Below are 107129 nucleotides of genomic sequence, written 5' to 3' on the forward strand. Positions count from 1 at the left end.
GTTTTTCACTGATTAGATTTTGTTTAAGCTGTTAGTGTTTCCGTGTGTTGTTACCCTCTATGCTTTCCATAGTCTGTCTGTCTCCCCATTCATTCACTGTTATTCGTTTCACCTGCATTTTCACTTCCTGATTGTTTCCCACACCTGATTGCCATTCCCTCGTTACCTGTATTATTTAAACCCCTTTGTTTGTCCAGTCTATCGCCAGAATTTTATGTGTCAAATCCATCCAGCAGTACCTGATTGACTTCTCTTACAACTTATTTCATCCCGACTTCCACGTTTAGATTCTGCTGTATGTTTTATTTTCATCCGCAGTGTATCAACCTTTTTTTGTATATCAACTTTTGGAGTCTGTTTTTGTCTGTTCAGCCTGCTTGTTATCGTCCCTTCGCCTGTGACCATGATTAAGTTTTAGATGATCCTTGATACCTGTCTGCTGGAGTTTTGACCCATTGCCTGGACTTTGTACTACAAACTGCCTTATCCCTGCTGAATCTGTTTGCTGGCTATTGACCCTTGCCTGTTTGACTAGCCTGAACTTTCTGCCTGTTGGATTATTGTGATTGGGTTCACTGGTTCTACGGTCCTGATAGTTCTATGTATCCACACTTAAATGCTCAGTTTCATATTACTCTTTCACCTTCCATGCGTCTATCTTCATTCATTTCCCAGTTTCTCCTTTTCTATGCATCTTGTCTGCACCTTCTCCCTAATACCAGCTATGCCCCCACACGTGTGTTTCCTCTTTGTAATCGTCTCACCTGTCGCTCACGGTCTCATCATCAGTCATGTATAAAAGCTTACCTGTTTCTTTGTTCGTCTTGTGCCCTGCACTTCTGTCCACATACACTCTTGCATTTATGCTTGCCTTCTACTTACCTGTTTCCTGTGTTCATCCCGTCCTGTTCCAGTCCTCCTGCCTGCCTGACCCATCTCTGTCCAAGCCCTGCTCCAGCCCTTTGGCTTCTGTACCTGTCTCCAGTCCTTCAGCCCTCCTGCTCTCCAGCCCCCCTCGTCTTGATCTCCTGACTTCGACCTCTGCCTGTCTTTGGACTTTGCCCCGCCTCTCTCCTCGTGGGTTGCTTAGACTTTGACCCCTTCCCTGGAGGCCTTGCCACGTTATTGCCTATCCTGTATGGTAATGACTAAACAAAGGAAATTCTGTATAAAAGCGCAGAAAACGTGGTATCTGTGTTCTAATTATTCAAGTAACTCCACAGCTTTTATTTTGACAAACTCAGAAGTTTTATTATACAGGAAGTTATCTACAGGAAGGGTTACCTTCAGGAAGCTCCTGGTCTCGTTCCTCAAGACGCTCTATGCATGCTTGCGGCATTTGAAGACTTTAGGTCAAGTGGCATACTACCTAGCAAGATCCACATAGAGAGCAGATCTGGGATAGGCAACATTTTTTTTGTTTTTAACCATAGTTACGTCTTCCTAAAGAAAATAGTGACATGGCTGAAATAACTGCCAAAATTGAAGAGCAACTCTCAATCGGTAAGCTAGGCACTATTGCTAGCTACTATAGCGGATTGCATCATTCTATAGTTTTAGAAAATTGATAAATTGCCAAAGGGAATCGTAAGACTGTTTGGCTGCTTAGATCTGGAATAAGTAACTGCTAATTTGTTAGCTACTAAAGAAATCTTCCAGTTTGATTGGTGACTAAGTTCTTTATTCAAATGTATAGCCACCCTTCTGTTGGTGATTGTGCTTGTTAGCTAGAATAGATGGCTAAGAGGAAGCATGGGGACGTGTTGGCTAGTTACGTTAGCTAGCCAGTAAGCAAACGTGTGTTGCCGAACCTTATCGAACCATCTACCATCTGTCATTTGGCTGACCCTTTTAATCCAAAGCGATTTACAAATGCATAGGTTCTTCCACGTGTTAAACGCATCAAATCTATAACTAGTAAAATACGCATGAAGGGCTGTTTTAAACAAAAAGACGGTCATCGTAAGTGCAAGATCCACATAGAGAACAAAACTGGGATAGGCAACTTTTTTTTTTTTTTTACCATAGTTACGTCTTACTAAAGGAAATAGTGACATGGCTGAAATAACTGCCAAAATTGAAGAGCAACTCCCAATCGGTAAGCTAGACACTATTGCTAGCAACTATATAGCGGATTGCATCATTCTTTAGTTTTAGGAACTGGATAAATAGCGAAAGGGAATAGTAAGGCTGTGTTAACGTTTAGCTGCATAGATCTGGAGTAAGTAACTGCTCATTTGTTAGCTACTAAAGAAATCTTCCAGTTTGATTGGTGACTAAGTTCTTTATTCAAATGTATAGCCACCCTTCTGTTGGTGATTGTGCTTGTTAGCTAGAATAGATGGCTAAGAGTTAGCAAGAGGAAGCATGGGGACGTGTTGGCTAGTTACGTTAGCTAGCCAGTAAGCAAACGTGTGTTGCCGAACCTTATCGAACCATCTACCAATCTGCATTTTTTTTTCGTCATTTGGCTGACGCTTTTAATCGAAAAGCGATTTACAAGTGCATAGGTTCTTCCACAGGTTAAAAGCATCAAATCTATAACTAGTAAAATACTAATTAAGGGCCGTTCTAAACAAACGGACAGTCATCGTAAGTGCAATTTTTTATTAGTGTTACTATTTTTATTTATTAAGGGTTAGGGTTAGACAAGAGGGATATCGGAAGGGGGTGCAGGAGGCAGGAAATCAGGAGGGAAAGCCATTAACAATAATACAAAATGGAAAGTGTTGTCGAAGAAATTAAGAAGGGAAGTTGCCCTTAGCCGTCTATTGCTAAAACATAGCTAATATCTCAGCCAATTGCGAATGTGAAATGTAAGGAATGCCAACGGTGCCGAAAGGTCTTCCAGAATACGTCTAATCCGTCCACTTTCGACGCAGAAAATGAGCCTGTCAATAGGTCAAATTCTGACCGGTTGGCATTCTGGTGGCTGTTGTCATCCTTAAGGTGCATTAGCGCAACCTACTGTTAATTCAGAAAGTGAAACCAGTATATGTAACCTAATCTGAGTTTCCATATTTCAGTATTAATTTCAGTGTGATATCCTTTAATCTAGCTGTTCATTAATTTGCAATCATATGACGGACAGTTCCATGAAATGAGTTATCGTGAGCGACAGTAAGAAGGCAGAATCACAGCCTGTTTACATGTGAAGACTATGTATGTTTATGGATTTAAAAAAAATATTTTCTGCCTGTTTGTTTGAAATAGGCTACAGTATAAATCCGAGTGCAGTATAAGTACCTCACTATATTTTCAAAGAATAGACAGTGATGAACGTCTTTGTTGTAATAACTGGTCATGTTAGTACTAAGGTTCAAACAACCCTATATGTGCAGCCTGCTCGCCAAGTTATCTCTGCTCCAGATAGGGAGCAGAGATAAGGGATAAGGGAGTTTCATTTTGAGTACCACCAAACCATGTTTTTCAGAAAAATGGCTACAAAGTTTCTTTGTGAGAGTTACGTGAGACTGGGAAACGACCAACACTTTAACGAAACTCTGGGGCTATAACGTAACTGAAGATTTTTACATAAACATTGGTTTCTGTGAAATTGGCTGTCATGACTTATATGACTTATCAAATGCCTGTAGAATGGGTCACACACAATATATAGTATAAGATTATGCGTCATTTAGCCTATGACTTAAGGGGGCATAAGTAATACTATTTACCAGTTGCTACAAAAATTCAATGTGTATGTCATGCATGTGTGATCTGAAAAGACTATGAATACATACAAAGTGTATTCTGATTATCTTCTACCACAAAGACTGTCTTCATAGTCATTCGGGTAGAAATCCTCTGAAGTTTGCTGACTCATTCGGCTCATTCCAATCCCTTTTTTTTTTTTTCTCTCCCATTTTATTCTTTTCTTTGCTCCTGACCCAGAAATCGATTGAGGTCCACGATCTTTTAGGACATTTTAACCTGTTAAATGTTCCTTCTAGGAGCTAGAAGTAGAAGTTGGGAGCTCCCAATCTGTCCTTTGAGCAAGAAAACATCAGTGCAAAATCTGACATATGTGATCGACCTGTGGATCTACCTCTTCCTATTTTGCCACGCATCTGCCACATCTGTGTAACTGTTGTCTCCTCGAACTGAAAGCAAGGACATTCCATTGGCCTAATTGCCTAAAACGTTTTTTTTTAAATCGTTTTCTCGATTTTTTTTCCGTCTTCATTTATTTTTCTTGCCATTTTTCCGTGCCTCTCCTGATGGGTGGAGCTGGGAGCAGATGAAAGAGCAAATAAAAGAAAAAATATGAGAGAAATAAGCGATTGGAATGAACCCGTTTTCTCACTGTCATAGTCATGCTTTTTAGAAATCATGGCCCTGTAGTTGATTACTTTGTTATATTGTGTGATGAGACTCTTCTGCAGGTTAATGTGTTAAAAACAAAGGATATGCTTCAGGGATGTGACCTGTTAACCGATACTGCTTATGACCGCTAGGGGACGTATCCTTGTTTTTTTTTTTTTTTTTTTTTTTTTTTTTTTGACTGGATTACTGAGAAATCTAATTGTATTTTCAAACTTTATTTTCGGCCATCTCAATAGTTAAATGTCATCATTGTAAGTCAGATAATAGTAAGTCAGCCTAATTGCCAAATTAAATATTTACATTGACATTGTGCAGTGTAACCTCACAGTTGCAGATATCTGTACTTAAATCCCTGTAGTTTACATCCAGGCAATACTGGTCGGTCATGTAATTTTTTTAAATGCATCGGTTAAAATGATAATTCTTCATGTTTTCCATCCCTCTTCTATGGCTTCTGCCTGATAGACTTGATTGGCATGAAATCTGTGAATATGCTGCTGTTAACAACTTTGTTACAGATGGGGTTGTGCATTCAAAATTCCGTGGTCACGCAATATTTGCCTGATATATTATAACACCGGGTCTGTTTTACCATAGGTGGCTGGTCTAATGATTTAACTTTCATGCCAATGCAGGTCGCTGTACAATTTGATATATTCTTATCTGACGGTAAACTTGCACTTTGTATGCCAATGCATTTTATATGGCGTGGGACAATCGTGGTGGTCAGATTAACGTGTCCATTTTTTGCTGAAAGCAGGGAATTTTCGCTTTCAATCTCCTATGTAAAATTGAAATAGCCTCATGATAATGTTTTGCTTTATTTATTTTTATGTAGATAGTGCATAGTGGAACGCAAAGTTTGGTTTGCCGGTAGTGTGAATTTGCGTGTCATGGATGAAGAAACGCCATAGAAACAAGCCATAAGTGAACTACCTGCTATGTAAATGTATATACTTACACATTTTTATCGTTCTGCTGAAAGATTGAAATGATTAATGTGAATGTTCTCATCTTCCTTTTCCCATTTTAGGGGCGCTGTACGTCTCTGATAAGGAAGGAAATGATCAAGATGCTGATGGGACAGAAGAAAAACCTTTTAAAACCGCCCTAAATGCATTGATGTTCTTTGGAAAGGAACCATTTCCAACAATCTATGTGGACTCTCACGCAGAGGGCGAGGTACATTTGAATTGAATACAGGGACTGGCTGCAAACTCACATTGTCAGATAAGAGTAAAAAAAATGTGGTATTGTTTCATTAAATTAGCTAAACTCAAGATCTTTTTAACTTAATGTTGACTAAGTGAATACATACAATAAAAACAAAAAAAACTCCAAAGTAAAAAATGAGGTGGCTAAACGCAGAGAACAGACTTATATCATTTCAACTCTTTCATCATTTATTTACATGCACCTCCTCTTTCCCACTCCCTCTCTTTCTTCCTCATTAACACCTGTTGTCTTTTTTCTCTTCTCCATTTCTCCATTTTCCCTGGTCCTCATTTTCCCCTCACAAAATTGACCCACACTTTTGACATTTGTCCAGCTTCCACCCTCTGGAATTGGAAGTGGAAATGTGGCTTATGATGCTGTAGCCGTGCATGTAGCTAATCAGACTGACATGCTGTTGGCGCATGATGTGCCTGGGCAGATCCTGAGCTGATACAGTACCCACTAAAAGTGTAAATAATGTTACAACGATAAGAGTAGGTATCCAGTGAACTTATCTACCTTCATTTATCGCAGTCTTAACAAGATTATTACAGTTAGAATTGCTTTGTCCTTGCAAGTCTGTCCACTAATCGTATTATATGGATGGAAAATTGACACAAGGTTGAAGAGCTGGCTAGGACAATGCTTAATAGTGCGTGCATGGACACTTATATTTATGAATTTTAAATTTAGATTTTCTAAACTGGGAATCCACTCTTAATGGTTAATGGTGTTTTTGGCAATACTTTCTGGCCCTCTAATTGACATTGCTAGCATAACACCAGATGTGTGCAATAAGTGGTAATTTTTTACGTTATAATTATTGTAAAAATATGAACAAATGTTTGAACATTCTAATGTATTTTAAATATGTATTTGAAATGTACATATTCAAAGTACAATTTTGGGGTGAAGCGATGGCGCTAGTTTGCAATAGTAGCTTAATCAGTGCCGTTTATTCTAAACATGAGTGAAAATGCATGTTTATGAGCCGAAAAAAGAAACCGAAATTCAAATTTCTTATCGGTTACCCTGTTCTTGGAATTTTGGATCCGGTTCTAATTTGGAACCGGTTCTCGGTTCCCAACCTTAGCAATGCTCCAATTTACACATTGCTGTTGGCATATTCTTGTGCATTAATTACATTCTGCTTCATTTGAATATAATTTGTATTCTTTTCCAGCGCTGGGTAACGATCTCAAAGACCCAGATGAAGAATGTGAAGAAACTGTGGAACAGAGACCAGATGAAAAATACTACTAAAAGCAAAAAGGAGGTAGGGAACGATGGTTTGTAAGAGAATTTGTACAAAAAAAAAAAAAAATGTACACCTTTGGACCCAATCATATTGAGTCAGGTCTAGAGTAATTGGCACCGTTGATGATAATGGGGAGAACAGGCAGTTTACAATGGGAGCTGCATTTCGCATCGATCCCATGACAGATTTCAGTTTTAGATTTTTAATAAATGTACAACTTTTCTAAGAACATGTTTTCACTTTGTGAAATTCAACCTCTGCTCAGACCGCTGAAAGAAGCAATGATCTAAAGCAAGTCTGCCAAAACAGAAAAGTGATCTTCGGCACATTCAGACGTTTTTGCGGTCCATGGAGGAGTGTAAAAGAAGAGAAGAACATAGGTTATGCCAATTTATGCCGTTTAGCTAGTGAATGCTGTGAGCTACGGTTTTTATCTGTCGTTTCCTAATTTGTAAGTCTTTGGAGTGAAAAGTAACATAAGCTAACAAGTTATGTGATACGTGTGTGTGTTTATATGTATAGATGTACGATGGCTATTGGTTTCAGTCTGGCTCATCATGATATATTCCAAGCCTCTGATATTTGAAAGGATACATGAGATCTGTAGTGTGCAATTCTGTTGTATTAACCAATGTAGATGTCGCCAAAACAACCAAAAACAAGAATTGTACATATTGCCACTTTAATTTATGCATATTCTGATGCCCCAAGTTTCTTCCATTTCACAAATATTGAGACCACTCTGCTCCTGGGAAGACTCAAAGCTTTAGAAATTGTTTCATACCCTTGCCCTGAGCTATGCTGTGACTCAATTTTATTGCGGAGGTCTTGTATACACAGGTGTGTGCCTTCCTAAACTATGTCCAGTCATTCAATTTTATCCATTTAAAATTAAACACAATCAAGTGCAGAAAGTGAAGGGGTCTGAATACTTTCTGATACCTCTGTATATACAGGTGCATCTGAAGCTTGTTGATTGCTAGTTTACAGTAGTTTAGAACTGCAATAATACACCTGGTGGTGAACGTGAATTTATTTTAACCTGAGCTTACCATTTCACCTTCAGAAAAAAAATATTGGTTAGCAATATTTTGTAAACATTTACAAATTAGTTTTGGTTAACCAGTTAAACGTTTACCTGTTCACACGTCATAGGTTAGCCTATTTGTCAGATACATGTTTTTTTGATGCCACACCAGCTTAACAGGCCATGAAGGTGAGTCACTCAGTCAGAAATAACATTCCTCAGTCAGAAATAACATTCCAACGAAAAGTGAGAGAGGGTGCAGTGCTTCTGCGCTGACAGGCATGGGTCAACTCATATTCGGAAAGATGCTGATTAAGGCTAGTCCTAGACTAAAATCAATTCTCCAAACACAACTCTATTTAGTCCAGGACGAAGCTCAGTCTGTGTCTGAAACTGGCCCCTAGTTGTGCGACACATACTTTCCCCTTAGCTCTGTCAAGGTCAGGCTAAATCAGGCTTGCCTGGTCTTGTTTATAGTACAACTACCTATGAACTTGCCTATAATTTGTTAAGTTTACCAGTTTACTTGGCGGCATAATAAGTACATACCTTTGGCTCTACCTTTTCTCTGCAGGCTGAAGATTCAGACCGAAGGGAGAAAAACTTGGAAGAAGCGAAGAAGATAATCATTGAGAGCGATCCCAGTCTTCCAGAACCGAAAACGGTACGATCCATATCATTAGAATGTACATTCCATCAGTTGTTGCTGCTGTTGGCATCTTCATTGAAGCCTGCAACCTTATTTATACTTTTTATGTGACATGAGAACATTTTAATTTGCAGGCTAAAATCTATGAACTGGAGCCTTACCGAGGGCAAAGGGTGAAGGTGTTTGGTTGGGTTCATCGGCTGCGCAGACAAGGTGAGTGGACTCTTGACTGTGCACGAGTTCCATAAAAAATTTAAAACTGAAATCTCCGTAAGTATTGTGACCCTTTGCTGTAGCACACCAAATTGTGGTCAGGTGCATCCTTTTTGCTTCAATTACATTACATTAATGGCAGGGAGGCGTATGACAGCCCACTTGGAGTTTGCCAAAAAGGCATTTAAAGGACTCTGAGGGCATGAGGAAAAAGATTCTCTGGTCTACTGAGACAAAAATGTAACTCTTTGGGCAGAACTCAAAGCACTGTGTCTGGCGAACACCAGGCACTGCTCATCACCTGGCTAATACCATTCCTACGGTGATACATGGTGGTGACAGCATCTTGCTATGGGGTTGGCAATTTTTTCCATTTAAAATTAAATCTACAGAACAATAAAGTGTGCAAGAAAGTGGAGGGGTCTGAATCTTTTTGAAGCCACTCTAGTTTGACGAGACTGCTTATGCCGTACGTATGCCTCAGGTTCTACCCCTGTACAGAAAGCTGCAAACAAGATGGTTGCAACATAGGAAATCCGAGCACCAAGTCCAAGTCGGCTTATGCTTCTGGTCCATGCAGTAAAAATATCAGACTAAAAATTCTTTAAGGTTGCACATTAACTTTGTGTGACTTTTTTTTTTGAATAGACTTTATTGGCTATCTGTGCCTACCAATGCCAAATCATATCTTTGCCTAAATATTTTGTACCCAATACCTGAAATGATGCAGCAGAAGCAACAGTTCTCAATTAACTGCATGATAAAAAATAATGTCCTGACAGATTAATAAATGAATGATTGAATAAATCAGTGTATGCTAGGTTTTGACATGAGCAACAATCCTCATTTGATAGCCAAAGATTGCTGATGCATTTAATGTATGATGTTGCATTATACAGTGCAGTCCGTAAGTATTTGGTGTTACAATTGTTTTTCTTTTGGCTCTGTACTCCAGCACGTCATTCTCAAATAGAATGTCTCTCTGCTTCAAGATTATATATACAAAAATACAAAAAAAATGACTTTAAATAATTAATCCTTGTGAACATGTGCAGTGAGCTATGAGGTTGGTTCAGGTGGTTCAGAAAAAAAAAATTGGCCAGGATTTCCTTCTGTGTGAAGGGGATCATTTCCTTTTTTGGAAAGGTAGAGCCGGGGGGGCAGTCTTGTAACCGCATTATAATGGAGCATGTTATAATGGGGTTCAATATGGAGCATGTTATAATGGGGTTCAATATGGAGCATGTTATAATGGGGTTCAATATGGAGCATGTTATAATGGGGTTCAATATGGAGCATGTTATAATGGGGTTCAATATGGAGCATGTTATAATGGGGTTCAATATGGAGCATGTTATAATGGGGTTCAATATGGAGCATGTTATAATGGGGTTCAATATGGAGCATGTTATAATGGGATTCAATATGGAGCATGTTATAATGGGATTCAATATGGAGCATGTTATAATGGGGTTCAATATGGAGCATGTTATAATGGAATTCAATTGTATTTGGATTCTGGGCGAAGGCATATTCCACTTGTCTATGCAATTGCATCACCATCAAATTACAAGGAAAAAACTTTGTGCTAATGGGTTTTCCTCACAGGAAAGAATCTGATGTTCTTAGTGCTGAGAGATGGGACTGGCTTTCTCCAGTGTGTCCTTTCTGACCAGCTGGTATGTAGTTTCTGTTCTCAAACCTTTCTGTTTCTGTACCTCCACATGCTCTCTCCAACGCTACCTTTCACATTCCAGTAAGGGTTTAAACTAGAGGTGTGAAGGGTTAACCGGTTAAGCGTTTACCCAGTTAACCGAAACTGATTTGTAAACGGTTACAAAAAATGTATAACCGATAACTGATTTCTGAAGGTGAAATGGTAAGCTCAATTGAAAATAAATGCACATTCATCACAATTATTGCGGTTCTAAACTATTCTAAACTGCCAATCGACAAGCTTCAGTCGTTTGAGCAAGCAATCTGGCCATTTCAGGGGGTTTAATGTAATGTAATGTTGAAAATGCAAACACCACAGGAAATTGAATGCTACAGTATTGGTGTTATCAAATCATTTCTGCCACTGTTGGTTGACTTATGGCTTATGTTAACATTGTCATTTCTTAAGGTTAACAGAAGATCTGTGTTTATTTATTGGCACGCGAATTCAGACTACCCACAAACTGAATGTTGCTTTCCACTATGCTGTATCTACCAATAAACAAAGCAATACATCATTGGACAAATGTTGCTATATACTATAATACGCAATCAGCGGCCATTTCAGAGGGTTAAGCATGCAAGCACCCCTTGGAATTGAATGCTACAGTACTATAGTTGTCAAATATTTTTTGTGCGTTTTAAATCTCTAGATGTTAGTTCACTTATGGCTTATTCTATGGCGTTTCTTCATCCGTGTTTATTCGTTGACACTCAAATTCAAACTAACCCCAAACTGAGCTTCGCTTTCCACTATGCGGTATCTCCATAAAAATAATTAAAGCAATATATTATCATATAGCCTATTTATCCATCGGGTATTGAAAGCGGAAATTCCTCACTTTCAACGAAAAATGGAACGTTAGTCTCACCGCCACGATTGTCCTGCGCCATATAAAATGCATTGGCATATAAAATGCAAGTTTAGCGTTACATAAAAATATCAAGTTGTACAAAGACCTGTATTGGCAGGAAAGTAAAATTATAAGACCAGTCTGCTGTGGTAAAATAGACCCGGTGTTATATTGCATGATCATGGAATTTTGAGTGCACCATCCGGTCTGTAACAAAGTTGTTCGCAGCAGCACATTTACAGATTACCTGCCAATCAAGTCTCAGGCAGAAGCCATAGGGAGGAGGGATGAAAACGTGAAGAATTATCTTTTTAACCGATACATAAAAATAAAAAAGACACACGATCGACCAGTGGACGTAAACTACAGGGATTTCTGCAACTGAGGTTACACTGCACAATGTCAAAGTAAATGTAAATATTATAACCATGTGATTTTTTATGGAGAGTTCATAGGTTACCCGTGAAACTGGGAATGGCGCATACACTATTGTTTCACAATCTTGTAGCTCATGGTAAATCTAAAGTACTTTTGTGCATATTTATTAAGGGAGCCAATAATCCCACTATGTATTACCTTTGTGTTTATTACTTTTATGCTGCCTCTCTCCTTTTGTTGTATTCCAGTGTCAGACCTATAACGCCCTGGTCCTGTCCACTGAAAGCACCGTAGGCTTGTATGGAACTCTGACACCTGTACCTGAAGGAAAACAGGTAAGCATACAATTTGCTCTACTTTTGTCTTGAGTACATATACATATAGTGTGTTGGATTGCAAATATAGTTATTACATGCCTTGGTTATTTTGTCTTATTGAAACATTTTCATGCTAATGCATGCACAAATGACAACTTTGTTGCCTAAACCAAAGACAGCAAACATGGTGGTCTACATAACTGTAAAGATGCCCAACAATGTCCCATTGCCCTTGTAAAGCATAAACGCAATAGAACGGACATAACATTTTCCGAAAAGTCTGTGTAGCCAAGACACGCACAGCAGTTAGGTGCCATGCATGTAGCTTCAGCTGTGACACAAGCAATTTGTGAGCTCATTGCAGCCACACATTGACAGGCTTCAGGTGCATTGACAAATTAAGTAGGCGTAGGAGGGACAAACAAAAAAATAAAATTAAAAAAATTTAAAAAAAGGATTTTGAAGGGTAGTGTAAATTTGTTGTACATGGCTTGTATTAATTTAAAGGGGTTAATTGCCAGCAGAAAGTAAATAACCATTTGGAACAAAGTTTTTACCCTTCAATGCAGATGATGAACATGATTGTGCATGATTTCATGCCAGGCGGTATATTGACAGTGTAGTCAAGCAAACAATCGTGACACAACTCTGACAGCAAGCCACTTCACCCAGTACTGTCCATGCCCCAATTCACCCAGTACTGTCAATGCCCCAATTCACCCAGTACTGTCCATGCCCCACTTCACCCAGTACTGTCCATGCCCCAATTCACCCAGTACTGTCCATGCCCCAATTCACCCAGTACTGTCCATGCCCCGATTCACCCAGTACTGTCCATGCCCCAATTCACCCAGTACTGTCCATGCCCCAATTCACCCAGTACTGTCCATGCCCCAATTCACCCAGTACTGTCCATGCCCCAATTCACCCAGTACTGTCAATGCCCCAATTCACCCAGTACTGTCCATGCCCCAATTCACCCAGTACTGTCCATGCCCCAATTCACCCAGTACTGTCCATGCCCCAATTCACCCAGTACTGTCCATGCCCCAATTCACCCAGTACTGTCCATGCCCCAATTCACCCAGTACTGTCCATGCCCCAATTCACCCAGTACTGTCCATGCCCCAATTCACCCAGTACTGTCCATGCCCCTGACATCAGCAGCTTATGCCTAGAGACCTCTCGGATCATTGGCACTCTTGATAAAAATGCTGCATACAATAAACATCGATAATAATCATAATGCTCGGTAATGTTCTTTATTAAACACACCAAAGGTTGTCCGATCAACCTGCTTTTAATATGCAAATGGCCTTCAAGGTCATGTGCCTGGTTCATTTCGTGTTTTATATCACAGACTAAATTTACAGCACCTGCCATTTCATCACCTCAAGCCCATGCCCTTTTCCCCCATTTTATCTTTTGGGCTTGCCCCAGGTTGAATGTCTGAGGTCTTAATTCTCCCATTGAATATTATCTGGTTAAATTCTAAGATAAGTATCAGCTATAATGTATTATCGGTGGCTAGCTATGTAGCAACATGTTCCAGAGTTGTTCTGAACATGTTATGACCTCATGTAGGCTACTACTACTGACATTGACTACTGCAGAATAGTTTTCGGTTATCCGGGTGTTGATGTTCCAATTCCATAATATCCCCACTCCAATTCTTTGTACCTCCTCTTTTCCAAATGCCAGCTCAGGGAAGACTTTTGGAATAATCTTTTTTAAAGAACCTATGATTAATTTAACTGTTTTGATAATGATTTCTGCTAGGTGGAGTGAGGTCATTCATATCTAACAGGCTTCTACAGCATAAATATGACACAAAACTGCCATGGAGATTGAAGATTTTGAATCCCTGTTCCATAAAAGAGCTAAGGGAAAGAGCAAAAAGGGAGAGGGAGCAACTGATCTGCCAGCAACAGATGACAACGGCTTGCCAGTGTTGGTTGCATTAGTGGACAAAGCCCTATTCTTTTAAGTAGAACCTTGTATGGGAACCCTTGCCTCATTCGGATCAGCACCATGGCACTGTATAATTTCACATGGTTCTGTCGGCTACTTAATACTTTCATGTAACACAACACACAACAGTATTAATTTTATGTTGTGCATTTGTTACTGATACCACAACTACTGCAGCCAATGAAATAAATAATTAACACATACAAATTCTCCAATCGTCACGGATAATGATCGCACAGCACCCGTGCTCTGGAAAAATCTCATGAATTGTACCAGATGTTTGTTTCATCCCAGTGCTCTGCTCACCCTAGTGTTGACCAGTGGGGGTCACTAGATAGTGATGAAACATGGTCCCATAACTGACTGAACCATGGATGAAGCAATCGGCAATTGCCTGTTTGCTTATGGAGCTACCAGCCACTGTCAGTTCTGGCATTTATGCACTCAGGTTTTTGCCACTGCGGCTTAATATCAACTTGTCCTTGTTTTTAAATTGGAGAATAATGCAGGAGTGCTGCATCATGTTGTAATCTCAGAGCCTTGTAAAATGTATATGGTGTACCACAGAAGACAACTAATGGACACTAAGAGCATTATGGGCTGTATTACATTTGATTTTCTGAAATTGTTTGCAGTCATTTAATTTTGTGCTTTTACAACACTCACGTTCAGGCACCAGGGGGTCATGAGCTTCACTGTGACTTCTGGGAGCTGGTGGGCCTGGCACCGGCAGGGGGAGCTGACAACCTGGTGAACGAGGAGTCTGATGTGGATGTGCAGCTCAACAACCGGCACATGATGATCCGTGGGGAGAGTATTTCCAAGATCTTGAGGGTGCGGTCTACTGTCACCCAATGCTTCAGGGACCATTTCTTCAACCGAGGATACTGTGAGGTTAGCATGCTGGATTAGTGACATACGTACACAGTGATCACTTTATTAGGTAGACCAGCTTGTTGTAAATATTTACTCAACCAATCATGTGGCAGCAACTAAATGCAGAAAAGCATGCAGTCGTGGTGAAGAGGTTCAGCTGTTTTTCAGACCAAACTTCAAAATGGAGAAAAAAGTTAATTTGGCGGTGGAATGATTGTTGGTGCTAGACAGGGTGGTTTGATTATCTCAAACTGCTGATCTCCTGGAATTTTCATGCACAACAGTCTCTTACAATTTGCAGAGAATGGTGCGAAAAACAACAAACATCTTGATTGGCTGATTCAATATTTGCATTAACAAGCTGGTGTACAGGTCTATCGAATAAATAGAGCCACTAAGCCATAAATGATGGCATACATTGAACGCTTATGGGGTCATAAGCGGCTAACACTAATTGGATTAGATAGGGTACAATTGTCTGTGTCTCTGTGTCTCTGTGTCTCTGTGTCTCTGTGTCTATGTGTGTGTGTGTGTCTGTCTCAATGGGGGTGGCCTCGCAGGCTGTAAGATCCCAAACTTTTTGGTTTCAATTAGAAGTTAGCATCTGAGTCCTGCACCTTGGTTTCGCATTCTGCTTTTTCCATCACTGGTCTTTTGGAATGTTTGGCTGTTTTCACGTTTCTTGAGCATTTTGGGAGGAAACAAGCTGTGCTTGGTATTTTCATTCATCCATTTCCTTTGAATACTGAACACACGTATGTCAACACATAATAGTCACAGAGTGAGGACATTTAAACGAGGGTGTTGATGGTTAAAACAGCTGGATTCAGGAATTGCTGTTTTAAACACATTTTACATAATACTTGCTTCCCCGACATTACATTACATATTGTGTAGGTGACGCTTTTATCTCAAGCGGCTTACTGTTTATTAGACTATGCAGCAGACAATGAGAGCCCCTGGAGCAATGTGGGGTAAAAGGAGTAATATGGTGGTTGGTCACACTTTCTAGGTTTTATATCCAATTTGCACAAGTGGGCATTCAAGAAACATGATGAAAGTATTACATATGTCCGTTCTTTAGTTTTCAAAAAGTATTAAGTTTTAAATTTATCGTCCTATTTTCAACCGGTCAAGAATGTTCTCCTTGTAGTGCATCACACGAGGATAACCACTCCCCTTATCCCTCCCCTATAACTCGTCACCCATAGTTTGCGCCACTGGCCTCCAGGAAAGATGATGCAAATATTTGACTAACGTTTGGTTCACTTAAATTTAATATAATTTAAATTTGAGTGCCTTTTATGGGCTATTTGACAATTTCTAGTTGTATTCATTTAGCTAGCTAGTTTGCTTTCATAAGTACGTTATAGTTGTACTTTTATCTTAACTTAGCTAGCTAGCAAAAATCGTCATTGAATAAGTCAGCGTCCTTGCATGTATATGGATAGTTGATAAACTATGTTAGCTAGCTTGTGAAAATTCAGTCTCCCAAGATGAGCGGTAGCTATGGTAACAAACAATGTGTGCTGATTGAAAGAGCGGGCTGCCAATTTCCAATTTACCATGCCCGGACAGTTTTGGTGAACTCCAATAAGTTGAGGCATTTGGTTTCATCTGAGCAGACAAAATATTTCTGTAGACATTGTTCTACTTCTGCCTGCAGTCACATTATCGACAAAGACCGTAACACTGGCAGCCATGTAGGCCCAAGCCGTAACACCCCCCTCCATCATGTTTCACAGATGAGGTGGTGTGCTTTGGATCATGGACATTTTCTTTTTTCTCCACACTTTCCTATTCCGATCACTCTGGTAGATGTTAATCTTGGTCTTGTCTGTCCACAACACTTCCAGAACTCTTTGGGCTCTTTTAGGTGTCGTCCTGCTGGTGTAGTGTACTCTCTGTAGTCCTGCTGATGTAGTCTTTTATGTTTGGTAGACTTCTACACATCTACACCTGCATCCAGGAGAGTGTCTACTGTCATCCACGAGAGTTGTCTTTCTTGGTCGACTGGGTCTTTTGACATAATTTACATTTTACATTCACATTTTTGTCATTTGGCAGACGCTTTTAATCCAAAGCGATTTACAAGTGCATAGGTTCTACCACAAGTCAAAGCATCACATCCAGAACTAGGAAAATACACATGGAATGCTGTTCTAAACATAGTCGTCATCATAAGTCCATTTTTTATTTTTTTTGGTGGGGGTTTGACAAGGATAGGGATATCAGAAAGGAGGGGCGGGGGAAATCAGGAGGGAGGACTAAGGTAGTTTTAAAAGGTGGGTTTTGAGTCTGCGTCGAAATAGCGGGAGGGATCCTGCTGTCCTGACAGTGGTAGGCAAGTCATTCCACCACTGAGGAACCAGAACGGAAAACAGGCGTGAACGTGCAGCTCGACCGCCAGGTGCACGTAGAGAGGGAACCATTAGGCGACCAGAGCTGGCAGACCGGAGTGGTCTAGCTGGGGAGTAGGGAATGATCAAGGATTGTATGTAAGGTGGGGCAGTCCCCTTAGCAGCCTGAAATGCCAACACTAGGGCCTTGAAACGGATGCGTGCGGCAATAGGAAGCCAGTGGAGGCCAATGAGGAGCGGGGTGACATGAGCCGACCTGGGCTGACTGGTGATCAGGCGGGCTGCAGCATTCTGGACCAGCTGGAGGGGCTTGATGGCACGCGCTGGGAGACCGGCTAGGAGGGAGTTGCAGTAATCCAGGCGGGAAATGACGAGCGCCTGGACCAGGGTTCCAGACTAACTTTTCCACTGGTAGCACTGGTGCTACCAACTTTCTCAGTTGGTCGCACCAGCATATGATTTGGTCGCACCTTTTTTCTTTGTACAGCATGGTATTAATCAATGACCTTGATGAATAGTTGCATACCCTAGTTTTGCATTGATGTAAAGATTGACAGTGATTCCAGACTTGTTATTTGCAAAATATTTTAATCTGAACATAACTGAACATAACAAAACATAACAAACATAAAAGCAAAGCATAACAGCTTTGCTTAGCATAACAGTAGGGAGGGCAAAGTGGAGCTGGGTCAATGACATGACGTGCAAATTTCTGTGTCCGAGTGCATTATTTCCTTGTAAAATAATTAGATAAATTCATGACATATATCACGTCCTTCTATAAAACATATTTAGTCTGAATACATATTGAGTACATTCAAATAATTTAATTTTTTTCATGTTTTGGCATCTCAAACAATCTCAAAGTTTTACTTAAAATAAATAGTGGGAAAATATATTGACAAATATTTGGTTGCACCACCTGACATTTCTTGGACAGTGAAGTTAAAAATACAGTTAAAAATAGAAATTTTGAAATGTTATACAACAAGTGAGACTTGTTTAGACGCATTGTTCCAGATTCAAAAATATGCATTACATCCATTTTGAACAAACTTAAAAAAAAAAAAAACTTTTTAGAAGCTTTATTCGTCATTGACCCAGCTTTAGAATGTAGACCGCCGTGTGTGCACGTGAGCTCGCCAATAGATTTCTCACACAAAACGTAATTTGTCCACTTTTTTACTTCACAGTAGAGGTGATCAAACTTACAATAACTAAGTGCTAGTGTGTTCTAAGCCTTTACTGGTCCCTGTACGATGTTAGCATGATGTAGCTAGCATACGCGAATAGCACAAAGCCATACCATTTGCTTTTTAACGGCGTTTGGTCATTCGAACGATATAAATAAAAGCATTCGATTAAGTTCGACGGCACCGGAATTTTCTGTCGTACCGTCCATAAATGGCAAAAGTCCCACCATAGGATTTATTTAAATCTTTAAAAGTTATACATATACTCGAGAGCGTTAACATGATTGAAGTCTGACATGTCTATTGTCAAAATCCATTGAAACTATGAAAAAGTAACCAGGGACTTTGGACTTATAAGGCCGGACATACCGAGTACCCAGCAAAAAATATTGACCTGGCTACAGTCACACTTTTGACAGTTCGAACTGCCACCAACTGCCATGTATGAGCGCGTGAAGTAAACCAGCAAAAGCTATTGTGTCACCATTTTCGAGCTCCATATACGTAAAGAATGGAATGGCAGTGAAATCTGCCTGTTTTTCGGTGCCGTTCGGGGTCCAGCATTTAACATTGATGGAATGCTGGTAAAATTAGCGCTTAAAAGCCACAAAAACAGTCATTTTGTCACATTAAAATTCAACCTAAGCAGAATTATTGTCCAGCACACGTTAATTTAAGGTTAAACTGAGATAATAATCATAATATTCATGTTGATTTCCGGAAATATCATTTTTTTTTTATTGTTTGTTTGTTTCGCGCCTTTTGTCTTCAGCGCCGCTACGTACACGCGCACGCGCACTAATGATGAAGGTACAGGCAGTAAGAGTGCAGGTAGGGAGAGAGCGACTGAGCCAGTGAAGAAGAAAAAGTACTATTTTCAACCACAATGGCTAACGCAGTACCCGTGTGATATTCGCTGCCGGAGCGGCACCAAAACACCGGTGATCATCATGCACTTGCACTAATGCGACCACGTTGTAAAATTGTAGCTCGCCCACTCTCAAAAAATGGTTGCCTGGACTAGGAGCTGGGTGGCTTTCTCCGTCAGGAGATGATTGATACGGCGTATATTATACAGAAAGAACCTGCAGGTTCTGGCAGTGGAGGATACTTGTGGAGCTATCAAGAGTCTCCCCAAGATTCTTTGCCGTATGGGAGGAGGAAACTACAAAGTCCTCAGCAGTCAGTGAGAGGTCGATTGACGGAGAGTACTTAGCAGGGATGTAGAGAAGCTCAGTTTTGGCAAGGTTGAGCTTCAGGTGGTGGGAAGTCATCCATGCAGAGATATCAGCCAAGCAGGCAGAGATCTGTGTGGTGACTTGGGTGTCGGGGGGGAAGGAAATAAAGAGTTGGGTGTCATCAGCGTAAGAATGATAAGAAAAGCCATGGGAAGAGATAACAGAACCAAGAGACATGGTGTATGGCGAGAAGAGGAGAGGCCCAAGAACTGAGCCCTGCGGGACTCCAGTTTGTAGGGGGTTCACCAGTTATTTTCTTGTTAATAATGAACCAACCTGTTGACTTGGGCATGCCCAGGGTGTTTACAATGTTCTTGATTGATTTTTATTTCTGAGCCTTGTGACGGCCAGCTTAATTTGCATCGACACTGCTCTCTTCCTAATGTTTCCACTGCCCAAAAACAATCTCCAAAGGCAATTGCAAAGTCTAGAATCAGGACTAGACATCAACAGCACTCTTCTGCATTAATTAATGACTCACAATGAATACACCTGCCCAACGAAACACACCTGTGAAGCCAATTCAACAAAACCATTTAGAAATCACAGGACTTTTTGTTCATAGTTTCATTTGATTTCATTTTAAGGTATTACAAGTATTCGCTGAATTGGCTTCACAGATTTCAGCAAATTAGCAGGCAACAGTCACGTTTACCATACAAACGTGGAAAGCACATCTTTCGTTCATATTTTTGCCAAAGTACATCAAAAACTTGGAAACCCAGTAGCCTACCTCAAATGATGCTGCAGATACAGCACTACTAGAGTTCTCATCTGCCGAGCTTCAATAGGTTGTTTGATTGCCTATTATTGTCCTTTCCTCAGATTACTCCACCAACATTGGTGCAGACACAGGTTGAAGGCGGCTCAACTCTTTTCAACCTGAACTACTTTGGAGAAGAGGCATACTTGACCCAATCCTCCCAACTATATCTGGAGACCTGCATCCCTGCACTTGGGGATACCTTCTGCATCGCCGAGTCTTACCGAGCTGAGCAGTCCCGCACCCGCAGACACCTGTCTGAGTAAGTACCGTTAATACCACTCACCAAACGTACTGCCAAGATCTCCAAAGCCTTTTTTTCTTTTTTTAATATGGAAAATGAATGACTTTGCAAATTCTTGAAGCAAATTTTTGTGATGTTTTCCGAAAGCCAACAGTTTCCTTTCTTAAACGGATTACAATGTGAGTCAATGTGGTCATCACAAATCACTGTTCTATTTCTCAAGTAAAAAAATTTGTGTGTCAGGGCTGCAAAGCCACCATTTAACGGGTCACCAAGGCTCAAATTGAAATTTTACTGCCTAGGAAAAAAACTCCTTGCATTGAATCTTGAAGTCTTCACAGGTTTTTCTCGCTATAGTTGACTATTACAGGCCCACCAGCTGCTCTTTGTTGAAACACAGCTTATATGCAAACTTCACTGCAGTGACATTATCCTGGCTGGCGATCTTCACTGGGACTGGTTTAGGCCCTTGTCTGATGATTGTATAACTTGCTTTGCCACATTTATATTTCAAAATTATTCAAAAGAAGGAAAAGACAAACTTTAAATGTTTTTTTTAATGGAACAGTGTTTCATGGTATTCTTTTGCTGAACAGTAGTTTATTGGTTGATAAGCAACGGTATTGCCAACGTTCGCCATTAGCAATAATGTATCCCCACTGCACTAAAGGTTGCTAGCTAGCTTGCTAGTTTACATTACACCTGACGACACTAACACACTGACAGTAATTTGTCTTTATTGTAGATGTTTATCTGGACCCTGCCAGATAACTTTAATAACTTGCAGTTATTAAAATGACTCAATGTCGTTATGAGTCATCATTTGCTTCACTGGGGTATTTGCTTCACTTGCTGGTATTTCGATCCGATGATGTTGCCCTTGTTGTATTTTTTTAGCTCCTACTCCACTCCAAATCAAAGGACACTTTAAAATCACTCATTTTGTTTTACTTCGGTAGGCTTCTTGCGGAGAGATGATGATAATGTTAAATTATGTTCGTTTTTGATACAACGTAGATAACGGTGATCTTCGAGCCCGCAGTAATATTAACAGATGTGTAAACATTCCATTTAGCCCTGCATATATCATGGATATTGGCACAGCTGGAAGGCAAACTGACCAATAGAGACAATGGACCGGACCTATCCGTTGTGTAATCATATTTAATTGTATCGGTTTAATTCTCATAACGTGCTTGGCTTTTCAAAATGGTAAGAGCTCATGTCAATCGGCATGATTGGAGTGGTTCACTCATGACCATTGTTTACACATTCAGGCAAATGCAGCAGCACAGCAAATATGCAGTTCAGTGAATTCAATTAAGAACTAATATACTGAGCACTTTATTAGGAACTTATTACTTATTAATGCAATTATATAATCAGCCAATCATGTGGCAGCATTTAAATGGATAAAAGCATGCAGATAGGGGTCAGGAGGTCAGGAGCTTCAGTTAATGTTCACATCAACCATCAGGATGGGGAAAAAATTAGATCTAAGTGACTTTATTGTTGGTGCCACACAAGGTGGTTTGAGTATCTCTGAAACTGCTAATCTGTTGGGATTTTCATGCACAACAGTCTCTAGAGTTTGCAGAGATGCTGCAGAAAACAAGAAACATCCAGCGAGCAGCAGTTCTGCGGGCAGAAACGCATTGTTAATAAGAGAGAAAGTGACAGTAAAGCAAATAACCACACATTGCAACAATGGTATGCAGAAGAGCATCTCTGAACACACAACACGTCAAACCTCTAAGTGGATAGGCTACAGCTGCAGAAGATTAAATCTAAAAAGTCAAATGCCTAATAAAGTGCTCACTGAGTATATACCGCAATGACGAATAGGGTGGGCTCCATCATTTAATGCTTTGTAAAACGTAACTTTGTCAATTTCCTGTAGCCTACAATACGGCGACTGTAGCAATTCCAGGTTTGTACATGTGCAATTCAGTCTTCTGAATTGCACCACCTCCTGTCTTCTACCACCTCCTGAAGGAATGGTGTGATGCAAAAGTACTTGCTGCAAGCCTCTGAAATTAGGTTCATCATTTCAATTGAAGGTGATTTGTTCACCTTACTCCCCTAGCTTTCAGTCTTTCCATGATATTTAAATATCATGTACATTTTATTATTATCAGACGGAGCAATTGTCTATTCGCAATGTGATCATAGACTAGACGTTCTGACTAAATGAGTTCTTAAAACTGTGTTTGTTTTCAATCCATTGTAACGCTCCCCTTAATGCATTGAAAACAAACACATTCTCATCAAGATGTCAAGGACAGAGGTATCAAAGCTGACGAACGCATTGGGCTTTTCACACCTCCGTGACATTCATGTCTGTGGTCACTGGAATTTCAGAATAGGTGAGCTGCTTTTAGTCAGAATGAGTTTACTGGCTAACTGAGAGAAGATTAACTGCGTTAACCGGGCAATGGCCCCTAATGTCACCTCGTATTTATATGTATATTTTTTAAGATACATAATTCTTCACACGGTTTGCCTGCAGGAACAGCGCTTTTAAACTTTGAACTTTAAAACCGCACTTTCAAACAGGAAAATGATCTTCATTCATACAGAATATGGATAATTAGAACTACAGTGTTAAACTATAAAGGTGATCTGAAAACTCAAGAGCTCACTGTCCCAATCGGGCTGTTCCGTTTGGCTGGAGAGGTTCCCCTTGTTTGTAGGAGTGGTGTGGGGAAAGGAGAGCGTTTACTGTGTGAGTGCATACAAAGTCATGAGACTCTGTTTGCACTTAGCTTTGTTACAAATTCAAGTACAATACTTAATTGACACGATAAAGGGTAAAACCATCTCACCATATACAGTACCAAAGCTCTTTGTGAAATGGTGAAATTGCTGTTGGGGAGGACTGGGACATATTGTAAAAAAAATGTACTTGTTAATCAATTACTCAAAGATATGTGATTAGCGCTGTGAAATGTCAGCAAGCGTGCAATTTTCTGCAATAAGTCGTCACATTATGTTTGGGGCAATCACGGTTGTGTACAATTTAAACAAATATAAATATTGTCCAAGGTTTGTAAATTATGTGCGGAACATTTGTAAACAAGGTATGGTACAATTGTAAAAACTAAAATTACCTGCATAAATCATTAATATTGGCATTACTTTCCAGGACAAAACACTTCTGCATGGATGTTTAAACCAGCAAACAATTACGTGTGTCGTTTATTGTGAGCCTGGATGAGTTCTGGTTTCACATTTTTGTCTCTTGTCCACATTCTGTTAAAAAGAGACAAATTGCATTCCTTACAAACCGTTTATCTGGGTTTTGTATAAATAGAAACTGTATGAGAGTTCTGTGTGTAATGCACATCATGAAATTCCATATTTTTAGTATTTTGGTACTGCATTTTCTTTTCAGCTCTGTAATGATAATGCAAGTGAGTGCACACATTTGACACCTGGTGGTGGTTGTGCATACAACAAGCAGTTACTCTGGAAAAACCAAAATATATATGCAAATATGCCGCTGCCCTGCAGGTCTCCAGAGTTCCAATGAAACACAAAACCACTGTAGCTTATCATGCCAGTAGGGCTGCCAGATATATGGTTATTTGAACAGTCTTGTTTGTGTACCTGAATGGATGATGTAATGTTCAGTCTGATCACGCTGCAGTCCATGATCTGTTCATTGGCGAGGTGATTGAGATCTTCTGTAGGACTTAATCATTGTATTTCTGTAACTGATTTCCTCAGGTATACTCATATCGAGGCAGAGTGCCCCTTCATTTCTTATGAAGACCTCCTGACCCGCCTGGAGGACCTGGTGTGTGACGTGGTGGACAGAGTGCTGAAGTCCCCAGCTGGCCCTCTGCTCTATGACCTCAACCCTGTATGTCCTCAGCTTTTTACAGGGTTTTCAGCTGCTCCTTAAGAAAGAATTGAGAGTCTAATGGATTGTAACTATCAGTGAGAAAAAAGACCGGTTACAGTGAGAAACGGTCAATTTTGTCTTCTATAGTATGTATAGTATGCTAGTATGTTTAAATGTGACATAGCTCTCGATCTTGATCTGTTATTTCTGACTTTCACAGGACTTTAAACCTCCGAAGAGGCCATTCAAGAGGATGAACTACACAGATGCAGTCGTGTGGCTGAAAGAACATGACATCAAGAAGGACGATGGCACCTACTATGAGTTTGGAGAGGCATGTTCCCCCACCCTTCTGTGAAATTAAATTCAGAAATTTCAGTTCTGAAGGTGCTATTACCATAACATAAAACATTTGCATTGTTAGTCCATGGCTATGGCTATTAAAAAGAGGAACTGGGGTAGTTACTACACTGAGCGTGGTAGTACTTTATAAGGTATTTATTGCTTTTTAAAATGTTATTATTGGTCTTCTGTTGCTGTAGCCTATCCACTTAAAAGGTTTGCCGCATTGTGTGGTCAGAGATGCTCTTCTGCATACCACTGTTGTAATGTGTGGGTATTTGCGTTACTGTCAGCTTTGACCAGTCCGGCCCTTCTCCACTTCTGTCATTAACAAGGCTCTTTTTTGCCTGCAGAACTGCTGTTTTTGTTTTTCCACACCATTCTCTGCGAACTCTAGAAACTGTTGTGTGTGAAAATCCCAGGAGATCAGCAGTTTGACATATTCAAACCTATCAGTCCATGGTCCAAGTCACTTCGATCACATTTCTTCCCCATTCTGACATTTGGTCTGAAAAACAGCTGAACCGCTTGACCATATCCGCATGCTTTTATGCATTTAGTTGCATGATTAGCTGAGAATATATTGATCTCCAATAATTAAAAATCTCTTGCCTGTATGCGTGTCAGCATACTTTCAGAATACTTTGCTAAGCAGCAATGCATCACATCCAATGCTACTGTACTAACTAGCCGGTTGGTGCTTTGCATGGCAGCCAATCGCCGTGAGTGTGTGTATGAATGTGTGAATGACAAGCATCAATTGTACAGCGCTTTGGATAAAGGCGCTATATTAATGCCAACCATTTACCATTTAACTACTGTTTTTACAGTAGCAATGGACCAGCTGGATAAGCTGGTAAACTAACCTAGCAAGCTACTGATAATGGATTATTGAGAAAATGGGGCCAATAGGCTCATCATTGTTGGTTTTAACCAACAAAAAATTCCTATTTCTTTATTTCGCATTACACAGATTTACATTTTCTTATTGATGTTTCTCCACCATTTAAATGTTTTTGGAATTAGAATCTATTATCAATTTGGTTCTCTAGACCATTACCATTGTTGGTAAATGAAGAGTGGGAATAATGTGGGTTGTTTTGTTTCTGTTTTGAGTGTCCCGATTCGTCCATGTGTGTATGTGAGGCTGCTAGGAATGGTGAGCAAGTGAGTTTTTGCTTGTTGTATGTACCTTTTGAAAGAGAGCATAGTCGGGGAGAAAAGCCGGTCGTACAAGGGAGTTCACATGTAATTTTCTTTGGTCCAATAAAGGAGGCAAATGCCTCAGGAATCTTGAGGCGCATGCCTGCAGGTTTTTGCAGCAGAAACCAGCCAAGTCATTAAGCTGGGTGTTACTCCGAGGTTGAAGGCGAGTGAACGGTACATCTACAGCTAACTAGCTATAATTACCAGCTTCGGCCCTGGAATCGAGAAGGAATAGTGGTTCGGTTCCTCTGTCTCCCAACTTTGGTTCAGAGACAGAAGCAGGAAAAAGTAACTTATTGCCTGATCACGTCGTCTGTGAAGTTCTAAAATGCATAGAAGTCCTCCCATGCTTGTTTTCTCACCATAGATATGAGAAAATAAGGAACCGTTATTGGTAAAACAATGGTAAAATAGCTTATACAAATAGCTGTTAAAACGGGTTGAAGAGAAATAAATGGCCATGCGGCTTAAGGGATTAAACTGGATTCCTTATTATTTTCTATTAGAATTATGGCAATGTTAAGCCTATTTCTTGTATACGTCACTGTTCAAACATCATTAAATGTGCACTTGAAATAGCAGGCACAACATATTCAATCTCCTGGACTGCACACTATCATTGTTCCATTCACAAAGCCTATGGTTAAAAGAAAGGACACTTTACAATTAAAATAAAATATTTATCCCGGAAATTATTATCCGATCATTTTTTTTTATTTTAAGTTTTTAAATTATCGTCCAAAATACACACCGATAATGATAGATCTATCGTCATTCCACATATCTTCTATCACTCTTTCAGCAGAGCTTGTAAATGGTAAATGGGTGGCATTTATATAGCGCCCTTATCCAAAGTGCAATTCATGCTACTCATTCACCCATTCATACACACACGCACACCAACGGCTGTCTGCCATGCAAGCCACCAACCAGCTCAGCTCAGTCAGGAGCATTTGGGGGTTAGGTGTCATGCTCAGAGACACTTTGACACACCCACGGTGGGGGTCGCCCATAAAGGGCAATTTATATTGTAGATGGTTGTTTTCTGAAAAACTAACAAAATGGCTTGAATCCATGAGGCTACACTGTACCCATTATACATTGGAACACCAGCTTGTTTGCTATAGATTGTAAATGTTTTAAACTAGTTAGTCTGGTCTAGTATATTGCATTTGTTGCATTATACCATTATCATTTTCTCTAATTTGGTTCATCATGGCATTGCCACCACCATATAATTTTATATGCAGGTACAGCAGTTCTGCTTCAAAGTGCTGGAAAGTGTGAGGTATGACTGTTTAGCTGTAAAGGATGAAATACCCTTTTTCAGAAAATTAGAAAAATGAATGTTTTTCTTCCTTACATTATCCCTTTGATTGATTGATTGATTGATTGATTGATAGATACAGACAAAGGTTGAAAGCTAGTTGGCTACTGAGTAGTATCTTGTGATCTTAGAAATTTCATGACCTGAAATTATAAATCTAGCATTACTCGATTTATACTACCTGATGACCTGATGAGACAAAAATGTATCCCATGCTCTCGAGTCCTTGAAATGCCATTTTGGCAAACTCCAAGCGGGCTGTCATGCCTTTTACTTACTTCTGTCAAGCCACTCTAACCGAGCTTCAGGAGAGATGGGAGCTCAGCAGCACCCCATCAATCAGGCCTTAATGGTAGAGAGACCATTGGGTTCTTGGGCACCTCCCTGACCAAGGCCCTTTTTGCCCGGTTACCCAGTCGGTAATTCCGTCTGGGAGTTTTACTTGGCAAATTAAAAATATTCAGTCGGGATCATTTGAAAGAAGTGGATCTTTCCGTGTCTGAATGGGGTTATTTTGTGTATGTATGCTGTAGGACATCCCAGAAGCGCCAGAGAGGCTGATGACTGACACCATTAATGAGCCCATCCTGCTGTGCCGTTTCCCCACGGAGATCAAGTCATTCTACATGCAACGATGCCCTGAGGACCGCAGACTCACCGAATCGGTCAGTCTCCAACTCCGTGTCATCATTGTTATAGTTTTCATTCACTTCACAAGTCATCAAAATAAAATTGGTTATAAAGAAGGCATAATTTGTATAAAGAACACTGTGCGTTAGTCATATTCAATTCAATCCAATTTTATTTGTATAGCGCTTTTCACAGACGACTGTCATAAAGACGGTTTACAGAGTAACACAGAGAATAAAACATCAAATTTGCCTATATTTTTTTAGTTTTTCCACAGTAACTACTTCTTGCTCGTATACTTGCAATGTCCGACTGAGTGTTATATTTCCAATATCGGCCTAAGTTTCAAGAACAGTCCTTGGAACGTCCCCTAAAACCAGCCTACTATCTGTCATTTCACAATTAATGGTTCCAGGATCAATTTAGCATTGTGTTGTAGGCTACAAAGGTAAAAGTTAGAATTTGGCTTGGGAATCTGATCTGCACACGTTTTTTTTTCTTTTCTTTTTTTTCTTTTAAATAGCCATTTTAACAACATTACTTAGGCTGCTGTGGTTCAGCAAGCAAGCTATCTATCACTTCGAAAGAATATATTTGCCAACATATTGTATTTATATGTTTAGATAGGAGACAGGGTATCCTTAGGCTTACTATTGTAAAACGGTATTCAAAATGTCATATTTTCCCAATACTACTGAAACAAACGGTCTTTGTTTCACAAATGATGAAACATAATAAAATGTATGATTTAAAAAAATTGACAGATTAGGTTTTCTTGGGTTGTCGCATTAATTTGGGTTTTAACAATTTAAAATCCCCAGGCAAAGAATTAATTACAATTTCCAAGATATTCTTTTGTTTTTCTAAAACCTGAATCCTCTTAAATTGAGCAGCTTAATTACTGACAGCCCACAATTGCCATCAACTACATGGGCAGGAAACCATTGTACACCTCTTGATCTTGACATTGATCTCCCTTAGAACCTCCTACTAAGCCAATATAATTTTGATCAGGTTGATGTGCTGATGCCCAATGTTGGAGAGATTGTTGGAGGGTCAATGCGTATCTGGGATGCTGAAGAACTGCTGGAGGGATACAAGAGGGAAGGCATTGATTCAACCCCATACTACTGGTACACTGATCAGGTATGCATTTTATGAAGAGAGAAAATTTTAGATTTTTCTTTTTTCTTTTTTTCCTCCAGTTCCCAGGTGGGGTTCTGCCACTACTGTGTCTTTGGGCAAGGCACGGAGCCTGTATTAGAGTAGTAAATAATCTGGTATTGGTGGACATTGTATTGTATTTTCTGATGGTAAATTTTCTATATTTTGATATTTTCTCTGATTTTTCTATTAATTAACCTGGGAGGCCAGTTGTAAATCACTTTGTCATGACATCCTGGTCCTTCATGGGAAATACTGAGCATGTCTGTGAAAGCACAGTACTGAAAGGACATTGTTGTTTTTGCTCTGTTGTCCAGGAAATCTCTCATTTATGTAAGTATTCAAACCCTTTGCCGTGGCACACAAAATTGTCGTCAGGTGCATCCCGTTTGCTTTCATTATCCTTGAGCTGTGTCTAGAACTTGATTGGAGTTCACCTGTGGCAAATTGAATTGATGGGACATAGTTTAGACAGGTACACACCTGTGTATATAAGGTCCCACAATTCACACTGCATGTCAGGACAAGAACCAACCCAAGTCCAAGGAACTCTCTGTAGACATCCACGATAAGATTGTGGCAAGGTATAGATAATGCTAAGGGTATAAAATAAGGGGTGTGTGTTTAAACGGTTAACCGGTTAACCGAAACTTGATTTGTAACGGTTACAAAAAATTGATAACCGATAACCGTGAGCTCAGTTTAAAATAAATGCTTGTTCATCACTAGGCATATTATTGCGGTTCCAAACTATTCTAAACTGGCAATCGACAAGCTTCAGTAGCTTGAGCAAGCAATCGGGCCATTTCAGGGGGTTTAAAATGCAAACACCACATGAAATGAATGCTACAGTATTAGAGTTATCAAATAATTTCTGTAGCTGTTGGTTGATTTATGGCTTATTGTAACGCTATGTCCTTTCTTAAGGTTCACAGAAGATCCATGTTTATTCATTGACACGCAAATTCAAACTACCTGCAAACTGAACGTAGCTTTCCTCTATACTGTATCTACAAATAAACAAAGCAATACATTATTGGGAAATCTTGCACTAAATATTACATTGCGCTGTCCACAAGCAAATCGGTGGCCATTTCAGAGGGTTAAGAATGCAAACACTGCATGGAATTGAATACAATACGGTAGTTGTCAAATATTTTTTGTGGTTTAAATCTGTAGATGTTAGTTCACTTATGGCTTATTCTATGGCGTTTCTTCATCCGTGTTTATTCGTTGACACACAAATTCAAACTAACGACAAACTGAATATCCATTGGATATTGAAAGCGAAAATTCCCCGCTTTCAATTAAAAGTTGACACGTTAATCTCGCCACCACGATTGTCCCATGCTATATAAAATGCATTGGAATATAAAATGCAAGTTTACTGTTACGTACAAAATATATCAAATTGTACGGAGACCTGTATTGGCAGGAAAGTAAAATCATTAGACCAGTCGCCGTGTGTGAAATGGACCCGGTGTTATATTCTATCAGCCAATTAATGCGTGACCACAGAAAGTTGTTCGCAGCAGCATATTTACAGATTACCTGCCAATCAAGTCTCAGGCAGAAGCCATAGGGATGAGGGATGAAAGCATGACGAATTATAATTAAGCGATGCATTTAAAAAAATGACACGCCTAAACTACAGGGATTTCTGCAACTGTGAGGTTACACTACACAATGTCAATGTAAATGTAAATATTTAATTTGGCAATTAGGCTGATTTACCATTCATTATTGGACAATGTTGACATTTAACTCTTGAGATGGCCCAAAATAAAGTTTGAAAATGCTATTAAATTTCTCTAATTCAGTAAAAAGAAAAAAGATACGACCCCAACGCTCATAAGCCGTATCGGTTAACTGGTTAACCGTTTAAAAAATGGGATGGTAACCAGTTACACAAACTGATTTGTCACATTTTTAGCTTTAAGTGTTCCCAGGAGGACAGTGGCCTCAATAATTGTGAAAAGTAAGAAGTCTTGAACCTTCCTAGAGTTGGCCATCCGGCCAAACTGAGTAACTGGGCAAGAAGGGCCTTGGTCGGGGAGGTGCCCAAGAACCCAATGGTCTCTCTACCATTAAGGCCCGATTGATGGAGTGCTGCTGTGCTCCCATCTCTCCCGAAGCTCGGTTAGAGTGGCTTGACAGAAGTTGCTGGGCAGAGGTCTAAGCACTGTGTCTGGCGAACACCAGGCACTGTTCATCACCTGGCTAATACCATCCCGACGGTGAACACCAGGCACTGGACTTAAACCCCATAGAACATCTGTGGAGAGACCTGAGAGAATTGGATAAACTGCCCAAATCCAGGTGTGCAAAGCTTGTATAAACTTACCCAAGAAGAGTTGATGCTGTAATTGCTGCCAAGGGGCTTCTAGAAAATATTAAGTATGAATTAAGGGTCTGAATACTTATATAAATGAGAGATTTCAGCTTTAGATTTTTCTAAAAACATGTTTTCACTTTGTCATTATGGGTTATTGAGTGTAGATTGCTGAGCAAAAATTGTATTTTATCCATTTAAAATGAAACCTACAACACAGTGTGCAAGATGTGAAAGTGAAATGTTTCAGATCAAACAAATTGAAATATTATTCAAAGACAACACAAGTAAACACAAAATGCAGTTAAGTGAAGGTTTTTATTATTAAGGGATAAAAAAAATACAAACCTACATGGCCCTGTGTGAAAAAGTGATTGCCCCCTAAACCTAATAACTGGCCACCCTTGCGACACACTTGCAACAACTGCAATCAAGCGTTTGCGGTAACTTGCAATGAGTCTCTTACAGCGCTGTGGAGGAATTTTGGCCCACTCATCTTTGCAGAATTGTTGTAATTCAGCCACATTGGAGGATTTTCGAGCATGAAGCGCCTTTAAGGTCATGCCACAGCATCTCAATAGGATTCAGGTCAGGACTTGCTGGTGTGTTTTGGATCATTGTCCTGCTGCAGAACCCAAGTTCGTTTCAGCTTGAGGTCACAAACGCATGACCGGACATTCTCCTTCAGGATTTTTTGGTAGACAGCAGAATTCATGGTTCCATTTATCACAGCAAGTCTTCCAGGTCCTGAAGCAGCAAAACAGCCCCAGAACATCACACTACCACCACCATATTTTACTGTTGGTATGATGTTCTTTTTCTGAAATGCGGTGTTACTTTTACGCCAGATGTAATGGGACACACACCTTCAACTTTTGTCTCATCAGACCACAGAGTATTTTCCCAAAAGTCTTGGGGATCATCAAGATGTTTTCTGGCAAAATTGAGACGAGCCTTAATGTTCTTTTTGCTCAGCAGTGGTTTTCGTCTTGGAACTCTGCCATGCAGGCCATTTTTGCTCAGTCTCTTTCTTATGGTGGAGTCATGAACACTGACCTTAACTGAGGCAAGTGAGGCCTGCAGTTCTTTGGATGTTGTTGTGGGGTCTTTTGTGACCTCTTGGATGAGTCGTCGCTGCGCTCTTGGGGTAATTTTGGTCGGCCGGCCACTCCTGGAAAGGTTCACCACTGTTCCATGTTTTCGCCATTTGTGGATAATGGCTCTCACTGTGGTTCGCTGGAGTCCCAAAGCTTTAGAAATGGCTTTATTACCTTTTCCAGACCGATAGATCTCAATTACTTTCTTTCTCATTTGTTCCTGAATTTCTTTAGCTCTCTGCATGATGTCTAGCTTTTGAGGATCATTTGGTCTACTTCACTTTGTCAGGCAGGTCCTATTTAAGTGATTTCTTGATTGAGAACAGGTGTGGCAGTAATCAGGCCTGGGTGTGGCTAGAGAAATTGAACTCAGGTTTGATAAACCACAGTTATGTTTTAACAGGGGGGGCAAACCACTTTTTCACACAGGGCCATGTAGGTTTGGATTTTTTTTTCTCCCTTAATAAAAACCTTCATTTAAAAACTGCATTTTGTGTTTACTTGTGTTGTCTTTGAATAATATTTAAATTTGTTTGATGATCTGAAACATTTAAGTGTGACAAACATGCAAAAAAATAAGAAATCAGGAAACACTTTTTCACACCACTGTGTGTGTGTGTATGTATATATATATATATATATATATATATATATATATATATATATATATATATATATATATATATATATATATATATATATATATATATATATATACACTGCAGTCCGTAAGTTTTTGAGCAGTGGAACAATTTCTGTTCTTTTGGCTCTAGTCTAGCATGTTGGATTTGAAACAAAACAATGAGTATAAGGTTAAAGTGCAGACTGTCACATTTCATTTGAGGGTTTTGACATGCATATTGTGTGGACTGTGTACAGCCCTTTTTATGCATAGTCCCCCAAAGTAATTGGAAGAATGAACACAAACTGAAATAGTCTACATTTTCTGTATTTTTTCTGGAGATCCTTTGCAATCAATGCCTGCCTGTTCCAGAACTCTACAGTTTTTCTGTTTTTTTTAATGCAGCTGTAACCTGGACATTATATATCCTGGGTTGTTCTTGATGTGTTGAACAGTTACAAAGTGATTCTTCTCTGTCACCCACTACACTGGTCTTCCATGGTCTACCAGGTCATTTGCCATTGCTGGGCTCACCAGTGCTTTCTTGCTTCTTAACAATATACCAAACAAATGCAGCTAACGATGAAACCTAACCCACTTGTCCAAGAAACTTTTGTGAAGCAAATTGTCCAATTACTTTTGGTCATCTAAAATTGGGGGGGACTATGTATAAATAGGGCACAGTTCATCCAATATGGATGTAAAAACCCTCAAAGCTGAGAGTCTACACTTCATCCACATAGTGATTTTATTTTGACCGTTGGTTTGGTGGAGTACAGGGAGAAAACAAGTTTTCCTATAGACTGCACAAATGGGCAGACAATGCTGTATGCAACAATGTAAATCGTCAGTCTGTAATCATAATCACCTGTTCAATTGGAAAGTATACAATTACTTTTACTATTTTACAAATTACTTATGCGCTTGTGGAATGTAGGATTGGTTGTATGTATAGTCTGCAGCTGATGTTTTTTTAATTTTTATCAATTTCAGCGCAAGTATGGGACATGCCCACATGGGGGATATGGCCTTGGGCTAGAGAGGTTCCTGACCTGGCTACTGAACAGACACCATATCCGGGATGTGTGCCTCTACCCCCGTTTCATCCAGCGCTGTCGCCCCTGAACTACCCTGACATTTATTTTATTCAAATCTGTTAGAACTGCTTAAAATGCTATTAGATCAGTGAGTCCACTAGACTGCAAAAAATGTGTAAAAATCTAAATAAAACTGGGAATGCTGCAAGTTCAAATTGTCAGTGTTTAGCAAAATATCAATCTACCAATAAATCCACAGAATTGATGTCTCATCCAGTGTTTGAGAATCATTTGAATCATTCGCTGTCAATGATGGCTAAAGCCAGAACAGACGTTTACTGGTTGAAGAGACCAGTTCCGGTAAGCATCCGTTCAGGCTAGATGGCGTTCTGCTATTAATCGAATCAAGCCTACAGACTATAACATTATCGTTAATCTCATCACCCCAATTTACTTGTCTGACTATTTACTTGCTATCTGGCTATGGATAATTTTGCTAATGTAGCAATGAGCTGTACTTATCTTGTGTAAATATAGCTAATGTTAGCTGGCGAGTGTAACCGCTTCAGCGATGGCAATGTTTTTCATTTTGGCGTGGCCTAGGATTAACAGTGATGGGCTCCTACAAATACAGCTCAATATTTATAATGCTGTTATTGCTGTACTCGTTATCCATTATTACGGCCGTATGATAACTAGCTAACATTAGCTAACATTACGTGGAGTGAGCAGCCAAAAGTGAAAAGTGAATGCATAAATAATTAGGACAGAACTGACCGGCAAGTCTCGAGTCTGCTATATTAATAAATTCTGGTTTTACTTACACACATTATACATTTATAATACATACATGTATAATATGTACAAGTAAAAGACTGACATAAGCTAGTGATAAATTACAGCTAGCCCACTAAATATGTGCATGTAATTAAAGTATCGGTCATGGTATCTGAAACCGATAAATTAATTTGCAGAGTGTGAGTACATAAGGGCTGTATTGGCACTGATACCAATGCTTCAGATAGTATCAGTGCACGGCTAAACTAAACCTTTCTGTGAAATTTAATGTGCATATAAATGGTAGCTATTATGGACTTGACACAATAAAATAGTAGCAGTCCGCAACTGTTTTCTAAATGATTAAGCATGACTGTCAATGTGTCAATATGTTTTGTGAAGTAATGCATTATTTTATAAAGTAATGCTGTTCAATATACACTGAGTGAGCACTTCATTAGATATTTATTAGACTTTTTTTTTATTTTTTACTTATTGTTCTTCTGCTGCTGTAGCCTATCCACTTTTTACACATTGGGTGTTCAGAGATGCTCTTCTGAATACAACTGTTGTAATGTGGTGTTATTTGCTTTACTATCACTTTCCTGTCAGCCTTGACCAGTCTGGCCATTCTCCTCTGACGTCTTAACAACGTATTTTTGCCTGCAGAACTGCTGCTCACTGGATGTTCAGTTTTTTGCACAATTCTAGAGACTGTTGTGTGTGAAAATCGCAGGAGATCAACGGTTTCTGAGACATTCAAACCACCCTATCTGTCACCAACAATCATTCCACGATCAAAGTCACTTAAATCATATTTCTTCCCCATTTTGACGTTTGTTCTGAAAAATATCTTGAACATGTCTGCATGCTTTTATGCCTTTAGTTGCTGCCACATGACTGGCTGATTAGCAGTGACTGTACCGGCATGGCATTTGTTGGAGGGAAAATACATTTTCCACTGAAATCAGTCCAGTATGCAATTAGTCTCGCCAACAGACTCGCCTTCAATGTTCATTGAATCATTGTTCCTGATCACTACTCAACTTATTGTGCATAATCAACATGCAATGCAATAAAGAGGCAATAATCAGTGATGGAAAAATATTGAAAATGTCTACTTCAGTAGAAGTACTGTTACTTATTAAATTACATTATTTTCTGTACAAAAAAATTTTTTTTGATCAAATATTTTCTGAAAACCACATGTGCCAAAATTATTGGCAACCCAAACAATTAATAAAATTTTTGTGAAATTGGCAATACAATTTAAATTTAATGTAGTTCATCTCTGTCACTACAATATGACAATATTAACTATATTGTCACTAGAGTATAAAAAAATGAGGTAACAGGCATGCAAAATCCATTTGACAACCATTAGCATGGGAAAAGCCAAAGAACGGTAAATTCAGAAGACACATGGTAATTGGGTACAGTCGAGTAATGGCTACAAAATAAACGGATAAACATACTACTTAGCACTGTAAAGTCAATAATAAAAAGGCGTAAAACATATGGAATGCAAGTGCATATCATCCCCAGAGACGGTAAGGAAGATGGTATCAAATATGGTGGTCGGTCATTGATGTTTTGGAGATGTTTTCCTGTCAGTGGTCCAGGGGCACTATTTAAGATCAATGACACAATGAATTCAACAAAGTACTAGGAAATCTTGACAGAAAATATGGTTGCCTCTGCTAGGAAGCTTGGTTGTAGGTAGATTGTGCAGAAAGACAATGACTCCAAACATACATCAAAATCTAGAAAGAAATGGTTAAATAAAAACAACAACCATGTTCTGCAATGGCCATCTCAGTCTTCAGACTAAAATCCCATGAAAAAGAGGGGGATAGCCCAAGGATTTCAATGATTCAGAAAATTACAGGAAAAGACTCACAGCTGTCAAAGGGGTGGCCTATAGCGTAGTGGTTAAGGTAAAGGACCGGGACACCGAAGGTTGGTGGTTCTAATCCCGGTGTAGCCATAATAAAATCTGCACATAAGAGCATCTGCCAAATGCCAATAATGTTGTGTAATGTAATCTTTGCCAGGGGTGCCAATAATTGTGGAACCTATTCTTGGTGAAATACTTTTTTTGTCAGGTAAGACTTTTGTTGATTCCATTGAATCATTAATAGAGCACACTGCTTTAAGCATGTTAGGAAATGAAGCGTATATATGTCAGGGCGGCCTGTAGCGTAGTGGTTAAGGTAAAGGACCGGGACACCGAAGGTTGGTGGTTCTAATCCCGGTGTAGCCATAATAAAATCTGCACAGCTGTTGGGCCCTTGAGCAAGGCCCTTAACCCTGCATTGCTCCAGGGGAGGATTGTCTCCTGCTTAGTATAATCAACTGTATGTTGCTGTGGATAAGAGTGTCTGCCAGATGCCTGTAATGTAACTATTATTATTTAGTTTTATGCATATATATGCATATTTATTATGCCAATAATTCTGGAGCTCACTGTCCCTACCAGATTTTACTTGGTGCTTCTTAAGGGTTATTTAAGGGTATTTATGGAGTATTTTTTGTGGTGAAAAATTTTTGTTTTCCAGCATATACATAGGGTATTTTTAATAATTGATCAATAAAACTAAATTTTTGTGATTGTAATTGTAAACCCGTTTTTTAATTCCAAAGAGTCACTCATTACATTGAAATAGTGGATTCATTAATTAACCACGGTTTGAATCCACCCTTTGGCGAACATTGACATGAAAAATAGAAACAATTTGCAGAGTGTAGAATGTAGAACTTGTAGAATTGTCCCATAATCATGTTTGTTGTGTCATTAGATTTGATCTCCAGCTCCATTTCACTTTGGATAGGAAATCATTTCTGCCATCATTCTACTTAATAGTTATCTCACATTACAATTCAGGTGTTTGGCCCCCAACTGTTGACTCTTAACAATATGGTATATGCAATTTGCTTTACGTTTAAGCAAATAGTTTTTAATGGCTGTTATTGTAGCTCTGTAAATGTTGCTTGACAGTAAACAATAAAATTAGGAATATGTTACAGTCCCCTGCTATGTGCTACTCATTCTGGTGTTACTTTACAGGTGCCTAGTGGGCGGAGTACCAAGTCGTTTGCACAATTGGGAGCACCTGTGGCCAGATGTTACAATGTGCCTGTCTCTTGTCTGAAGGAGGGTACTCCCCACATACCTGTTGGTTCATTTGTGATTTGCATCAGACAAAATAGCTTCAGCATACTTTTCATGCATCCACTCACTCACACTACTGATGCAACTGACTTTCACGCTCCACATTTGCCCGGTTTCTTTTGTTAACTGGTTATTTCAAGTAAATTTGACCTTGTTTCTTAAATGCGTCAGTATGCGTCTCCCTTTTTTTCACAGCCAGTGAGCCAGGTTGTGACAGAAAATAAAGTATATCATTTAATCTCTTCTAATGCTGACAAACTTTGACAAGCTGACAAGCAGGAAATAAAATGAAAGGCAGGCAGCTGGTTGGATGTTGGGTAAAGGTTTTTATGGCAACTGCCTGAAGGAGAACAATATTGACTTATGTACCGCTTATGTTTGAAGCCAAACGCAGACCACAGGATAATCCAAAAATCGTGTTTAATAGTCCGAAATCGTAGCCAAGAGATCCAATACAAAGACAAAAACGAAAGGCAAAAGAATAGTTGAAAAAACAGGCGGGGGGGTCAAAAATCCAGAAAATCAAAAGGCTAAAGTACAAGAGGACGAAGGCAAGAATCAAAACCAGAAAACAAAGCAGAATGTCAAAAACCAGAAAATCAGAAAGGCAAAAAAAACAAAAGGGCAAGGCAGGCTCGGAAATCAAGAGGCAAAGGGGTGTCTATCTAGAATCTCAAGAGTTAGGCTTACGAGGAATTTGGCACTAAAACTGATCAACGTTCTGACAAAGAACAATGCAGAGACTGAGGTTTAAATACATGAGGGAAGGTGACAATCTAGGCGGGGCTGGGAAAAAGGTGGGCTAAACAAATAGACAACAGGTGGGGAAACATAATAGGGTAATAACATAATAACGGGAGGGAGACGAAAACGCGGACTGGATGCACGTAACAAAACATGTAAAACGTACGGCTCCGGATTAGGGAGTAGACATTTGCATAGTTTGAAGACGTAGTGATAGTTAGACAGGTGCAAACACTTCGCTGAAACTAAACGAGGAATCAGGGATAGCATAGGGAGGCGGAGTTACAGAACAGTGCAGAAATACTAAGAGATTGCGTTAGTGAGTTAGTTACGTGAATATTTCTAAACTACCCAATAAAAGTGATTGTTAGTTAGTTAGTTAGTTAGTTAGACAGACAGTAAGTGTATTAATCGGATTAGTACTGGACAAAACCTAGATTAGTAGTAGTTAGTAAGAATCGTGCTTTACAATATTTAACTACCAAGAAAAAGCAGGAAGTAAGAATCGCAAGTTTTAGAAGGAATGTTGAAAACCCGAAAACTACCGTAACCACCCGAATAGTGGGACACGCAGACAGGGGAGTGACTAGACTGGTAAACATTCAGACGCAGACATAACAGGGGATGACAAATGAAAACTGTAATGGAAAACACAAACCAATTTCAAAAATGTATAAATAACAAGAATAAACATAAATACACACAGGACAAATACAGGAACATTACATTTACAAATGCAGACAATAATTGCCAAAATATCCACTCACTGAGAACTTATTAGGAACACCTGTACACCTACTTAGTCAAGTGATTACCTAATCAGCCTATCGTGTGGCAGCAGTGCAATGCATAAAATCATGCAGATACGGGTCAGGACCTTCAGTTAATGTTCATATCAACCATCAAAATTTGAAAACAAATGTGATCTCAGTAATTTTGCATGTGGCATGATTGTTGGTGCCAGACGAGCAGGTACGAGTATTTCTGTAACTGCTGATCTCCTGGGATTTTCACACACAACAGTGTCTTGAGTTTACTCAGAATCATGCAAAGATCCATCCATCCATCCATCCATCCATTATCTGAACCCGCTTATCCTGATCAGGGTTGCAGGGGGGCTGGAGCCTATCCCAGCATACATTGGGCGAAAGGCAGGAATACACCCTGGACAGGTCGCCAGTCCATCGCAGGGCAGCAAAGATCAATTATTGCAATTTATTACATACACAAAAAAAGATTACAATGTTATATACAGTGCCATCTGTAATGTTTAGGACAAAGATATTTTTTTTTGTTTGGCTCCACAATTTTAGATTTGCAATCAAACAATTGACATGAGGTAAAAATGCATATTCTCAGCAAATATTGAAGGGCATGTTTCCAGACTTTGGTTTCACTATATTGAACTTGCAGTGTGTTTTATATATAGTAACCATAAAGCACCACATTTTTCTTGCCTTTGATTTGTATTATTGTCATTAAACATGACGGCCAGAGTTGTTCCAATGAATTTCAAGGAAGCCATTATGAGACTGAAAAATTCAAATAAAAAGTCATATGAGACATATGCCAAGCCTTAGGTGTAACAAAATCAATTGTTTGGAACAGCATTAAGAGACAGAACACCGAGCTCAGTAATGGGGCAAAGGGCATGGCCGGCCAAGTAAGACCTCTACTACTGCTGATAGCTGAAGAATTCTCATCACAATGAAGACAAATCCCCAAACATGTGTCCGACTGATCAGAAACACTCTTCAGGAGGCAGGCGTGGATGTTGGGAGGTTGATAGCCCAGGCAACAAGCAAACAGGGATAATCCAGTGGAGGAGACGGGCAATGAATTGCAGGCGTATTCAATCCACAGGAGGCTGTCCATCCAGGAGGATGGAGATTTCTCTACCAGGCAATGGAGCGTCTTCTCCAGTTCTTGATTGAGATGCTCCGTCTGCCCATTGGTCTGTGGGTGGAAGCCGGAGGAGAGTTGGGCCTTGGCACTGATGAGCGTGCAGAAGGCTTTCCAGAACTGGTTGGCGAACTGAGGGCCTTGGTCCGAGGTGACTTCCAGGGGAAGGCCGTGTAGACGGAACATGGGGGCCCTGGGGCCGCTGATTTCCGGACTTCCCCCTGGAACACTCGGGACAGGCGGCCACAAATTCAGCCATATCAGGTCTGACGGTTGGCCACCAGAAGCGGTGACCCAGAAGAGCCAGTGTGCAGCTGACCCCAGGGTGACATGCGAGTCAGGAAGTGTGGGCCCATTCCAGGACTTGTGGGCGGACCGCTTTGGGAACGAACATGCAGTTGGCCGGTGTGTTGTTGGGAACAGGACAGTCCCTCAGGGCTTCTTCCACCTTGTCGGACAGGAGGGTGATGACATAAGCCACCTTGGAGCGTTCAGTGGGGAAGGTAGACGGCTGCAGCTGGAATACCAGTGAGGAAAAAGGCGCAGTTCTTGGGTTCACTGTCGTATCTCTCCGGTGGTGGCAGATGGAGTTCTGGAACGGACCGGTTCTGGAGCAGGAGGAGTCAGCGCAGCCATCTGGTGGAGCATAGCGTTCAAGTTCCGGTTGAGAGAGCGAATTTCATCCTTTCCAGGTGTTGTTCCGGGAGTCTCAGCACCTCCATGTTCTATCAGGGGCTCAGAAAATGGGACCCAGATGCATTTCATTACATTACATTGCATTGCATTATTGGCATTTGGCAGACACTCTTATCCAGAGTGACATACAATTGATTAGACTAAGCAGGAGACAATCCTCCCCTGGAGCAATGCAGCCTTGCTCAAGGGCCCAACAGTTGTGCGGATCTTATAATGGCTACACCAGGATTCAAACCACCGACCTTGCGTGTCCCAGTCGTTTACCTTAACCACTACGCTACGGGCCGCCCACGCAGATGCGAGACCAAGGCATAGTATTTATAATAAAAAGTCTTTATTATAAAGTTGCAGGTTCAATAGCCAGCAAACAGTTACAGCAGAGATCAGGCAGATCATAATACAGTCCAGGCAATGGGTCAGAATTCCAGCAAACAGGTGTATCAGGGGTAATCCAAAGAGTAGTCGAGGTCACAGGCGGAGGGTTGAAAACAAACTAATCAGGCTAATCATACACAAACAAAATCCGGAAACAATTCGGGATAAACAAAATCAGACACATAACAAGGTGTTTAAATAACACAGACAACGAGAGGGAATGGGAATCAGCTGTGGGAAACAATCAGGAAGTGAAACAGGAGAAACAAATGAATGAACTAACTGACAGGGTGACTACGGTGTGCACAGAGGTAACAAAAACACGGAAACACAAACAACATAGACAGACTACAATACATAGAACACGAAACCTAACAAAAAGGACATTACGGACTAAATCCATTTTTCACCAGGATTAAAAACATTTCTTAATGTTTCTCCGCATATGGAATGTTTCTGGAATTAACATCTATTATGGATTTGGTTTTCTGGACCATTGCTGTGAAAATAATACCAATTGTAGCCTAATTTGTGTCATCTGTGAAGTTCTAAGAATGCATAGAAGGTGAGGTCCCGCATGCTTGTTTTATCACCCCACATTTTACAAAATAAGGAACATAAAATAGTTTATACAAATAGAATACAGGAGGTTTGTATGAAATTAAATTTTTTTATTGCTTTCACCAGTAAAAAAGGATTGAAAATAAACCCACTCTGGTCGTGCGACTTGAGGAGTTAAACTGGATTCCCAGATTTTTTAATAAAAAATAAAGTCCTGAAAATGATGAGCCTCATGCATACTATAGTACATACTGATTTGAAAATGTTGTACATAGCAAGCCGTCACATAAGATCACCCAATTTTTAGACCAGCAAAAGTACTGGAACGTGTGACTGACATGTGTTTGTTTCCCAGATGTGTCCTGTGAGATTGATTGGTTAAACAATAATGTCTGAATGTCTTCTCTCAGTGCGATGGGTGCGTGGGGGTTGGACCCAAAATGCACGACTCAGACAACAGAGATATGATAAAGTCCTGTCAGGGCTTTATGAAAGGAATGTCCAATGAGCATAGTAGAAAACAAGCAAAGTTCATACATGTGAAATCCAGCCAAAACCAAAGTACAGTACCGAGGGAGAAGGCAATCTCATAATCGGTACACCATGCAAGGTAGTCCAGTAACCAGGAAAGCTGTCAGCGGGGCAGTAGTACAGACGGACAGTAGGCAGGCTCGGGGTCGATGATGGTAAGAGTTTGTGGTACAGGCAGGCAATGGTCAACAAAACAGAAGTCAATAACTTTGGTCGATAAACAGGCTTGGATCTTAACGGGTAGCCAATCGCTTGACAAACCACTCAAACGTGCACTGACAAACAGAAAACAACAATTTCGCAAAGACATGCCATGGAACTGAGCTTATATGCAGGTGTAGACAGGTGCAGACAATTAGCTTGAGAGCAGCATGCAAATGGAAATCAGGTGTGGAGGATTGACAAGTTAACAAGATAATTAGTAATCGTTAGTAATAAACCTATCCTGCCCATTGCACAAGCATTGGGGATAGCTTGTACGACAACTTGGAATGTCCTGAAAAAGAAAGAAACCGCTGGCATACTGAGCAACAGACATTGAACAGGTTGACCAAGAAAAACAACAGCAGTTGATGACAGAACTGTGAAGAAAAAACTCAAAACATCAGTCAATCACATCACAAACAATCCACAGGGCACACACTTCTTCCCCATTCTGACATTTGATCTGAAAAACAACTGAACGTCTTGACCACGTCTGAATGCTTTTATGCATTTAGTTCCTGCCACACGATTGGCTGATTAAATATTAAATTGTCACGTCTCGTGTTTCCATCTCATAGTTTGTTTCTGCGTACTCACCCCGTTCTTGTCAGGTTGTGTGTTTTTCACTGATTAGATTTTGTTTAAGCTGTTAGTGTTTCCGTGTGTTGTTACCCTCTATGCTTTCCATAGTCTGTCTGTCTCCCCATTCATTCACTGTTATTCGTTTCACCTGCATTTTCACTTCCTGATTGTTTCCCACACCTGATTGCCATTCCCTCGTTACCTGTATTATTTAAACCCCTTTGTTTGTCCAGTCTATCGCCAGAATTTTATGTGTCAAATCCATCCAGCAGTACCTGATTGACTTCTCTTACAACTTATTTCATCCCGACTTCCACGTTTAGATTCTGCTGTATGTTTTATTTTCATCCGCAGTGTATCAACCTTTTTTTGTATATCAACTTTTGGAGTCTGTTTTTGTCTGTTCAGCCTGCTTGTTATCGTCCCTTCGCCTGTGACCATGATTAAGTTTTAGATGATCCTTGATACCTGTCTGCTGGAGTTTTGACCCATTGCCTGGACTTTGTACTACAAACTGCCTTATCCCTGCTGAATCTGTTTGCTGGCTATTGACCCTTGCCTGTTTGACTAGCCTGAACTTTCTGCCTGTTGGATTATTGTGATTGGGTTCACTGGTTCTACGGTCCTGATAGTTCTATGTATCCACACTTAAATGCTCAGTTTCATATTACTCTTTCACCTTCCATGCGTCTATCTTCATTCATTTCCCAGTTTCTCCTTTTCTATGCATCTTGTCTGCACCTTCTCCCTAATACCAGCTATGCCCCCACACGTGTGTTTCCTCTTTGTAATCGTCTCACCTGTCGCTCACGGTCTCATCATCAGTCATGTATAAAAGCTTACCTGTTTCTTTGTTCGTCTTGTGCCCTGCACTTCTGTCCACATACTCTCTTGCATTTATGCTTGCCTTCTACTTACCTGTTTCCTGTGTTCATCCCGTCCTGTTCCAGTCCTCCTGCCTGCCTGACCCATCTCTGTCCAAGCCCTGCTCCAGCCCTTTGGCTTCTGTACCTGTCTCCAGTCCTTCAGCCCTCCTGCTCTCCAGCCCCCCTCGTCTTGATCTCCTGACTTCGACCTCTGCCTGTCTTTGGACTTTGCCCCGCCTCTCTCCTCGTGGGTTGCTTAGACTTTGACCCCTTCCCTGGAGGCCTTGCCACGTTATTGCCTATCCTGTATGGTAATGACTAAACAAAGGAAATTCTGTATAAAAGCGCAGAAAACGTGGTATCTGTGTTCTAATTATTCAAGTAACTCCACAGCTTTTATTTTGACAAACTCAGAAGTTTTATTATACAGGAAGTTATCTACAGGAAGGGTTACCTTCAGGAAGCTCCTGGTCTCGTTCCTCAAGACGCTCTATGCATGCTTGCGGCATTTGAAGACTTTAGGTCAAGTGGCATACTACCTAGCAAGATCCACATAGAGAGCAGATCTGGGATAGGCAACATTTTTTTTGTTTTTAACCATAGTTACGTCTTCCTAAAGAAAATAGTGACATGGCTGAAATAACTGCCAAAATTGAAGAGCAACTCTCAATCGGTAAGCTAGGCACTATTGCTAGCTACTATAGCGGATTGCATCATTCTATAGTTTTAGAAAATTGATAAATTGCCAAAGGGAATCGTAAGACTGTTTGGCTGCTTAGATCTGGAATAAGTAACTGCTAATTTGTTAGCTACTAAAGAAATCTTCCAGTTTGATTGGTGACTAAGTTCTTTATTCAAATGTATAGCCACCCTTCTGTTGGTGATTGTGCTTGTTAGCTAGAATAGATGGCTAAGAGGAAGCATGGGGACGTGTTGGCTAGTTACGTTAGCTAGCCAGTAAGCAAACGTGTGTTGCCGAACCTTATCGAACCATCTACCATCTGTCATTTGGCTGACCCTTTTAATCCAAAGCGATTTACAAATGCATAGGTTCTTCCACGTGTTAAACGCATCAAATCTATAACTAGTAAAATACGCATGAAGGGCTGTTTTAAACAAAAAGACGGTCATCGTAAGTGCAAGATCCACATAGAGAACAAAACTGGGATAGGCAACTTTTTTTTTTACCATAGTTACGTCTTACTAAAGGAAATAGTGACATGGCTGAAATAACTGCCAAAATTGAAGAGCAACTCCCAATCGGTAAGCTAGACACTATTGCTAGCAACTATATAGCGGATTGCATCATTCTTTAGTTTTAGGAACTGGATAAATAGCGAAAGGGAATAGTAAGGCTGTGTTAACGTTTAGCTGCATAGATCTGGAGTAAGTAACTGCTCATTTGTTAGCTACTAAAGAAATCTTCCAGTTTGATTGGTGACTAAGTTCTTTATTCAAATGTATAGCCACCCTTCTGTTGGTGATTGTGCTTGTTAGCTAGAATAGATGGCTAAGAGTTAGCAAGAGGAAGCATGGGGACGTGTTGGCTAGTTACGTTAGCTAGCCAGTAAGCAAACGTGTGTTGCCGAACCTTATCGAACCATCTACCAATCTGCATTTTTTTTTCGTCATTTGGCTGACGCTTTTAATCGAAAAGCGATTTACAAGTGCATAGGTTCTTCCACAGGTTAAAAGCATCAAATCTATAACTAGTAAAATACTAATTAAGGGCCGTTCTAAACAAACGGACAGTCATCGTAAGTGCAATTTTTTATTAGTGTTACTATTTTTATTTATTAAGGGTTAGGGTTAGACAAGAGGGATATCGGAAGGGGGTGCAGGAGGCAGGAAATCAGGAGGGAAAGCCATTAACAATAATACAAAATGGAAAGTGTTGTCGAAGAAATTAAGAAGGGAAGTTGCCCTTAGCCGTCTATTGCTAAAACATAGCTAATATCTCAGCCAATTGCGAATGTGAAATGTAAGGAATGCCAACGGTGCCGAAAGGTCTTCCAGAATACGTCTAATCCGTCCACTTTCGACGCAGAAAATGAGCCTGTCAATAGGTCAAATTCTGACCGGTTGGCATTCTGGTGGCTGTTGTCATCCTTAAGGTGCATTAGCGCAACCTACTGTTAATTCAGAAAGTGAAACCAGTATATGTAACCTAATCTGAGTTTCCATATTTCAGTATTAATTTCAGTGTGATATCCTTTAATCTAGCTGTTCATTAATTTGCAATCATATGACGGACAGTTCCATGAAATGAGTTATCGTGAGCGACAGTAAGAAGGCAGAATCACAGCCTGTTTACATGTGAAGACTATGTATGTTTATGGATTTAAAAAAAATATTTTCTGCCTGTTTGTTTGAAATAGGCTACAGTATAAATCCGAGTGCAGTATAAGTACCTCACTATATTTTCAAAGAATAGACAGTGATGAACGTCTTTGTTGTAATAACTGGTCATGTTAGTACTAAGGTTCAAACAACCCTATATGTGCAGCCTGCTCGCCAAGTTATCTCTGCTCCAGATAGGGAGCAGAGATAAGGGATAAGGGAGTTTCATTTTGAGTACCACCAAACCATGTTTTTCAGAAAAATGGCTACAAAGTTTCTTTGTGAGAGTTACGTGAGACTGGGAAACGACCAACACTTTAACGAAACTCTGGGGCTATAACGTAACTGAAGATTTTTACATAAACATTGGTTTCTGTGAAATTGGCTGTCATGACTTATATGACTTATCAAATGCCTGTAGAATGGGTCACACACAATATATAGTATAAGATTATGCGTCATTTAGCCTATGACTTAAGGGGGCATAAGTAATACTATTTACCAGTTGCTACAAAAATTCAATGTGTATGTCATGCATGTGTGATCTGAAAAGACTATGAATACATACAAAGTGTATTCTGATTATCTTCTACCACAAAGACTGTCTTCATAGTCATTCGGGTAGAAATCCTCTGAAGTTTGCTGACTCATTCGGCTCATTCCAATCCCTTTTTTTTTTTTTCTCTCCCATTTTATTCTTTTCTTTGCTCCTGACCCAGAAATCGATTGAGGTCCACGATCTTTTAGGACATTTTAACCTGTTAAATGTTCCTTCTAGGAGCTAGAAGTAGAAGTTGGGAGCTCCCAATCTGTCCTTTGAGCAAGAAAACATCAGTGCAAAATCTGACATATGTGATCGACCTGTGGATCTACCTCTTCCTATTTTGCCACGCATCTGCCACATCTGTGTAACTGTTGTCTCCTCGAACTGAAAGCAAGGACATTCCATTGGCCTAATTGCCTAAAACGTTTTTTTTTAAATCGTTTTCTCGATTTTTTTTCCGTCTTCATTTATTTTTCTTGCCATTTTTCCGTGCCTCTCCTGATGGGTGGAGCTGGGAGCAGATGAAAGAGCAAATAAAAGAAAAAATATGAGAGAAATAAGCGATTGGAATGAACCCGTTTTCTCACTGTCATAGTCATGCTTTTTAGAAATCATGGCCCTGTAGTTGATTACTTTGTTATATTGTGTGATGAGACTCTTCTGCAGGTTAATGTGTTAAAAACAAAGGATATGCTTCAGGGATGTGACCTGTTAACCGATACTGCTTATGACCGCTAGGGGACGTATCCTTGTTTTTTTTTTTTTTTTTTTTTTTTTTTTTTTGACTGGATTACTGAGAAATCTAATTGTATTTTCAAACTTTATTTTCGGCCATCTCAATAGTTAAATGTCATCATTGTAAGTCAGATAATAGTAAGTCAGCCTAATTGCCAAATTAAATATTTACATTGACATTGTGCAGTGTAACCTCACAGTTGCAGATATCTGTACTTAAATCCCTGTAGTTTACATCCAGGCAATACTGGTCGGTCATGTAATTTTTTTAAATGCATCGGTTAAAATGATAATTCTTCATGTTTTCCATCCCTCTTCTATGGCTTCTGCCTGATAGACTTGATTGGCATGAAATCTGTGAATATGCTGCTGTTAACAACTTTGTTACAGATGGGGTTGTGCATTCAAAATTCCGTGGTCACGCAATATTTGCCTGATATATTATAACACCGGGTCTGTTTTACCATAGGTGGCTGGTCTAATGATTTAACTTTCATGCCAATGCAGGTCGCTGTACAATTTGATATATTCTTATCTGACGGTAAACTTGCACTTTGTATGCCAATGCATTTTATATGGCGTGGGACAATCGTGGTGGTCAGATTAACGTGTCCATTTTTTGCTGAAAGCAGGGAATTTTCGCTTTCAATCTCCTATGTAAAATTGAAATAGCCTCATGATAATGTTTTGCTTTATTTATTTTTATGTAGATAGTGCATAGTGGAACGCAAAGTTTGGTTTGCCGGTAGTGTGAATTTGCGTGTCATGGATGAAGAAACGCCATAGAAACAAGCCATAAGTGAACTACCTGCTATGTAAATGTATATACTTACACATTTTTATCGTTCTGCTGAAAGATTGAAATGATTAATGTGAATGTTCTCATCTTCCTTTTCCCATTTTAGGGGCGCTGTACGTCTCTGATAAGGAAGGAAATGATCAAGATGCTGATGGGACAGAAGAAAAACCTTTTAAAACCGCCCTAAATGCATTGATGTTCTTTGGAAAGGAACCATTTCCAACAATCTATGTGGACTCTCACGCAGAGGGCGAGGTACATTTGAATTGAATACAGGGACTGGCTGCAAACTCACATTGTCAGATAAGAGTAAAAAAAATGTGGTATTGTTTCATTAAATTAGCTAAACTCAAGATCTTTTTAACTTAATGTTGACTAAGTGAATACATACAATAAAAACAAAAAAAACTCCAAAGTAAAAAATGAGGTGGCTAAACGCAGAGAACAGACTTATATCATTTCAACTCTTTCATCATTTATTTACATGCACCTCCTCTTTCCCACTCCCTCTCTTTCTTCCTCATTAACACCTGTTGTCTTTTTTCTCTTCTCCATTTCTCCATTTTCCCTGGTCCTCATTTTCCCCTCACAAAATTGACCCACACTTTTGACATTTGTCCAGCTTCCACCCTCTGGAATTGGAAGTGGAAATGTGGCTTATGATGCTGTAGCCGTGCATGTAGCTAATCAGACTGACATGCTGTTGGCGCATGATGTGCCTGGGCAGATCCTGAGCTGATACAGTACCCACTAAAAGTGTAAATAATGTTACAACGATAAGAGTAGGTATCCAGTGAACTTATCTACCTTCATTTATCGCAGTCTTAACAAGATTATTACAGTTAGAATTGCTTTGTCCTTGCAAGTCTGTCCACTAATCGTATTATATGGATGGAAAATTGACACAAGGTTGGAGAGCTGGCTAGGACAATGCTTAATAGTGCGTGCATGGACACTTATATTTATGAATTTTAAATTTAGATTTTCTAAACTGGGAATCCACTCTTAATGGTTAATGGTGTTTTTGGCAATACTTTCTGGCCCTCTAATTGACATTGCTAGCATAACACCAGATGTGTGCAATAAGTGGTAATTTTTTACGTTATAATTATTGTAAAAATATGAACAAATGTTTGAACATTCTAATGTATTTTAAATATGTATTTGAAATGTACATATTCAAAGTACAATTTTGGGGTGAAGCGATGGCGCTAGTTTGCAATAGTAGCTTAATCAGTGCCGTTTATTCTAAACATGAGTGAAAATGCATGTTTATGAGCCGAAAAAAGAAACCGAAATTCAAATTTCTTATCGGTTACCCTGTTCTTGGAATTTTGGATCCGGTTCTAATTTGGAACCGGTTCTCGGTTCCCAACCTTAGCAATGCTCCAATTTACACATTGCTGTTGGCATATTCTTGTGCATTAATTACATTCTGCTTCATTTGAATATAATTTGTATTCTTTTCCAGCGCTGGGTAACGATCTCAAAGACCCAGATGAAGAATGTGAAGAAACTGTGGAACAGAGACCAGATGAAAAATACTACTAAAAGCAAAAAGGAGGTAGGGAACGATGGTTTGTAAGAGAATTTGTACAAAAAAAAAAAAAAATGTACACCTTTGGACCCAATCATATTGAGTCAGGTCTAGAGTAATTGGCACCGTTGATGATAATGGGGAGAACAGGCAGTTTACAATGGGAGCTGCATTTCGCATCGATCCCATGACAGATTTCAGTTTTAGATTTTTAATAAATGTACAACTTTTCTAAGAACATGTTTTCACTTTGTGAAATTCAACCTCTGCTCAGACCGCTGAAAGAAGCAATGATCTAAAGCAAGTCTGCCAAAACAGAAAAGTGATCTTCGGCACATTCAGACGTTTTTGCGGTCCATGGAGGAGTGTAAAAGAAGAGAAGAACATAGGTTATGCCAATTTATGCCGTTTAGCTAGTGAATGCTGTGAGCTACGGTTTTTATCTGTCGTTTCCTAATTTGTAAGTCTTTGGAGTGAAAAGTAACATAAGCTAACAAGTTATGTGATACGTGTGTGTGTTTATATGTATAGATGTACGATGGCTATTGGTTTCAGTCTGGCTCATCATGATATATTCCAAGCCTCTGATATTTGAAAGGATACATGAGATCTGTAGTGTGCAATTCTGTTGTATTAACCAATGTAGATGTCGCCAAAACAACCAAAAACAAGAATTGTACATATTGCCACTTTAATTTATGCATATTCTGATGCCCCAAGTTTCTTCCATTTCACAAATATTGAGACCACTCTGCTCCTGGGAAGACTCAAAGCTTTAGAAATTGTTTCATACCCTTGCCCTGAGCTATGCTGTGACTCAATTTTATTGCGGAGGTCTTGTATACACAGGTGTGTGCCTTCCTAAACTATGTCCAGTCATTCAATTTTATCCATTTAAAATTAAACACAATCAAGTGCAGAAAGTGAAGGGGTCTGAATACTTTCTGATACCTCTGTATATACAGGTGCATCTGAAGCTTGTTGATTGCTAGTTTACAGTAGTTTAGAACTGCAATAATACACCTGGTGGTGAACGTGAATTTATTTTAACCTGAGCTTACCATTTCACCTTCAGAAAAAAAATATTGGTTAGCAATATTTTGTAAACATTTACAAATTAGTTTTGGTTAACCAGTTAAACGTTTACCTGTTCACACGTCATAGGTTAGCCTATTTGTCAGATACATGTTTTTTTGATGCCACACCAGCTTAACAGGCCATGAAGGTGAGTCACTCAGTCAGAAATAACATTCCTCAGTCAGAAATAACATTCCAACGAAAAGTGAGAGAGGGTGCAGTGCTTCTGCGCTGACAGGCATGGGTCAACTCATATTCGGAAAGATGCTGATTAAGGCTAGTCCTAGACTAAAATCAATTCTCCAAACACAACTCTATTTAGTCCAGGACGAAGCTCAGTCTGTGTCTGAAACTGGCCCCTAGTTGTGCGACACATACTTTCCCCTTAGCTCTGTCAAGGTCAGGCTAAATCAGGCTTGCCTGGTCTTGTTTATAGTACAACTACCTATGAACTTGCCTATAATTTGTTAAGTTTACCAGTTTACTTGGCGGCATAATAAGTACATACCTTTGGCTCTACCTTTTCTCTGCAGGCTGAAGATTCAGACCGAAGGGAGAAAAACTTGGAAGAAGCGAAGAAGATGATCATTGAGAGCGATCCCAGTCTTCCAGAACCGAAAACGGTACGATCCATATCATTAGAATGTACATTCCATCAGTTGTTGCTGCTGTTGGCATCTTCATTGAAGCCTGCAACCTTATTTATACTTTTTATGTGACATGAGAACATTTTAATTTGCAGGCTAAAATCTATGAACTGGAGCCTTACCGAGGGCAAAGGGTGAAGGTGTTTGGTTGGGTTCATCGGCTGCGCAGACAAGGTGAGTGGACTCTTGACTGTGCACGAGTTCCATAAAAAATTTAAAACTGAAATCTCCGTAAGTATTGTGACCCTTTGCTGTAGCACACCAAATTGTGGTCAGGTGCATCCTTTTTGCTTCAATTACATTACATTAATGGCAGGGAGGCGTATGACAGCCCACTTGGAGTTTGCCAAAAAGGCATTTAAAGGACTCTGAGGGCATGAGGAAAAAGATTCTCTGGTCTACTGAGACAAAAATGTAACTCTTTGGGCAGAACTCAAAGCACTGTGTCTGGCGAACACCAGGCACTGCTCATCACCTGGCTAATACCATTCCTACGGTGATACATGGTGGTGACAGCATCTTGCTATGGGGTTGGCAATTTTTTCCATTTAAAATTAAATCTACAGAACAATAAAGTGTGCAAGAAAGTGGAGGGGTCTGAATCTTTTTGAAGCCACTCTAGTTTGACGAGACTGCTTATGCCGTACGTATGCCTCAGGTTCTACCCCTGTACAGAAAGCTGCAAACAAGATGGTTGCAACATAGGAAATCCGAGCACCAAGTCCAAGTCGGCTTATGCTTCTGGTCCATGCAGTAAAAATATCAGACTAAAAATTCTTTAAGGTTGCACATTAACTTTGTGTGACTTTTTTTTTTGAATAGACTTTATTGGCTATCTGTGCCTACCAATGCCAAATCATATCTTTGCCTAAATATTTTGTACCCAATACCTGAAATGATGCAGCAGAAGCAACAGTTCTCAATTAACTGCATGATAAAAAATAATGTCCTGACAGATTAATAAATGAATGATTGAATAAATCAGTGTATGCTAGGTTTTGACATGAGCAACAATCCTCATTTGATAGCCAAAGATTGCTGATGCATTTAATGTATGATGTTGCATTATACAGTGCAGTCCGTAAGTATTTGGTGTTACAATTGTTTTTCTTTTGGCTCTGTACTCCAGCACGTCATTCTCAAATAGAATGTCTCTCTGCTTCAAGATTATATATACAAAAATACAAAAAAAATGACTTTAAATAATTAATCCTTGTGAACATGTGCAGTGAGCTATGAGGTTGGTTCAGGTGGTTCAGAAAAAAAAAATTGGCCAGGATTTCCTTCTGTGTGAAGGGGATCATTTCCTTTTTTGGAAAGGTAGAGCCGGGGGGGCAGTCTTGTAACCGCATTATAATGGAGCATGTTATAATGGGGTTCAATATGGAGCATGTTATAATGGGGTTCAATATGGAGCATGTTATAATGGGGTTCAATATGGAGCATGTTATAATGGGGTTCAATATGGAGCATGTTATAATGGGGTTCAATATGGAGCATGTTATAATGGGGTTCAATATGGAGCATGTTATAATGGGGTTCAATATGGAGCATGTTATAATGGGGTTCAATATGGAGCATGTTATAATGGGATTCAATATGGAGCATGTTATAATGGGATTCAATATGGAGCATGTTATAATGGGGTTCAATATGGAGCATGTTATAATGGAATTCAATTGTATTTGGATTCTGGGCGAAGGCATATTCCACTTGTCTATGCAATTGCATCACCATCAAATTACAAGGAAAAAACTTTGTGCTAATGGGTTTTCCTCACAGGAAAGAATCTGATGTTCTTAGTGCTGAGAGATGGGACTGGCTTTCTCCAGTGTGTCCTTTCTGACCAGCTGGTATGTAGTTTCTGTTCTCAAACCTTTCTGTTTCTGTACCTCCACATGCTCTCTCCAACGCTACCTTTCACATTCCAGTAAGGGTTTAAACTAGAGGTGTGAAGGGTTAACCGGTTAAGCGTTTACCCAGTTAACCGAAACTGATTTGTAAACGGTTACAAAAAATGTATAACCGATAACTGATTTCTGAAGGTGAAATGGTAAGCTCAATTGAAAATAAATGCACATTCATCACAATTATTGCGGTTCTAAACTATTCTAAACTGCCAATCGACAAGCTTCAGTCGTTTGAGCAAGCAATCTGGCCATTTCAGGGGGTTTAATGTAATGTAATGTTGAAAATGCAAACACCACAGGAAATTGAATGCTACAGTATTGGTGTTATCAAATCATTTCTGCCACTGTTGGTTGACTTATGGCTTATGTTAACATTGTCATTTCTTAAGGTTAACAGAAGATCTGTGTTTATTTATTGGCACGCGAATTCAGACTACCCACAAACTGAATGTTGCTTTCCACTATGCTGTATCTACCAATAAACAAAGCAATACATCATTGGACAAATGTTGCTATATACTATAATACGCAATCAGCGGCCATTTCAGAGGGTTAAGCATGCAAGCACCCCTTGGAATTGAATGCTACAGTACTATAGTTGTCAAATATTTTTTGTGCGTTTTAAATCTCTAGATGTTAGTTCACTTATGGCTTATTCTATGGCGTTTCTTCATCCGTGTTTATTCGTTGACACTCAAATTCAAACTAACCCCAAACTGAGCTTCGCTTTCCACTATGCGGTATCTCCATAAAAATAATTAAAGCAATATATTATCATATAGCCTATTTATCCATCGGGTATTGAAAGCGGAAATTCCTCACTTTCAACGAAAAATGGAACGTTAGTCTCACCGCCACGATTGTCCTGCGCCATATAAAATGCATTGGCATATAAAATGCAAGTTTAGCGTTACATAAAAATATCAAGTTGTACAAAGACCTGTATTGGCAGGAAAGTAAAATTATAAGACCAGTCTGCTGTGGTAAAATAGACCCGGTGTTATATTGCATGATCATGGAATTTTGAGTGCACCATCCGGTCTGTAACAAAGTTGTTCGCAGCAGCACATTTACAGATTACCTGCCAATCAAGTCTCAGGCAGAAGCCATAGGGAGGAGGGATGAAAACGTGAAGAATTATCTTTTTAACCGATACATAAAAATAAAAAAGACACACGATCGACCAGTGGACGTAAACTACAGGGATTTCTGCAACTGAGGTTACACTGCACAATGTCAAAGTAAATGTAAATATTATAACCATGTGATTTTTTATGGAGAGTTCATAGGTTACCCGTGAAACTGGGAATGGCGCATACACTATTGTTTCACAATCTTGTAGCTCATGGTAAATCTAAAGTACTTTTGTGCATATTTATTAAGGGAGCCAATAATCCCACTATGTATTACCTTTGTGTTTATTACTTTTATGCTGCCTCTCTCCTTTTGTTGTATTCCAGTGTCAGACCTATAACGCCCTGGTCCTGTCCACTGAAAGCACCGTAGGCTTGTATGGAACTCTGACACCTGTACCTGAAGGAAAACAGGTAAGCATACAATTTGCTCTACTTTTGTCTTGAGTACATATACATATAGTGTGTTGGATTGCAAATATAGTTATTACATGCCTTGGTTATTTTGTCTTATTGAAACATTTTCATGCTAATGCATGCACAAATGACAACTTTGTTGCCTAAACCAAAGACAGCAAACATGGTGGTCTACATAACTGTAAAGATGCCCAACAATGTCCCATTGCCCTTGTAAAGCATAAACGCAATAGAACGGACATAACATTTTCCGAAAAGTCTGTGTAGCCAAGACACGCACAGCAGTTAGGTGCCATGCATGTAGCTTCAGCTGTGACACAAGCAATTTGTGAGCTCATTGCAGCCACACATTGACAGGCTTCAGGTGCATTGACAAATTAAGTAGGCGTAGGAGGGACAAACAAAAAAATAAAATTAAAAAAATTTAAAAAAAGGATTTTGAAGGGTAGTGTAAATTTGTTGTACATGGCTTGTATTAATTTAAAGGGGTTAATTGCCAGCAGAAAGTAAATAACCATTTGGAACAAAGTTTTTACCCTTCAATGCAGATGATGAACATGATTGTGCATGATTTCATGCCAGGCGGTATATTGACAGTGTAGTCAAGCAAACAATCGTGACACAACTCTGACAGCAAGCCACTTCACCCAGTACTGTCCATGCCCCAATTCACCCAGTACTGTCCATGCCCCAATTCACCCAGTACTGTCCATGCCCCAATTCACCCAGTACTGTCCATGCCCCGATTCACCCAGTACTGTCCATGCCCCAATTCACCCAGTACTGTCCATGCCCCAATTCACCCAGTACTGTCCATGCCCCAATTCACCCAGTACTGTCCATGCCCCAATTCACCCAGTACTGTCAATGCCCCAATTCACCCAGTACTGTCCATGCCCCAATTCACCCAGTACTGTCCATGCCCCAATTCACCCAGTACTGTCCATGCCCCAATTCACCCAGTACTGTCCATGCCCCAATTCACCCAGTACTGTCCATGCCCCAATTCACCCAGTACTGTCCATGCCCCAATTCACCCAGTACTGTCAATGCCCCAATTCACCCAGTACTGTCCATGCCCCACTTCACCCAGTACTGTCCATGCCCCAATTCACCCAGTACTGTCCATGCCCCTGACATCAGCAGCTTATGCCTAGAGACCTCTCGGATCATTGGCACTCTTGATAAAAATGCTGCATACAATAAACATCGATAATAATCATAATGCTCGGTAATGTTCTTTATTAAACACACCAAAGGTTGTCCGATCAAACTGCTTTTAATATGCAAATGGCCTTCAAGGTCATGTGCCTGGTTCATTTCGTGTTTTATATCACAGACTAAATTTACAGCACCTGCCATTTCATCACTTCAAGCCCATGCCCTTTTCCCCCATTTTATCTTTTGGGCTTGCCCCAGGTTGAATGTCTGAGGTCTTAATTCTCCCATTGAATATTATCTGGTTAAATTCTAAGATAAGTATCAGCTATAATGTATTATCGGTGGCTAGCTATGTAGCAACATGTTCCAGAGTTGTTCTGAACATGTTATGACCTCATGTAGGCTACTACTACTGACATTGACTACTGCAGAATAGTTTTCGGTTATCCGGGTGTTGATGTTCCAATTCCATAATATCCCCACTCCAATTCTTTGTACCTCCTCTTTTCCAAATGCCAGCTCAGGGAAGACTTTTGGAATAATCTTTTTTAAAGAACCTATGATTAATTTAACTGTTTTGATAATGATTTCTGCTAGGTGGAGTGAGGTCATTCATATCTAACAGGCTTCTACAGCATAAATATGACACAAAACTGCCATGGAGATTGAAGATTTTGAATCCCTGTTCCATAAAAGAGCTAAGGGAAAGAGCAAAAAGGGAGAGGGAGCAACTGATCTGCCAGCAACAGATGACAACGGCTTGCCAGTGTTGGTTGCATTAGTGGACAAAGCCCTATTCTTTTAAGTAGAACCTTGTATGGGAACCCTTGCCTCATTCGGATCAGCACCATGGCACTGTATAATTTCACATGGTTCTGTCGGCTACTTAATACTTTCATGTAACACAACACACAACAGTATTAATTTTATGTTGTGCATTTGTTACTGATACCACAACTACTGCAGCCAATGAAATAAATAATTAACACATACAAATTCTCCAATCGTCACGGATAATGATCGCACAGCACCCGTGCTCTGGAAAAATCTCATGAATTGTACCAGATGTTTGTTTCATCCCAGTGCTCTGCTCACCCTAGTGTTGACCAGTGGGGGTCACTAGATAGTGATGAAACATGGTCCCATAACTGACTGAACCATGGATGAAGCAATCGGCAATTGCCTGTTTGCTTATGGAGCTACCAGCCACTGTCAGTTCTGGCATTTATGCACTCAGGTTTTTGCCACTGCGGCTTAATATCAACTTGTCCTTGTTTTTAAATTGGAGAATAATGCAGGAGTGCTGCATCATGTTGTAATCTCAGAGCCTTGTAAAATGTATATGGTGTACCACAGAAGACAACTAATGGACACTAAGAGCATTATGGGCTGTATTACATTTGATTTTCTGAAATTGTTTGCAGTCATTTAATTTTGTGCTTTTACAACACTCACGTTCAGGCACCAGGGGGTCATGAGCTTCACTGTGACTTCTGGGAGCTGGTGGGCCTGGCACCGGCAGGGGGAGCTGACAACCTGGTGAACGAGGAGTCTGATGTGGATGTGCAGCTCAACAACCGGCACATGATGATCCGTGGGGAGAGTATTTCCAAGATCTTGAGGGTGCGGTCTACTGTCACCCAATGCTTCAGGGACCATTTCTTCAACCGAGGATACTGTGAGGTTAGCATGCTGGATTAGTGACATACGTACACAGTGATCACTTTATTAGGTAGACCAGCTTGTTGTAAATATTTACTCAACCAATCATGTGGCAGCAACTAAATGCAGAAAAGCATGCAGTCGTGGTGAAGAGGTTCAGCTGTTTTTCAGACCAAACTTCAAAATGGAGAAAAAAGTTAATTTGGCGGTGGAATGATTGTTGGTGCTAGACAGGGTGGTTTGATTATCTCAAACTGCTGATCTCCTGGAATTTTCATGCACAACAGTCTCTTACAATTTGCAGAGAATGGTGCGAAAAACAACAAACATCTTGATTGGCTGATTCAATATTTGCATTAACAAGCTGGTGTACAGGTCTATCGAATAAATAGAGCCACTAAGCCATAAATGATGGCATACATTGAACGCTTATGGGGTCATAAGCGGCTAACACTAATTGGATTAGATAGGGTACAATTGTCTGTGTCTCTGTGTCTCTGTGTCTCTGTGTCTATGTGTGTGTGTGTGTCTGTCTCAATGGGGGTGGCCTCGCAGGCTGTAAGATCCCAAACTTTTTGGTTTCAATTAGAAGTTAGCATCTGAGTCCTGCACCTTGGTTTCGCATTCTGCTTTTTCCATCACTGGTCTTTTGGAATGTTTGGCTGTTTTCACGTTTCTTGAGCATTTTGGGAGGAAACAAGCTGTGCTTGGTATTTTCATTCATCCATTTCCTTTGAATACTGAACACACGTATGTCAACACATAATAGTCACAGAGTGAGGACATTTAAACGAGGGTGTTGATGGTTAAAACAGCTGGATTCAGGAATTGCTGTTTTAAACACATTTTACATAATACTTGCTTCCCCGACATTACATTACATATTGTGTAGGTGACGCTTTTATCTCAAGCGGCTTACTGTTTATTAGACTATGCAGCAGACAATGAGAGCCCCTGGAGCAATGTGGGGTAAAAGGAGTAATATGGTGGTTGGTCACACTTTCTAGGTTTTATATCCAATTTGCACAAGTGGGCATTCAAGAAACATGATGAAAGTATTACATATGTCCGTTCTTTAGTTTTCAAAAAGTATTAAGTTTTAAATTTATCGTCCTATTTTCAACCGGTCAAGAATGTTCTCCTTGTAGTGCATCACACGAGGATAACCACTCCCCTTATCCCTCCCCTATAACTCGTCACCCATAGTTTGCGCCACTGGCCTCCAGGAAAGATGATGCAAATATTTGACTAACGTTTGGTTCACTTAAATTTAATATAATTTAAATTTGAGTGCCTTTTATGGGCTATTTGACAATTTCTAGTTGTATTCATTTAGCTAGCTAGTTTGCTTTCATAAGTACGTTATAGTTGTACTTTTATCTTAACTTAGCTAGCTAGCAAAAATCGTCATTGAATAAGTCAGCGTCCTTGCATGTATATGGATAGTTGATAAACTATGTTAGCTAGCTTGTGAAAATTCAGTCTCCCAAGATGAGCGGTAGCTATGGTAACAAACAATGTGTGCTGATTGAAAGAGCGGGCTGCCAATTTCCAATTTACCATGCCCGGACAGTTTTGGTGAACTCCAATAAGTTGAGGCATTTGGTTTCATCTGAGCAGACAAAATATTTCTGTAGACATTGTTCTACTTCTGCCTGCAGTCACATTATCGACAAAGACCGTAACACTGGCAGCCATGTAGGCCCAAGCCGTAACACCCCCCTCCATCATGTTTCACAGATGAGGTGGTGTGCTTTGGATCATGGACATTTTCTTTTTTCTCCACACTTTCCTATTCCGATCACTCTGGTAGATGTTAATCTTGGTCTTGTCTGTCCACAACACTTCCAGAACTCTTTGGGCTCTTTTAGGTGTCGTCCTGCTGGTGTAGTGTACTCTCTGTAGTCCTGCTGATGTAGTCTTTTATGTTTGGTAGACTTCTACACATCTACACCTGCATCCAGGAGAGTGTCTACTGTCATCCACGAGAGTTGTCTTTCTTGGTCGACTGGGTCTTTTGACATAATTTACATTTTACATTCACATTTTTGTCATTTGGCAGACGCTTTTAATCCAAAGCGATTTACAAGTGCATAGGTTCTACCACAAGTCAAAGCATCACATCCAGAACTAGGAAAATACACATGGAATGCTGTTCTAAACATAGTCGTCATCATAAGTCCATTTTTTATTTTTTTTGGTGGGGGTTTGACAAGGATAGGGATATCAGAAAGGAGGGGCGGGGGAAATCAGGAGGGAGGACTAAGGTAGTTTTAAAAGGTGGGTTTTGAGTCTGCGTCGAAATAGCGGGAGGGATCCTGCTGTCCTGACAGTGGTAGGCAAGTCATTCCACCACTGAGGAACCAGAACGGAAAACAGGCGTGAACGTGCAGCTCGACCGCCAGGTGCACGTAGAGAGGGAACCATTAGGCGACCAGAGCTGGCAGACCGGAGTGGTCTAGCTGGGGAGTAGGGAATGATCAAGGATTGTATGTAAGGTGGGGCAGTCCCCTTAGCAGCCTGAAATGCCAACACTAGGGCCTTGAAACGGATGCGTGCGGCAATAGGAAGCCAGTGGAGGCCAATGAGGAGCGGGGTGACATGAGCCGACCTGGGCTGACTGGTGATCAGGCGGGCTGCAGCATTCTGGACCAGCTGGAGGGGCTTGATGGCACGCGCTGGGAGACCGGCTAGGAGGGAGTTGCAGTAATCCAGGCGGGAAATGACGAGCGCCTGGACCAGGGTTCCAGACTAACTTTTCCACTGGTAGCACTGGTGCTACCAACTTTCTCAGTTGGTCGCACCAGCATATGATTTGGTCGCACCTTTTTTCTTTGTACAGCATGGTATTAATCAATGACCTTGATGAATAGTTGCATACCCTAGTTTTGCATTGATGTAAAGATTGACAGTGATTCCAGACTTGTTATTTGCAAAATATTTTAATCTGAACATAACTGAACATAACAAAACATAACAAACATAAAAGCAAAGCATAACAGCTTTGCTTAGCATAACAGTAGGGAGGGCAAAGTGGAGCTGGGTCAATGACATGACGTGCAAATTTCTGTGTCCGAGTGCATTATTTCCTTGTAAAATAATTAGATAAATTCATGACATATATCACGTCCTTCTATAAAACATATTTAGTCTGAATACATATTGAGTACATTCAAATAATTTAATTTTTTTCATGTTTTGGCATCTCAAACAATCTCAAAGTTTTACTTAAAATAAATAGTGGGAAAATATATTGACAAATATTTGGTTGCACCACCTGACATTTCTTGGACAGTGAAGTTAAAAATACAGTTAAAAATAGAAATTTTGAAATGTTATACAACAAGTGAGACTTGTTTAGACGCATTGTTCCAGATTCAAAAATATGCATTACATCCATTTTGAACAAACTTAAAAAAAAAAAAAACTTTTTAGAAGCTTTATTCGTCATTGACCCAGCTTTAGAATGTAGACCGCCGTGTGTGCACGTGAGCTCGCCAATAGATTTCTCACACAAAACGTAATTTGTCCACTTTTTTACTTCACAGTAGAGGTGATCAAACTTACAATAACTAAGTGCTAGTGTGTTCTAAGCCTTTACTGGTCCCTGTACGATGTTAGCATGATGTAGCTAGCATACGCGAATAGCACAAAGCCATACCATTTGCTTTTTAACGGCGTTTGGTCATTCGAACGATATAAATAAAAGCATTCGATTAAGTTCGACGGCACCGGAATTTTCTGTCGTACCGTCCATAAATGGCAAAAGTCCCACCATAGGATTTATTTAAATCTTTAAAAGTTATACATATACTCGAGAGCGTTAACATGATTGAAGTCTGACATGTCTATTGTCAAAATCCATTGAAACTATGAAAAAGTAACCAGGGACTTTGGACTTATAAGGCCGGACATACCGAGTACCCAGCAAAAAATATTGACCTGGCTACAGTCACACTTTTGACAGTTCGAACTGCCACCAACTGCCATGTATGAGCGCGTGAAGTAAACCAGCAAAAGCTATTGTGTCACCATTTTCGAGCTCCATATACGTAAAGAATGGAATGGCAGTGAAATCTGCCTGTTTTTCGGTGCCGTTCGGGGTCCAGCATTTAACATTGATGGAATGCTGGTAAAATTAGCGCTTAAAAGCCACAAAAACAGTCATTTTGTCACATTAAAATTCAACCTAAGCAGAATTATTGTCCAGCACACGTTAATTTAAGGTTAAACTGAGATAATAATCATAATATTCATGTTGATTTCCGGAAATATCATTTTTTTTTTATTGTTTGTTTGTTTCGCGCCTTTTGTCTTCAGCGCCGCTACGTACACGCGCACGCGCACTAATGATGAAGGTACAGGCAGTAAGAGTGCAGGTAGGGAGAGAGCGACTGAGCCAGTGAAGAAGAAAAAGTACTATTTTCAACCACAATGGCTAACGCAGTACCCGTGTGATATTCGCTGCCGGAGCGGCACCAAAACACCGGTGATCATCATGCACTTGCACTAATGCGACCACGTTGTAAAATTGTAGCTCGCCCACTCTCAAAAAATGGTTGCCTGGACTAGGAGCTGGGTGGCTTTCTCCGTCAGGAGATGATTGATACGGCGTATATTATACAGAAAGAACCTGCAGGTTCTGGCAGTGGAGGATACTTGTGGAGCTATCAAGAGTCTCCCCAAGATTCTTTGCCGTATGGGAGGAGGAAACTACAAAGTCCTCAGCAGTCAGTGAGAGGTCGATTGACGGAGAGTACTTAGCAGGGATGTAGAGAAGCTCAGTTTTGGCAAGGTTGAGCTTCAGGTGGTGGGAAGTCATCCATGCAGAGATATCAGCCAAGCAGGCAGAGATCTGTGTGGTGACTTGGGTGTCGGGGGGGAAGGAAATAAAGAGTTGGGTGTCATCAGCGTAAGAATGATAAGAAAAGCCATGGGAAGAGATAACAGAACCAAGAGACATGGTGTATGGCGAGAAGAGGAGAGGCCCAAGAACTGAGCCCTGCGGGACTCCAGTTTGTAGGGGGTTCACCAGTTATTTTCTTGTTAATAATGAACCAACCTGTTGACTTGGGCATGCCCAGGGTGTTTACAATGTTCTTGATTGATTTTTATTTCTGAGCCTTGTGACGGCCAGCTTAATTTGCATCGACACTGCTCTCTTCCTAATGTTTCCACTGCCCAAAAACAATCTCCAAAGGCAATTGCAAAGTCTAGAATCAGGACTAGACATCAACAGCACTCTTCTGCATTAATTAATGACTCACAATGAATACACCTGCCCAACGAAACACACCTGTGAAGCCAATTCAACAAAACCATTTAGAAATCACAGGACTTTTTGTTCATAGTTTCATTTGATTTCATTTTAAGGTATTACAAGTATTCGCTGAATTGGCTTCACAGATTTCAGCAAATTAGCAGGCAACAGTCACGTTTACCATACAAACGTGGAAAGCACATCTTTCGTTCATATTTTTGCCAAAGTACATCAAAAACTTGGAAACCCAGTAGCCTACCTCAAATGATGCTGCAGATACAGCACTACTAGAGTTCTCATCTGCCGAGCTTCAATAGGTTGTTTGATTGCCTATTATTGTCCTTTCCTCAGATTACTCCACCAACATTGGTGCAGACACAGGTTGAAGGCGGCTCAACTCTTTTCAACCTGAACTACTTTGGAGAAGAGGCATACTTGACCCAATCCTCCCAACTATATCTGGAGACCTGCATCCCTGCACTTGGGGATACCTTCTGCATCGCCGAGTCTTACCGAGCTGAGCAGTCCCGCACCCGCAGACACCTGTCTGAGTAAGTACCGTTAATACCACTCACCAAACGTACTGCCAAGATCTCCAAAGCCTTTTTTTCTTTTTTTAATATGGAAAATGAATGACTTTGCAAATTCTTGAAGCAAATTTTTGTGATGTTTTCCGAAAGCCAACAGTTTCCTTTCTTAAACGGATTACAATGTGAGTCAATGTGGTCATCACAAATCACTGTTCTATTTCTCAAGTAAAAAAATTTGTGTGTCAGGGCTGCAAAGCCACCATTTAACGGGTCACCAAGGCTCAAATTGAAATTTTACTGCCTAGGAAAAAAACTCCTTGCATTGAATCTTGAAGTCTTCACAGGTTTTTCTCGCTATAGTTGACTATTACAGGCCCACCAGCTGCTCTTTGTTGAAACACAGCTTATATGCAAACTTCACTGCAGTGACATTATCCTGGCTGGCGATCTTCACTGGGACTGGTTTAGGCCCTTGTCTGATGATTGTATAACTTGCTTTGCCACATTTATATTTCAAAATTATTCAAAAGAAGGAAAAGACAAACTTTAAATGTTTTTTTTAATGGAACAGTGTTTCATGGTATTCTTTTGCTGAACAGTAGTTTATTGGTTGATAAGCAACGGTATTGCCAACGTTCGCCATTAGCAATAATGTATCCCCACTGCACTAAAGGTTGCTAGCTAGCTTGCTAGTTTACATTACACCTGACGACACTAACACACTGACAGTAATTTGTCTTTATTGTAGATGTTTATCTGGACCCTGCCAGATAACTTTAATAACTTGCAGTTATTAAAATGACTCAATGTCGTTATGAGTCATCATTTGCTTCACTGGGGTATTTGCTTCACTTGCTGGTATTTCGATCCGATGATGTTGCCCTTGTTGTATTTTTTTAGCTCCTACTCCACTCCAAATCAAAGGACACTTTAAAATCACTCATTTTGTTTTACTTCGGTAGGCTTCTTGCGGAGAGATGATGATAATGTTAAATTATGTTCGTTTTTGATACAACGTAGATAACGGTGATCTTCGAGCCCGCAGTAATATTAACAGATGTGTAAACATTCCATTTAGCCCTGCATATATCATGGATATTGGCACAGCTGGAAGGCAAACTGACCAATAGAGACAATGGACCGGACCTATCCGTTGTGTAATCATATTTAATTGTATCGGTTTAATTCTCATAACGTGCTTGGCTTTTCAAAATGGTAAGAGCTCATGTCAATCGGCATGATTGGAGTGGTTCACTCATGACCATTGTTTACACATTCAGGCAAATGCAGCAGCACAGCAAATATGCAGTTCAGTGAATTCAATTAAGAACTAATATACTGAGCACTTTATTAGGAACTTATTACTTATTAATGCAATTATATAATCAGCCAATCATGTGGCAGCATTTAAATGGATAAAAGCATGCAGATAGGGGTCAGGAGGTCAGGAGCTTCAGTTAATGTTCACATCAACCATCAGGATGGGGAAAAAATTAGATCTAAGTGACTTTATTGTTGGTGCCACACAAGGTGGTTTGAGTATCTCTGAAACTGCTAATCTGTTGGGATTTTCATGCACAACAGTCTCTAGAGTTTGCAGAGATGCTGCAGAAAACAAGAAACATCCAGCGAGCAGCAGTTCTGCGGGCAGAAACGCATTGTTAATAAGAGAGAAAGTGACAGTAAAGCAAATAACCACACATTGCAACAATGGTATGCAGAAGAGCATCTCTGAACACACAACACGTCAAACCTCTAAGTGGATAGGCTACAGCTGCAGAAGATTAAATCTAAAAAGTCAAATGCCTAATAAAGTGCTCACTGAGTATATACCGCAATGACGAATAGGGTGGGCTCCATCATTTAATGCTTTGTAAAACGTAACTTTGTCAATTTCCTGTAGCCTACAATACGGCGACTGTAGCAATTCCAGGTTTGTACATGTGCAATTCAGTCTTCTGAATTGCACCACCTCCTGTCTTCTACCACCTCCTGAAGGAATGGTGTGATGCAAAAGTACTTGCTGCAAGCCTCTGAAATTAGGTTCATCATTTCAATTGAAGGTGATTTGTTCACCTTACTCCCCTAGCTTTCAGTCTTTCCATGATATTTAAATATCATGTACATTTTATTATTATGAGACGGAGCAATTGTCTATTCGCAATGTGATCATAGACTAGACGTTCTGACTAAATGAGTTCTTAAAACTGTGTTTGTTTTCAATCCATTGTAACGCTCCCCTTAATGCATTGAAAACAAACACATTCTCATCAAGATGTCAAGGACAGAGGTATCAAAGCTGACGAACGCATTGGGCTTTTCACACCTCCGTGACATTCATGTCTGTGGTCACTGGAATTTCAGAATAGGTGAGCTGCTTTTAGTCAGAATGAGTTTACTGGCTAACTGAGAGAAGATTAACTGCGTTAACCGGGCAATGGCCCCTAATGTCACCTCGTATTTATATGTATATTTTTTAAGATACATAATTCTTCACACGGTTTGCCTGCAGGAACAGCGCTTTTAAACTTTGAACTTTAAAACCGCACTTTCAAACAGGAAAATGATCTTCATTCATACAGAATATGGATAATTAGAACTACAGTGTTAAACTATAAAGGTGATCTGAAAACTCAAGAGCTCACTGTCCCAATCGGGCTGTTCCGTTTGGCTGGAGAGGTTCCCCTTGTTTGTAGGAGTGGTGTGGGGAAAGGAGAGCGTTTACTGTGTGAGTGCATACAAAGTCATGAGACTCTGTTTGCACTTAGCTTTGTTACAAATTCAAGTACAATACTTAATTGACACGATAAAGGGTAAAACCATCTCACCATATACAGTACCAAAGCTCTTTGTGAAATGGTGAAATTGCTGTTGGGGAGGACTGGGACATATTGTAAAAAAAAATGTACTTGTTAATCAATTACTCAAAGATATGTGATTAGCGCTGTGAAATGTCAGCAAGCGTGCAATTTTCTGCAATAAGTCGTCACATTATGTTTGGGGCAATCACGGTTGTGTACAATTTAAACAAATATAAATATTGTCCAAGGTTTGTAAATTATGTGCGGAACATTTGTAAACAAGGTATGGTACAATTGTAAAAACTAAAATTACCTGCATAAATCATTAATATTGGCATTACTTTCCAGGACAAAACACTTCTGCATGGATGTTTAAACCAGCAAACAATTACGTGTGTCGTTTATTGTGAGCCTGGATGAGTTCTGGTTTCACATTTTTGTCTCTTGTCCACATTCTGTTAAAAAGAGACAAATTGCATTCCTTACAAACCGTTTATCTGGGTTTTGTATAAATAGAAACTGTATGAGAGTTCTGTGTGTAATGCACATCATGAAATTCCATATTTTTAGTATTTTGGTACTGCATTTTCTTTTCAGCTCTGTAATGATAATGCAAGTGAGTGCACACATTTGACACCTGGTGGTGGTTGTGCAAACAACAAGCAGTTACTCTGGAAAAACCAAAATATATATGCAAATATGCCGCTGCCCTGCAGGTCTCCAGAGTTCCAATGAAACACAAAACCACTGTAGCTTATCATGCCAGTAGGGCTGCCAGATATATGGTTATTTGAACAGTCTTGTTTGTGTACCTGAATGGATGATGTAATGTTCAGTCTGATCACGCTGCAGTCCATGATCTGTTCATTGGCGAGGTGATTGAGATCTTCTGTAGGACTTAATCATTGTATTTCTGTAACTGATTTCCTCAGGTATACTCATATCGAGGCAGAGTGCCCCTTCATTTCTTATGAAGACCTCCTGACCCGCCTGGAGGACCTGGTGTGTGACGTGGTGGACAGAGTGCTGAAGTCCCCAGCTGGCCCTCTGCTCTATGACCTCAACCCTGTATGTCCTCAGCTTTTTACAGGGTTTTCAGCTGCTCCTTAAGAAAGAATTGAGAGTCTAATGGATTGTAACTATCAGTGAGAAAAAAGACCGGTTACAGTGAGAAACGGTCAATTTTGTCTTCTATAGTATGTATAGTATGCTAGTATGTTTAAATGTGACATAGCTCTCGATCTTGATCTGTTATTTCTGACTTTCACAGGACTTTAAACCTCCGAAGAGGCCATTCAAGAGGATGAACTACACAGATGCAGTCGTGTGGCTGAAAGAACATGACATCAAGAAGGACGATGGCACCTACTATGAGTTTGGAGAGGCATGTTCCCCCACCCTTCTGTGAAATTAAATTCAGAAATTTCAGTTCTGAAGGTGCTATTACCATAACATAAAACATTTGCATTGTTAGTCCATGGCTATGGCTATTAAAAAGAGGAACTGGGGTAGTTACTACACTGAGCGTGGTAGTACTTTATAAGGTATTTATTGCTTTTTAAAATGTTATTATTGGTCTTCTGTTGCTGTAGCCTATCCACTTAAAAGGTTTGCCGCATTGTGTGGTCAGAGATGCTCTTCTGCATACCACTGTTGTAATGTGTGGGTATTTGCGTTACTGTCAGCTTTGACCAGTCCGGCCCTTCTCCACTTCTGTCATTAACAAGGCTCTTTTTTGCCTGCAGAACTGCTGTTTTTGTTTTTCCACACCATTCTCTGCGAACTCTAGAAACTGTTGTGTGTGAAAATCCCAGGAGATCAGCAGTTTGACATATTCAAACCTATCAGTCCATGGTCCAAGTCACTTCGATCACATTTCTTCCCCATTCTGACATTTGGTCTGAAAAACAGCTGAACCGCTTGACCATATCCGCATGCTTTTATGCATTTAGTTGCATGATTAGCTGAGAATATATTGATCTCCAATAATTAAAAATCTCTTGCCTGTATGCGTGTCAGCATACTTTCAGAATACTTTGCTAAGCAGCAATGCATCACATCCAATGCTACTGTACTAACTAGCCGGTTGGTGCTTTGCATGGCAGCCAATCGCCGTGAGTGTGTGTATGAATGTGTGAATGACAAGCATCAATTGTACAGCGCTTTGGATAAAGGCGCTATATAAATGCCAACCATTTACCATTTAACTACTGTTTTTACAGTAGCAATGGACCAGCTGGATAAGCTGGTAAACTAACCTAGCAAGCTACTGATAATGGATTATTGAGAAAATGGGGCCAATAGGCTCATCATTGTTGGTTTTAACCAACAAAAAATTCCTATTTCTTTATTTCGCATTACACAGATTTACATTTTCTTATTGATGTTTCTCCACCATTTAAATGTTTTTGGAATTAGAATCTATTATCAATTTGGTTCTCTAGACCATTACCATTGTTGGTAAATGAAGAGTGGGAATAATGTGGGTTGTTTTGTTTCTGTTTTGAGTGTCCCGATTCGTCCATGTGTGTATGTGAGGCTGCTAGGAATGGTGAGCAAGTGAGTTTTTGCTTGTTGTATGTACCTTTTGAAAGAGAGCATAGTCGGGGAGAAAAGCCGGTCGTACAAGGGAGTTCACATGTAATTTTCTTTGGTCCAATAAAGGAGGCAAATGCCTCAGGAATCTTGAGGCGCATGCCTGCAGGTTTTTGCAGCAGAAACCAGCCAAGTCATTAAGCTGGGTGTTACTCCGAGGTTGAAGGCGAGTGAACGGTACATCTACAGCTAACTAGCTATAATTACCAGCTTCGGCCCTGGAATCGAGAAGGAATAGTGGTTCGGTTCCTCTGTCTCCCAACTTTGGTTCAGAGACAGAAGCAGGAAAAAGTAACTTATTGCCTGATCACGTCGTCTGTGAAGTTCTAAAATGCATAGAAGTCCTCCCATGCTTGTTTTCTCACCATAGATATGAGAAAATAAGGAACCGTTATTGGTAAAACAATGGTAAAATAGCTTATACAAATAGCTGTTAAAACGGGTTGAAGAGAAATAAATGGCCATGCGGCTTAAGGGATTAAACTGGATTCCTTATTATTTTCTATTAGAATTATGGCAATGTTAAGCCTATTTCTTGTATACGTCACTGTTCAAACATCATTAAATGTGCACTTGAAATAGCAGGCACAACATATTCAATCTCCTGGACTGCACACTATCATTGTTCCATTCACAAAGCCTATGGTTAAAAGAAAGGACACTTTACAATTAAAATAAAATATTTATCCCGGAAATTATTATCCGATCATTTTTTTTTATTTTAAGTTTTTAAATTATCGTCCAAAATACACACCGATAATGATAGATCTATCGTCATTCCACATATCTTCTATCACTCTTTCAGCAGAGCTTGTAAATGGTAAATGGGTGGCATTTATATAGCGCCCTTATCCAAAGTGCAATTCATGCTACTCATTCACCCATTCATACACACACGCACACCAACGGCTGTCTGCCATGCAAGCCACCAACCAGCTCAGCTCAGTCAGGAGCATTTGGGGGTTAGGTGTCATGCTCAGAGACACTTTGACACACCCACGGTGGGGGTCGCCCATAAAGGGCAATTTATATTGTAGATGGTTGTTTTCTGAAAAACTAACAAAATGGCTTGAATCCATGAGGCTACACTGTACCCATTATACATTGGAACACCAGCTTGTTTGCTATAGATTGTAAATGTTTTAAACTAGTTAGTCTGGTCTAGTATATTGCATTTGTTGCATTATACCATTATCATTTTCTCTAATTTGGTTCATCATGGCATTGCCACCACCATATAATTTTATATGCAGGTACAGCAGTTCTGCTTCAAAGTGCTGGAAAGTGTGAGGTATGACTGTTTAGCTGTAAAGGATGAAATACCCTTTTTCAGAAAATTAGAAAAATGAATGTTTTTCTTCCTTACATTATCCCTTTGATTGATTGATTGATTGATTGATTGATAGATACAGACAAAGGTTGAAAGCTAGTTGGCTACTGAGTAGTATCTTGTGATCTTAGAAATTTCATGACCTGAAATTATAAATCTAGCATTACTCGATTTATACTACCTGATGACCTGATGAGACAAAAATGTATCCCATGCTCTCGAGTCCTTGAAATGCCATTTTGGCAAACTCCAAGCGGGCTGTCATGCCTTTTACTTACTTCTGTCAAGCCACTCTAACCGAGCTTCAGGAGAGATGGGAGCTCAGCAGCACCCCATCAATCAGGCCTTAATGGTAGAGAGACCATTGGGTTCTTGGGCACCTCCCTGACCAAGGCCCTTTTTGCCCGGTTACCCAGTCGGTAATTCCGTCTGGGAGTTTTACTTGGCAAATTAAAAATATTCAGTCGGGATCATTTGAAAGAAGTGGATCTTTCCGTGTCTGAATGGGGTTATTTTGTGTATGTATGCTGTAGGACATCCCAGAAGCGCCAGAGAGGCTGATGACTGACACCATTAATGAGCCCATCCTGCTGTGCCGTTTCCCCACGGAGATCAAGTCATTCTACATGCAACGATGCCCTGAGGACCGCAGACTCACCGAATCGGTCAGTCTCCAACTCCGTGTCATCATTGTTATAGTTTTCATTCACTTCACAAGTCATCAAAATAAAATTGGTTATAAAGAAGGCATAATTTGTATAAAGAACACTGTGCGTTAGTCATATTCAATTCAATCCAATTTTATTTGTATAGCGCTTTTCACAGACGACTGTCATAAAGACGGTTTACAGAGTAACACAGAGAATAAAACATCAAATTTGCCTATATTTTTTTAGTTTTTCCACAGTAACTACTTCTTGCTCGTATACTTGCAATGTCCGACTGAGTGTTATATTTCCAATATCGGCCTAAGTTTCAAGAACAGTCCTTGGAACGTCCCCTAAAACCAGCCTACTATCTGTCATTTCACAATTAATGGTTCCAGGATCAATTTAGCATTGTGTTGTAGGCTACAAAGGTAAAAGTTAGAATTTGGCTTGGGAATCTGATCTGCACACGTTTTTTTTTCTTTTCTTTTTTTTCTTTTAAATAGCCATTTTAACAACATTACTTAGGCTGCTGTGGTTCAGCAAGCAAGCTATCTATCACTTCGAAAGAATATATTTGCCAACATATTGTATTTATATGTTTAGATAGGAGACAGGGTATCCTTAGGCTTACTATTGTAAAACGGTATTCAAAATGTCATATTTTCCCAATACTACTGAAACAAACGGTCTTTGTTTCACAAATGATGAAACATAATAAAATGTATGATTTAAAAAAATTGACAGATTAGGTTTTCTTGGGTTGTCGCATTAATTTGGGTTTTAACAATTTAAAATCCCCAGGCAAAGAATTAATTACAATTTCCAAGATATTCTTTTGTTTTTCTAAAACCTGAATCCTCTTAAATTGAGCAGCTTAATTACTGACAGCCCACAATTGCCATCAACTACATGGGCAGGAAACCATTGTACACCTCTTGATCTTGACATTGATCTCCCTTAGAACCTCCTACTAAGCCAATATAATTTTGATCAGGTTGATGTGCTGATGCCCAATGTTGGAGAGATTGTTGGAGGGTCAATGCGTATCTGGGATGCTGAAGAACTGCTGGAGGGATACAAGAGGGAAGGCATTGATTCAACCCCATACTACTGGTACACTGATCAGGTATGCATTTTATGAAGAGAGAAAATTTTAGATTTTTCTTTTTTCTTTTTTTCCTCCAGTTCCCAGGTGGGGTTCTGCCACTACTGTGTCTTTGGGCAAGGCACGGAGCCTGTATTAGAGTAGTAAATAATCTGGTATTGGTGGACATTGTATTGTATTTTCTGATGGTAAATTTTCTATATTTTGATATTTTCTCTGATTTTTCTATTAATTAACCTGGGAGGCCAGTTGTAAATCACTTTGTCATGACATCCTGGTCCTTCATGGGAAATACTGAGCATGTCTGTGAAAGCACAGTACTGAAAGGACATTGTTGTTTTTGCTCTGTTGTCCAGGAAATCTCTCATTTATGTAAGTATTCAAACCCTTTGCCGTGGCACACAAAATTGTCGTCAGGTGCATCCCGTTTGCTTTCATTATCCTTGAGCTGTGTCTAGAACTTGATTGGAGTTCACCTGTGGCAAATTGAATTGATGGGACATAGTTTAGACAGGTACACACCTGTGTATATAAGGTCCCACAATTCACACTGCATGTCAGGACAAGAACCAACCCAAGTCCAAGGAACTCTCTGTAGACATCCACGATAAGATTGTGGCAAGGTATAGATAATGCTAAGGGTATAAAATAAGGGGTGTGTGTTTAAACGGTTAACCGGTTAACCGAAACTTGATTTGTAACGGTTACAAAAAATTGATAACCGATAACCGTGAGCTCAGTTTAAAATAAATGCTTGTTCATCACTAGGCATATTATTGCGGTTCCAAACTATTCTAAACTGGCAATCGACAAGCTTCAGTAGCTTGAGCAAGCAATCGGGCCATTTCAGGGGGTTTAAAATGCAAACACCACATGAAATGAATGCTACAGTATTAGAGTTATCAAATAATTTCTGTAGCTGTTGGTTGATTTATGGCTTATTGTAACGCTATGTCCTTTCTTAAGGTTCACAGAAGATCCATGTTTATTCATTGACACGCAAATTCAAACTACCTGCAAACTGAACGTAGCTTTCCTCTATACTGTATCTACAAATAAACAAAGCAATACATTATTGGGAAATCTTGCACTAAATATTACATTGCGCTGTCCACAAGCAAATCGGTGGCCATTTCAGAGGGTTAAGAATGCAAACACTGCATGGAATTGAATACAATACGGTAGTTGTCAAATATTTTTTGTGGTTTAAATCTGTAGATGTTAGTTCACTTATGGCTTATTCTATGGCGTTTCTTCATCCGTGTTTATTCGTTGACACACAAATTCAAACTAACGACAAACTGAATATCCATTGGATATTGAAAGCGAAAATTCCCCGCTTTCAATTAAAAGTTGACACGTTAATCTCGCCACCACGATTGTCCCATGCTATATAAAATGCATTGGAATATAAAATGCAAGTTTACTGTTACGTACAAAATATATCAAATTGTACGGAGACCTGTATTGGCAGGAAAGTAAAATCATTAGACCAGTCGCCGTGTGTGAAATGGACCCGGTGTTATATTCTATCAGCCAATTAATGCGTGACCACAGAAAGTTGTTCGCAGCAGCATATTTACAGATTACCTGCCAATCAAGTCTCAGGCAGAAGCCATAGGGATGAGGGATGAAAGCATGACGAATTATAATTAAGCGATGCATTTAAAAAAATGACACGCCTAAACTACAGGGATTTCTGCAACTGTGAGGTTACACTACACAATGTCAATGTAAATGTAAATATTTAATTTGGCAATTAGGCTGATTTACCATTCATTATTGGACAATGTTGACATTTAACTCTTGAGATGGCCCAAAATAAAGTTTGAAAATGCTATTAAATTTCTCTAATTCAGTAAAAAGAAAAAAGATACGACCCCAACGCTCATAAGCCGTATCGGTTAACTGGTTAACCGTTTAAAAAATGGGATGGTAACCAGTTACACAAACTGATTTGTCACATTTTTAGCTTTAAGTGTTCCCAGGAGGACAGTGGCCTCAATAATTGTGAAAAGTAAGAAGTCTTGAACCTTCCTAGAGTTGGCCATCCGGCCAAACTGAGTAACTGGGCAAGAAGGGCCTTGGTCGGGGAGGTGCCCAAGAACCCAATGGTCTCTCTACCATTAAGGCCCGATTGATGGAGTGCTGCTGTGCTCCCATCTCTCCCGAAGCTCGGTTAGAGTGGCTTGACAGAAGTTGCTGGGCAGAGGTCTAAGCACTGTGTCTGGCGAACACCAGGCACTGTTCATCACCTGGCTAATACCATCCCGACGGTGAACACCAGGCACTGGACTTAAACCCCATAGAACATCTGTGGAGAGACCTGAGAGAATTGGATAAACTGCCCAAATCCAGGTGTGCAAAGCTTGTATAAACTTACCCAAGAAGAGTTGATGCTGTAATTGCTGCCAAGGGGCTTCTAGAAAATATTAAGTATGAATTAAGGGTCTGAATACTTATATAAATGAGAGATTTCAGCTTTAGATTTTTCTAAAAACATGTTTTCACTTTGTCATTATGGGTTATTGAGTGTAGATTGCTGAGCAAAAATTGTATTTTATCCATTTAAAATGAAACCTACAACACAGTGTGCAAGATGTGAAAGTGAAATGTTTCAGATCAAACAAATTGAAATATTATTCAAAGACAACACAAGTAAACACAAAATGCAGTTAAGTGAAGGTTTTTATTATTAAGGGATAAAAAAAATACAAACCTACATGGCCCTGTGTGAAAAAGTGATTGCCCCCTAAACCTAATAACTGGCCACCCTTGCGACACACTTGCAACAACTGCAATCAAGCGTTTGCGGTAACTTGCAATGAGTCTCTTACAGCGCTGTGGAGGAATTTTGGCCCACTCATCTTTGCAGAATTGTTGTAATTCAGCCACATTGGAGGATTTTCGAGCATGAAGCGCCTTTAAGGTCATGCCACAGCATCTCAATAGGATTCAGGTCAGGACTTGCTGGTGTGTTTTGGATCATTGTCCTGCTGCAGAACCCAAGTTCGTTTCAGCTTGAGGTCACAAACGCATGACCGGACATTCTCCTTCAGGATTTTTTGGTAGACAGCAGAATTCATGGTTCCATTTATCACAGCAAGTCTTCCAGGTCCTGAAGCAGCAAAACAGCCCCAGAACATCACACTACCACCACCATATTTTACTGTTGGTATGATGTTCTTTTTCTGAAATGCGGTGTTACTTTTACGCCAGATGTAATGGGACACACACCTTCAACTTTTGTCTCATCAGACCACAGAGTATTTTCCCAAAAGTCTTGGGGATCATCAAGATGTTTTCTGGCAAAATTGAGACGAGCCTTAATGTTCTTTTTGCTCAGCAGTGGTTTTCGTCTTGGAACTCTGCCATGCAGGCCATTTTTGCTCAGTCTCTTTCTTATGGTGGAGTCATGAACACTGACCTTAACTGAGGCAAGTGAGGCCTGCAGTTCTTTGGATGTTGTTGTGGGGTCTTTTGTGACCTCTTGGATGAGTCGTCGCTGCGCTCTTGGGGTAATTTTGGTCGGCCGGCCACTCCTGGAAAGGTTCACCACTGTTCCATGTTTTCGCCATTTGTGGATAATGGCTCTCACTGTGGTTCGCTGGAGTCCCAAAGCTTTAGAAATGGCTTTATTACCTTTTCCAGACCGATAGATCTCAATTACTTTCTTTCTCATTTGTTCCTGAATTTCTTTAGCTCTCTGCATGATGTCTAGCTTTTGAGGATCATTTGGTCTACTTCACTTTGTCAGGCAGGTCCTATTTAAGTGATTTCTTGATTGAGAACAGGTGTGGCAGTAATCAGGCCTGGGTGTGGCTAGAGAAATTGAACTCAGGTTTGATAAACCACAGTTATGTTTTAACAGGGGGGGCAAACCACTTTTTCACACAGGGCCATGTAGGTTTGGATTTTTTTTTCTCCCTTAATAAAAACCTTCATTTAAAAACTGCATTTTGTGTTTACTTGTGTTGTCTTTGAATAATATTTAAATTTGTTTGATGATCTGAAACATTTAAGTGTGACAAACATGCAAAAAAATAAGAAATCAGGAAACACTTTTTCACACCACTGTGTGTGTGTATGTATATATATATATATATATATATATATATATATACACTGCAGTCCGTAAGTTTTTGAGCAGTGGAACAATTTCTGTTCTTTTGGCTCTAGTCTAGCATGTTGGATTTGAAACAAAACAATGAGTATAAGGTTAAAGTGCAGACTGTCACATTTCATTTGAGGGTTTTGACATGCATATTGTGTGGACTGTGTACAGCCCTTTTTATGCATAGTCCCCCAAAGTAATTGGAAGAATGAACACAAACTGAAATAGTCTACATTTTCTGTATTTTTTCTGGAGATCCTTTGCAATCAATGCCTGCCTGTTCCAGAACTCTACAGTTTTTCTGTTTTTTTTAATGCAGCTGTAACCTGGACATTATATATCCTGGGTTGTTCTTGATGTGTTGAACAGTTACAAAGTGATTCTTCTCTGTCACCCACTACACTGGTCTTCCATGGTCTACCAGGTCATTTGCCATTGCTGGGCTCACCAGTGCTTTCTTGCTTCTTAACAATATACCAAACAAATGCAGCTAACGATGAAACTTAACCCACTTGTCCAAGAAACTTTTGTGAAGCAAATTGTCCAATTACTTTTGGTCATCTAAAATTGGGGGGGACTATGTATAAATAGGGCACAGTTCATCCAATATGGATGTAAAAACCCTCAAAGCTGAGAGTCTACACTTCATCCACATAGTGATTTTATTTTGACCGTTGGTTTGGTGGAGTACAGGGAGAAAACAAGTTTTCCTATAGACTGCACAAATGGGCAGACAATGCTGTATGCAACAATGTAAATCGTCAGTCTGTAATCATAATCACCTGTTCAATTGGAAAGTATACAATTACTTTTACTATTTTACAAATTACTTATGCGCTTGTGGAATGTAGGATTGGTTGTATGTATAGTCTGCAGCTGATGTTTTTTTAATTTTTATCAATTTCAGCGCAAGTATGGGACATGCCCACATGGGGGATATGGCCTTGGGCTAGAGAGGTTCCTGACCTGGCTACTGAACAGACACCATATCCGGGATGTGTGCCTCTACCCCCGTTTCATCCAGCGCTGTCGCCCCTGAACTACCCTGACATTTATTTTATTCAAATCTGTTAGAACTGCTTAAAATGCTATTAGATCAGTGAGTCCACTAGACTGCAAAAAATGTGTAAAAATCTAAATAAAACTGGGAATGCTGCAAGTTCAAATTGTCAGTGTTTAGCAAAATATCAATCTACCAATAAATCCACAGAATTGATGTCTCATCCAGTGTTTGAGAATCATTTGAATCATTCGCTGTCAATGATGGCTAAAGCCAGAACAGACGTTTACTGGTTGAAGAGACCAGTTCCGGTAAGCATCCGTTCAGGCTAGATGGCGTTCTGCTATTAATCGAATCAAGCCTACAGACTATAACATTATCGTTAATCTCATCACCCCAATTTACTTGTCTGACTATTTACTTGCTATCTGGCTATGGATAATTTTGCTAATGTAGCAATGAGCTGTACTTATCTTGTGTAAATATAGCTAATGTTAGCTGGCGAGTGTAACCGCTTCAGCGATGGCAATGTTTTTCATTTTGGCGTGGCCTAGGATTAACAGTGATGGGCTCCTACAAATACAGCTCAATATTTATAATGCTGTTATTGCTGTACTCGTTATCCATTATTACGGCCGTATGATAACTAGCTAACATTAGCTAACATTACGTGGAGTGAGCAGCCAAAAGTGAAAAGTGAATGCATAAATAATTAGGACAGAACTGACCGGCAAGTCTCGAGTCTGCTATATTAATAAATTCTGGTTTTACTTACACACATTATACATTTATAATACATACATGTATAATATGTACAAGTAAAAGACTGACATAAGCTAGTGATAAATTACAGCTAGCCCACTAAATATGTGCATGTAATTAAAGTATCGGTCATGGTGTCTGAAACAGATAAATTAATTTGCAGAGTATGAGTACATAAGGGCTGTATTGGCACTGATACCAATGCTTCAGATAGTATCAGTGCACGGCTAAACTAAACCTTTCTGTGAAATTTAATGTGCATATAAATGGTAGCTATTATGGACTTGACACAATAAAATAGTAGCAGTCCGCAACTATTTTCTAAATGATTAAGCATAACTGACAGTCAAACTTATTAATGTGTCAATATGTTTTGTGAAGTAATGCATTATTTTATAAAGTAATGCTGTTCAATATACACTGAGTGAGCACTTCATTAGATATTTATTAGACATGTTCATCACATTCATCTATCAGATGCTCAGACCTGGGCGTGGCCGAGGGACTCCACAGCGCCCCCTATTGCTTTGTCTTCTATTGTGGACAGGCACTTTGATCTACCTTCACCTAATTTGGTATGCATGTGGAGCTCCTCTGGACAAACACATTTCTCATTCGCATCGAATCAAATATGTGAACAGGAAGTCAGCCATTTTGAGTTTTGTGTGTTTTACACGTACTACACTTTTAAGTACTCCTCCTAGGGGGTTCATTGCATTCACACAAAATGTGGTCAAAGTGGTCTCAGGATAGACATGATACTAATTCCGAAGGATATTTTTGATATCTCAAACGGTATGGTCATGGCGAGGTGTACAATTTTCATGTCACGCCGCGCCAACAGGAAGTAGCCATAAATTCATGGTCTGCATTGTCTGATCTGGCTGATATTTTACAAATATGTTCAATTTTAGAGTGTAATCACATCCATATACCAAGAAGAGGTTAATGTTATAGCGCCACCATCTGGCAACAGGAAGTGAGGTTTTTATCATGTTTGTATGCGTTCCTGCTAGGGTATTCATCACATTCACACCAAATGTAGTCATCATGATCTTAGAATAGTCCTGACCCTAAATGACGAAAGGATCTTTGATATCTCAAATGGTTTGGCAATGGCGAGGCGTATAATACACACATTACACCCAAAAACAGGAAGTGGGCTTAATTCCGTTCTACATCATCTTATCGGGCTGATATTTTACAAATATATTCACTGTTGGAGTGCAATCACATCCATATCCACATTCATCTGGGCGTGGCTACACAGTGCCCCCTATGGCTCTTTTCTAATATTGTGGACATATACTTTCACGTCAATGGACCAAATCTGGTTTGCATATGGGTCTCCTCAAAACACACACATTTCCCATTTGCATCCCTTAACTTTTCTGAACAGGAAGCAAGCTATTTTGGATTTTGTGTGTTTTTAAGTGTTTTTTCACGTACCAAACTTTGAAATACTCTTCCTAGGGGGTTTGTCACATTCACACAAAATATGGTCAGCATGACAGGAATGGTATGGCTATGCTCAGCCTAAAAATGTACATGTAATGCTGCCCAAACAGGAAAATTATGTATTAAATAATTTCAAAAAGGTATTAAATTCTACATTGCCTGATTTTGAGGCTACAACTTTTCACATATGTTCATTGTTGGAGCGTCATCACATCCATTAAGCAATAATAGTTCACTATTTTCGCTGGAGACTCATTATATCCAGTCTTAAAACTTCAACGCAAGTCGCAACTGACTCTCCGATTTCTAATACACGACTGCCATCTACTGGCAAAGGTTGGTATTGTTTGTCTTTTTCTTGGATAAAGTTATTTCTCAACGACAGGTTTTGTTTCTTTTTGCGAGACAGTAACCATAACGATGTATGAGTAACAGCGGCAGCCGACGTAAAAGATTAACACATATAATGCATATCTTGCATTGACGTTCAATGTTATTTGGTAAAAAAAAAAAAAAAAGGATTGTAGCATTTTAAGGACGAAAAAGTGGTACTTTTATTTTTTTCTTCCTTCAAGTGATTTTTCAACGATAGGTTTTTTTATTTTTATAGCGAGCCAGTATGCATAACGATGTATGATTTACAGCTGCAGCCTACGTGACAAAATGTACTGACAACACCCAGCCCGACGTTTCTTTGCATCTATTTTCATTATATGAATTGAATAACTAAAATAAATATTAAAGACTTAAAGACAGGCTTTAACTGTCAGGAGAGTATCATATATTTAAAAGATTAACACATGACGTCAAAAACAAACGTTAGCTTCTGAGGTGTCTCAGCTCGAACGCTGTGTTAACATGAGACCGTTATGTTCAACAAAGGTATCGCCTGCAGGTCGTTGCGAGATGACACGCACTGGCTAACAGCAGCCAGCCTGTCCACTGTCTGTGTGAGTCAAAAAACAGGTCAGCTACTTTGGTTTACATGAATAGAAAACCTTCAGTTAAATCGCCAGCTATGTTAGTTTATTAGGCTTGTCATTAAACACGAATTAAGAGAACATACAATTTCGCTAGGAATGGTAACTTAATATGAAAATACCGTATTGAGGGCAGAGAGTTGGCATCTCCTTTAGATTTGGCTGAAAAAATGCGTTTCAGGCAGCATAATTACCGGTGAAATGGAAAAGAATGATGCTGGCTAACAAGACGTTTAATGCAATATTATCCGACACTTCATAGAGAAATTATTTAACCAAGATAAAAGGAAACATACAACTTTTTGCCAATAGATGGCACCCGCGTATAAGGTGGAGTATAGCGTAATGGTTAAGCCTGTGGACTAAGATACGCAAGTTCCGCGGTTCGATCCCTGCTGAAGCCACAATAAAATGGAATAGTTTCTTTAAGCCAATGGTTTTATTTTGAGTGCATATTTATAGCCGAATGACTTTTCAAGCATAAATTGTGCGGTGTAAAACTATGGAAATTAATTAATCTCTGCTCTCCATACAAGACTGTAGCATGTTATCACAATGTTCAAACAAGAAGTTATTTTTGTTTCATTCTACATTGTCTGATGTGGCTGAAACTTCACACGTTCATTTTTGGAGTGTAATCTCATCCCTATACCAATAAAGGCTCAATGGCATAGCGCCACCTGCTGGCAACAGGAAGTGTGGCTTAATTTTATTTCACATCGTCTGATTTTGCTGACGCTTTACAGATATGTTCCATGTTGGATTATAATCACATCCATGTTCCAATAAATGCTTAATATCATAGCGCCACCTGCTGGCAACAGGAAGTGGCCTTAATTTCACTCGACATGTTCCGATGTGGCTTAGAATTTAGAAATAGGTTTATTATTGGAGTGTAATCAAATTCAAAAACCATACATGACTCAATATTATAGTGCCACCATCTGGCAACAGGAAGTGAGGCTTATATCATTGATGCATTCCAATAGCAGCACCAACATCTTCATTGATCAAAGGGGAATTCCTGTGCACACTATACATTGTCCAGGAAGGTGATTATGTCCAAAGTGTGTACATATTGTTAAACATGTCATTGGCACAACTATGCCACCAAGGCGGTTGCGCCCATGGTGCTTGGGCCCGTTCATTGCTGCTTGCAGCTATATTTGTGATTGTAATTGTAAACCCGTTTTTAATTCCAAAGCTATTGAGTCACTCATTAGTTCATTTTTCTGAGACAAAAAAGTGTCTTAACTAAAATGCAAATGTAAAAAAATTATTCATATGATAATTTTCCATATGTTCCCAAAAATATCATAATGCAAAAAAATGTTTTGTGGCCACATTCAAAATATAAAATGTATTTTCTATTGGAGAATTTCCCTATTAACACTCACTCCGGTACAGTAGGTGGCGATATGTCCCTTGGTTGACCATAATAAACTCAAACGAGAAGAAGCAGAAGAAGAAGAAGAAAATGGCGATGTACAGAAGCTTGATCATGCGGCCACCTCTAACAAATCGTGTGATAATCTTGAGGCGCAAGCGTAACCTTCATTCACACCGTTTAAAGCCGGAGTCTGTATATCCCCTCATCGTACCATCCAAGACCGCAAAAAGTAGAATAGCAAAGAGACAAAGAGAGGAAGATTACATGAATGAAGTTCGTTCCGCAACGGTAGATGACAAACTACGACTACTCACCAAGATTCAGCGAATGAAATACATCATGTTCCCACAGACATTTGCACTTAATGCGGACAAGTGGTACCAACACTTTACCAAGACCGCATATTTGCATGGTCTTCCTGATCAATTTTCAGTTGAATTAAGTGAAAACACAATGTTTCAAGTCTCAACGAAAGCGCCAGTTAACGGTGACGATAAGGCCCTTTTAGATCTCCGGTCCTTGGTCTGCAATTCGATTCTGCAGGAGAACATGTACCTGAAGAAAACTAAAATATTTCTACAAAAAGAGCAGCAAACGTTCGCTTCACCGTTCCTCGGAAACCTTGTCTCTGGTATCGCCAGCGCCTTGGCCAAATACAGCCCTTTACTTAAAGTGTCATGTCTCGGTAAGCATAACAACGAACTATTTCATTGTATTCATATTTTTAAATGTATTTTAACGTTAATGTAGCTAACGTATGTTGTAACATTTATTTGTGGATGCTACCTGTCATACATACCTGTCCAATGGCGTATCACAGAAAGAAAGAACTTGCTTGTTTTCTTTTAACAGAACTTTGCTGGAAATAGAGCTCAGGTTGCAATATTAAAATAAAACACGGTTCCCATGTGTCCGTTTTTATTTGAAAGTTTGTTTTGGTAGGCGTACAATTTGTTGTATTTTACGAGCACCTTTGATGCTTCCGTAACTGGGGAGGCTGCGCTGGGTGTCTGCACTGTTGACAGGGGCCATCTGCACAACTGACAAGGATAAGAATGTTGATCCCAGTGCCTTCCAAAATCTGTATAATTATTGTATTTAGTGAATTCATTTTTTCTGTTTCGGTCTGTAATTGTTCCTGAGTTTGCACCGGTAGCCTACTGACTTGGAAAAAAGTGTGAAAATGGGTCGTTCTTTGTTTTCGAGCTCATGGCTTGAACACCCCAAATATAAAACCTGGATCGCTTCTGACCCCAAGTCAGAAGTGATCAACACTGAAGCGCTATGCAAAATATGCGCCAAATAAATTGATATCGCCGGCATGGGAGAGGCAGCGTTGGCGTCAACCATCTGCAGAGCAAAAAACATGCAAGTCTCGCTGCCAGTGCTTTGATATCGCCGCCGATGTCTTCCTTTTTTCAAGCGAGAGCTGCTTCACAGTCCAGGTACGTGACAACACGGTTCATTTACTTATGAAATAAGTTAGATAACTCAGCTCAGTGCGTTTCCACAGTGATTCTCTGAGAGTGTATCGTCACGTCTGATAGCTACTGGTTTATGATGTTCGCTAACGTAAGATAAGCGTGTGTAATCTGTCGTAACGTTATGCCGTTGGTAGAGATGCTGATGTCCAAAACAACATTGGGGAGGTCATATACAAAACTTATTTATCGATGGGTAAACACTGCAATGAGCTCTGCAAAGTTATATATTAGATTCACTTGGTTATAAGTTAATGGTTGAATATGATACAACCTGCTAATAAAATATTTTGTAAAGTAACGCCTATTTATTTCCAAATAAAATTATTTGTACAGCTAATAAATACCAATTTAATAAATGTAATTTATTTGAATACACTTACTATTTCATGCTTAGACATTTAATTAATGCTGGGTTAAGTACATTGGCTATTAGCTATTGTAAATCAAATAGTTTTAAACTTATAAATGTTTATTTGTTTCAGCATTTCAACTGTCACCCCTGCCGCTGCTTCACATGTAACTGCATCAGCTGGAACCCCTGCAACTGCTGCTGCCACAACCTCTCCCATAGCAGGCCTCATGCACAGCAATGTCCTGACTGCTGAGATTTACTGGGCCCTGGATTTAATAACAAAACGCAACTCTGCATTTGGTTATTAACGCAGAGTTGCGTTAATTAAAAAGTGACTAGATGTCCTCATCCGCTTTTGGGATGGCGACGAAGTCCATCGCAGGTATTTTGATTCTTATTTTCTTGCCACTGCTGGACACATGCCTGCGTGAAACCTGTGAAGCAACTGGAGCTTGTGGAATCCTCCAGTTGTCTACGGATGATCCAGCTGTCAACTGGAAAGCATATGACATGTTATCACACATTGAGCAGGAAACAGGCAGGTAATGCACCATGAATTTAAGGCTGGAAGCCCAAAGCAAACTGGGGAGTAGAAAAAAAGCTCAGAGTTCACTTGTTTGGCTCTTCAAAGACTCATCAGCCAGGCATGAAGACTTGCCACTGGCTGCCACCACTTCCCAATGCTGTCAGCATCGCTGGCTTGAGAATGTGCCTGTCACAGAGAGGGCAATAGAGACTTGGCCACATATTTCTGAATGTGTGAGAGCCAAACAAATCCCAGAACCAAAAACAAATCCTTCACTGTTGTTTCAGAAAGCTATGATGACCCATTATTTATTACAAAGGTCAAGATCTTTCTCTCCATTGCTAAAGATTTCCAACCTCTTCTTGAGAAATACCAGACTGGCAGACCAGTACTGCCATTCCTTGGAGAGGACCTTTTCAAGACCCTTATAGATCTTATGAAGAGGTTCATTAAAGAAGATGTGATGACCCAAGACACCTCGGCTGATAAGCTCTTCAATGTACAGGCGAACAACAGTGGAAACCACAGAGTGGCATCAAAGGTGAATGTGAGCTTTCTGGCTGAACGAATTCTAAAACCTTAAAACCAGGTCTCTGAGAAAGAGGAATTCACTGCTCACTCAAACGTGAAAACTGGAAGCAGGAAACTGTGATGAAATCCTCAAGCAGTTCAATGACTTTTCTGTAGAGCCCCTGAGGAGTTCTGATTCTCAGTCGAGGCTGGATTGCTTGCTGTACAAACATATGGCAAAGAAACAAGAGTGGAAAAGGCTGTGAGCTTTGGTAGAAATGCTTCTCCTGCCCCCTCATGGACAAGCTTCAATTGAGCATGGCTGCTTGGTGAACAGAGAGATTGAAGTTAAAAATATGAAAGAGCTAACCCTTGTTGCTCAAAGGATCATCACAGACTGTATCAATTATGTAGGAGGTGTCACAAACATTTTTATGACAAAATAACTTTTTGCATCAACTTCAAGGCAGGGATACAGGGCATTCTTGGATGAAGAAAAAAAGTGTTGCAGAGAAGAGAGAGGCCTTCTTGGGAGAGGTGGACAAATAAAACAAAAAGACATACAGGTGAACATCAATGGTCTCTTATCCTCTGCCTGAAAAAGCGAAGAAGGCAGGCCAGATCACCTTGATATCTCCGTCAAATGCCATGAGGAAGGCTGCCAAATAGCGAGTGGAGCGGACCAGTCCAGAAGAATCTGTAAAAGTTAGGTGACCATTACCAAGACAAGGCCTCGATGCTCTTGGGCTTTGGAATTGATATTATTGGTTCTGTCTGAGAAATGCCAACATTACTTTCGGTTGGGAGAAGGTTCACAGCAAAATGCATGACCGGGTTATAATAAAGCAGTGGGCTACCGTTGTGGGAATGGTAGGCTGAATCTCAATGTCCATCTTCTGTACTGAGCACTTCCGTACTTTAAAGGAATACTGTCACGCTTGTTTCAGTTGGGATTATTTGGATTAAATGCTTAAATTCAGTGTGTAGGCCTTTTTAATATCAACGTCCATGTAGCTGTTTCTGAAATATTGGGCCAAACTTTTAAGGGCAAATGCATCCAGTGATGTCACTGGATGCGTGTGGCTTGAATCTCCAGCCTGTGTTTCCCAGAAGGTAACGGGCACTCAAAATCCACCCTTGAATGCAGAGACTGGTTTATCGCGAGTGAGCATTTAGTTTTACTCAAACTTGAACCACGTGTCTTCCAGCTTGTTGTCATTGAGAGGTTGCTGGTTTGGAGGATGGCTAACTCGCATGATTTGGGAGGCGTTTCAGTTGTCATATACGTTGGTGAGACTGATGCATATACACTCGTATAGCATCAGTCTCAAATGGATTTTAATCTGTTTGTAATGCTGTTTAGGTGCATTTACACCTGCATTTTTATGTGGAGAAGTCCATACATGTTTCCATCTGTGCTCCTTGTGCTTCTATAGGCCACATGCTTTCCAGACACACACAGAATAAAGGGCCTCTGGGCTCAGAAGCATCCTGGACAATTTTTAGATTCAGGTAGGAAGGTCTTGGGCAGAAGTGAACACTGACACAGGCTGCCAGTTCAATAGAGTAATTGCTGAGCATGGTTGTTTTATAATCTTTTCAAGGGGAAAATTAAAATATGCTGGTGACAATTCCCCCCGGAGCAATGTTGGGATTAAGGACCTTGCTCATGCGCCCAACATCTGTGCAGATCTTATTGTGGCTACACCGGGGCTTGAACCACCAACCTTCCGGGTCCCAGTCATGTACCTTAGCCACTAGGCTACAATGTTTCTCAAAATGTCTCCAAAAAGTCCAAAGTTTGTTAGTATTTAATGGCTTAATAATATTGGAATAAAAGGTAATACAGTTTATTTTCCGAAAATATAGGCCATTTTGAATATGCGGTTTAAATATGGAGCTTTCCAGCTACAGCCCTATTCAAGGATGACACACTAGATGTTCAAATGGAGATTATAATAAAATGAATAACGGCCAATACAGTTACCTATATCATTCAATTCAGTTCAATTTTATTTGTATAGCGCTTTTTACAAAAGGCCTTTGTCACAAAGCAGCTTTACAGAATTAGAAACCGGGCCCCAAGAGTACGCCTAGGGCAACAGTGGCAAGGAAAAACTCCCTGGAACAGGAAGAAACCTTGAGCAGAACCTGACTCAGTAGGGGAACCCATCTGCCGCTGGTTGACACCGGTTTGTAGAAACAATGGTTTTAAACAGAAAACCAGATTAAATAAAAGTACATAAATGTCCAATAACTTGAAGCACAGATGAGGTTGAGGGATGGCAGGAACACAAATGGGTGGCACAGCCTTGGTGCTACAGCTGAATCATATATATATATATATATATATATCATGCATTTTTTTTCATTTCAATGTCAATTAAAATATATATCTTCTATTTTTGTGTATACTACTTCCACTGGTGTAGGGTATCCACTTAGAGTTATGATGCGATGTGTGTTCAGAGATGCTCTTCTGCATACCACTGTTGTAATGTGTGGTTATTTGTATTTATTATGAAGCAATTTGTTCATAATTTCCTCAATTTGCCATATGTGGTCCTCCATAAACTTCAGCCAGTACCAGAGCTAGGTTGCTTTTTATTATGGCTGTGATTGAAGCTACATGTTTTCTTTTTTAGATTTCAATCCACAAGTGAATTTCTACTGGATGAAAGGGGACAGGACTATTCCAGCGGGACACCGGAGAGGTCGAATAGAACCCGTCAGGTTCCAGATTGATGACAAACCCAACTGTCAGATCAGGGTCCCACAACAACTTCCAGAGGTACCAAGTCACCATACTAATCTGATCAGGCACTTGCAGTAGTTTGCAAGACAGGGAAATGTGCAAGATAATTATTAAAAATGGCGTAATTATAAGAAGGAGCATTGCCATTATACAGTGCCATGAAAATGCTTTTCATGTTCTCTATTGAATGTACACTCACCAATCATTTTATATGGTATTTATTAGACTTTTTAAAAACATTTTTTTACTTCTACTGCTGTAGCTTATCCACTTAGGGGTATGATGCCTTGTGAGTTCAGAGATGCATACCACTATTGTAATGTGTGGTTATTTGTGTTACTGTCACCTTCCTGTCAGCTTTGACCAGTCTGGCCATTCTCCTCTGACCTCTCTCATTGACAAGGCGTTTCTGTCTGCAGAACTGCTGCTCACTGGATTTGTTTTTGTTTTTTGCACCATGTGTGACAACTGAAAAAAACAGTAATATCAGGGGCACACAAAAAATTGTGACTATTGAATTAATTTATTCATATATCAATGAACTATGACATCTGAGCCAACATTTTGGAAAAGCCTTTCTCAAGATGGCTGGAGAAAGGCTTTGCCAAAACCTCAGGTTAAGCTCGATATATCAATAAATAAGCCAATTTATTGTAATGCAAACATTACTATGGGCCTATAATATAAAATGAAGGTCAATAACACACTAGGGAAAGATTACATGGACAGAGATTAATCTTAATCCTGGATTAAATGCATCTATGGTAGTTTTTAATGCTAACGTCTATGACCAACAAGCTATCTCTAAAATGCATACAGTTCATGCATTTTGTATGACACTGGAATACTGGAATGTCTATGCAGTGTTATGTCACCTAACAAGACTCGCTGTCCTGCTTGCATATGGAGCTTAAAGATCATACTCGAAGTTTTTAAAAATAATGCAATCTTTTGCTCATGCTCCAGATCAAAACCCCATAAGATGGCAGTTTTATTGAAAACTACGTTGACAATTAAAATGTATGGGGCTTTTCAAGCCAACCTGAAGAAGTGTGTTCTAACATTTATGCTTGTGGTTCTCATCCAACATCGCTACAACTTGACAGTCAACGCTTCCATGATGCTGATTAAACAATGGAATTTGGCAGACTTGTTGTTCACGAATCCTTAGTGACGAGTCTGAGTCGAGTCAAGTCGAGACTCAATTTTAGGAGGCAAACAGACAACACTTTTTACAAGAGTACAGTCCAGAACAGCTTATAGTGCCGTGTTGTGTAAATGCATTTCCAAAGAATTTACGGTCAATCTAGTTTGGCTCATGTTTGACAAATGAGGCCCAGTGTGTTTATTAATGCAACTTCTGAATTGTACATTTTCCACCTTATATTTGAACATGAGTTTTTGAGGCAGAGAAACGTTAGAATATGCCTATTATTGTCTTCGTCTGTGGCGGGGGAAGGGTTGTGTGTGGTGATGGGGAGGCTGGAGTTTGATTGCCCTGCATTGGAAATAAGAGGCTGATAAGCATCTAAACTGCTAGAGATTGAACCTTTTTCAATCTGGCATTGCCATTTTGAGGTTTTCTTATGTCGCAACAATTATTTTGGATGTCAACATCCCGACCGCTAGGGGGCATAGTTTATGATGTTAATATCCTCTTATTAATTTTATTCTGCATTTCTGGTTCTCAATCTCCTTGTTTGGTGTGCAGTTTTTAATAATCTCATTCAAAAGGAGATCCAAAACAGAGTTGATTAATCTTTTTGTGCTGAACCATTTTTTGGTACCTAAAAATATTGAACTCATATGATGACCTCATATGATGCATCATGAATCTTATTGGCAGTGTTATTGGCAGTGCACTATAACATGACCAAAATACATCATTCAATACAACTATAAACTTTGTATCCTTCAACTTTGAAACTTTGTACTTCAAAAGATTGACAAACATATGTTTCATTTAAAAAAGTGAATAAACAAATGTGTATCATCACAACAGGAATGGTTCATCTTCTGAAACTGGCTTAAAAATGTTGCAGAGCTGATTTGGAGGATGAGAAAATTAAGTTTTCTGAAAACCCTGTTGCTGAGAGATTAGATTGGCGCAGTGTAAAATTGCCTGCTGCTATGCTAACTGCATTATCGTTCATTAGCTCACCATCGTCGCAAGGAAATGTAACATTAGGTCATTGATGTTAGCTTGCAAATTATAGTAAACACCTTGCCATTATTTTGCGAGCGAATATAATTAGTATTAGAAATTAGAATTGGAAACTGCATTCAAGACTTCAGTGCCAGGCATCTGTTAATGGAGTAAGACTGGCCCTTTCCATTTTTAACTGCAGCATATAAATAACTGCAGTATTTTGTTGATCAGTTAAGTTTTCTGTGCCGTGGTATAAATGATGGTTTAAAGAAAATATTTAAATGGTTTAAAGAATTGCAGCATCTCCCATTTTGGGATTGAATCAATACTGTGTACTGTGTTTGCACTTTACACACAAGTGCAAATAGAGGGGAGAGGTTTTTTCTGCCAAATAATTAATTATTAAGAAACACATTTTTACAAAAGATGCATTCAACTATTTATTCAATACATCCAGATGCAATGTGGTAAAGTGAATTTCAGCTTCAAATGCATAACTATTTTTAATTGTTAAATTAATATATGAATGTTTTGTGCATAAAGTAAAATGTACTTTTATTTGATGTTATTATAACATGTTTAACTTTCAAATGATCAGTGGCAGTCCATGGTTGAGTTTGGTTTCATGAGAATAATTATTTTGGGGATTCAAGATGTTTTTATTCTTTCCTCTAGATGCTGCCACTAGAGACGGAAATTTCTGCAGAGGTTCCTGAGATCAGATACGGTCCTGAACTGCTTCCTTTGTATAGGAGGCAGTATGAAAACCGCATTTTCACCGGTATGTACCAGATTCTACATCCAGAATTATCTGAATAGCTTTAACCTGTAAACAGTTGTTCAGAAAGACTAGTCCTATGTGCTCACGTTGACTGAAACATGCAAAGTTCTTTCTCAGGATCTTATTTTGCGCAATTCCAGTGTTATGGATGTGGCATTGGACAGAAAATTACAAAGTACTTTAGAAATGTATTCTTTCATGGTCGTGGTAAATATGACAAATAACTTGCGTTATGGATGTGACACATTTTGGGGAGACTATACACTTTCTAAAAACTTAGTGAGTCTTAATGCAGGGTTATTAAAGTTTGATATCCGTGTAATGCAGTAGGCTTGGCTGAGCATAAAAATAGCCATTTTAAAATATATACACTCAGTGAGCACTTCATTTGCTATTTACTATCCACTTAGAGTTATGATGTGTTGTGTTCAGAGATGCTCATCTGCATATCACTGTTATTTGCGTTACTGTCACCTTCCTGTCAGCTTTGACCAGTCTGGCCATTCTCCTCTGACGTCTCTCATTAACAAGGTGTTTCTGTCTGCAGAACTGCTGCTCACTGGATTCGTTTTTGTTTTTTGCACCATTCTTTGCAAACTCTAGACTAGTCTGCATGAAAATCAGCTGTTTTATACTCATACCACCCTGTCTGCACCAATATACAATATGTCTGCAATCAATCTACGGTCAAAGTCACTTAGATCGCATTTTTCCCCCCATTCTGATGGTTGATGTGAACATTAGCTGAAGCTCCTGACCCCGGATTGTATGCATTGCACTGCTGCCACACAATTGCCTGATTAGATAATCGAGGTGTAATAAAGTAATAAAGTGCTCCTGAGTGTATATTTTCATCTTGATTTTTATGAGGAAATGCCAGTATTACGGATTGTTAGGTGAGCAAAAGTATTAGAACATGTGACTGACAGGTGTTTCTTGTTGCCCAGATGTGTCCTGTTAGATTGATTGGTTAAAAAAAATAGTTCTAAATGTCTACTCTTGGTTTTAGCCTTGCGTTTTGCCTGTGAAGACTGCATTTGTGTTAGAAAAGACAAACCAACATGAAAACCAGAGAGCTGTCTTTTGGAGAAAAGCAAGCCATTTGAAGGGTAGAAAAGAGGAGAATTTGATCAGGGCCATTGCACAAGCATTGGGGATAGCTTGTACAACAACTTGGAATGTCCTGAAAAATAAAGAAACCTCTGGCATTGTCCTGCTTTTTTCATCAGTCACTCACTGGGAAATTATAATACTGGCTAATCCTGGTCTTCAGCCCAATTAAGCCTGTGCATTAAAGTACCATTTACTGAAAAACAGTGACAGTGTTATATCAATCTTGTGGCAAGGGGTTCAAGTAAAGTATTATCACATAGCCTATTACATCTTGATATTGCAAGTTGTCTAAGCTTGATAGTTTTTATAAGGCTGAAGCTGCAATAATGTTATAAAAAGAATCTCTGAAGCCTGATAAGTTTGCACTCCCAACGGAAAAGTCAATGCTTTGCCTATGCCTGTGCCACAAATAGAAATGGTACAATTTACATTCATAGATGACACTTTCATGACTGGTACGATGTCTGGACTTTACAACCGCACTATATTTTTACTTTTCCATTTTCTTTTATTAGGGTCCAAACTTGCTGACCCTTGCAGCTATGGCCACACGCAGTTCCACCTTGTAATGGATCGTTTTCTGAGGAGAAACCTTTGCAAGGCAAACCTTGATGACCAGATTGAGGTTCGCTTGAGGGCCAATGCTATTGCCAGTCTCTTTGCCTGGACTGGAGCGCAGGCTGTGTATCAAGGTGAGTACCATGCTTGGGGGGGGGGGGGGGAGGACGACTCAGCGGGGGGAGGCTGGCCACATGCAACAACAGCCCCGATCGCCTCGCGGTCGGAGACGATGCGGCTTGGAGAAGGTGTGCGGATCGTTTGATCCGTTCTGCGCTGGGGGACGTGCTGCTGGGGGATGTGCCGCTGGGGGATGTGCCGCTGGGGGATGTGCCGCTGGGGGACGTGCCGCTGGGGGGGCGTGCCGTTGGGGGCTGGGGGATGTGCTGCTGGGGGACGTGCCGTTGGGGGACGTGCCGCTGGGGGGACGTGCCGCTGGGGGGACGTGCCGCTGGGGGGACGTGCCGCTGGGGGACGTGCCGCTGGGGGACGTGCCGCTGGGGGGCGTGCTGCTGGGGGATGTGCCGCTGGGGGATGTGCTGCTGGGGGCTTGGGGATGTGCTGCTGGGGGATGTGCTGCTGGGGGCGTGGTCGTATGTATGAGATGTATCCTAGATAACATAGGTAATTGGTATAGATTGGCAACCAAATTCAGAGAAAAGGGAAAAGAAATTATAATACAAAAAAACATTAACAAAAAAACCTAGGTTTTGCTGAAAAAGAACGCAAGAGAAATGTGCCATTTAGTCTCACTTTGAGTAGATATCAGAAAATAAAGCCACATGGAAACACACAGTAAAAAAAATCTATTCGTGAAACGGTTATCTTTTTATTATTTTTTATTTTTAAAGATATTTTTTTAGGCCTTTTTCAGCTTTATTGGACAGTATATAGTATAGAGAGACAGGAAGAATGGGAGCGAGAGAGAGGGGAAGACATGCGACAAATGTCAGACGGTCGGATTCGAACCGCCGACGTTGCGGCTCGCAATGAGTATGCGGTCAGTGCTCTACAGGCTGCGCCACCAAGACACCCCGTGAAACGGTTATCTTAGCCAGTATGTTGGCACTCATTGATCGTAGCTACATTGAGGATGAAATCATGGCACAAATAGGCAGCGTTTGTGTGTCCTTTCCACACTGTGTCCTTTTCACACTGTGACAACACATTCATCATACGTCCAAAGGAAGAGCACTTTTAGAGTTACAATGGGCTAAATTTCAATTCAGTAGCCCTTTTCATCATAAGGAGCTTGCATTATCATTGTCGAGCTGAAATGGCTATTTCAGGAAGTAAATACAGTACCAAAATACTCACCTATTTGACGAGGAGGTAACATGCATTAAACACAGAACTCTCAAAAGTGGTGCCACTTGCGGAAGAAATGAAAATAATAGGATTAAATGGAACCACGGGTCCATGTTTCCCTTCTGGTCCTTATACAGATTTGTGAGCTGTCCACTTATGCCTGTAAACTCTCAAAAACTATAGAAAAGCAGGGGGTTCTCCATTACAGCCTAAAAGGTGTGGTGTGCTTCCTCCAGCCTCTCCAGTTGCTATACAGCCTCTGACCTGACCACTGCTGCAAGGACAACTTGGTGTCCCAAACTGACTAACTAATGAACTAAATATTTTTGATCTGTCTATTTGGGTTCTCATGTGGACATACTTATTTTTACAGCTAACATTACAACCAATGTGTCTGAATTTTGCATATACAGTAAACATGACTAATATTTGTCCACAAACCAGTCATATAGGGGCATTGAAAAAATCAAGAACTGGTACTTCCTCAAAGTAATGGTGCACAGTCCATCAATATCAAATGACTACTTGCCGGGTAATATAGCCCCAAAAATGACCAGAATCTTGTTTGCCACCTTGCTAGTATGGAGAGCAGTTAATGCACAAATTTAAACAATATTTTCAGTTACATTTAACAGTTTGGCATTGAGCAGATTGTATTATCGAGGCCAATTAGTGCATGCATGTAGGTTCAGTTTGTATGGATACATTTGCATTGCAATGGCCTTGTATTATGTTGGTTAATAAAACGAAACCAATCGGGTTTGAAGTACTATGAGTAAATATAAAGTTTGATCATTTTCATGCATTTCCTGTATTTTTCAACATTTTCTCTCTCATTCTTATGAACAGGTTTCTGGAGTCATGAAGATTTGACGAGGCCATTTGTGTCACAAGCCATAATCACTGATGGACAGTGCTTCTCTTTCTTCTGCTACCAGCTGAATACACTGGCTTTGAATGACTCTGACAATCCAAGAAAGAACCTTTGCTGGGGCACTGGAAGCATGAGGCTGTACGAAGCCATACAGGATGGGAATGTGATTGGGTTGGACAACAATGTCCTGAAACTTCTGGTCAAGTTCTTGTTAAATGGAGCTAAGGGAGATATATGATATGATGTAGGGGCGACACTGGCTCAGGCGGTAAGAGCAGTCGTCTGGCAGTCGGAAGGGTTGCCAGTTCGATTCCACCCTGGGTGTGTCGAAGTGTCCCTGAGCAAGACACCTAAATGCTCCTGAGGTGCTGTGAATGGTTGAATGAGAAGCAATGGTGCAGCACTTTGAATAAAGGCACTATATAAATGCCAGCCATTTACCTTTTACCATGATGGGAGATATGAATGCAAGTCAGTGATTTTCAGTCTGGGTGAAACAGTAATTAAAGATGGTGTGGTATTCTAAACGGAGTTGTACGCCTTTTTTTTTTTCTTCACAATTTTCAAGCATGTTAAACCACTCGGCATGAGCCCCCCACTGGCCATGAGACCTCCACTCGGCATTAGCCCCCCACTGGCCATGAGACCTCCACTCGGCATTAGCCCCCCACTGGCCATGAGCCCCCCACTGGCCATGAGCCCCCCACTGGCCGTGAGACCTCCACTCGGCATTAGCCCCCCACTGGCCATGAGCCCCCCACTGGCCATGAGCCCCCCACTGGCCGTGAGACCCCCACTGGTCGTGAGACCCCCACTGGCCGTGAGACCTCCACTCGGCATTAGCCCCCACTGGCCATGAGACCCCCACTGGCCATGAGACCCCCACTGGCCATGAGACCCCCACTGGCCGTGAGACCTCCACTCGGCATTAGCCCCCCACTGGCCATGAGACCTCCACTGGCCATGAGACCCCCACTGGTCATGAGACCTCCACTGGCCATGAGACCCCCACTGGTCATGAGACCCCCACTGGCCGTGAGACCTCCACTCGGCATTAGCCCCCCACTGGCCATGAGCCCCCCACTGGCCGTGAGACCCCCACTGGTCATGAGACCCCCACTGGCCGTGAGACCTCCACTCGGCATTAGCCCCCACTGGCCATGAGACCCCCACTGGCCGTGAGCCCCCCGCTGGCCATGAGACCCCCGCTGGCCATACTGGCCATGAGCCCCCCACTGGCCATGAGACCTCCACTCGGCATTAGCCCCCACTGGCCATGAGACCAGCCGGGCTACACACCCCCCCAGCGTGGCCCAGTCGGGCTACACACCCCCCCAGCGTGGCCCAGCCGGGCTACACACCCCCCCCAGCGTGGCCCAGCCGGGCTACACACCCCCCCCAGCGTGGCCCAGCCGGGCTACACACCCCCCCCAGCGTGGCCCAGCCGGGCTACACACCCCCCCCAGCGTGGCCCAGCCGGGCTACACACCCCCCCAGCGTGGCCCAGTCGGGCTACACACGCCCCCAGCGTGGCCCAGCCGGGCTACACACCCCCCCAGCGTGCCCATGACAATCACAGCCTTTGCGGAAACATTGGCAAACAACTCATGTCAACTCGGTACGAGAGATATTACACAAATAAGCATCTCGTTTTAGCATCAATATTAGACCCCAGATTCAAGACTGAATGGATAATCCGAGATGAGTCTGAGTCCTCATTGAGGAAACCATGGGAATTAACCCTTCCAGCGGAACACCCAACACCAACAACGCGGGCCCATCCGACACTGATTCTGAACCAAAATCTTGACTGTTTGGCTCATATTACAGCGAGCAGCTGCACACGCCTGCTGACGCCAAAGGTGAGGTTGAGAAATATCTTTCATCTCCGAGGCAGACCCCGGACGCAGAGGTAATCCCGTTTTGGTAAGAAAACGCCATGTCTTTTCCCCGCCTGGCCAAAGTAGCTTGCAGAGTGTTCAGCATCCCAAGTGGCTCTGCAAGTGCCAAGAGGGTGTTTTCCGCTGCTGGCCTGCTGTCCAGAAGTCACCGCACTAGTCTGAAGTCTCAGACCTTGGCCAGACTTGTTTTCTTGAAAGTGAATGCAAAAGAACTAATGTAGGCCTGTCTATCTAATTCCTTTTTTATTTATTAGGCTATTATTTAGGCTATAGGACGGCAATTGTTAGGCATAGCCTACAGACAATACAGATAGCCTACAAAAATTTCATTTTTAAAGTGCACTCTTGGATGTTTAGCCTGCCTAATTATTTTATTTTTAGGCCTAATTCATATTTTTATTTAATGTTAAGGACGACAGTAATTACAGGCTCACTTGATTTTTGAAATAGGCTACATGCAGTTCAATAGGCTACATTTCTGATGGGCTAATTGTGGCCGCATAGCTATGGTTATAGTTTCTTAGCCACACTTTTATCCGGTTTTTGTTTGTTTAAAACTTGGATGCTTAGCCTGTATTCTTTAGGCAATTAATCCCACTGATCCCTTTATTTTTAGGCTTATGTGTATCGACGTTACCAAGCTTGTTCGTTGTTGCACTTGTCTATGTCTTTAAAAATAAATGTTCTATGAGTGAAAATATTGCCGTTGCTCTTAGATCTTTAGGATATAAGTGTCATTAGATCAAATGTAAAATTTATCTAAGTGTCGCATAGATTAGCCAGTTCACAAGCACCTCCAGCCCAGTCTCATCAGCAAGTAGCGTGACACATTGGAATAGTGTCTATCTGGCACCATGGACTCAAGGATACATATGAATAGCAACATATGAATTCAGGCGGACTGTAGCATAGTGGTTAAGGTACATGACTGGGACCCGCAAGGTCAGCGGTTCGATTCCCGGTTGAGCCACAATAAGATCTGCACAGCCATTGGGCCCTTGAGCAAGGCCCTTAACCCTGCATTGCTCCAGGGGAGGATTGTCTGCTGCTTAGTCTAATCAACTGTATGTTGATCTGGATAAGAGCGTCTGCCAAATGCCAATAATGTAATGTAATCTAATGCAACAAGATGAAACCAAAAACACGGTATTCCAGTACAGCAGTGAAAAGATGTTGAAGAGCGAAATAAGGAATTCTTCTGTAATCATATTGCCTGACTACTGTCAATATCTGTTACTAAATATGAGGAAATATACAATCTTACTATTGCTTTTATGTGTAGAGATATCCCTTTTGAGATGTATTGTGATCAATTTGAGAAACAAACATCCAAAGAGGAAGTGGAAGGTTGGCATATAAATGCAGATCATTTACCATGAAGTCTAGAACATGAACATGGTGAAGATACACATATTCCTGCTTGTAACATTTCAGTTATTTACAGAGCATTCTCTAAGTATTTTGACTGCGATACATATTTAGTTTTTGCTCTGTACTCCAGCAAACAGTTGAAATAAAACAATCACAATATGGATGAAATGTGGACTTTAAGCTTTAATTTGAGGGTTCACATCCATATTGGGTGAACAGTGTAGGAATTCTAAAAAAATTTTGTATATAGTCCTTGTTTCTTGGGCACGTTTCATACATTTGCTGTTGTCTCTTAAAATGAGGACCAAAGACGTGGCAGAGGCAGTTAGTTAAGCATAAGCAATTGTTTGTTATTGTTAAGAAGCAAGAAGCACTGGTGAGCTCAGCAATGGCAAATGACTGGTAGACCACGGAAGACCAGTGTAGTGCGCACTGATGTGTCACAGACGGCCATCAAGAGAAGACTACACCAGCATAACCTCAAGAGTTCACCACAAGATGCAAAGCCCTGGCTGCCCAAATTACAGTTTGCAAAAACATACATTAAAAACCAATAGAGTTCTGGAACAGTGTTATGGACAGATGAGACCAAGATCAACCTGTACCATCATCATGAACCACCTCATCTGCCAAACATGGTGGTAGTGTTATGGCTGGGACATGTATGGCTGCCACAGGAACTGGCTCACTTATGTGATTATGTTCATTAATGTCACTGCTGACGGCAGCAGCAGGATGAATGCCAAAGTATCACCAGCACCAGCATTATATTTTTTTGTGTCAATCATAGAACAATGGGTTGTAGATTTATTCATTTTTTTAATTATTTTTTTTAGACAGTCATTTATTTTAAGTTTGTGTTAAATAACACAAATTAAATTTGTCAAATTACTTATGGTCCCTGTCAGATGTCTAGTCTTTAGATTCTGGCATTAGAGAGAGAAACTGTCATTGTTTAGCACGAAACGTATTCAAGACCCACAAAATGTTCTTGCTTATAAGAATACAGTCTCTTTCCCCTCCACTAACATCATAGGCATGCTGATGCCCTAATCTTGGCATCTATAAATGACCTCCTGAAGACACCATTATCCTCTTGGGCCAGTTCTTGCCATAAAGGATGGGGAATGGGGAAGAAATGTGATCCAATTGACATTGACTGTCGAATGATTATTGGTGCCAGACAGGGTGGCTTGAGTATCTCAGAAACTGCTGATCTCTTAGTACTATTGTCTGCAAACTCTAGAGACTGTTGGGCATGTAAATCCTAAAAACATCCAGTGAGCGGCAGTTCTGCAGGCAAAAACTGCTTGTTAATGAGAGAGGTCAGAGGAGAAGGGCCAGACTGGTCAGAGCTGACAGGAAGGTGACAGTAACGTAAATAACCACACATTACAACAGTGGTGTGCAGAAGAGCATCTCCGAACACACAATGCATCAAATCTCTAAGTAGATAGGCTACAGCAGCAGAAGACCAATAAGTTAAAAAAAATCTCATAAATACCCGATAAAGTTCTCAGTGAGTGTATATTTTATATGTAGGCTAAGTGAGGGGTCCGAGCACACTTGTATTCAGTATTCAAAGTGCTGAACATCTTAACAAAGGCACTGATTGTTGGAACCGAACTTGATTACATCACCTTCTGTTGGACTCGATGCCCTGACCATGGTACAGTATTTCCTATGTGTAGGATAAGATGTTGGCATGACTTGGATATGACAAGTCTTGGAGTTTCAATGTCTGAAAGGTATAGGAGACTGTCTTTAACAATGTAGCTTTCAGTAACAACAGGATTATATTCAGATACTTGTACACCACCGGATCACAGGATCAGATCCCTGCAACTGAAGTTCTACGGATCTGCCACTGTGCATCTATAAGAAGTGTCTCAGCCACTTCACCATCAGAAACTTCACAAGGACCCATACATTGTTCTCTGTATGGGTCCTGTGTTTCCTTGGCTTCCCACCCCTGATACACAGGTCATCAGCAAGGTTAGGTAAAGGTTCAAGGCGTTTTTTTCCTGGGACCTGGTCGCCACTGCACATGAGGCTGGTACTGAGTAGACCAAATCAGCCAAGATAGGAAGGTCATCCCCGAGAACTACATCATAGCCAAGGCTCTCGTAGATAGGCCTGGCCTGCCACCTCTACTGTGACATCAGCCGTAGGGTAACTGGTGACCCGGCCATGAACACAGGTGATGGAGAAGGGCATGGCAGCATCATCCAGACTAACATCTACATTACATGCCTTTACTAAATTGTGTGTACTGCCTGTGTCAATGAGCCCTTTAAAAGGTTGTCCATTAACAGTCACCACATGTCTTTTATCAGAGTCATTCTGCTGCTGCTCGGCCATGCTGTGCTGCTTGCTAGCTGTTGCTGTATTGCTCAAATTGCCCAGCCCTGGACATCATGCAAGCTGCCCTGTTGCCTGGCTCTTTCTGCTGCATTGCTTGTTTTGGTATGCTGTCGGGCCTATGCTCTTGCTGCTTTTGCTAGCTGCATTTGTTTGAATTATCTTGACTGATGAATAATGCCCTCAGATTCTTTTTTTGCATTCACAGCACCACCCCAGCATCCACTTGTGAGCTTTGCTTCTCAAGCTCCCTATGGGGGGATGCCAAAGTTTGCATTTACATTAAACCTCAATAAATATTGCTTTATTTATTGTGAGTTGTCTGACTGAACTATGAACAACATATATAGCTAAGTGGTTGCAGTTTGCTTCGAATTTACATACTTGAATTCCCCTTGGAAGCAAAAACTATCCTGCCTTCAATCAAAACAATATAAAACATTCTTAAACAGCATTAGCAAGTTTTTTCTGAAAGAAATGTACATATTGACATTAGAATTTTTTCTAATCTCCCTTTCTTTTCTTTTTTGGCTCCCCGATTTTGCTATACATGGTACTGGGGAGGTGATCACTGTTTTGTTCCAGGATAGGTTCGAAAATAGTTTTTTTTCATGAAGCTGGAGCAAGTATATAACTTGGTGTGGGTTTTGACCTTTCAAAAGCTTTGTGCAGTGCCTAACACTTCCTACTGCATGAACCCTACTCCTAAAGTTACTCCTGATGTCACCACTACCACTTTCAGTTATATTATCACCATGCTTCTGAACAGGCCAACCCAATGAGGATAGTCCCCCCACTGAGTCATGGGTCCTTCCAAGGTTTCTATCATATATTCTACAGTAAGAGAGTTTTTTGTTGCCTCTGTGCTATGAGCTTATTCACTGGGGGTATAGGTCGGAATTTAATCATAGATTGAGATGGGTTCAGTAGGTTATGGCGAATAGGCTAACCGCCACCCCATTACCAAATACAAAACACATTACCTCATTTTTCTGCTCTAGTGAAACAGGGAGTGACAGAATGACACAATCTCAGTCTAAATGAATGGGTGGGGTGTTTCTCAATACCAGGAATGCAAGAACAGTCTTGAGAAGAAGGTTCTTGCCATGTGTTCTTGACGGAAATGGTCTTGCAAGAACACAAGGGCAGACAACATATGCATTTGAGATGCAGTGTGTGCTAGTGACTTCTGACAGTCTCTACTCTCCACCTTGTGCATTTAATTTCTTAAAGCGGCTTTACTATGGCTTTGAGTATAATTGTGTTCCAATTGTAGACAAACTGTAGCCAACTTAATAGTATGCAACAGATTGCACTATTCCTAAATATCAAACAAACTCCAGGAATATCTTCTTTAACTGTACGGGAATCACTGAAGGGTGTATCTACGGGCCAGGTTATTTCATATTGTGCAAATAAGAAAAAAAAAAGCACTGCCAGACTTGGAGAACTGACTGGAGCTAGATAGATTAAATAGCACTCTACCCTCAGCGGACACCATGAAAAAGCGTATGTCATTGCAGACAGAATTTGATCTCCTGTCAACAAAACAGTCTGAATAGCTCATTTCCAAGTCTCTACATGGGTATTATGAACATGGGGAGAAGGCGGGATACTTGCCCCTCAATTACAGCAAAGAACAGCCAATCAGACCATTTCTGTGATCAATGATAAGCAAGGCCTAAAAAAGCCAAAAAATTAACTCATGCTTTAAAACTTTTTATCAGTCATTCTATATCTCTGAATCGCCTATCACAAGGTGGACGAATTAATACAGTAAAGATGAACGCACTGCCTAAGTTTCTGTACATTTTCCCCTGTCTATTAGCAAAATCTATGAGCTACTCAATGCACACAATCTGATGCCCCTAGATCTACTTAAATAAATGGGAGATTGAACTGGATGAACTAATACACTTCTGGACATGTCCAAAACTTAATATATTTTGGCAAACCATTTGAAACCTTTTCCATGATATTTAGAAAAATGATAAAACCATCTCCAATTATTGCACGGTTCGGGGTGCCCCCAGAAAACGCCCCTCTTGGAAGACGGGAGATCAGTATGATGGCCTTTCTGCTCTTTATTGGCCAGAAGACTGATACTGTTTAAATGGAAATATCCTATACCTCCAACAAATGGCCACTGGATTAAGGAGGTCACGTACAATCTTGGGTTAGAAAAGATTAGATATACAGTGTGGTGCCTCGGGGTGAATCCTGAGGTGCAGCGAGTGGGCACAGCTAGGAACCAACACAGGAGATAGCAGATGTCAGAAAAAATACTTCTTTTTATTTTTTCTGTGTTTTTTTTTCCGGGGTATCGGTGATAGCGCCCCCCCTCAGGGCAAGGGTAGGGGAAAACTGGAGAAATCAAAGGGGCCGTTTAGGCAAAAAATAAACGAAGATTCTTCCCAGACCGGGGTATTTTCCAGGGCTTCCTCCCTCCTCCCCTCTTCGGCCGCGTCAGGGCTGGCGGGAAACACAAGGACAGGGGGTGAATAGGAAGGGAATTTATCTGGCTCACGTGACCGGCGTCCGTTTCCAGGTCTTCGGTGTTGCCGTCCGTGAAGGTGGGGTCTTCCTCAGGTTCAGTATGGCTGGGCGTTGCAGGTCCTTCCTCTCCCTGCCTTCCACACTCTCACACGCTCAGGAATGGCACCAACTGAGCCTGGCTGCAGCCTCGACCGCGCCTTAAATCCCATTCCCTGCTCATTAGGAAAAGAGGCTGCAGCTGAGTCAGTGATTTTCCACTCTGCTCACTCACGTGCGCTGGCCGGGGTCCTGGACCGCAGGTAGAGGGATCTCTCTCCAAGGTGCTGATCTCCCCATCACCTCTCTAGGCAGATATACCCCTTCGCACACCTCTCCCAATGCGTGACGTCTGCGCGGTTGACCTGCACGGGCCCCTCCAGGGTTCTCCACCCACGTGGCACAACATTCAGGAGCAGGGGTGCCACAACAGTCAGAGGGAATACTAAGAAATTTCATGATATCTGGCTTTCTTAACCTACGTTGAAGGTATGGAGGCTGACAGCATATTGTAATGCAACTTTTTTTTGCTTTTTTTCTCTTCTTTGTCACATCATTAAATGTGTATTACTTACCTTCATTATATGACTACCTGGCTATGCATAGTACAATGTTCAGCGTGTATGTCAAGTTTTTCTCAAAACAAAAAGACAGCAACACAGACAAAGTAACAGCGGTTGAGGTGACCAGTGTCTACCATAACTTGCAGCATGCTTAGCCTGTCATATACAGTGGGAGCAATAATTATTTGATCCCTTGCTGATTTTGTAGGTTTGCCCACTTACAAAGAATGGAACTGTGTAGAATTCTAATCATAGGTACATTTTAACATTGAGAGACAGAATATCACAAAATAATCCACAATAACAACATCATATACATTTTAGAAATTTATTCTCGTATTTTTGCATGTCTGCGCGGTTGACCTGCACGGGCCCCTCCAGGGTTCTCCACCCACGTGGCACAACATTCAGGAGCAGGGGTGCCACAACAGTCAGAGGGAATACTAAGAAATTTCATGATATCTGGCTTTCTTAACCTACGTTGAAGGTATGGAGGCTGACAGCATATTGTAATGCAACTTTTTTTTGCTTTTTTTCTCTTCTTTGTCACATCATTAAATGTGTATTACTTACCTTCATTATATGACTACCTGGCTATGCATAGTACAATGTTCAGCGTGTATGTCAAGTTTTTCTCAAAACAAAAAGACAGCAACACAGACAAAGTAACAGCGGCTGAGGTGACCAGTGTCTACCATAACTTGCAGCATGCTTAGCCTGTCATATACAGTGGGAGCAATAATTATTTGATCCCTTGCTGATTTTGTAGGTTTGCCCACTTACAAAGAATGGAACTGTGTAGAATTCTAATCATAGGTACATTTTAACATTGAGAGACAGAATATCACAAAATAATCCACAATAACAACATCATATACATTTTATAAATGTATTCTCGTATTTTTGCATGAAATAAGTATTTGATCCCCTACCAATCAGCAATAATTCTGGCTCCCACAGACCAGTTAGTTTTCCATTAAGAAGCACTCCAAATCTCAACTTATTACCCAAAACACCTGTGTCAACTCGTTACATCATTATGTAGCTGTATAAAAGACACCTGTCCACACAATCAATCAGATTCCAACGTTTCCACCATGGCCAAGACAAAGGAGCTGTTTAAGGACATCAGGGACAAAAGGCTAAGGCCCAAGGCTGGGATGGGCTACAAGAAAATAAGCAAGCAGCTTGGTGAGAAGTTAACAACTGTTGGAGCAATTATTAGAAAATGGAAGAAACACAAAGTCACCGCCAATCTCCCTCGGTCTGGGGCTCCACGCAAGATCTCGCCTCGTGGGATATCAATGATCATGAGAAAGGTCAGGGATCAGCCCAGTACTACACAGGAGGAGCTTGTTAATGACCTGAAGGCAGTTGGGACCAGTCACAAAGAGAACCATCAGTAACACACGACACCGTGAAGGATTAAAATCCTGCTGCACACGCAAGGTTCCTCTGCTGAAGAAGGCACATGCACAGGCCTGTCTGAAGTTTGCCAAAGAACACCTGGATGATCCAGAGGAGGCTTGGGAGAAGGTGATGTGGTCAGATGAGACCAAAATAGAGCTATTTGGCATCAACTCGACTCGCCGTGTTTGGAGGAAGAGAAATGCTGAGTACAACCCCAAGAACACCATCCCCACTGTGAAGCATGGAGGTGGAAACCTTATGTTTGGGGGTGTTTCTCAGCTAAGGGGACAGGACGACGATCGAGGGGAGGACGAATGGGGCCATGTACCAGGACATTTTGGGTGACAACCTCCTTCCCTCAGTGAGAGCACTGAAAATGGGTCGTGGATGGGTCTTCCAACATGACAATGACCCTAAACATACGGCCAAGGCAACAAAGGAGTGGCTCAAAAAGAAGCATATTAAGGTCCTGGAGTGGCTTAGCCAGTCTCCAGACCTGAATCCCATCGAAAATCTGTGGAGGGAGCTGAAGCTTCGAGTTGCCAAGCGACAGCCTCGGAACCTTAAGGATTTGGAGAGGATCTGCAAAGAGGAATGGACCAAAATCCCTCCCAAGATCTGTGCAAACCTGGTGGAAAAACTACAACAAATGTCTGACCTCTGTGCTTGCCAACAAAGGTTTCTCCACCAAGTATTAAGTCCTATTGTTCTATGGATCAAATACTTATTTCATGGGAAAATATGATATTAAATTTATAAAATGTATGTGATGTTGTTATTGTGGATTATTTTGTGATATTCTGTCTCTCAATGTTAAAATGTACCTATGATTAAAATTCTACACAGTTCCATTCTTTGTAAGTGGGCAAACCTACAAAATCAGCAAGGGATCAAATAATTATTGCTCCCACTGTAGATGTGGATCTAAACTTTACTCCATCATGTTCCCCAATTCAGTGGTAGCTAAGAATCTAACTATCAGCAGCTATCGTTACCGATGTAGGCTACTTGCACCTCCAAGTATGTCCATGGAGACATACTTCAAACACTTAAATTCACCAATGGTTGCAGTCAAACCAGATTATCTTCCATTTTTCTCAAATGCGTCAAACTATGGCAGTGTGAAGTAGTGACGATTTACGGCAGATTATTTTACAATCACTTCGACCCTAATTTCACAAGTTTGTACTCAATTTTAAAAACCTTAGACACAACACTCAAAATGGTAAGCACTTGTAACACATCCTGTTCACTTGTTCAAAACATGCATTGTGCATTCATATCTTTGAAGAAATTTTGCACATTTGTTTAGATCGCCCACACAAATGATACTGTTTAGTTGTTTTTACAATACTTTACTATAGCAGGAAAAAATACTTGATACATGGTTCAATATGGTCCTTTTTGTGGTTCTAAATAAAGGGAATAGTGGTAGTAGAAGACAGTGGAATCATTGAACAAAATCAGAATACTGTAATTTTTTGATACTTTCTATAACTTTTTTATAACTTTTCAAAGTTAGCACAAGAGCACTGTATGTGCACCATTGTATGTTCATTGCTTTTACAAAAAATGAGGCTGGACCACCAAAAACTACATTTCTATTTGCAAATCACTGACAGAAAATAGTGAAAAAATGATAATGAAAATGATAATGAAAATAATCAAAAACAAAAAACACTGATAACCAGTGGCATTACAGCGGCAGTGGCATTATCTACTTCTGTTTTTTTTAGATCATTGTTCTATGATTCACACAAAACATTCTAGTGCTGGTGCTTTTCCTTAGAGACATGTTTGCAATGGTTTGGTAGTTTCGATCCATTTTGTGAATTAAATGAACTGTTGTGCCAAGTTGCATGTTGGTGCAGAGTTGTATGAAGAGTTTTGAAAAAGTGAATTGTTAGTAATTGTAAAAAACTGTAATCATAGCAACAAAATTATAGGTACAAAAAGGGGAAAAAATCCTCAACTGCAGTGAAAGACACTGTCCTCTACGAGGACAACCCCCCCAACCTCTAAGATGAGAAAC

The 107129-nt window shown here is 40.4% G+C and overlaps 3 protein-coding genes across 7 annotated transcripts; all 3 read left to right on the forward strand.

Moving 5' to 3' along the window:
- The first annotated feature begins 209 nt into the window (after window positions 1-209).
- On the forward strand, window positions 210-34474 carry LOC133140111 (asparagine--tRNA ligase, cytoplasmic). 3 transcript variants are annotated; one of them, XM_061259691.1, is made up of 14 exons: window positions 210-295; window positions 5360-5508; window positions 6725-6817; window positions 8401-8490; window positions 8610-8688; window positions 10297-10367; window positions 11885-11971; window positions 14597-14818; window positions 20417-20616; window positions 24328-24463; window positions 24666-24779; window positions 27854-27985; window positions 28965-29096; window positions 34159-34474. In XM_061259691.1, exons 2-14 carry the CDS (start codon window positions 5449-5451, stop codon window positions 34288-34290), a joined length of 1548 nt encoding a protein of 515 aa, XP_061115675.1. In that variant the 5' UTR covers window positions 210-295; window positions 5360-5448; the 3' UTR covers window positions 34291-34474. The 3 variants fall into 3 exon arrangements, with proteins under 3 accessions (XP_061115675.1, XP_061115673.1, XP_061115674.1); XM_061259689.1 differs by lacking the exon at window positions 210-295 and adding an exon at window positions 1278-1503; XM_061259690.1 differs by lacking the exon at window positions 210-295 and adding an exon at window positions 1943-2098.
- A 9517-nt stretch (window positions 34475-43991) lies between these two features.
- Window positions 43992-78182, forward strand: LOC133140106 (asparagine--tRNA ligase, cytoplasmic-like). 3 transcript variants are annotated; one of them, XM_061259682.1, is made up of 14 exons: window positions 43992-44077; window positions 49137-49285; window positions 50502-50594; window positions 52178-52267; window positions 52387-52465; window positions 54074-54144; window positions 55662-55748; window positions 58374-58595; window positions 64186-64385; window positions 68098-68233; window positions 68436-68549; window positions 71624-71755; window positions 72735-72866; window positions 77867-78182. In XM_061259682.1, exons 2-14 carry the CDS (start codon window positions 49226-49228, stop codon window positions 77996-77998), a joined length of 1548 nt encoding a protein of 515 aa, XP_061115666.1. In that variant the 5' UTR covers window positions 43992-44077; window positions 49137-49225; the 3' UTR covers window positions 77999-78182. The 3 variants fall into 3 exon arrangements, with proteins under 3 accessions (XP_061115666.1, XP_061115664.1, XP_061115665.1); XM_061259680.1 differs by lacking the exon at window positions 43992-44077 and adding an exon at window positions 45060-45285; XM_061259681.1 differs by lacking the exon at window positions 43992-44077 and adding an exon at window positions 45818-45875.
- Window positions 78183-82592: 4410 nt separating this feature from the next.
- On the forward strand, window positions 82593-95486 carry mrps30 (mitochondrial ribosomal protein S30). Its single transcript, XM_061261862.1, has 5 exons — window positions 82593-83234; window positions 88067-88212; window positions 91001-91106; window positions 92735-92911; window positions 94935-95486. Exons 1-5 carry the CDS (start codon window positions 82637-82639, stop codon window positions 95195-95197), a joined length of 1290 nt encoding a protein of 429 aa, XP_061117846.1. The 5' UTR covers window positions 82593-82636; the 3' UTR covers window positions 95198-95486.
- The last annotated feature ends 11643 nt before the right edge of the window (window positions 95487-107129 follow it).

The sequence above is a fragment of the Conger conger genome, chromosome 11 (genome assembly GCF_963514075.1).
Source record: "Conger conger chromosome 11, fConCon1.1, whole genome shotgun sequence".
Taxonomy (NCBI): domain Eukaryota; kingdom Metazoa; phylum Chordata; class Actinopteri; order Anguilliformes; family Congridae; genus Conger; species Conger conger.

What these genes read in the sequence shown, in the direction of transcription:
- mrps30 (XM_061261862.1), top strand. Translation starts at nt 82,637, where the DNA reads ATGGCGATGTACAGAAGCTTGATCATGCGGCCACCTCTAACAAATCGT. An exon ending in ACTTAAAGTGTCATGTCTCG is followed by an intron (nt 83,235 to 88,066) that starts GTAAGCATAACA and finishes TTTCTTTTTTAG; the next exon opens with ATTTCAATCCACAAGTGAAT. An exon ending in TGAAAACCGCATTTTCACCG is followed by an intron (nt 91,107 to 92,734) that starts GTATGTACCAGA and finishes TTCTTTTATTAG; the next exon opens with GGTCCAAACTTGCTGACCCT.
- LOC133140106 (XM_061259680.1), top strand. Translation starts at nt 45,243, where the DNA reads ATGGCTGAAATAACTGCCAAAATTGAAGAGCAACTCTCAATCG. An exon ending in TGAAGAGCAACTCTCAATCG is followed by an intron (nt 45,286 to 49,136) that starts GTAAGCTAGGCA and finishes TTCCCATTTTAG; the next exon opens with GGGCGCTGTACGTCTCTGAT. An exon ending in ACTCTCACGCAGAGGGCGAG is followed by an intron (nt 49,286 to 50,501) that starts GTACATTTGAAT and finishes ATTCTTTTCCAG; the next exon opens with CGCTGGGTAACGATCTCAAA.
- LOC133140111 (XM_061259689.1), top strand. Translation starts at nt 1,461, where the DNA reads ATGGCTGAAATAACTGCCAAAATTGAAGAGCAACTCTCAATCG. An exon ending in GTGTCCTTTCTGACCAGCTG is followed by an intron (nt 10,368 to 11,884) that starts GTATGTAGTTTC and finishes GTTGTATTCCAG; the next exon opens with TGTCAGACCTATAACGCCCT. An exon ending in TCAACCGAGGATACTGTGAG is followed by an intron (nt 14,819 to 20,416) that starts GTTAGCATGCTG and finishes TCCTTTCCTCAG; the next exon opens with ATTACTCCACCAACATTGGT.